This window comes from Perognathus longimembris, chromosome 19 (assembly GCF_023159225.1).
Source record: "Perognathus longimembris pacificus isolate PPM17 chromosome 19, ASM2315922v1, whole genome shotgun sequence".
NCBI classification, from domain to species: Eukaryota; Metazoa; Chordata; class Mammalia; order Rodentia; family Heteromyidae; genus Perognathus; species Perognathus longimembris.
This window is the reverse complement of record NC_063179.1, coordinates 42,930,567-43,074,745: the sequence shown is the minus strand read 5'-3', so window position 1 is coordinate 43,074,745 and position 144,179 is coordinate 42,930,567. Positions and strand designations below refer to the sequence as shown.

At 41.2% G+C, this 144,179-nt stretch overlaps 2 protein-coding genes across 3 annotated transcripts; both read left to right on the top strand.

Annotated features, from left to right (window-relative positions):
• Window positions 1-683: 683 nt before the first annotated feature.
• Window positions 684-1,055, top strand: LOC125367598 (histone H2B subacrosomal variant-like). The gene has a single exon (XM_048368266.1). The coding sequence runs from the start codon at window positions 684-686 to the stop codon at window positions 1,053-1,055; it is 372 nt and encodes a 123-aa protein (XP_048224223.1).
• Window positions 1,056-50,548: 49,493 nt separating this feature from the next.
• Tnpo1 (transportin 1) lies at window positions 50,549-135,829 on the top strand. 2 transcript variants are annotated; one of them, XM_048368497.1, is made up of 25 exons: window positions 50,549-50,675; window positions 80,854-80,967; window positions 82,672-82,747; window positions 84,962-85,111; window positions 88,757-88,863; window positions 92,465-92,598; window positions 98,744-98,825; window positions 100,118-100,240; window positions 102,250-102,368; window positions 107,546-107,606; window positions 108,375-108,543; window positions 110,955-111,107; window positions 112,236-112,461; window positions 114,446-114,617; window positions 116,265-116,351; window positions 117,499-117,606; window positions 117,718-117,876; window positions 117,956-118,043; window positions 124,072-124,170; window positions 124,361-124,456; window positions 127,203-127,278; window positions 128,150-128,249; window positions 131,442-131,516; window positions 132,274-132,417; window positions 134,224-135,829. In XM_048368497.1, exons 1-24 carry the CDS (start codon window positions 50,661-50,663, stop codon window positions 132,379-132,381), a joined length of 2,697 nt encoding a protein of 898 aa, XP_048224454.1. In that variant the 5' UTR covers window positions 50,549-50,660; the 3' UTR covers window positions 132,382-132,417; window positions 134,224-135,829. The 2 variants fall into 2 exon arrangements, with proteins under 2 accessions (XP_048224454.1, XP_048224455.1); XM_048368498.1 differs by lacking the exon at window positions 50,549-50,675 and adding an exon at window positions 80,678-80,755.
• The last annotated feature ends 8,350 nt before the right edge of the window (window positions 135,830-144,179 follow it).

Below are 144,179 nucleotides of genomic sequence, written 5' to 3'. Positions count from 1 at the left end.
ACAGTGACCTGGAATTTGGTAGCCTTTCTTTTATAGACCTTAAAAGCCCCCTCAAATTTCACCATGTTTTGCCTAATTCTGAGAATATTGGGCAGGATGCTTATAAATTGCTAAGAAATAAAGTTTATTAAAAAAAAAAAAAAAAGGAAGCCAGGCACTGGTGGCTCAAGCCTGAAATCCTAGTTACTCAGGAGGCTGAGATCTGAGGATCGCAGTTCAAAGAAAGCCAGGGCAGGAAACTCCATGAGACTCCTCTCCAATTAGCCAGCCAAAACAAAAACCAAAAAAAAAAAAAGGCTGAAGTGGAGCTGTAGGTCAAGTGCTGGCTTTGAGCAAAGATGCTCAGGGACAGTACCTGGACACTGAGTTCAAGCCCCAGGCAGGCACCTAAAAGATAAAAATAAATAAATACATAAGGAGAACTCGTTTCTACTTGAAGTTGGCCTCAATCTTCTACCACCTTCCCTTCTTTTTAGGAAAACCTTAGTTGGCAAAGAGAAGATTTGCCCTTAACAATAAATCAGTGCTGTTGCCAAGTGATTGTGACATAGGAAAAGTAATCACCAATCAGAGAGAAGACCTGGCAGCCTGATTGTGACTTGTCATTATAAATAGGAGTACATCTCTCCCTGCTTAGGCCCTTCCTCCCTCCATGCCTACCCGATAAAGGGAACAACATCACTATGGCCAGATCAAGCAACAGCGGAAAGTCTACAATCTTCGGAGAACAGCTAAGCCCAATCTCCAGAAAGAAGTCCCACTCCAGCACCAGTATCGGCCGTAGAAATTATTCCCTCTACATAAGCAAGATCCTGAAGGAAGTTGTTCCCTGCAGGGGCATAGCATCTAGCACCATGGACTTCCTGAACACCCTGATCAATGAGACCTTTGCAATGATTGCTGTGGAAGCCCACCAGCTGATGAATTACAGAAAGCGTCGTACTCTCACCCCGGAAGATATCCAGAAGGCAGTGTATATGCTGCTTCCCAAGAAACTCGCTAGATTCTCAGTGGCTTTTGGAAGTGAAGCGGTCCATAGATTTGTCCACTCCTGAGCACCATGTACCAGCTGCCTTGAATCCTGGAGTAAACTGAAGGAACTATCCAATCAGGAAGGCTGACTTTTCATATCTGCATAGTAGTTCTGGGTATTTTCTGATTTCTCTTCTCTCTAGAGACAACTTATTTTGTTGCTATTTCACCTTTTAACTATTTGACTAGATTTTTCCTACACCTGTCAGAAACATTGCCCTTTTTCCTGTGGATGCACAAGACTCCATGTGCACATTTAATGCTAATTGTGTCTATAAGGCATTGTTAATAGGTACAAGATTATTTGATCTAGTTATGGCTACTACGTTTTGAGTTTAAATTTAGAAAAACTAACTAAAAGTATGTGAGCACTGCTAAGTTCTCATCCAACAGCAAACCCCTATTTTAGTGGGGTGCCGTTGGCTGTGCCCATAATCCTAACTAGGCAAGAGGAGAGCTCAGGATTGTGATTTGAAATTCAAAGACTCTTAGCTCCTATTAACCAACAAAAAGCTAGACGAGAGGTGTGGCCAAGTGGTAGAATACCACCTATGAGTAAGAAAACCAAGCAAGATCATGAGGCCATAAGTTCAAGTCCCAGTAACACCCCCTGCCACACACAAAGTATTTTATAGAACAAATTCCACGTAAGCAATGTAGTTCCTTCATGAGCACTGTATAGATCATGTTAACTACTTCCTTGAATATGTTATTCAGTATTCCATGGCATGAATATGCCACCATTCTTTTTGTTGTTGTTGTTGTTGCCAGTCCTGGGGCTTGAACTCAGGGCCTGAGCACTGTCCTTGGCTTCTTTTTTTCTCAAGGCTCTCACTCCATATCTTGAGACACAGCACCACTTCCGGCTTTTTCTGTGTATGTGGTGCTGGGGAATCGAACCCAGGGCTTCCTGCGTGCTGACTGCTAAGCCACCTTCCCAGCCCCATGAATATGCCACCATTCTTATGAAGTCCTGGTTGAGGGAGGCTGGGGTAGCTTTCTGGTTTTATTTATTTTTGTCCTGGAGCTTGAACTCAGGGCCTGGACACTATCCCTTAGCTTTTGTTCAAGGTTAGCACTTCACTACTTGAGCCAAAGCGCCACTTCTAGCTTTTTCTAAGTAGTCTATTGGAGATGAGTCTCACAGACTTTCCTGCCTAGGCTGGCTTTGAACTGCAATCATCTCAGCCTCTTGAGTAGCTAGGACTCTAGGTATGAACCATTAGTGCCTGGATACCTTTCTGATTTTTACTATTGTGATGAATGCTGCTATAATACTGAGAGTTCTGAAAACAGCCAAAACATATAGATAGTATTTATGTGCCCAACATTCTACATAATACATTAATCCCGCAGCAGCCTTAGGAGGATTAAATTGTCACCACCACTACCACCACCCAAATGGTAAAATGGGTCTCTAAGCAACGTAAGTGAGGTCACAAAGCTACAAAACGGTGTAAGTGGTAGAGCTGGGATTTGACCATGTCACTGAGTCTCTCATGGGCAGTAGGGTATAGGTGGATATTCTTATACTAATCTTCTGTGACCCAGAATCCTTCAGGAAAAGCATTCTGAAGGGGGAATTTGGGGTTCTAATAGCTCATATTCAATTGGATGCTTCCAAAGTACACCAATTAACATTTGTAGTGGATGACAGGCATTTTCTTTTTTTCTGGGCATAAGTAACACATGAATTTCTCCGAGGGTGAAAAAGCCCAACTCATGTGCTTTATGTATATCCTGGGGTTGAAACCAATGGTATTTATGGGAAGACTGCTCCATTACACACTTGGGGTCCACTGTTTCACCTGCGTTCACTCACTCCTAAATCATCCCTGTCAGAGCTTCAGAAAATAAACTCACAGGTCCTACCCATCCTATTCTACTCAGTTCTAGACAGAGTTACCTAGAGTCTTACATCTTAATCAGATGTCCTATGTTTTGAGTTGTAGTTTGATGGCAGAAGGGCCTGAGGTTGTAACAGGCCAGAAAATTACAGCTGCACAGAAAATATTAAAATCCCCCTCCCTTTCTATGGTGCCCATCCTGAGGCTTGAACTCAGGGCCTGAGTGCTGTCCCTGAGCTGCTTTTGCTAAAAGCTAGCCCTCTACCACTTGAGCCACAGCCCCACTTCTGTCTTTTGGGGTAGTTCAGTGGAAAAAGTCTCACAGACATTCCTGCCTGGACTAGCTTCGAACCGGAGTCCTCAGATCTCAGCCTTCTGAGTAGCTAGGATTATAGCGGGGAGCCCCCGGCCCCCAACTACAGTCCCTTTTTTGAATAGCTCCACAAGCCAAAGTTTTGACATCGTTACAAAGACATTTATAAATTGAAGAATATGGGCCACAAAGCCTAAATGTAGCCCTGTGTTATATAAAATGACTGAGCAAATGACAGCTCATATTTGTGATTGTGGGCTCTGTAGATTATAATGAAGCAGAACAAAACTGGGTACATGAATATTTATCACTGTGTTACTACTGTGTTGGTGTCAGTATTCAGGAAAAATAGCCTACTGTACAGGTATATAGGCTGGGAGCAATAGGCTATAGCGACTAGGTTTGTGTCAAGACCCTCTATGAGGTTTGCACAATGACAAATTGCCTGATCATGAAGTCACCTACCAATGCATTTCTCAAAGACTGAATTTACTACCTAGATATTTACAGAAAAGTTTACAGACCACTCGTTTTCACAATGCTGTTTTATAATAGGCAGGTATTTGAAGCCTTTGCCAGTTCAGTTCACAGATATAAAATGTTCATAGTTGACTTTCCAAGCTCTGAGAATAAGGAGGGTAAATGCAAATGCTATTCAATAATTAAGGCAATGGAGTCGGGTACCAGTGTCACACAGCTGTAATCCTAGCTGCTCAGAGCCGAGATCCAGAGGATGAAAGCCAGTCCAGAAAGAAACAACCAAGAGAGATGGAGTTCAGCAAAAGGTAAACGTGGAGGAGTGTCACAAGTGGTGGAGTGCCAGCCAAGAAAGCAAGCTAAGGGGCTGGGGATATAGCCTAGTGGCAAGAGTGCCTGCCTCGGATACACGAGGCCCTAGGTTCGATTCCCCAGCACCACATATACAGAAAACAGCCAGAAGCGGCGCTGTGGCTCAAGTGGCAGAGTGCTAGCCTTGAGCGGGAAGAAGCCAGGGACAGTGCTCAGGCCCTGAGTCCAAGGCCCAGGACTGGCCAAAAAAAAAAGAAAGCAAGCTAAGTAAGCAACCTGAGCAAGTATTAAGGCCCTGAGTTCAAATCCCAGTACCAGCATAAATGAATAAATCAAGAAAGCAATGATCTAATCACTAACTGAAAATCTTTAAATTATGTATCAAGGACGTGAGTAAATGTGGTGGTGCACACCTGTAATCCCAGGAGGTAGAGATCAGGAGGACTGCATTTCGAAGCCAGCCCAGGTAAAATGTAAGCAAGACTCCATCTCAACAAACAAGCTAGACACGGTGGTTCATGTCTATAAACGGGCTGGTGCAGGGTGATTAAGGAGAATCATATTCCAAGGCTGGTCAGAGCAAAGGCAAAACTGTATCTGGAAAATAAGTTTACGAGGCAAGCACTCTACCACGAGGCCATATTCCCAGCCCTGAAAAGTAAGTTTTAAGAAAACGGAGCTGTGGGGTATGGCTCACGCAGTAGAGAGCCCACCTAGCAAGTTCAAGGCTCTGAGTTCAACCCCAGGACCATAAAAATAAAAATAAAAAAATAAACCCAGGTCTTAATCTTGGGTGAAGGGAGCTATGAGCTTCTCTAGTTAGTTACTCTCTGTTTCTATGTTTTTAAACACTGAGCTAGAATTTCAAAACCATATCAAGATTCTTGGGGGGACAGTCTCTTAAATAGAATGATTTTCGTCTGATTATATAAACTGATGTGTGTAAAAAATACCCACCCAGAATATTTTAGCCATTTTAATTGTAAAATGCAAATAACAAACTTCAGCATGGCGCCCATCCTCAAGCGTATGTGTTCCCATGGTTCTGCAAGTACCTCCCACCCACTCCCATCCCCAAGATTTCTCCTCATCCCACGCCCAACCCACTCCCTTTCAACAAGAGCCCACCCACCCTTTCTCTCCCAAGCCCTGACCACCACCCATCTGTGGATTTAACGTCTCTGGGGACCACCACCCAGTAAAAGAGTCTTATCTGACTTAGCATGATACCCTCAGGGCTTGTCGGTGCTGTAACAAGTACCGTTGTGTCAACTGCCCCATTTGTTTCTCGCCCTATTCACTCCCTAAGGAACCCACGGGGGGAACTCCATCTTTGAGCCCGCGTGGCTACTTCAATGTAGGACTCCAACCCTGGTTATTAAGGCAGAGAAACAAGATGGAACACAGGTCTCTGATAACGGCTTTCCCAATCCGTGACGGACAGAGATAAACTTTTGTTTAAACTACTGTTATTTTCGTGTTCTATCATCATTTATCCTCAAACCCAGTTCTAATACAGACATCCAGAAGATTATTGGCTGCTACACAAGGCAGTTAGTTTCAAAATGATGACATAGTCATTAAAAAAACAAATTAATCTAGAAATGGAGGGTGATGAATGCCCCGTGTCCTGGCCACACGATGTGGCTGTAAGCGGAAATCTCCTCCCATTGAGCTGCCTGCGGCAGGCCTGTGGTGCGGATGGCGAGACTCGCTCATGAGTGGTCTGCTGAACACAGGGTAGGGTTCTGCCAACCACATGAGCAACACGGGGATTTTTTGGTACTTTGAAATAGCACTGCCATGTAAATATCTTCCAGGCACGCGAGGGGCAGCTTTCAATGGTGACAGGCAGCATACCACCAGAAGGTTCAAGGTGAAAACATCTGGCCAAAGTGGAGTCGCCTACCGGCACTGGTGGCTCTTGGGAGGCTGAGATCTGAGGATTCAGGGTCAAAACCAGCCTGGGAAGGAACCTATATAGCATTTCTATCTCCAAGTAACCTTCACAAAGCCAGAAGTGGAGCTAGGGCTCAAGTGGTAGAGAGTTACCCTTGAAGACAGAAGCTCAGGGACAATACCCAATTCCCTAGTTCAAGTCCCAGCACTAGCACACACACACACACACACACACACACACACACACACACACGAGTCAAGTGACTTTGTGCAGAAGATTAGCACTTGTTTAAAGCTTGCAAGGAGATATAATAATCCTCAAGATCATTTCTTATCAAGTCTCTGTGCTATCACGGCTTTTCTTGCCTCTGACAGTTTATTGTTTCAGAATACCTGTGATATTAAGAAGTGATATAAAGATATAGGGAGAAAGTCGTAGGTCTATGTGTCCAATTGGAAGGGTAGTCAACTGCCTTCAAGATTGAGTCCAAAATAGGATTCCAGGGAAGTGGCGCTGTGGCTCTCAAAGTGGTAGAGTGGTAGCCTTGAGCGAAAAAGCTCAGGGACAGTGCCCAGGTCCTGACACACACAAAAAATCATTCCAGTCCAGTTGTCAGCACAAGGGGGTGACCAGTAATTGGTTCTAGGCAGAGTCTGGTAACAACAGAAATTTCTAGAAGGCACATGCTACTTTGAAAGAGAGCTTCAATGGGGATGGGAATTCTTCCTAAGAGTTTCTCTTCTTTCTTTCTTTCTTTCTCTCTCTCTCTCTCTCTTTCTTTCTTTCTTCCTCCTCCTCCTCCTCTTCCTCCTCCTCCTCCTCCTTTTTGGTGGTTATCACTTAGCAACTGATAAAACTACATAGGAGGCGCCAGCAAGTGGCTCACGCCTGTCATCTTAGCTACTCAGGAGGCTGAGGTCTGAGAATCAAGATTCAAAGCCAGTCTGGGCAAAAAAAGTCTCTGCGACTCCAGTTAACCACCAAAAAAGCCAGAAGTGGCGCTGTGGCTCAAGTGGTAGGGTGCTAGCCTTAAGCAAAATGCTCAGGGACAGCACCCAGACCCTGAGTTCAAGCAGCAACTTAGAAGACATGGACAAACACTTTGAATATCACAAATAAGGGGCTGGGAATATGACCCAGTGGTGGAGTGCTTGCCTCGTATACACGAAGCCCTGGGCTCGATTCCTCAACACCACATAAATAGAAAAAGCCAAAAGAGGCGCTGTGGCTCAAGGGGTAGAGTGCTAGCCTTGAACAAAAAGAAGCCAGGAGAGTGTTCAGGCCCCGGACTGGTAAAAAACAAAATAACAAAATCACAAATAACCAAATCCCAGCCTAGCTGAAATAGATAACCAGATTAGTCTTATAACTAGTCATAACTTAAGTCTGCTGAAAAACAAATCTTGCACTTTTTTATAGTCTAGCATGTGTAAGAAGCTTAGACGTGGCCATTCTGCCCTAACCTCCCCCCCCAAAAGTAAATAAACTGGAAGATCAATCACTGGAAAGACTAGCAAAAACAAGGATTGTAATGCAGCGGAGTGGATGAGCCGAAGAGTCAGGGGTCCAGGGTTGGGGTTGGAAAACCTGACCTGTAATTGTCAGATTTCCGAGGCCCCGTGTGGGGGCCGAGAAGGCACACCTCAGTGAAAACACCGCTGTGAGTTTTGCCCCCAGGAGCTCTGCTAGGTTTACACAGTCAATACAGGAGACAAGTCTTGGTGCCTCTCCAAAGAAGGAAAAATAAGCCATTTGTAAACACACCAGAGCATTCTGTTCATAGCAAGTCTGTCCTCAGAAAAAAACCAATAGAACCTAATTATCCTGGGTGAAAAAAAGTACAAAAATCCCCCAGCTCCTGCTTGCTCTAGCCATCCTGTCCTCCCTAACGGGGACAAAAGTGAGAAGCACTGGCTCAGTCCACAGGAGAGAGAGGGAGAGGCAGAGGCTCGCTAAGAGAGCGATTACAGGGCTATAGAAGGCTTTTCTTTCCACACCTTACCCTACAAGATCAAGTTCATTATGTCCTATATCGGGAAAAGATGCATTCTATTCTATGTCAGGCTGGGAGTGAAGCTGATAGAAATGTCAGCTGAGAGCCCAGCATGGCAGAGGCTCCTGGGTGGCTGAGACAGAAGGATCGTGAGTTGAGAGCCAGCCTGGGTGACATAGTGAGACACTGTCTTAAAAAAAAAAAAAAAAATCAGCCAAGCTACAGTGGCTAACTTATCTCCAGTTAACCACCAAAAAGCTAGAAGGGAAACGCTAGCTCAAGTGGTAGAGCACCAGCCCTGAGTAAAAATTCTATCAAGACTGTAGTCATTGGGGCTCCTCGGTCCACCTCAGTACATGGGTGTTACCATGTCTATCTGTCAGGCCCTCAGAATCCTCCTGATGTTTGTTCTTAAACATCTCCTTTAGGCAGAGTAATGGTGGGAGCTCCTCTAAGTCAAATCATCATGATAGCCCTAAGATAACTTACATAAAACATATGGAAATAATGTCATTCACTTCAAAGTGCCTGGCCATCGTGTCTCAGATATGTAATCTCAGCTTGTCAGGAGGCTGAGAACAGATTATTTTTTGAAGCCAGCCCAGGCAGGAAGTCTATGAGACTCTTACTGACTGCCCCAAAGTCAGCTGTGCCAACGATGGCTCAAGGGGTAGAGTGCTAGCCTTGAGCAAAGAAGCTCAGGCCCAACACACAGACCCTGAGCTCAAGCCCAAGGAATCAACCGAAGAAAAGAAACAAAATGAGAAGCTCCTTAAAAAAAAAAGATTGTAGTCAAGCCCTGAGTTCAGGCCCCACTATACACACACGCACACACACACACACACACACACATGCACACACACACGCACACACATGCACACGCACACAATTTAACAGAGTAATAATGTAAATCTGTAATTGCAGCACATGGGAGGCTAAGGCAGAAGGAAAATTACAAGTTGAAGGCCAACCTGGGCTATACAACAAGACCTAGTCTCAAAAAACCAAATGGCAAATGAGCTGCGTGCTGGTGGCTCACATCTGTAATCCTAGCTATTCAGAAGACTAGATCTGAGGATCACAGTTCAATGCCAACCCAGGCATCAGAAAAGCCTTGAGATTCTTATCTACAATTAACCACCAGAAAACTGAAGTGGCGCTGTGGCTCAAAGTGATAGAGTACTCGCTTTGAGCACAAAATCTCAGGGATAGCTCCCAGGCCTTGAGTTCAAGCCCCACAACCAACAACTGAAAGACTATGTCCCAGCCATCCCAGGGGACCATGCGGAGTCAGGCATGGACAAGACAAGAAGGTTTATGTTACGGGGTTAGAAATGTTACAGGGCTCAAGGGCGGGGAGTCCCTGTCCCTCCAAGACTCCACCACTGAGACAGTCTCAAGCAAAAAGATGGATTTATTGGGGAAGCAAAAGGCGAAGTGACCGGCCAGGGACACAGCGCAGACTCGGGAGCTGACACTACCACAACTAACAGTCCTCAAGTTGGGGTTTATAAGGGTAAAAGCGTAGCACAGATGTAGGGGCTTGATGCAGCGGGCAGAGCAAGCAACAAACAAGCAAGCCATTTACAGAAGCAGAATTTTGGGGTCCGGTTGACCTAATCTACTCCCCCCAACGTTTCCTACCATGTTTCCCTAATGAAGATGGCGTCAGCTCTGCTCCCTGCAACAGTTTATAAGGCGGTGTATTAATGGAGCCATGTCTCCCACAGCAGAGGGAGCTACCTGGCGGCTGGCTGGCCCGGCACCTTATCCAGGTGGCAGCTTACTTATTTATATAGCTCGAGGGCTAAAGAGGAAGTAGCTAGGAGCGGGAGTGGCCCATTATAGCTCTAGGGCAGGGAGTTTAGGTCTGGGTGGATCTGGGGGCAAATGGGAGGAGCTGAGGACCTGGGGGGGAGGGAATGCTAACAACAACAAAAAGAATAGAAATAAAAAGGAGTAGCAAAGGGTGGAAGACATTGAACACAGCAAACCTGAGATAAGTTGTTACGCTGAAATGCATAAATTGAATACCTAGTTTATGTCCACATGAACAAAAGAAATAGCTTATCTGGCCCACAAGAGATTTTATCTTTCACCACTAGTCAACAACAGCAAATTTCTGGCACTTGTCAAAAATCAGTACATTTCTGTACTGATGTTAAATTACCTACAATCACATTGAAAAATATTTCACTGTGGTCCCAAAGCTCCATTTGAAGTGCCAGACTTTGAAGTCAGGCCCCACTTTACCACGTGAACCCCACCTTACCACACAAACCCCACTTTACTACGCGAACCTGAGATAAGCAGGCCCTGTGAGCAGACCCAGGACAAGCCCATTAGGGCCCAGTCGGTCTAGAACTCTAACCGCTAGGAATGCTTAACTCTGACCACCCCTAGAATGCCTCGAACCCTGAGCCAATCAGATTTGTACCTGTGTCCTAATCTTGCTTGCTTGAACACCTGATTGCTGTAACTTTGTTTTTTGCCTTTATAAGCTGTGTATAATCACAGCTCGGGGCTCCCTCCTAACCTCCGCTGTGTCGGTGGGTAGGACAAGGCCTGAGTTGCAGCTCGCTTAAATAAAGCCTTGCCTTATGTTAGGTCCTCTCCCTGAGGGCTCCATGTAGCTGCCCCACCTCATTAAGTCTCCACCCAGTCACCTGGGTAACCTGCAGACCTGGAGGCAGTTACCTCCCCTTTCCCTGAGGTCACATCCTAATCCACCTGGCCACAGCCCTGGCCCCTGCCCTAGATATAAGGCAGGGCTGGGTGGGGGGCTCTCTCTCTCTCTCTCCCTTCTCTCTGGCCATAGATCATCTCTACCATAGGCCAGCAGTTCGGTAATAAACTTTCTCTCCTGCCTGAATACGGCGTGGTGTTCTCCTTTACCAGCTACCTACTTTAAAAACCTAACACCTTGCTTTTGCATTTCGGAACGTCTGAGTCTCGGTGGCCTTCTTGGTGGTGGTCTCGCGACTTAGCACGACACCGTAAAATATATATGAGATAGCTAATTAAGCTACAAGATCTGTTAAAATTGTTTTGCAAGCTGTTGTAGGGAGCACAGCTGACGCCATCTTGATTAGAGAAACATGGTAGGAAATGTTGGGGGGAGTAGATTAGGTCAACCGGACCCCAAAATTCTGCTTCTGTAAATGGCTTGCTTGTTTGTTGCTTGCTCTGCCCCCTGCGTCAAGCCGCTGTGCTACGCTTTTACTTTTATAAACTACAACTTGAGGACTGTTGGTTGTCGCAGTGTCAGCTCCCGAGTCTGCGCTGTGTCCCTGGCCGGTCAGCCCGCTTTTCACTGTCACAGTTCAGCTCCCGAGTCTGTGCTGTGTCCCTGGCCGGTCAGCCCGCTTTTCACTGTCACAGTTCAGCTCCCGAGTCTGCGCTGTGTCCCTGGCCGGTCAGCCCGCTTTTCACTGTCACAGTTCAGCTCCCGAGTCTGTGCTGTGTCTCTGGCCGGTCAGTTCGCTTTTTGCTTCTCCAATAAGCCCATCTTTTTGCTTGAGACTGTCTCAGTGGTGGAGTCTTAGAGGGACGGGGACTTCCCTCCCTCGAACCCCGTGACATTTCTAACCCCATAACAAAAACCAGGCCAAAAATTGGTCTAGATAGTATGGGTAAACAACAATGCATTCTGTTCTCTGATTCAAGAGAAAAGCAAAGAAAAAAATCTGACGGTAATTTGATTTTAGAGGAAGAAAAATATGATAAAATGCTATTATTAGGAACTGAGTAGTTGCATTATATTCCTAAATTGCATTGTTGAATGGCAACTCCTTTGTATAACTGAAGACTAAAAAAGATTCTTTAAAAGTGAGCACCATATTTTTAAAGCAAAATGCCTACAGAATCATGAACATATTGAAAACAAGTGATTGAAATCTCAGTGAAAATGGTAGGCTGTATACGAATGCAAGGCACTTTTTGTATGGGTGTATGTACATGTGTGCATGCCTGTGAATGTGTACTAGTGATTGAACTCAGCACCTAGGTGCTATCCCTGAGCTTTTTCACTCAAGACTAGAGCTCTACTGTTATGCCTAGATTTCCGGTCCCCAAAGACCACCAAGGAGCCAATTCTGATGCAAACGCACGAGAGTCTTTATTGCAAGCTCAAGCCTGGACTTTCAACCCTCACCAGATGCAGTGGATCTGGATTGAAAGCCTCGACCCTCAGATAGGCAGGGTTTTTATTGTGATTACAACAGGGGCAGGGTATTTCCAACTTGGCAGATACTTGATTGGATGGCATTTAGCAAGCAAGTCTTGTCCTATTTCTATTGGCTATCTACCCTTTCAGTTATCTATTTTGGCTTTGATATCGGGAACTGGCCTTGGTATCAGGAACTGACAACACGTGGTCATGTAGCACTGATGCAGGGGGTTAGTGCAGGGGGTAGAGCAAGTCACAAATGGGTTAAGCAAGCTGTTTATAGAAGCTGAATATTGCGGTCAGGCTGACCTAGTACCAACTTTATTTTAACAATTGCTACCATATTTCCCATTACCACTAAGCAAGCATGAGCGGGCCAGAACAATCCAGTGCCCAATCATAAGTAAACCAACCTGACAGTTACCATGGCATTTCTACTACTATTATGGTTATTTCTATAGTCTATAACTATGATCTTTTTTTTTTTTTTTTTTTTTTACTGTCCGTTACCATGGCTGCTACCCAGGTACAGAGGGGAACAAGGGCTCCCTATATTTTTAAATGTCAAACTACAAGAAACTAGTCTCCCCGGTGGGGGTGCAGCCCTCCAGCACGGAGTCATCACCAGGGTTTAGAAGCTGTTATAATTTTAGCACTAAAACTTATATTTAGTCACTTAGGTTCTCAGGTCAGCCCTAACACTACCACATGAGCCACACCTCTGCTTCTGGCTTTTAGGTGGTTAATTGGAGGTAACAGTCTACAGTAATGGACTTTCCTGACTGGACTGGCCTCAATCCCAAATCCTCACATTCATCTCTTGAATAGCCATGATTACAGGCGTGAGCCATTGGCACACTACTACAAGGCAGCTTCTTCCTTCTCCCCCTCCCCTTCCCCCTCCCCCTCCCCCACTCCTGCAGCTTGAACTCTGGGCCTGGGCCTGGGCCTGGAACTTTTTTTTGCTCAAGGCTAGAACTCTACCACTTGAGCCACAGTGCCACGTCTGGCTTATTCTGAGCAGGTTATTGGAAATAAGAGTCTCAGGGCTGGGAATATGGCCTAGTGGTAGAGTGCTTGCCTTGTATACATGAAACCCTGGGTTCGATTCCTCAGCACCACATATACAAAAAACGGCCACAAGTGGCGCTGTGGCTCAAGTGGCAGAGTGCTAGCCTTGAGCAAAAAAAGAAGCCAGGGACAGTGCTCAGGCCCTGAGTTCAAGGCCCAGGACTGGCCAAAAAAAAAAAAAAGATCTCAAGGACTTCACTGCTGGGCTGGCTTTGAACTGTGATCTTCAGATCTCAGCCTCCTGAGTAGCTAGGATTACTGGTGTGAGCCACCAGCGCCTGGCTACAAGGCATTTTTAAAGCTCGGGATTAACTGCGAAGATTCAAGCAAACCAAAACATTTCAGACAATTAGCACAAAAAGAAATCCTCATATCTAGAGACAACTTATCCCCATTTTGGAGAATCTAAAAAACAAACAAAACAATGATAACGAGCTGCCGTCTCACAGGGTTTTCTAGCTTTCTGGTGTGTGTTCCACGGAGCGTGAGTCCCAGGTGGCCGAGTCTCACACCCCACGTCACGGACTTCGCTGACAAGGACAATCCCAGGAACACGGTGAAGGACCGGCTAGCAGAGGCAGGAGGTGGGAAGCAAGGCATGCTAGTTCATGGATTCACAGCCTAGAGCGTGACCGTGCCCTTACTTGGCCATACAGAACGTGTGTGAACGTGCCAAGGCGTTTTCCAGTTCTCTGTAACACACACTTCTCACTGGCCAGAGTGTGGTCAGAGAGGGATGCCAGATCTGACCTCCGTATTACAGGGGAGGGTTTTGGGAAGGGCTAGGGTGAAGCCTCTTCAGCGGGCAATAGGCAAACTCCATCCCAGACCTTGGGACATATAGGAATGGACAGGGGCGGGGGGGGGGGCAGAGACTCTGAAGGCATTGCTGCAGTAGTGCTTGCGCGTCCTAGGTATGAAGAATGCATGCGCTCGCTTCAAACCCTTCACCGCAGCAGCATGGTAGAGCCACAAACCCTGCGGCACTCAAAGCAGGTGAGGTGGAAAAAAATGTTTTTTGTATAACCAATATTGATAGGTGTCTGCAGCTAGAACCTCCTTCTACTCTGTAGATAATAGGTACTACTGTATCTTCAAAGTCCAGTTTTATCCAATACATTAGTCCTCCAATTGTCACTGTAACAACATTCCTGACATCAACAACTTCAAAGGAGCCATATGTTACTTTGGCCCATGAATTCATGGTTCTCTAGCTCCATTGCTACGGGCTTCGGGAGAGGCAGAACATCATGGGGCCGGAGACTGTGGCAGAGGACGCTGCTCACTTTATGGCAGCCAGAAAGCGAAAAGCAAGAGAGGAAGAGTCGAAATAAGACACATCACATAAGCAGAAAAAGATGAAAGTAGCATTCTGGCTCAAGTGGCAGAGTGCTAGCCTTGAGCAAAAAGAAGCCAGGGACAGTGCTCAGGCCCTGAGTTTAAGCCAAAGGACTGGCAAACAAAAAAGATACACCCTTTAAAGACACATCTCTAGGGAGCCTGCTTCCATCTCCAAAAAGTCTATTCAGCTATGAGCGCATTAATGGAGTGATCATTGGTCCAAACACCTCTCAAAAGCATTACCTGCTGGGGACCAAGTCCTCAATTCATATCCAAAGTGTAACATCCAGCTTTCTGCATAAATCTAAGCTTTCTAGTCAGCTCCCACAGACTTGCTACCCCTCCACCACTTCCAGAGTCTGGACTGAGAGACAAAGGACATTTACTGTCAGTGCTCTTTCTTTCAAGACTGAACATTTTAGAAGAAAGCACCAGGTCTGGGTCAAATTGCTCTTCTCGAATCTTCCCAAAGAGGTAGCCTGGCCCCAGAATTGCCAACTTGTAGCGCTTTCCTGAGTAGCAGTTTAACTAAGCTCATTCATTTTCTTGAATTTTATGCAAATTTTAAGTGCATGATTTTGTAAAGGCATATTTTGAATATAAAACATTAAACAACTCAAATTTCCTATTTTTAAAAGAAATTTCCGGGCTGGGAGTATGGGCTAGTGGCAAGAGTACTTGCCTCATATACATGAAGCCCTAGGTTTGATTCCTCAGCACCACATATATAGAAAAGGCCAGAAGTGGCGCTGGGGCTCAAGTTGGCAGAGTGCTAGCCTTGAGCAAAAAGAAGCCAGGGACAGTGCTCAGGCCTCAGGATTGGCAAAAAAAAAAAAAAGAAATTTCCAATAATTGCATAGTTATAAGTTACTGAACAGTGATTATATTTCCACTTTCTGTTTTTAGATAGTACACAAGCAAACTCATTATCTTTTTGCTGTGTCATGACTTATGAGAGATCTTTAAAATACTATTCTCACATACATACAGTGCATCTGCCTAGTGTTTGGCTGATGATATATTCTTTTTGCAAAGAAAACTGAGTATCATATTACTGGATTGTGTGTGCGCGCATGCGCGCGTGCTCACACACCGGCATGTATGCACGCACATGCGCACCTGCTGGTACTAGTACTTGAAGTTGGAGCCTCATGCTCTCAGTTAGCTTTTTCACTATGATTGGTGTTCTACCAGTCATAAGCCATGCCTCCAGTCCTGGCTTTATGCTGGATAATCTGAGATAAGAGTCTTGCATCTCCAGCTGTCCAGGCTGGCTTTGAACCTCAATCTTCAGATCTCCATCTTTTGAGTAGCTAGGATTGTAGGCATGAGCTCATATTATTGAATGTTGAGCTTCAAAGCCAAGTCTTCAGTCAGTCATCAAACCCTGTATCTTTTCCCTTATATTACATTCCTGGTTCTAATCTCTTACCTTTATGTTTTCAGCGATTACAAAGGGCAAGCCTGATCTTCACAACCTGGCATTAGCACAAGGTTAGGCTGAGGCTCAGCTCTTCTATCCAATCTGTTCCTTAGACTGAAGGCCAACTGGTAACAGATATTCTTTTTATGACATGATTTAGCCACCCATCCACTTAGTCTACTTGAATGCCTGTAGGCCATACTTCTCCGTTAATCTCAGAGAAAGCAATCGTAACAGAACACAGCTAAGGGAAACTAGGTAGGGCCTTTGTCTACTTCCGTTCTCACTTTTCACAGAAGAAAATTTGGTACAAAAACATTAAATACTTGGACAAAATCACCCAGCTAGCAAGGGTAACTTAGCTCTGAACCCACACTTGTTACCTGGTCACAAGTCACCCAACATGTGCAAGGCACACTGGAGTTAGAAACATACCCATAGCCAGGAGCCATTGTTGCATGCCTATAATCCTAGGAACACAGGAGGCTGGGATCTGAGAACCACAGTTCAAAGCCAGCCTGGGCAGGCTCTGGGAGACTCTTCTCTCCACTTAATTAAAGAAAAAAAGCCAGAAGTGGAGCTGTGGCTCAAGTAGCACAGCACTAGCCCTGAGCAAGAGAAGCTCAAAGACAGTGTCCAAGTCCTGAGTTCAAGCCCCAGGACCAGCACAAAAAAAAAATAATAATAATAATAAGTAATCCTATCATAACCCATTTGACAAAGCAGGAAATTGAGGCCCAAAGACTTTGATTTTTCTCCTATATCTTACTGTTTAAGCTCCAGGCTCTGTAGTTGGAGTTCTTTGCATTTACTTCTTCCCATTAGCTAGTGCTTAGTGAAGTCAACACCTCACTACACTAAGACAGACTGTGTTTTCTTAGTTTTCTGTATTTGCTAATCTGTCGTCACAGAAACTCTAAAAATTAGCTTCCACAAATCCCACTGACTGTAGACAGTTGTGCCTGTAAGGTCCTCTCCCTGAGGGCTCCATGTAGCTGCCCCCACCTCATTAAGTCTCCACCCAGTCACCTGGGTAACCAGCAGACCTGGAGGCAGTTACCCTCCCTTTCCCTGAGGTCACATCCTAACCCACCTGGCCACACCCCTTGCCCCTGTCCTAGATATAAGGCAGGGCCCGGTGGGGGTCTCTCTCTCTCTCTCTCTCTCTCTCTCTCCCTTCTCTCCAGCCATGGATCATCTTGGCCACAGGCCAGCAGTTCGGTAATAAACTTTCTCTCCTGCCTGAATACCGCGTGGCGTTCTCCTTTACCGGCTACCTACTTTAAAAACCTAACAGTGTCCACATGATTTTGCCCTTGGAATCAGGAGAAAAGTCTCTGTTCATGGATGTAACTGTGATTTTATGCCGTGTAACTGTAATTTATAATATTTGGATTCAGAAAAGAGAGAGGTAACAGGAACCTGTAAGCTCCTGACTGAAAGGAGGGGTCGAGCAGCAAGCCGCCTCAGAACAGCTAATGTCTTCAGCTGAAAAGACTCTTGAGGAAAGAAGAAGGAACAGGAAGCTAGAGATGAAGGAAAACAAGAGACACACAGCGCCTTAGTACGCTGATAGAAATACAAACTTTACAGCCTTCCTTGGACTTGCGGTTGATTCAGAATTTGAAATACAGCCAGATGTTTTGAGATTCGAGGACCACAGTTCAAAGTGAGGATAGGGAAGTCAGTGAGATTCTTATCTCTAAATAATCATCAAAAAGCTAGAAATGAAGATGTGGCTCAAGTGGTAGACACACACACACACACAACAGAAATAAGTCATATGAAGATTCCACAGTATCTTTATACCTTGTTCTTTTCTCATTCTGGCTTCTATTTCCAGTTACCTTATGATCCAGAACAGCTGTGGAGCTCCAGCAACCATATGCACATCCAAGGCAACAGGAAGAAGGGAAACGATGGCTCTTTTCCTTCCCTTTCAAAGAGAATTTCCAGAAATGACTCAAAACTTTTTTTTTGTCGGTTATAGGGCTTGAACCCAGGGCCTAGGTGCTGTCCCTGAGCTTTTGTACTCAATGCTAGTGTTCTGCCACTTTGATCCACAGCTCCATTTCCAGTTTTCTGGTGGCATCTTATGAACTTTCCTGCCTGGGCTGGCTTTGAACTGTGATCCTCAGCTCTCAGCCTCCTGAATAGCTAGGATTATAGGTGTGAGCCAATAGCACCCGGCTCAAAACACTTTTACTTGCATCTTTTTGAGATTTTTCTCGCATAATCCTACCTAAACAATGGCGAGTGAGACTTGCTTCCCCATGTAAATGCGGAGTCTATCCTGAAGAGGTAGAGACTGATACTAGGATGCCAACGGGCTGTGCCACAGTAGAAACACAACAACAACAATTATCATGCAATAATAGTCTTCCTTTCCGCCAGGCACTCAGAGCATATAGTCCAACACCAACAAAGGGGAGGGGGGCTGGATCACATATTTCCTATTTGTAAAAAAATTTTAATGTGAAATCAATGTAGATACTTTTGTAATAAGAATAATGGGAATAGATGGGCTAGGAAGCAAAAAAAGAGAAAAGTGGAGTTCCGTATTATCCTAAAATCCCAATATTGCTCTAATCTGGCAGTTGGCTTTGTCCTCAGGCTGTGTGTCTGGATGCCTTTGATAAGAAAGCCTTTTACATCCCTAGTCGTGTGTGTTCTTACATCGTTCCCCAGCCGCTGGCTTACAGTGAGCCGGCAGAAGTCCACTTTCCTACCTCACCGTACTCACCGTGCTAGTAAGCACAGCTCAAATTGCAAGAGAAAAGGTGATCCAGAATGCCTTTGACTCTGAGCCATTCACAACACTACATGGAAAATGAAATGTCAATCCCCTTCTAAAATTATCTAAAAATGTGAAATTAAAACATCGTAAGGCAGATAATTAATCCCTATAGAAGAACATTTGTTCTTAGGATTAAGTATATTTCTTTTCAACAATGGTATGCATAGCAAGCTGTTACCTAGTGACCCTCGTGTACCAAGAACGGAGTTGAGCATTTTATGACCTTCAATGTTGTAATGGGGTTGGGCGGGGGGTGGGGGGACCCCTTCAAGACTCCACCACTCAGAGACTACAAGAGTCTACCACTCAGAGACAGTCCCAAGGAAAAAGATGGGTTTCTTGAGGAAGTAAAAAGTGAACTGACCGGCCAGGGCCGTAGCCCAGACTCGGGAGCTGGGACCGTGCACCCCGGGCCACACTCAGGGTGGGGTTGTGAAGGCAAACACCACATGGTCGAGCCTGCCACACGCAGGTGGCCAATGAGGATACAACACTTACAGAGCACGCCAGGTCACACGCAGGTGGCCAGTGGAGTTACAGTCTGCCTCATAGCAACTGTTTGAACCTACCTATCATTCTAGTTAGAATTGAGGCATGGATTTGCGGGGCTCACATGATGCAGGCGGATTCGCCTACTCATGGGAGGGCACAGGTTGAACCTGGACCCTTCCACACCTCAGGTGGTCAAGCAGTTTACACAATCTTATCACAGCGAAGGGGAACTTCCCTGGATAGGGCAGGGGAGATTAAACGAAGATGGAGTCGGCTTCTGCTCTCTTTAACTAATCTGAGATGGAGTCAATCTGACCCCCCTCAACAGCCAATGATGGTGCTGACCAGATCTGACCTCCATGTTACAAATGTGAGGCTGTCTGAAAACTCTTCTCCTTAGGCTATATCCTTCAGCCATCTTTTCCACAAATATGGACAAATACCATGTGCTGAGCACTAAACTAAGAGCTAGAGGCACAGGTGTGGTGATGCATGCCTGTCTTCCCAACTACTTGAGAGGTAGCGGCAACAGACATTGTTAGCTCAAGACTGTCTGAAAACCCAACTAAAATAAAGCATGAAGGACTGAGGATGTGGTTCATGACGTAAAGCATCTGCCTGCAAGTGTCAGGTCCTGAGTTCAACCCGGTACTGATAGATACTAATACAATTGTTTCGGACAAGACCAGAATGCAACTAGAGGTGAATTTCCTTAATTAACCTGATAATATTCCCCCTTTAAAAGTTCTAAACAGATACCTAAATACCTCGCTCTGAAGTCTGTATTTACTCTCCATCCTAAGTATTCCTACATTCCTGGCATTGCTGCACTCTAGCTCTCCCTGAGAAAGCCACAGAGGTGAACGGCCTGCAAATGCGTGCCACGCGGGTCCCCTCAGAGGTCCAGCTTAAAGCAGTGTGACTTGAGCCCACTTCCCAAAGCTCAGGGCCTCAGTCCCACCCAGTTCTGCTAGAAGCTAGTTTAAGGGTTTGGTATCCTTTGCTCTCCCAAAAGCGAATGCTTCCAACAATTTAGCATAGCAAAAGCAGGGAGCATTTCAAAAGCGGTTAAGAATTGTTATGTTAAGGGCACTTCTGCATTCCACTGCTACTGGACACAATAGCCTGTGGGTGAAAGTTCTTCCAGAGATGTTAAAGATGCAAGCTAAACCCCTACCCCTAGAAGCCAAAGGAAACCCTTTCCGGTTAATCAGCCATCAGTGGGTATTCAAATAGACACCTCCAAAGTGTGTGTGTGCTGGTCCTGAGGATTTAATTCAGACCTTCAGCTTTGGCTTGGCTTCTTTATTCAAGGCTGGTGCTCTACCACTTGAGCTGTGATATGGAGGTCAGATCTGGCCAGCGCCATCATTGGCTGTTGAGGGGAATCAGATTGACTCCATCTCAGATTAGTTAAAGAGAGCAGAAGCCGACTCCATCTTCGTTTAAGATCTCCCCTGCCCTATCCAGGGAAGTTCCCCTTCGCTGTGATAAGATTGTGTAAACTGCTTGACCACCTGAGGTGTGGAAGGGTCCAGGTTCAACCTGTGCCCTCCCATGAATAGGCGAATCCGCCTGCATCATGTGAGCCCCGCCAAATACATGTGCCACCTGCGTGTGACCTGGCATGCTCTATAAGTGTTGTAACCTCATTGGCCACCTGCGTGTGGCAGGCTTGACCATGTGGTGTTTGCCTTCCAGCTCCCGAGTCTGGGCCGTGACCCTGGCCGGTCAGTATACTTTTTACTTCCCCAATAAATCCATCTTTTTACTTGAGACTGTCTCTGAGTGGTGGACTCTTGGAGGGATGGGGGATTCCCCCCCCCCACTCGGACCCCATTACATTGTGGTCCCCCCCCCCCTTGGGAGGACCCCATTACAGAGCCACAGCTTTATTTCTGGTGTTTTGCTGATTAATTGAAGATAAATGGCTGTGTGACTTTTCTGTCTAAGCTGGTTTTGAACCATGATCTTCAGATCTCAGCCTCTTAAGTAAGTAGGAGTACAAGAGTAAGCCAGCAATGCTCAGCCCCAAAGGATTATTGTTAGCAATACTGAAATAATAATTTGGTGATTTGTTACGCTCCAATATTTTGGTACCCAAAATACTGCTGTACGGGACTTTGATCAGCCAGGAGCAGAGAAGCCACATTTTGCGAGGTCGACTTGGGAGTCTTTACCAGTTACTCCAAGTAGAATACACTTAACTCTGTTAGGAAGCTGAGCCATGAAAGCAGGAAAGGAAAGAAAGAGCAGAAAAACAATACCAACAAACCAGATCAACTCCAACGGGGAGCTGAAGAGGGACGCCATGGCGACAGGAGGAGAGCCTGGAGACTCGAGGCATGGTGTAACAAGGCCTGAATAGGGTCAAGGTCAGGAAGCAGGGTCTTGAGTTCAAGGACTGACAGGTCCAGTAACCTATCATCCAAGTCCCCACCCCTGTCTCTAGGAATTCAGGCACACCCATAGCTTGAGGGTGGAACTTCCCTGCCTCTACCACCAAGACAAGATAGTACCCGTTAAACCCAGTTCCCTAACATCCACCGCGTGGCCAAGATGGGGTTACTTAGACGCAGAGTCCTTTTTTCAATACAAATCATTCTGACTTCAGTCATTCCATGGCATCTTTTGTCGGCTTGAAATACACACATTTAGATCTCTCCTATCAACAGGCTCACTTTCTCTTTGCCTGTATGTATTTGGGAATTTTATTATGTTGAAATAAGGATACTGAGTCTAACCAGTATCTGGACCACTGTCCCTTAGTTTTTTCACTCAATGCCAGGACTCTGTCACAGCTACACTTCTGGCTTTTAGCTTTTTAATGAGAGATAAGAGTCTGATAGACGTTGCTGCTCTCAGATCTCAGCCTCCAGAGTAGCTAGGATTACAGGCATGAGCCACTGAAGGGAGACTTTCTGCTGGACTTTCTAGACTTCTTACCCCAGTCCTTAGGTGGCGATACAAGAAGATGGGTTATCTTTAACCTATAGACCTCCCTCTGTCTCTGTCATGTTTTCATTTTTTATTTTATGCATTTATTTATTTATTGTCATTCATGGGGTTTGGACTCAGGGCCTGGGCGCTGCTCTTTTGCATTCAAGGCTAGTGCTCTGCCACTTTGAGCCACAGTGCCACATCCATCTGTGCTAGAAACTCCTGTTAGCTGCCTGGCCATCAGGGGATCCCTTTGGCAAGAGTCTCTGACTATCCATTCTCTTTTGGTTATTGCATGTTGGCCAACTGCTAACTTCTTGGGTCCAAGCCAACCCAGCCCTTCCTGTACCCCTTCCCCAAGGCTAACAAAGTCTCTATGTCCTCATGGCCAAGTCTGAGTTAGGGAAAACAAGGCTTTATGTCCATGGAGAGCCTGTGAGCATTTGCCACAAGAGAAATGTCCCCATGATAGAAAAACCATCTCCTGCAAAGACTCAAATGGTGTCACAATTCATAAAGACCCAGCATGGTAAGTCAGAAGTAAGAACAGACGTTTGTACAGCTTCAAGGGTAGGCTGCAAATGGCCTCCATAGCCCCACCTTGGTTTCTAGATCCTGTTCTAGGGGAAGTGCAAACAACATGTCTGAGGATATCAGCTAGCCCTATGCAGAATCCAGGTGGCCACAAATTAAGACCTCCAGCCCACCCCAGCAACTCACTAGGCATGGGAGTGATGCACCTTCAAGCTGATTATTCCAGCCTCTGTCTGTACCCGGTGATGTAGCCCGAGATGACATCTGACTTTACCTTCATGAGATGCCCAGCAAATGATTCCAACATTCCTAGACAGCTCTAACTGCTAGGGGCCATGAATGTAAGTGTTGTGTCAAAAGGAAAGAAAAGGAGGATGAAAATATGAGAAGCTTGTTTCACTTAGAAGTAGACTTTGTATTCTTTTTTTGTGTGTGTGTATGTATGCTGGTACCAGAGCTTGAACTCAGGGCCTGGAGCTCTTATTTATTTATTGCTCTGGTCTGGCATTCCGCTACTTGAGCTGCACCTCTAGTCCAGTATTTTTGCTGGTTAATTGGAGATAGAGTTTTGCAGACTTTTTGCTCTGGTCTGGCTTCACATCATAATCCTCAGATCTCAGCCTCCCTAGTTTCCAGGTTTCCTGAGCCTGGCTAGATCTTTAGAATTTCATTTTGACTCATTACTCAGGTGTAACTGTACTGCTCATGTCAGTTGGTTTTAATAAGAATTCATTAAGCATCCCAAGCAGAGCGGGGTATGTAGTAGACAATCAGTATATACCAGACATCACTGATTCTACAATGCTCATTCACTGTCCTATTTCAGCATCCTGAATCTAGGATTAATTTTATATTTTGCCAGAGTTTAATTAACAGAGTTTTTTCCATACTTTATATTACATAAAATAATGGTACAACATACTGTCAGTGATAGCTTACGTTCAATGTGCAATGTAGTCATTTCTTTAGTTTTCTTTTACCATAGTATCCAAAAATAGATTTTACTCCCTTCCAGACCTGACAGGCACACAGCAAAAATAAAAGCAGCACTCTAATAGACTGCACCTTACAACCACTTAGAACAATTGAGAATAATTTCCCCACTGCAGCTGACTACTCTCTCCAATTTTAGAGCTGCAAAAGAGCAGTGGATATTCTGTGAAACAGCAGGATCTTTAAGAGGGTTGCTTTTACCTTTTTTTCACATGCAGTTCTTGTTTTAAAATAATAATAACTGCTAAATACATTAGTCACGGTTCTTCAGAGAAGCAAAACCAGGAGGCTAGAGAAGTAGTAGACGGATGGATAGATAGGTAGGTAGACAGACAGACAGACAGACAGACAGACAGACAGATAGATAGATAGATAGATAGATAGATAGATAGATAGATAGATCGACAGACACAGACAGACAGACTTATGAGAATTTGCTCACACTCTGGTGGAGGCTGAAAAGTCTCATGGGTTACACTCTGTAAACTGAATCTTCAGCAGTGTGAGTAGCATAGATCTAGTCCAAGTCTGAAGGTCTGAGGGCTAGGAGAGCCAAGTGAAAGTCTTAGCCTGAGGCCAGAGACAAGACCCAATGAAATGTCCTAGGTCAGGCAGGTATAAAGCAAAGGGGACCATCTTTTTGGGTAGTCAGGCCCTCTGGCTGGTCTGGCTCATGGTCCCTGGGGAAGACAATCTGCCAAGTCTATCGAGTCAGATATTAATCCTATCCAGAAATGCCTTTTTTGGCACACTCAGAACTTCTGATTAATCTAAGCACTGTGTGGTTGGTTAAGTCGACACATAAAATTAACTCTCTAAGAAAGGAAATATATTCTCCTTTATTTAAAAATGTTCTACTTAGACTCTAGAGTAAGTTCAACCAAACTATCAAGCATTTCTAGCTAGGTTGAGTTGTTGGCTCAAGCCTTGGTTGTAAAATTGCTTCTCATAAAAATCAAATGAAGGAGTCCAGCACAGCTACACAATCACCACCTAGGTCACCAGAAAGCTTCCTGGGCTCACCTTCTCTTTGCCTCTCCATCTGCTGAGCTCTTACGGAAGAACTACCTAATGAAACAAAACACCATGGAACTTTGCAACTAGGTTGAAATATTTTCTGTTATCTCCAGTTCCAAATCAACAGTTCCTTCACTGGGCTTCCATGGCCCTTGGGCCTCTTTTCTATCATCATTGTTATTTGCCATATTAGATTTTAAGGGTGTGTGTGTGTCTGTCTGTCTGTCTGTCTGTCTCTCTCATTCCTCATTGGCTACAGAAGTTAAAAAAATATCTTTCAACAAAGCAGAAGCGTATCTGTCAGACATGTGTCTTCATAGCATTTCCTAAAGTATCCTAAATAGTGTTGAATGATCTTCACTGAAATGCTTTGCATTGAAATGGATGTATATAGCAGCGCTTTCATACATTCCATCAGAGAACCAAAGTATCACAAATGAACTTTTGCCCTAACTACAAAACGGACCTTCTTGAAACCTGCTCAGTCTTGCCTCTATCCCTGTTTCAGAAAAACAGCCTCAATAAATGTTGATTGAAGGGTCTTCCCTTGGCTTTCTTTGCCACTCATCCTGGTTTGCTATCTTCCCAGGCAGAGAATTTTCCCCTTGTTTTTCTTCAATCAAGAAACAATACTTTCTTCACTTACCAGGTCATAACCATGGTTGCTATGACTACAAATACCTAACCCCTACCTCTATCCCACTTCCTTTATTACCTTCAGACTCTGCCACTTTAGGTTGTCACATCAACTTAGCTTGCTAATGACCTTGGCCAGTTTCCCCCCCCCCCCCCGCCCCCCCTTTCTCTCCCTCTGGTGCTTTTGATTCTGGGGCTTGAACTCAGGACCTGAGCTTTTTTTTTTTTTTTTTTTTTGCCAGTCCTGAGGCCCGAGCACTGTCCCTGGCTTCTTTTTGCTCACGGCTAGCACTCTGCCACTTGAGCCACAGCGCCACTTCTGACTTTTTCTATATATGTGGTGCTGAGGAATCGAACCCAGGGCTTCATGCATGTGAGGCGAGCACTCTTACCACTAGGCCATGTTCCCAGCCACTGGACCTGAGCTTTTGTAATCAATACCACCTAAACCACAGCTCTACTTCTAGCTTTTTGATAGTTAATTGGAGGTAAGAGTCTCAGCGACTTTTCCTGCCAGGGATAGCTTTGAACTATGATCCTCAGTCTCAGCCTCCTGAGTAGCTAGGATTACAGGCACGAGCCACTGGCACCCAACTATAATCTCTTTCTTTCTTTCTCTCTCTCTCTCTCTCTCTCTCTCTCTCTCTCTCTCTCTCTCTCTCTGTCTCTCTCTGTCTGTCTCTCTCTGTCTCTCTCTCTGTCTCTCTCTGTCTCTCTCTGTCTCTCTCTGTCTCTCTCTCTCTCCCGTTGGTTGTAGGGCTTGAACTCTGGGCCTGGGCACTGTCCCTGAGCTCTTCAGCTCAAGGCTAGGACTCTTAACACGTGAGCCACAGTGCCAGTTCCTATAACACTCTATTAACTGGAAGAAAACAAAAAATAATGGAATACTAAGCCAAAATAAATAAAGTTTTCAAGATAGAATCTCATTATGTGGTCCAAGCTAGCCTCAAACTTGTGATCCTCCTGTCTCAGACTCTAGCTAGTTGGAATTGCAGATAGGTGCCACCATACATAATTCAAAAAATAAATTAGAAAAACTATCTCTGGTAGGAGAAAAGAAAAATGGAAGAGCAGGCAATGATTAAACTGCTCCAAATATATGACTTTGAGTCCTATAAATATTTTAAGTAAGCACACAAATCTTAAAAACAAAAAAATTAAAACTAAGTCACACAAATTATTTCAAACGATGTTGCAAGACAATTATTCAATTGTACATGTCTCCTTGCGTACACCCTAAAAACAAACAAACAAAAAAGGAATATATAATCAGTCATAAATTGTTTCCCATAAGAATTCTGTTGGCATAGTGTTGATATCGTTATTCTGGGAGGTATATTTTGTGGAACAAAGCAAATGAGTAATTATGTTAGTCTCCTTGGAAACCAACCCATTTAGGCATGGAGAAAGTAGATACAGATGACATAAGATTGGAGCTGTTAAATAGAAATCCTGTCATCTTGAGTTTGAATTGGAAGTATCAGTTTATCAGTCTATATCCACCATTCATTTTCATTTTTGAATTCCTAACTCTGACCTCTGTAAAAGCCTAGAAACTTGATTACAGTCCCCAGATATCAATTCCACAAACAGACAAACAAAAGAAACAGCAGATTCAAGTTCTGGGATGGAAATTTAAAAAAACAAAACACTAGAATTTCATATTATATAAAAAAACCAAGGAAACTATAAGAGACTATGAGAAACTATAAGAGAACCAACTTGATGACACTCCTGCAGGTCAGAGTGGGAACAATGTAAAGGCTAATAAAGATCCAAACACTTCAAATAAAACTAAATTCATAACTATATAGACATATATATTGATATATACATATTTTATATAGTGTATATTTATATATGTGTACATACAGATGTAATATATGTGAAATATATATATTGGGGGGAAGCCCTGGGGCTTGAACTCCTGGCTTGAGCAGTATCCCTGAGTCTCTTTGTGCTCAAGGCTAGCACTCTACCACTTGAGCCACAGCCCCACTTCTGGCTTTTTCTGAGTAGTTTATTGGAGATATGAGTCTCATGAACTTTTCTTCTCTGACTGGCTTTGAACTATAATCCTCAGATCTCAGCCTCCTGAGTAGCTAGGATTACAGGTGTGAGCCACTGGCACCTGGCTCATGATTACATATATATATATATTCATTGATCACAGTTACAAGAACCAGAATCCAGACAATGAATACAATTCTGCAAGACAGATGATCCTGTTTTTTCAACAAACGAAAGAAGATGTGAGACAATTGTATAGTAAGACTTTTGAGAGATATACCAACTAAGACATTTAGGTCTTGTTTGGACTATGATTCAAATAAACTCTTTTAAAACTATGATAAGGAAATTTAACAAGCATTTTCTAATATTAGGAATTGTTGGTTAGCTAATCACCAGTGGCTCATAACTGTAATTCTAGCTACTCAGGAAACTGAGATCTGAGGATTGTGGTTCAAAGGCAGTCTAGGCAAGAATGTCCATAAGAATATTATCTGCAATTAACCACCAAAAAGCCAGAAGTGGCGCTGTGGCTCAAGCGGTAGAGTGCTAGCCTTGAGCAAAAATGTTCAAGGACAGCACCCAGGCCCTAAGTTCAAGCTTCAGGACCAGCGCGCACGCGCGCGCGCGCGCGCGCACACACACACACACACACACGCTAGTGAGGCACAGGTAGCTTACATACCAATAATTCTAGCTACTCAAGAGGCTAAGATAGGAAGATCAAGATTTAAAGTCAGACTGGGCAGAACAGTTTGTAAAACTCTTATCTCCAATGAACCAGCAAAAAGCCAGACTGGAGGTATTGTTCAAGTAGTAGAGTCCCAGCCATGAGCAAGCAAGCTACAAAGTACAAAGTGACAAGTACAAAGTTCTGAGTTCAAGCCATGGCACGTACCCACACATACTCAAGCAAATACCCCCACACAAACACACACACACAGCACAATACATCTCATACCTACAGTAAATGAGTCATTCAAGCAGTACAATTAAATCTTAATCATCTTCAAGAAGTCCTAAAGGGGGGTCGGGGGTGTGGCTCAGTTGGTAGTGTGCCAGCCAATGAGCAAAAAACATGAAATACCGAGTTCAAGTCCCCGTCCCACAAAAACAAGAGAAGTATTAAAAGTAGCAGTCACACTTTTAAATAAAGGCTTCAAATTCCCTCCAGGTGCTTAGATTTTGAGATAAAGCATATCATGGCCTGGAAGAAGCACATATTTAGAGTGGCACAAACGCAGTCATTTCTACGTTCTGTGGAAAAGGGTATCTTTGGAGTCGTGCATGGTAGCACGTGTCTATAACCCGAAACACTGGGCAGGAGGATTATGTGTTTGCGGTCACCCTGACCAACATAGTGAGCCCCTGTCTCAACAAACTAAAACAAAGCCAGAAGAAAATGCATTTGGGGATCATTTGCTAAGCGTACCAACGTTCCGCATCTGGAAGTGGCTCCCACCTAGTTAGGTTGTTGGGTATCATGAAAACCAACAGCCGCGCTCATGATCGTGGGTCCCCTGACAAGGTGGCAGGGTCGTGCTGGGCATTGGTAGCTGGCTGTGGACCTGCTGGGGCCAGGAAGCCTCAGCTGCCCAGGTTGCTCACAGGGGAACTGTAAAAGTTGCTTACTGAATTTTATAAGAACACTCAGCATCCCTCCCCGCCTCGGCTGTGCTCTGCTCATCCGCCAAGGCCTGGAGTACACACAGAAGACCCTGCTGACCGGAGCGAGCCGGGCAGTGGGGCTTGGGCCAGCGCCCAGGGAGACAGCAGGGATGGGCAGAGAGCACTGAAGCGCCAAGAGCCGCAGGGCTGCGCTCCCGGGAGGAAGAAGTGAAGGTTCCAGTGCAGACTCCGCCTTGTCCCGCGGTCCCTGGAACCGGCCCCGATGACACTGGCTCACACATTAACTGAGAGGCCTGAAGCCAGCCAGAACAAGGGCCCTCTGCACACAGGAAGTGGACTTTGTCAGTATGTACGATTAAACAGAAGTGCACACAGGCTCATTGGGAGGAAGGTTGTCAGAGGGTCATTAGAAAGCTTAGAATAAAGCTCAGACCCACGGGCTTAAAATAGAAAGTAAATTTAAAGATGATGGCATTTGATGGCAAAGCACTTTATTTTCATATGAAGTTTCACATTACCAAATTAATAAGAAGGCGTATTTATCATTATGTTATAAAGAAAGACAATTTTTAAATTAGTTGTTCCATATAATTAAAAGTACTACTACCCAGCATCAGTAGCTGGCGCCTAAATCCTAGCCACCCAGGAGGCTGAGATCTGAGGACTGAGGTTCGAAGCCAGCTCGGGCAGGAAAGTCCATACGAATCATTTCTCCAATGAATCACCAAAAATCCCAAGTGGAGTTAAGGCTCAACTTGTAGAGTGCTCGCCTTGAGGGGAAAAAAGAAAAAACAAAAGTGGGAGGGGCAGACCCAGGGGCCCCAGGACTTGGATTTTTAAAAAGTTGGGCAGTGTATGATGGTAAATGCCTGTTATACCAGCTGCTTGGGAACCAGAGGCCACAAAGATTATAACTTGAGGCCACCCTAGGCTATAAGCTCAGCGATGTAGGAATTGTACCTAGAAAGATCTCAGATTGAGGCCAACCCCCACCCCTCCCCAAAGAGGTGAGACCTTATCTGAAAAATAAATTAAAAAATGGTTAGAGTTTGCTTCAAGTGGTAGTGTACCTAGAATACTTAGGGCACTGAGTTCAAACCCCAGTTCTAAAACAACCAACTAAAGCAAAGACACATTGGTAGAATATATAGACCACGCTTTTGAAATTTATATCATGAAGCTACATTTAGTTTCTTGTACAACCTCCACAAGATTCAGGAAATGCCAAAGGAAACATTAAAGTTTCATTGTATAAATTTACATTTAAGATCAAATTTAGACTTATACAAAGCTGATTTGAATGGAAAATTAAATATATTTAGAAAAATTGCTCTCCATATACTAAAATTTTTATTTCAAAGTAAATTATCCCAAATGCTATCATAGTCCCTAAAACATTGTCAATGGCCTGAGTAACAATTATAGCAGCAGAAAGATCCTTGTCAAAATTTAAAATTCTCAAAAGTTGTTGGCCATGTGTAAATTTCCAAGAGCAACTAACATCACTTTCAGTCTTATCAACTGAAAATAAAATTGCCAAGAGTTTAAAATTATGATGACCTAGTAGGTGAATTTGTGGAGAAGCAAGCTTGAAAAGTCCTGTGATTAATCAAAATGTCGCATTCATAGTGTATGAATACCTGTTGTATTACATAAAATTATGACACTGAAGGTGTTTGCACTTTGAAGGTTGTGTTAGTTCATATCATTATTTCCTCTTCTGTATTTTATCATAAGGAGTTTTAAAGCAAAAGTTTCATTTGTAGTACCTTGCATGATACATTCTTCTGCCACATTTTGTTCCTCCTTCCCTTTTTCCCTCCCTTTTCCTCCTTCCCTCCCTCCCAGCCTGGAAAACTGCCCTTACAGGAGTGAGCCCTGTGACAAGAAGCAAGAGGGTAAAGGTGAGGTGGAGATGCGAAGCCAAGGCCAACAACACAGGCTCCCTCATGTTATTGGACACTTCCAGAAACCTTCAGTTATTGAAGCCATGTATTCAAAGCCTCCACCACAAGCTCCGTGTACAGTAAGCAGGGCTAGAAATCACCACCACCACCACCATCATCATCAGAAGCGATGCCCACCTTCTAGTACCTGAAATGAAACCAGGACACTGAGAGTCTCTCCAAGCCCAGCAAGCTGCTGCCGGGCATTGGCCTTGGCTGGGAAGTAGCTTGAGGAGCCAGGGACTGAGTGTCTTCCGGGAGCACACAGCTTTCTCCTTTCTCCTTTCTGCCTGCTGAACAAGGCAAAAATACCTCTTGCCCCTGGAAAATGTACGGCCCGTATTTATTTTGCGTGCTTTAAGATCTTTTGCATTAATATATGTGTGTGTGTGAACCTGTTCACGATTAAAACTGTCAGTAGGATGTGAAAAATGGGTGAGTTTCAGTGTAAACTCCAAAAAGATTATCGAGTTTGGAATTATAGTTTAAACAAACGATTGCTTTAATTTGCAGTTGAAAAATATTGGTAGCTTAGTGCATTAGGCTGATTGCACTGTAATCAAGTTATCTGGCTTAGCAAAGGCATCAGGAATTTGAAATGTATTTCCCTCCACTGTTTAAAACTTTGAGACTAAATGTCAGAAATTTGGATATTAATGTTTATCACTGATAAAGAACTGCTTTGGGTTCCTCAGTCAGAGATCAAGAGGAAAGGACAGGAAAATTTAGGATGGGCCTGCGTGCCTATCTTTGGGGTTGAGGGGTGAACTGGCACAGATGCAGCTTAGCTGTGTTGGGGTCTCTAGCCCCCCAGCCCCCCTGCACTCTCCTGACCTGCAGGAGAGATGGGGAAACATGTCCGGTCGAGCCAAGAAGAGGAAAGGGTCGACGGACCACCCACACCCAGCCCTCCCTCACCGGTGGACAAAAGACAGTCGGGGAGCTTAAGTCAATGCAAGGTCTCTTTCATGGAGGAAGATCCTGCTATTAAATAAGGCACAGGAGCCAATCAGGTCAAAGATTGGCAGGAAGGGGAGGGGTGTAGTGCACCTCTCTAGGGACTGTGAGGGGAGGCCTGAGCTGTCCATCAAGGGTGGAAGGGCCAAGGGACCAATCCTAAGAGGCGACCTTATTTTACGTCACAGCCCACAGGACCGCCTCCAGGTTCACCATCAGGCGCCATCTTGGCCACGCGTGGCCCCAGGGCTGGGAAACAGGCGGGGCCAGCTAATTTTGCCTCTTTCTGATGTAACATGCCCCGGCATGTCCCACATAGCTGGTCCATGCATGGTGAGACAGGCCGCAGGGGGAGTCCACACGTGGTGGAAAAAGAGGAAGCTGGCACAAAGGCAGTTCGTGGAGCCTTAAAGAGTCGGATGGGTATATGCCCATTCTGCAGGACCGGCCTATCTTTGTCTGTTCCTTGCGGATGGACATGGGAACCTGATCGTAAAATGGGCAATGTGATGATTTCTTTGGTATTTCTAAAACTGCACCTTGGGATGTATTAAAAATTGGAAAAGTCTTCAAAAGAAGGTTAAAAAGTTTATCTGTGTGATATAACTTGATTTCTATGCTATTTTGCAAGTTGGATGCATTAAAAAAAAATAAAAACAAAGATGCCAAGTCTGAATCCTTGTGTTTGTAATTCTGGTGCTTGTAATTCTTACATTAAGGAAAAACTGTCATTTGAGTTCAGTGGTGTTCCAGGCAGTAACTCAGACTGCAAAAAGAAATAAATAAAAAAATAATAGCCCTTTTAAAATGAGCCACCCCGAGGCAAGAGGCTTTACCTAGTGCCTCCAGGTTTCAGAGTTCTTCAAATGTAACTGAAAGCTAAAGTGTAAATGTTAAAACAGAAGTTCATTTTTAAAAAGAGGCTTTAAAAAACAAGAATGGATTTGGAGGTAAAGTTGTTCAAATTGGAAAAAGGAAAAATTACAGCTGCCAAAAAGATTGTAAACAATCATTGGTATTCCAGTTTGCCTATAGGTTTTGGTAACAGATTCCAGCAGGCCCACTGAAAAGGACAGATGATACTTACAAGTATGTAAGATGTAACTTCGGCCCTTAGTAAGTTCCAGTTAAGATCATGCTTAAAAACTCCTTCTCTGTTGACCACCTTGTTGCTTTTTGTTGGAGTAAAGTGGCATCATATACAAACTCATGATCTGAAATCAGTTTGAAGTCAGCCCAGGCAGAGAAAGGTCCCTGTGAGAGTCTCCATTTCTAATCAGCCAGCAGAGTGCTGGGAATCAGAGTTACTTTGAGGCTTAAAAGTGGCAGAGTGCCAGCCTTGAGCTGGAGAGCTGAGGGACAGCACTCAGGCCCTGAGTTCAAGTCCAGCAACCAACCAAGGGAAATGCAAAAGGTGCATTTATCCCAGCATGGAAAAGTTACTCCTGAAACAAAAGCGATGGAGCATCCAGGGGCAGAAAGCCACTGCTTGGGTGGCAGAGATGGTGGCAGGCCCTAGAATCATGTGTGTTTGGCCCTTCAAAAGTTAATTAGAGCCGGGAAGTCACTGGAGAATAGCCTTTAGGCATGCCTTTCTCATGGGCATGTCTGTCTACTAAGTAATTGGGCAGGCACTAGCCAGTCATCTGTAATAGTGGATAGTCAAGAAAACTAAGGTTGTCGAATGGGGGGATAGTTTAAAATCCCAACCCCCTTGCATCTGGCAAAAGAATTCAAGCAAAATCCTAAGTGTTATGCAAGTACAGTTGTTTTTAGGATAGAAAAGGCACTTTCAGAGGTGAAAGTGGGTCATTTCAGAAAGAGAAGAGGTTGACAATCACATCACACCTTCCCCAGGATTTTATTGAAGTTTAGGGGGCTTGAAGCACAGAATTCAGGCTCAAGGCTAGTCCATTAGGAGTGATTGACATGGACTTTATGAAAGAATTGTTTCAAGTTATTCTAGGGGCTGGGATATGGCCTAGTGGCAAGAGTGCCTGCCTCGTATACATGAGGCCCTGGGTTCGATTCCCCAGCACCACATATACAGAAAACGGCAAGAAGTGGCGCTGTGGCTCAAGTGGCAGAGTGCTAGCCTTGAGCAAAAGGAAGCCAGGGACAGTGCTCAGGCCCTGAGTCCAAGGCCCAGGACTGGCCAAAAAAAAAAAAAAAAGAATTATTCTAACTTAGAGTTGAACAAAATGAATACCAGGAAGCTGAAAAGTCTTGTTGGGAGTAGGCAGGGGAAATCAAGTGAAGGAGGTAGACCAATGGAGAAAGGGAGGGTAGGAGAATTAAGTCATAATAGTAGTGTAGATAAAAATGAAATGGGGATGAGTGGAGTTCAGAACAATGGGGGAGAATGGTGAATGGTGGAAGTAAGATGCATTGTACTCATAATCTGACTTGCTGAATTAAAACCCCTTTGTACAACCATGTAAGGATAATAAATTTTTTTAATAATGAAGGAATTCACTATGCATATACGATTAGACATGGCCACTTAAGAATTGTCCATGGGGGAATGAGGGAACATTGAAGAGAATAATGAAGCCAGGGGCCAGTGGCTCAAGTCTGTAATCCTAGCTATTCAGGAGGCTGAGATCTGAGGATGACAGTTCAAAGCCAGCCTGGCCAAGAAAGTCTGTAAGACTCTTATATCCAATTAACCATCAGAAATCTGGAAGTGGTGAATGTGGCTTCAAGTAGGTAGAGCACTAGACTTCAGTGAAAAAGTTCCGGGACAGTGCCCAGGCCCTTGGTATACATCCTTAAGACTAGCTCCAAAAATAAATAAATAGAAAGAAAGAAAAAAGATTTTGGCATGTGAGAGAATGGGTGATAGAAAGATAAAGAATTGGGAAGAGAGGCTGGGGATATGGCTTAGTGGTAGAGCGCTTGCCTCATACACATGAAGCCCTGGGTTCCATTCCCCAGGACCACATATATAGAAAACGGCCAGAAGTGGCGCTGTGGCTCAAGTGGCAGAGTGCTAGCCTTGAGCAAAAAGAAGCCAGGGACAGTGCCCAGGCCCTGAGTTCAAGGCCCAGGACTGGCAAAAAAAAAAAAAAAAAAAAAAAAAAGAATTGGGAAGAGAAAGCAGAGTGAGAATTTCTGGCAGCACTGTTACAGAACGGCAGCATGCAGTTGAGGTCGTATTCCACAACCTTTTGCTGAGACTCTGCTCTGTACCTGTCCATATGTTCAGTACTTGGCTACAAAGATCATATGGTTCTCACTCTGCTTTTTCTTCCTTCATTTCTTAGCTAGATAGAGGAATGCTAAACACTTTTCTCAATAGGCTAGCTAGTACTGTGTAGGTAGATTATAACGTAACATATAGTTGCGTCCCGGTCAAAGTTTCACTTTTTTCATCTTTGAGGTTTGTCAAGACTGTAAATTGTATGAAGGAAAAAAACAACCCACCATTTGCTGGGTGATGGTGGCTCATGTCTGTAATTTTAGCTATTCAGGAAGTGGAGATCTGAGGATCGTGGTTCAAAAAAAGCCAGGGCAGGAAAAAACCTGACTCTTTTTTTTGGCCAGTCCTAGGGCTTGGACTCAGGGCCTGAGCACTGTCCCTGGCTTCTTTTTGCTCAAGGCTAGCACTCTGCCACTTGAGTCACAGTGCCACTTCTGGCCATTTTCTGTATATGTGGTGCTGGGGAATCGAACCCAGAGCTTCAAGTATAGGAGGCAAGCGCTCTTGCCACTAGGCCATATCCCCAGCCCCAAAACCTGAGTCTTTTAATATCTCCAATTAATTACCAAAAGCCGCAAGTAGAACTGTGGCTCAAGCAATAGCATCCTAGCATTGAGCAAAAAGCTCAGGGACAGTGCTCAGGCCCTGAGTTAAAGCCACAGGACCAGCACCTAAGCAAATAGATAAATAAATATGGTTTCTGAAGCTTATTAAAATTATCAATGTATTTTTCAATGTTTTTAAAAGAGTAAATATATGTAAATACTTTAAAACAAAGGAAAATAACTTCTACTTATTTAACTAACTTTTTTGTTAATCATCTCTGCCACATGAAAATCTGAATAAATTTGCTTGAGATGATCTTAATTATTATTATTTTTTGCCAGTCCTGGGCCTGAGCACTGTCACTGCTTCTTTTTGCTCAAGGCTAGCACTCTGCCACTTGAGCCACAGCACCACTTCTGGCTGTTTTCTGTATACGTGGTGCTGGGGAATCGAACCCAGGACTTCATGCATAGGAGGCAAGCACTCTTGCCTCTAAGCCATATCCCCAGCCCCTCTTAATTAAAATATTAATGCGCTATGAAATTTACATTCTGGGAACCTGGTGAGGACATCAAAGATACTCAGTGGTCATCATTCCCACAGGCAAGGCTTTTTATTACACTTGAACTACACATTTAGATGTTTTGACTAAAATGTATCTTTTGTGGAATTGACACAATTGGCTCTTGGTAAACTGGGGAATAATGTTTCTGAAAGGCTGGATACCAGCCTTTTATTAACAAGCTGAAAGTTTATCACGATGTGCCATACTCAGGTAAAGACGTAGTAGGACAAAGTACATGGGGGTATAAATAAAAGCCGACACTGGTGAGATATAAAGGCAAGCTGCACATATTAACTTGGACCAGGCTTCCTCTTACATAGGAACTCTACCAGATGGACTCTCGATGGACTCTTGAAGAACAAAAACTGCATCTTCTCATCATGGACAGATGCTTACTGCTCAATGATTCTCCTTAGCAAGGTTAGGCCGATTGACTTCCTCCTTTCAGTCTTCTTGTTTGCCTTCTTTTCCTTCCTTCTTCTATGCTCTGTATCTTCTCTCCCTCTCTCTCTCTCTTTCTCTCTCTCTCTCACACACACACACCCCACATATTAAAAGCTATAAAAGGTAGAGACTTTAAATTGACATTTTATTTAATTTTCCCAGAAAAATAATGCAAATGAGGAAAAAGGTATTGCCCATGAAACTAGTTATACAATGTAAGAAATTTAAAATACATTAAGTAGCATAAGATATGTGACAATATGTTAATTTCACACAATAACATTATATATCATATTCATAAACTGCTTTGTTAAATGGCAACTCTTTTGTACAAGTACTTAAAATAATAAAAAAAATAAAGAAATGTGATTGAAATCCACTTTGTACTATTTTTTTTTTTTTTTTTTTTTGCCAGTCCTAGGTCTTGGACTCAGGGCCTGAGCACTGTCCCTGGCTTCTTTTTGCTCAAGGCTAGCACTCTGCCACTTGAGCCACAGCGCCACTTCTGGCCGTTTTCCATATATGTGGTGCTGGGGAATCGAACCCAGGGCCTCATGTGTAGGAGGCAAGCACTCTTGCCACTAGGCCATATTCCCAGCCCCCTATCATAAATATTCTTATAATAAAAATACACTTATATTGTCATGCACTATTCTGCAGAAGAGAAGATAATGAATATAGATTGAATAAAAGTATAGATCAGAAATCATGCACAATTCTATGTGTATATTTTTGATTGTGCCAGACTGGATTATTTCAATAATACATGAATATCTGTCTAGCTATTTATATTGAGGGATGATTATGGAAGCAGATGAAATGAGTCTGCTTAAAGATAGACCCTTTATTGCAATATCAAAAATATACTTTTGATCTATGTAAAGTGGTGAATAGCTTCATTTTAAAGTCATGATTACAGGATGCAACCACAATATTAAGGGTCTTATGCTTGAAAATGACCAATACTTTCCATAGTTGAAGACAATGTCATTATTTGTTGTTGTTGTTTTCACTTCTACATTCTCAGCAATATCCCAGAGCATCCTTCTTCATTGCTCACATACCAACCTCTTTCCAAGCATATGCTTGCTTGGGCATCCATCGAGAGACAGACACACAGAAAACACAACTGTCAATGCTTCCGTGAAGCCTGTGTAATTAAGGAGGAAGAAAAGCAATAAACATAATTCATAAAAATAAATGACAAGGAAACTCACATCCCAATGCTTTGGATAAAGAATTTAAAGAACAAATTGGTGGACAAAGAGACAATGACGGCCAACTGGAGAAAGTCTCTTTGGACATTTGACATTTGAACAAAGATCTCAAGAAAGAGTTGTGCGTAGACATAGGTGTATAGATATGTGCGTGTGATCATTTAGATTTGAAGAAATAGCACTGACAAATCCAATGTGTGATTCTGGAATCTGCACAATCAAGGAGAATGAGAAAATCAGTCACAAACAGATGTTTTCCCATTGGAACTGGGCAACTATGGAATGATTTAGTCGTGTGTGAAATGCCCTTGTTCAGGGTTGGTCATGTAAACTATCTCTGTAGTGCCCTGATTCTAAGGTAGCAATAGACCATAATAAACTGAACTAGTCGATTACTACTATAGTAAAGAGACTTCAGCACCTTAAACTGGAGTGAAAAATCCATCCTGTAGATTGTAGATGGATCTGAGTTTTCTTTGTTGAATGGTTGCACCTGTGGAGATGTTGGGTGACAAAAGATAAAGACTGGGATGTCTCATTGGTTGTGAGCTTACACCAGGTGCATCATACTGTATTAATGTACTGGAGACAATGATCAGAAGAACTGTTTCTTTGAATAAGGATCTAGAGTGTTTCAGATGTGTTAGATATGTCAGGTTAAGCACTCAAACCCATGCAGTCAAATATGTAGCTTGTGTTTCTATATATTTAAAGTTCAATAGATACATTGGGGCTGCTTTACAGATTTCACTGTCAATATCATATGTAAGTAGCACATCAAAGCAACAAGAGTAGATGAGATTACTTTAAGAGATAATACAATTAAAGAAGTTGAGAGGGGGGCTGGGGATATGGCCTAGTGGCAAGAGAGCTTGCCTTGTATACATGAGGCCCTGGGTTCGATTCCCCAGCACCACATATACAGAAAACGGCCAGAAGTGGCGCTGTGGCTCAAGTGGCAGAGTGCTAGCCTTGAGCAAAAGGAAGCCAGGGACAGTGCTCAGGCCCTGAGTCCAAGGCCCAGGACTGGCCGAAAAAAAAAAAAAAAAAAAGAAGTTGAGAGGGTCCAAAAACAATCTTTTGGAAACCCAGTATTAAGAGGTTGGAGCAGATATGGTCTCAGCAAGGAAAACAGCAACAATGGTGGCTTATGGGAATGGGGGCAAAACAGCCAAGGAAGCGTTTCTGGAAGGAGAGAGTTTTAAGAAAGTCAAATGGCTAAAATGTCAGGTAAGATGTAGACTGTAATAAGGACAGAATAACTACTAATGGTCTTGAAATGGTCTCTTAGTCACTGACAGAGAAGTTTCATTAAATGGTCTAGAGAAAACACTGCATAAAAGGTTAGAAAAATAAAATAATACCTGAGACATTTTCAGAAAAAAAGTCAGTTACTTTATTTTCTACAAATGATTAGGCACCAGCTGGATGTGTCCATGTAATATTTATTGCTGTACTTAAATTAATATGTATATTATAGACACACAATGTGCACACACATGTACATTGACAAAGATATATATATATATGAGAAGGAAGATAGTAAAGTGCATATGAGTGCTTATTAGAAAGGGATATAAATAGTATAAACTGATTTATAAAAGGTATTTTGGGTACCTAGGTAAATAGGCAGTATAGCCTCTAAGGCTACTTTTATTTTTCTGTCAGTGTTCGGCAACTAGTGTTAAAATTTTGTGTCAGGGGTTGGGGATATGGCCTAGTGGCAAGAGTGCTTGCCTCATATACATGAGGCCCTGGGTTCAATTCCTCAGCACCACATATGCAGAAAACGGCCAGAAGTGGCGCTGTGGCTCAAGTGGCAGAGTGCTAGCCTTGAGCAAAATGAAGCCAGGGACAGTGCTCAGGCCCTGAGTCCAAGCCCCAGGATTGGCAATAAATAAATAAATAAATAAATAAATAAATAAATAAATAAATAAATAAATAAATAAAATTTTGTGTCAATTGTATACATACTCTTCCCATGAATATACTTTGAGTAAAGTGGTATTTTCTGCTAAAGACATGCTAGAAGGTTCATCTAGGATAGTCTATCAGCAAGGACTGGATCCTTGTGCTCTATTTTAACTTTACTAATGAGATAGCATTACTTAAAATGAAGAACTAGGCTCAGAAAAATTAAGTAATTTATCCAACTGACAGAAAATAGCACTCTTCATTGAGTTAGTACTTAATTTCAGTGCTTAATAGGAAAAAGGAGAAAAAAAAACTACAGAAGGCACTGAAATAAGATTTCGTAGTAAGTACCCAATTTCTTGCTGTTTCTGACACTTTTTTATTTTTATTTTTTGGCCAGTCCTGGGCCTTGGACTCAGGGCCCGAGCACTGTCCCTGGATTCCTTTTGCTCAAGGCTAGCACTCTGCCACTTGAGCCACAGCGCCACTTCTGGCCGTTTTCTGTAAATGTGATGCTGGGGAATCGAACCCAGGGCCTCATGTATGTGAGACAAGCACTCTTGCCACTAGACCATATTCCCAGCCCCTTTTAATTCCCCCCCCCCACACACATACATATAAGAAAGAGAAAATAGGGGGAAGAGGGAGAGAGGGTGGGAAGGAGGAAGGAAAACAAGGGGCAAAGAGAAAGAAAAAGAAAAAATAAGAAGGGAAAGGGAAAAAGGAAGGAAGGGAAGGAAAGAAATCAAAGGAATCGAACTCATAGATTTTTGTATTCCAGTAAACCTTTCGGCCATAAACTTCCAAATACCCATCCACCTTTGCCTGTGACTGAGGTCACTTGTGCGCCACTGACACAGGCACACATGTAGCCAATGAAGAGCAGGGAGCTTCGTGCAGGCGTGTGATCAAGGCTTCTCACGTGCGATCTGAAGGGAGGTGGCCAAGGGTCCCCACAGCAGAAGCAGTAGTATTTCACAAGAAAACTCACAGAGTGTTTAAAAATGAAATCAGTTCAGTTTCAGAAATAGTTAGTAATAGGTTAAATGATACTTGCGCTTGATCACAAGACAAAAATCTCAGCCTAGACGTACAGAGAAGACACGACATAAATTGAATGGGAGTTGGATGTCGATATTGCTTTCTGAAAGTCCTGTAATAGAAACAAAATTAAACACAGAAATGATTATGAAGCCGGTTAATCAAAATGAAAATGCAGAATTACAGTCCAGTCTTGTAATACAGGTGTGGAAATAGTGAACAAAGGATAGCGCACAGATAATATTGCTGATATCTTACACAGTAATGTCTTTGAGACTCTATTTCCAAAATAATCAGCACAAACTGGGCTGGAGGTGTGGCTTAGGTGGTAGAGCATCAGTTATGAGCAAGCAAGCAAGCCCAGCAACCATAAGTCCTCTGTATTGGCAGACTATATATACATATATATATATATATATATATATATATAGAGAGAGAGAGAGAGAGAGAGAGAGAGAGAGAGCGCATGAAATTCTAATATACACTTTTTTGTACATGACAATTCAAAGAGGTTAGAATTATATTTTCATGATTTATTATGTGGTTAAAACAAAGATGAGGGGCTGGGGATATAGCCTAGTGGCAAGAGTGCCTGCCTCGGATACACGAGGCCCTGGGTTCGATTCCCCAGCACCACATATACAGAAAATGGCCAGAGGCGGCGCTGTGGCTCAAGTGGCAGAGTGCTAGCCTTGAGCGGGAAGAAGCCAGGGACAGTGCTCAGGCCCTGAGTCCAAGGCCCAGGACTGGTAAAAAAAAAAAAAAACAAAGATGACTAAAATATCAGAAGATTTAAGTTATGCAGAGTCTGTCTGAGGGTTTCATATAAAATGCTCAGTGCTATTCATTATATTTTATGAAGATTTTGCTTTCTAATGCAAGCATCCATCCACCACAGGACTTCAAACTGTCAAGCAAATGTACCACTAACTACCTCATTTCCTAGATTCCCACACACTGAAGGGTGGTGTTGTTTTGATTTGGTTTGTACCAGCACTGGGCTTGAATTGTAGGCCATTTCTAATTTTAATTTGTATCTTCACTTCCAAGAGAAATGATTATAATGTTATTTGTAAACAAAAAGTTAGACCTTAATAAGAGACTTAAGCATTAGAAAAAGTAACATGAGATTTATTTGGGTAAAAGAAGAGGAAGGCAAAGATAGTACCACAAGATTCACAGCTTGACTCTAGACTCAGACCAATCTGGGTTTCAGTCCTGGCTCTTCCCTGTACAAACTGTGTAACCAGAGGGGCATGGCTCAACTTCTCTGATCTTTTGCATTCTCATCTGTAAATGATTATACTAATAGGGGCCTGTTTTTTTAGGTTTATATAGAGGATTAGAAACAATCAATTATGTAAAGACCTCAGCATAGCTCCTGATACATGGTGAGAAATGTCATAAATGAGATGCATTTTCATAGGAAAAAGGTAGGCATAGATTTTACATAATTTATGTCTTTCTTCCCTTGTTTCAAATTTTGTTTCTGTATAAATAAAAATTGCTTTAATTTTTTTTTAATTAAAAAATTTTTTTTTGTCGGTCATGGGGCTTGAACTCTAGGCCTGGGCACTGTCCCTGAGCTCTTCAGCTCAAAGCTAGCGCTCTACCACTCTATCACAGTGCCACTCCTGGTTTTCTGGTGGTTAATTTGGGGTAAGAGTCTCACGGACTTTCATGCCCAGGCTGGCTTTGAACCATGATCCTCAGATCTCAGCCTCCTGAATAGCTATGATTACAGGAGGGAGCCACTGTTGCCCGGCTAAGAATTGCTTTAATTTTTTTTTTTTTTGTTTTGTTTCTTGCCAGTCCTGGTGGGTAGCCTCTTGCGGAGTGAAGATCCATGTATTGGGAAGTGAAGATCAGAGGTTGTTTTCCTCCATATGAATACCTGTTTTTCATAAATGATCATTTCTTTCCCTGTCATTCATGCTTGCTAGATAGGCTCACTACCACTGAGCCACTCCTCCAGCCCTAGTTTGGGCTGGATACTTTCTGAGATTAGGTCTTACTTCTTGCCAGGAAGGCAGCTAGCTGAGCCATAGCCACCCATTTTACCCTCGCCGTCATTGCTGGGAGGAGTATGCTTTAGCACGCCCGGCTGCTTTGGTTGAGACCAGTCTCTCCCAATCCTTCCCCTTCCCCAGCACCCCACCCGTGGCCCACGGTCAGGCCTAGAACCGTGATCCTTCCAAACCAGACATCAGCACCAGAGAAGAAAGAACACTTGGATTCCAGCCCAGATGGGGGTGGCCAGATTGTTTTCCCTTTTACAGTCTTCCTTTCTAAAATGATTAGATTGATGTCTTCTAGCTAAAATTCAAAACAATGTATTAGAAAAGTACATACAATTAATAAACTACTCTCTAATATCTAAATTGTAAAATAAACTCTGGTAAATCTTTAGGTACTTCTAGTTCATAAAACCGTCAAGGGATAGTGGGATTTTGTGCCCAGACATTAAGTCATTTGTTCTAATTAAATCTTATGAATCCAATAATTTAAAGAAATACTTCTGCAGTAGAAAACTCTCCTTATCTCCGCAGGTACTCTGCCCCTGCTTATTGAGGAACGTGTGTGTGTGTGTGTGTGTGTGTGTGTATGTGCGTGTGTGACTCTGTCCCTGGCTCTGTTTCTGTCTATATCTCTGTGTCTGTCTGCCTCTCTGTGTCTCTGTCTCTCTCTCCCTCCCCTTTCTCTTTTTCTCCTTCCTCTGAAATGCAGCTATCATGTGACCCTTCCTTCCAGACACTTTGAGGTCCATGAGTGAGTAGGTCCTCAGGGCCAATGACATCCACTCCCAGGAACCAGAGTCTCAGGGAAGAAAGATGGAAAGTGTGTTGGTCCCTAATGCCTGAAGTTAGAGGATTCAGACCTTGGGCACACAAGGCAGTGTGTTACTCATGGTAAGATGGTTTTTAGGAACAAGAGGCAAACGGAGAATCTGAGATTGCTGATACCTAAGTTAACTGCATCTCTATCTCTACAGTAGTCCATTCAGCACTGAGATATGCTTTCAGTAAAGTTTTCCTTCCTTCCTTTTCCTTCTTTGTTTCTTTCCTTCTTCCTTCCTTCCTTTTCCTTCTTCCTTCCTTCCTTCTTTCTTTCTTTCTTTCATTCTTTCTTCCTGTTATTACAGTCCTTTTCTGTCTAAGCTTTTTGCCTTCTCCTCTCCTCACCTCCAAAGATATCTAAAGTAATATAACTTGTATCTGAATAAAATGAACCTCTTCTTTTGGATGGTCTCCCCACTAGGAAAATTAGCTTTCAGATATCTGCTCACATTGCTCCTTTCTTTCAAATTGAAATTTTCCTATTAGCACAACTAGTGTAAGATGAACTTTCTCTGGCTTAAGTTGAGCCTTTCTTTTTCAAATTCTGCTGCATACGGTGCTCTAGTTCCCCACAAAAGAAAATTCAACCCATCTATAAGCTATGTATCGATTTTGGTTGTACCTATGATTCAGAATTTCATCTACTCAGGTCTTAGAGTGAGAGAAAAAAAGAACTGAGACAGCTTGTAAGAAAATGTCTTTTGTGGGGCTGAGGATATGGCCTAGTGGCAAGAGTGCTTGCCTCGTATACTTGAAGCCCTGGGTTCGATTCCCCTGCACCACATATACAGAAAATGGCCAGAAGTGGCGCTGTGACTCAAGTGGCAGTGTTAGCCTTGAGCAAAAAGAAGCCAGGGACAGTGCTCAGGCCCTGAGTCCAAGGCCCAGGACTGGCAAAAAAAAAAAAAAAAAATTAAAAAAAAAGAAAATGTCTTTTGCAACTAACATCTTAAGATCTATAAGAATCATGGCAAATTCTCAATAGTAACATGGTTCCTGCTTCCTCAACAGCAGAATTCTGGAATCACATCATTTGCAACAATGTATGTACTTCATATCCAAGAAATTATTTCTGAGAAACCACATTTGAGAAAAATGAGCATAAACATCACTAGTTTGGACAAATAGATCAATAAGGAAATTGGGAAAGTGTTAAAGGATATAGATCAGTAGCTTTTCTGTAACAGTGGGTAGTATTTTCCTTTGTTTTGATTTTGTTGAATGTTCTATGGGCCTAAATACTCTTCCTCATAAAACTGCCTGCTATTTTATCTCTCTAAATGTGTGTGAATATGTATTCATTCAGAAAATTCATTTCAAGACTAGAAAGCTTTCCTTCCCCTTAGCCCCAAGGGATCATGAAGTATGCTTTCCTTCATAGGCAACATAAGCCTGTGAAATGGAGGCAGTACCAATGCCTCAAATTTAATTTTTGACGGTACAACCATCACTAGTCTAAGCAAATCAAACCCAAATTGTTGCTTCTACTCCGGCCAACTAGATTAGAGGCAACCCTTATTTTAAGTATTCTTTAAATCTTCCTGGATAGATGCTGGGGAAAGCATCAATCTGAAATCAGAAATGGGTCTTGTGACAAACTGCCAATCTCCCGGAAGAGGGACAGCAATTCCTCTAAGAGCAGAATGCTAAGGGCAGACTAAAGATCTGAGCAACACAGCTGAAAATGTGGAATGAAAGATAAAGACGAAAAAAGAAATTAGAAAAAGGAGCCAGGGTAGCTTATGTGTAACTTCAGAGCCCCAAGGGAAAACTTCATAAGGGAATCTTTTGTTACTCTGAAAGTCTTAAGTAAATATATATTCATATTTATTTATTTATATATAGCAGAAAAGCCCCATGGTTTGGTGAAATGCATAGGATGCTAGGATATTAAGACCCCAGAATTTCTGGTACAGAGATTAAAATTAATAAGCACAACTTCTTGTATTTGAATAATAGTAATAATTGCAGGCATCTGGCAAGAACTTTACAACTATAGGCTTATCTAATCCACCCATCATGCTAATAAAGAAATTAAGGCTTTCTAAAGCTCCGTTGACATCTCCAAAATGCAAAGCCAGGATTTGAACCTACGTGAACCTGGCATTAAAGCTTTGACTTCAACTTCGATGCTCACTGCTTCTTAAAGAAAAGGGAAGGCCTGGGAATGTGGCTTAGTGGTAGAGTGCTTGCCTAGCATGCATGAAGCCTTGGGTTCGATTCCTCAGTAGCACATAAACAGAAAGAGATGGACGTGGTGCTGTGGCTCAAGTGGTAGAGTGCTAACCTTAAGCCAAAGAAGCCAGGGGCAGGGCCCAGACCCTGGGTTCAAGCCCCAGGACAGGCCCAAAAAGAAGGGAATCTAAGCTTTATTGTGTGGGTACAGAATAAAGCTTATCAAATGGTAAATTGTTAGCATGTGTCATTTGAAAGATGTGTTCCTCCAAAGTTGTATACATTAAGATTAAAATTAGGAATATTGCAGGACTAGAGGTATTCTCCTAAACAGAAACTCGTTCAAGGCATTGACTTTGATAGAATCATGGTTTTTTTGTATCCTTACTGGTTATTCATATGTCTTCTCTGGAGAATTCTTTGCCATATTTAATTAGATTATCTTGAATGTGTGTGTATGCTGTTCCTGAACCTAGGTCCTGAACTTTAACTCAGGGCCTAGGCACTGTTCTTGTGCTTCTTTTGCTCAAGGCTAATGCTCTACCACTTGAGCCTCAGTGCCATTTCTGGCTTTTTATGCATAGTTTATTGGAGATAAGAGTGTCCAGACTTTCCTTCCCTGGGCCGGCTTCAAATGCAACCCTCGGATCTCAGCCTCCTGGATAGTAGGATTATAGGTGAGAACCATTGGCACCAGGCTAAAATCCTTGTTGTTCTGTTTTTTTCTTTTTCCAGTCCTGGGACTTGAACTTAGGGCCTGAGCACTGTCCCTGACTTCTTTGTGCTCAAGGCTAGCACTCTACCACTTAAGCCACAGTGGGCCACTTCCAGCTTTTTCTGTTTATGTGGTGCTGAGGAATCGAACCAGGGGCTACATGACTGCTAGGTAAGCACTCTACCACTAGGCCCAACCCCCCTGAAATCCTTGTTTGATGGAGACTTTTGTCTGTGCCACTGGTATTTCCAGGCTGCTGGTTAAGTTTGGGATATTATGAGATAGGATAGAATATGAAACAACAACAACAAAAAGAAAACCCAGAAAATTAACTATCATGTTGTTCATTTGGTTCCCAGGCCCTAACTAGTCTGTTTGCGCTCTACCTTTTGGCATCTTCTTATGCCTGTTTTACATCTAACATTCAGGAGCTTTAACTGTACTTACTGGGAAGATAGGGACAACTATGTCTATTCCTGCTTTCCACAAGCAGAAGTTTGAGTAGACCCTTTCATAAATAAAATCATATGTTAATCACTAGGAAGTATTAATAGTAAAAGGAACTTTGAAATTAATCTCCTGGTTAATAATAACACCTTGATTTATCACTTTATAAATAGATTTGCTTCAAAAGAAAAACACATATAGATTATTTACACATTTTGGAATGTTGACTATGCCTACCATGTTTCAATATTTGAATTAAAATTCTTTTAAATAATTACTTCAAGAATATTTTTTCTTAATGGCAACCTGGAGATGTTTCCAAGGTAAAGCAATTCCTTAAACTGTTCAGTGTTAAAACTAATGAAAATGTCTATGTCATTCCAGAAGTACACATGGAAACAATATTTTTTAAAATTTATTTATTAATTAAACAGAAATGGAAACAATATTTTTGAGAACTATTCTATCTTAGATGCTTACCAATATCTGAAGGCATTTCACTTACAGAGTTTCTATATCTCATTAATAATTGCCTGTTAAAAATATTTATTTGGGGGCTGGGAATGTGGCTTAGCGGTAAAGTGCTTGCCTAGCATGCATGAAGCCCTAGGTTCAATTCCTCAGTACCACATACACAGAAAAAGCTGGAAATGGTGCTGTGGCTCAAGTGGTAGAGTGCTAGCCTTGAGCAAAAGAAGCTCAGGGACAGTGCCCAGGTCTGAGTTCAAGCCCCAAGACTGGCAAAAAAAAAGAAAAAAAATGTTTTTACTTGATTTCTTCTGGTCTTGATCAACCAGTCAAAATCCTGAATTTCTCATGTCACTTCCTAAATTAGATATGGAAATTATATTTTGGTTCTCTTCTTTTTTTTTTTTCCCCAGAAACGGCTACTCTGAGCACAAAGCGGATGTATAAGATGGACCACTGACCCTTTCAAGATTAAAAGGAACCAAAGTCATTTGGGGGGGAGGGGGCAAGGAAGCAAGATAGATAGATAGGAAAGTTATGTAATTTCTAACAGCTATCAAAAGGAACTAGACTCCAAAGCTAAAATCAGGAAGTCAACAGAAAAAGCAGATCAGCTCCTAGTGTAATTGGATTGGTATTGGGGATTGAACTCAGGCCTGGACCCTGTCCTTGACCCTTTAGCTCAAACATGCAACCTTTTGAGGCACAGCTCTACTTCCAGCTTCGTGGTGGTTAATTGGTGATAAGAATCTTGATGGGCTAGCCTCAAGCTATGATCCTAAGATCTCAGCCCAAGTAGCTGGGATTATAAGCAGTGAGCAACACTCTTGTAGTGTAATTTCTTTTTAATGTTAAATCATAATACAAGAAGATATAGACAGAGCTATATCTAAAACTGTCTTATTTTTTTTTTAATTTTTTATTTTTTGGCCAGTCCTGGGCCTTGGACTCAGGGCCTGAGCACTGTCCCTGACTTCTTCCCGCTCAAGGCTAGCACTCTGCCATTTGAGCCACAGCGCCACTTCTGGCCGTTTTTCTGTATATGTGGTGCTGGGGAATCGAACCTAGGGCCTCGTGTATCCGAGGCAGGCACTCTTGCCACTAGGCTATATCCCCAGCCCCTGTCTTATTTTTTTGAAATGGTAAAAATCTGGGAACTCTTTGTGAATGGTAGACAAAAAGAAAAACAAGGTATATCTGGCAAAAGGAAGTCCTAAAGGTTACCTGGGCTCTGGGTGAAACTCACCCTTCTTACCCAACCCGAAAAAATGTCTAATTATTAAGAGTTGCTAAATGGCATATTTGAATGGCTCAGAAGGTATAAAAGCTCCTTAGATTAAAAAAAAAAAACATCATTCCAGTCTTTAATGTTTCTCTCTTTTTCTATTTCTCCCTGTGTAACCCTGTTACACTAAAATAAAGCCTTGCTAAAATTTTTCAAAAAAGAATATTTATTCAACAAAATTGTAAGGTCCAGATTTGGGGGAGGGAGAGTCAGAACTAGGATTTGAACTTGTGCCTTGAGCTAGTAAAGCAAGTTGCTTTACCACTCAAGTCACACCTTATCCTTTCGTGTCAGCTATTTCTCTTTTTCTTTCTTTCTTTTTTTGATACTGTCCCTGAGCTCTTTTGCTCAAGGCCAGCACGCCACTAATTTGAGCCACAGCTGCACTTCTGGTTTTCTGATGGCTAATTGGAAATGAGAGTCTCAGAGACTTTTCTGCCCCCGCTAGCTTTGAACCTTGATCCTCATTTGATCCTTGATCCTCCCTGAATAGCCTCCCTGAATAGCTAGAATTACAGGCCTGAGCCACCAGCGCCTGGCTATGTCATCTATTTTTTTTTTAATTTAGTTTTGTTTTTGTTTATGTGGTACTGAGGACTCAAACCCAGGTCTTCATGCATGCTTAAAGCTAGCACTCTGCCACTTGAGCCACAGCCCACTTCGGGCTTTTTCTGTGTATGATGTGGTGCTGAGGACTCGAACCCTGGGCTTCATGCATGCTAGACAAAGCGCTCTACCGCTAAGCCACATTCCCAGCCCACGAATACTGTATATTAACATTCCTAATCACTTTCACTGAGGTTTTATAAAAGAATAAGTTTATCAGCCAAATTTCAGATTTATATCATCTGGCAAGCAACATTTCTTTCAAAATTGACTTGCGCTAAATCATGTTAATTTTTTGACCAATCTATTTGTGCTCCTTCCAAATTATTATTCATTCAAGTTACTTTACTAGGTGAGTTTCTCGCTAATTGCTTGGTCGGCAGCCCTTTCGGTATGTCAATCATTTGCTCTTTTCTGGGGATTTTACAAGGTATTTCTTTTATAAAATGTCCATCCGTGTGTTCTACCACTTGAACCAAAACCACTTTCTGCTGGTCAGATGGAGGTCAAAGTGACCTGCGCTTTTCTTTCTGCCCAGGCCAGCCTGTCACCTCATCCTGGGGAGGGGTGAGCCACCATCTTTTTGCCCTGATTCATCTCCAGGTTACCCCTACCTACAACCCAGCCTTTCAAATACCAACACGATGCTGGGCATGGGCGGCCACTGCGGGCGGATCTCCCCGTGGGCACCTGGAGCTTCCAGGCTGGAAGGCACGGTCGCCCTCGGCGGCCCGGGGAGCGCGGGCGCCGCCCCCGGCGGGGTGCGGGGGGGGGGGGGGAGGTTCACCGGCGCGCGCTCACGCCAGGGCCCGCCGCCCGGGGAGCCGCCACCGGGGCGGGCGCTCTCCCTCACGTCGGGGGGCGGCGGGGGTGGTCGCCGCCGGACCCGGGCCCGCCGCGCCCACCGTGCGGCGGCGTCGTGGCTGGGGTCGGAGCACGCGCTTCCCGCGGCGGCCGGGGCCGGGGCCGGGGCCCGGGGCGAGCCCGCTGACGCGCCGCACGGACCCGGTGTTAGCTGGCCGGGTCGAGGCCGGCTGCCCGCCCGCCCGCCCGCCCGGGGAGGCGGCACTCGCGTGCTCCAGGGCCGAGGCCCGCGGCCCGCGGCCGGGGGGAAACCGCTGCCCCGCGCCCGACGCCGAGCCGCGGGCCCCGGCCCCGCTCGCCCCGGCCCCGCCGCCGCCGCCGCCGCCGCCGCCGCCGCCGTCGCCAAGGCGACCGCCGCCGAACGTTCCCGCGGCGGGCTCCGCCCCCTGGCCAATCGGACCGACGCTCGCCCGAGCCCGGATTCTCTTTGTTCCGCAGCCATTTCAGGCCCCGGACTGGAGGCGGCGACGCTTCGGCGGAAGGCCCGAGCGCCGGAGGCCTCTGGGATGGTGTGGGACCGGGTAGGTGGCGTGACGGGGGCGCCGCCGGGGCCTGCGGGGGCGGGAGCGGGGGGCCGGGGAGTTCCAAAGCCGCCCGAGCAGCCGCGCCGGCCCGGCCCGGCCTCCCGGGGCCCGCCCGGCCGTTTGGAGCCCGGCGGCGGCGCGGTTCCAAGCCCAACAGCTGCCGCCCCGGGCGCCCCGCGGGGCCCCGGGGGCCGCGCCTCGGCCCGGGGGGTGCGCCGGGTCCCGGGGCGGAGCCCGTGAGGGGCGGCGGGGAGGACCGGCCGCTGCCGGGGGCCTGCCCCCCACGCCCGCCGGGGAAGCCACCGGGGCCGGGGCCGGGCTTTGTCCCGCCGCGGCGGCGCCTCTCCCCGCCCCGCCCCGCGCGCGGGGCCTGCGGGCCTCACGCCGGGTGTGTGCGGGTGTGTGCGGGTGTGCGCGTCGTGCCCGCCCCGGCCTGGGCTCCCCGCGCCGGCTGCGCGATCGCCGCCCACGGTCCGGCATGGCTGGCGGTTTGAATCTGTTAGCGAATTCGCGTCCTCAGGTCGGGCGGGCGGGCGGCCGGGTGTGGAGGCTGAGCGGGGCCCGGCCCGCCCTCCCCCGGCCCCGGCCCCGGCCCCGGCCCTCCCCGCGGGGAACCCGACGGCCCCGCCGCCGGGCCGCGCCGCCCTCGCGGGGGTTGCGTCTTTGTTTTATGAGGATAACGCGGGTCCCCGGTAGACGTGAATCGTTCCCGGCGCACGGGAGGCCCTCGGCCCGGAGCTGCGGGGGAACGGGAGGTGGACGGGGCGGGGGGGGGGGGAGGAGGAGGAGGAGGAGGGCGGGTTCTGCGTGCCCTCCCCTCCCCTCCCCGCCCCCCCTTGCCAGACCCACCTTCAAAACAAACAAACACCCCCCCCCCCTTCTCCTTTGCAGAAGAGCAGCGGTGCGGGGTGGTTTGGAGTGTGCGTGTTCCTCCCCGCGTTCCTCTTCCAGGCGGCCCGGGCCGCCCCTGCCGCGCGTCACGTTGAGTACCCGAGTGCCAACGGCCGGCCGGGCGGGGCGGGCCGGGCCGGGGCGGGCGGGCCGGGGCGGGCCGGGGCGGGCGGGCCGGCAGGCAGGCAGGCTTCAGTCGGAGTGAAGCGTTAGCACTCCATTTTCTTTTCCCCCAAAGAGGCCTCTCCACCTCGGATCCGACTCCACAGAGTTGCATCATCCCAGTCAGGATTGTTTTTCTCCACCCCCCCCCCCCCCGCCCTTGCAGTTCCCTGTCGCCAAAAGGCCATTTTCCGTTTACAAGATGTGAGGAGCCTAAGAAGTAGGTGAAACGAGGGTGTCCCGACTGTAATATTTTGTCACTATTTATTCATTGTTTTCATGGCTGTGGTTGGTTTTTGTTGTTGTTTTTTTTAACATGTACACAGCGTTAAAGCCATTGTGTGAACAGGTTATATAAAAGCTGCAAATAAATTGTGTTGAAGTGCAAAATCTTACATTTAGGATTTCTTGCATTTGTGAACGATGTTGGATTCTGCACACTTTTTTTCTTTTTTGCCTTTTTAAGAAATCTGGTTATAAAAGAAGCCAAAAAGCAAGCTTCCATATGTAAGAGACAAAGGTATTAAATATAAACTGAAGAGAGAAGCACAGCAGTAGGCAGGAGTTATTTTTACTAATTGTGGTGTAAGAATGATGAAAATTTCTTCCTGTGATTGACATTTGAATATGGATCAGTTCCAGAAGATACTGTTACCCCAAAACAGTTTGGGGAAAAAAACTGAATCAAAGTGGTTAGCTGATGAGGTTTTTTTAAAGCAATGAAGAACCACGTCAAAAGACTGGAGAGAGTGGAATTCTCCATGCTGAGAATGTCTCTTGGTCCAGCCACTGAATTGGTAGATAGCTGGCGAATCCCTGCCTTTATAGACAGAGTTGGTGAATGTTATGCAGACCTGCCTTGGTAAGAGTGGCGATTGTTACCGTGTTAAGTATAGGTGGGGATTAATAAGGAAAAGTTCTAAAAGCCAGGTTTGGTTGGGTTGTTCACAAACTTGCATGCTAAGTGGGGTTCTCTGAGTCTCCCTCAAGAAGTTTGTGTTATAAATAAGGATGTTGGCGTTTAATAGTCAATAGCCAGCCAGGTGCCCGTGGCTCACACCTGTAATCCTAACTACTCAGGAAGCTGATCAAGGCTCAAAGCCAGCCTAGATAAGAAAGCCTGTGAAACGCGTATCTCCAATTTACCACCAAAAAGCTGGAAGTGGACCTGTGGCTCAAGTAGTAGAGTGCCTATCCTTGAACAAAAAAGCTCAGGGACAGTGCCTAGGACCTGAGAGCTAGCCCTAGGACAGATGGACACACACATACACACATTAATGGTCAAATGAAATATTGATATAGGAAATAGAGATGGAAGTTTGCACTGCAATGTTCTCTTATTTCCAAAAGGCAGTCAGTGATAGAGCACATGTTTAAACTGGTAACTTAGAAGACCACAAGGTTTGGATTGATAGACTTTTAATGGTTAACTTCAGAAAACAAAGCCAAACTTTTCAATATAGAGATGAGTTCTCAACAAAGACTAGACTGAGACTCAGATTTTAGCACCATCTGTAATTAGCTGTATGACCTTGGCTAGTTGCTTAATCTGACAGTACCTCAATTTTTTTTTAAATCGCATAATGTTTAAGGATTAAATGAGATAATTCAGTAATCTCTGGCCTGTGTAGTGAATGCTCCATAAGTAATAACTTAGATGATCTTCAAGGGTATTATCAGGGTTCACTATATAGGTAAAAATCTATGAGAGAACTATGCAGTTAACTACTAAAACCTTTTGGTGCATTTCACCCAATATATTTTTCTGAGTGTATTTTGATTTTTACCCTGTTGAAACTTATGTGAATAACCCTGTATTCTGCTTTTTAAAAACCTACTACCATAATCTTATTCTGCTCCTGGATTATTTTGTCAGCTTCTTTTAATGACTGAATGATGATTGTGTGAATTTCTCATGAACAGTTTCTAAATTTTTTATAGACAGACACTGCGCTTTCAACATCCTTGTACATAAAACAATTTCTGTCTTAGATTATTCCCTTAAGATAGAGTTTCCTTGGGTGAAAATATTGGGTAAAGTGTATGATCGTACAAAGATAGGTCCAAGTTGTCAAGTTGCCTAAGGGAAGGTTTTCCTTTGTGTATGGTTTTGTTTGGTTTTTATGAGATAAGAGTCCCAGGATGGTTTCAGACCTGCATTCTCCTCAGTCTTTCCAGTTCTGTGATAACAGGTCTGTTGCACCACACTGGGCTTGCTCCTGGGAATTAAACAATAGTATTAAAATAAATTGGAGCAACACAGTAATTATTATTTCTGTTGATTGAGATAAAAAGGAAGAAAAATATTTTTTCTTGCAATGTGACAGGCATTATTTGTAGGCATTAAGATATATTATTTTGTAATATATGTTTAATATACATAAAATACACTTACTATACATAGGTAATACATAAACAACACAGAATGTTGGATAAATAGTACACATTTAGTATATATGATTTTTTTTTTCCCCAGTCCTGGGCCTTGGACTCAGGGCCTGAGCACTGTCCCTGGCTTCTTTTTGCTCAAGGCTAGCACTCTGCCACTTGAGCCACAGCGCCACTTCTGGCCATTTTCTGTATATGTGGTTCTGGGGAATCGAACCCAGGGCTTCATGTATGTGAGTCAAGCACTCTTGCCACTAGGCCATATTCCCAGCCCCAATATATATGATTTTATAAACATTCTCATTAACTTAGCCCTGTGTTAATACAAGGAAGTTAAGTCAGAAACCACATCACTAAGGTGATTGAGCTGGAAAGAATGAATTGGTAAATTACAAAATTTGGCCATGTAGAGCTTACCTTTTCACATTTTAGAAAAGGAAAAAGAAATCTTTACCTAGATGAGATGTGATTGCCAATGAATATATAAAGCTGGATTCTAAAGTGAATGCAGCAAGTTCATGTGGATGCCAACATTTTTAGTAATTATCTCAACACAAATGGGAAGGGGGAAAAAAAACCCCACAAATTAAATTTGGTAAAACCCCTCGTAAAGTAAGTGAAAGTCTCCTCATACACCCAAGGGCCTTGTGTGTTTCGCCTGGGGCAGGCCTAGGAACCCAAGTGGTAGGGATGACAGATATATGCTGGGCATCTGCAAGCTTAGTTGAGGTGAAGTATCAACTAACTTCTTGTCTGTGCTGGCCTTGACCCGCAATCCTAGCTCTTTCTCAGAAGTATCTAGAATTATATACATGCACCACCGCACCCAGTTCTTGTAAATGAAAATCATTTAAGAAAAGAAATCATAGAGGTATTCTAGATGAGATTACAATCATCTGTAAATGTAGGTGGTAAATTTTATATTGAAGGTGAAACAAAAACGTGCACACATTTGAATTGCATCTTTGAGTTGACTCTGAAGATGCTGCAATGGCAGCCCCTTTATTCTAGCTGCACGAATTACTATCATTGATGGAAGATGCAGAAAGGTTGCATTTCCACTGCTTGTGTTTTTATTAAGCAAGGAATTAGGAAAGAGAAAATATTTAGCAAATTGTAAATATATTAAATAAATGATTAGGAATAGGTATCTATCAAATTTTAAGGAAATGAGCTTAAAGCTTATTTTTAGAACCAGCATTTATGTTTCCATTAAGATGTATATATTTGAAAAATAGTAAACCAAAAATATAGTGGTTTATTTAGGCCAGAGCATAAGAGAATAGGGAAATAATGAGAAAATGACGGACAGACTATTAGAGACTTAGTGTACCTTTTATTAGTGCTAGGATTATCTTTTGTATATGGTAGTGCAATGAGTATAATTACAGGTGTTATGATGTACACATAAGGTTGGGTGATACACTACTTGTAGAGAGTGGAGAAGTGGATGAGGTATCTGGGAAAATAGAAGCCCCATTTCAGTTTATCAATCAAAGTCAGAACTTGCTATATTCTTGGAATTCTAAGCAAGTCCAGGGACCTGAAATGTATAAAGTAGAGATCTATACTTTTTCTGTAGAGGAACAGAAAATCCTCTTTACTTGTAGCCGTACCAATTCTGACATTGTAGTGCAAAGCGGATAAAAGGTGAGACCAGATTTGCCTGAGAGGTCTTTACTAGATGATCTTTAAAATACAGCACGGAAGGATTTGGGGGAAATAGTCTCCTGAGCCTTGGGTTACCTTGTATGAACCATTGAGAATTTGAATCCAGCACCAGTGGTTCATGCCTGTAATCCTAGCTACCCAAGAGGCTAGATCTGACGATGGAGATTCAAAGCTAACCTGGGCAAGAAAGACAGTGAGACTCTTATCTCCATTAACTACTCAGGAAAAGCCAGACGTGGCCCTGTGGCTCAAGTGGTAGAGTACTAGCCTTGAGCAAAAGAAGCTCAGGGACAGTGTCCAGGCCCAGAGTTCAAACCCCAGAAAAGGGGGGGTGGGGTGGGCTGGGCTAGGGAGAAAGAAGGAAAGATAGAAAAAAAATTGAATAAGGAATGATCATTGTGTGAGCAGTTAAGAACGGAACAAATAGACTTTAAAGGTATTGTAAATAAGAAAGGAAAACAATCATTTTTTTAAATGGGCAAGTTAACAGAAGAAATAACAGTCAATAAACATGAAGGAATGTTCTACCTTACCAGTAGGAAAATGTAAAGTAAGCCATTTTACTTTGTGTCTGTGCCATCATAGTAGCAAAAACAAAAATAGTTTCAAGTAAAACGACTTTTTGTTTACTTGTTTTTCGACTGGGGTTTGAAATCGGGGCCCTGCACTTGCTGAACGGGGTACCCTGTGAGCCACGGCCCCAGGCCGCCTAGAAGCATTCTTGACGCAGTAGTGGAGACACAGTAACGGGTATAGGAGGACGTGTGGATAGGAAGTACGTGTCCTTGGATATCGTTGTCAGTAACCACAGAATCGCCCGGTTTTTGGGTCATCCATTTGTCTCCTGTAGTCCATTCACAAAAGAGCCCTCGGGGCTGGGAATGTGACCTAGTGGTAAAAGTGCTCGTCTGGCATACATGAAGCCCTAGTGATTCCTCAGCACCACATGTATAGAAAAAGCCGGAAGTGGCGCTGTGGCTCAAGTGGCAGAGTGCTGGCCTTGTGCAAAAAGAAGCCAGGGACAGTGCTCAGGCCCTGAGTTCAAGGCCCAGGACTGGGGGAAAAAAATATTGGTCTATGCTCTCAACTCTTCATTTGCTTCTATTTTGCCCTCTGAAATTTACTGTCCATCATTTGCAAAATCCATGCTCAACTTTTAAACATTCCCTTCACTTTATTTTTTCTTATTAGAAAGATGGTGTACAGAGAGGTTACAGTTACATAAGTCAGGTAAAGAGCACTTTTTTTCCTGGACGATGTCATCCCTTCTCTCACTTTCACTTTTGAGACAAGATCTTACCATGTAGCCCAACTGACTTTGAACTCAAGGATGTCCTTGTCCTCGCCTCCTAAGTGCTGGGATTACAGATATGTGCCACCATGCCCAAGTGCTTCTTTACTTCTTGTTTCCATGGAAGTATGGCTCTTAACATTGTTTATCTGAGCCTGGGTTTTTTGGTTGGTTTCTTACCTGTAGGAAAGTGGTAAGGGAAGATTATCTGCAAGTTTCCTCACTGATTTTACATAATATTCCTCCCCTCTCCTTAAAAATCATTAACTTGGTGTTATGTGACAAACACTCATTATACCTGCTTTTCTATATATTTCTCTTTTTTATATTGAAACTGACAAAAATGTGTATAACGTCGTAACTCCCTGTGAAGAATTTTAACCACTCCTTCCATTCCCTTCCTTGCTCTGCTTGTTTGGCAAAACTCTAGTCAAATCCAACTCTCCAGCCTGTGAACTTTGCTGACATTGGGAGGATAGCAGTTCAAGGCCAGCCTGGGCAGAAATTTTGAAAGGCTCCTTGATAATCAATAGCTGGTGTGATGGTGTCTGTCACGCCTGCTACACAGAAGGCTGTGATTGGGAGGATGTCATCTCTAGATCACTTACAGAATCTAATGTAAGTAATGTAAGTTGTTACACTGTATTACTTACGAAGAGGCTGTATTTCCTGTAATCACAGGCTTTATTTTCCTAATTTTTGTTCCCTCCGTCCTGGGCTTTGATCACAGAGCCTGTCCTTGAGCTTTTTTTGCTCAAGGCTAGTACTCTTAGCACTTGAGCCATAGCTCTACTTCCAGCTGTCCAGTGGTTGATTGGACAGATAAGTGTCCCCGTGGAGTTTACTGCTGGGGTTGGCGTCCAACCTTGATCACATCTCAGTCTTCCGAATAGCACGAGCCATTGGTGCCGGGCTTTTCTAATGTTTTTAATTTGCACCTGGTTGAATCCACAGATACAGAATCTATACTTATAGTCAACTGTATTTCTCTTGAGAAGAATAAAAATGCATAGTACTTATACAACCGTTTCTCCATTTTCTTGTTTCCATTTGCAGCAGTACCTCCTTTGCCTTTCCTCTCACTGAGTGCTTCAAGTCACAGCCTGACCCCACCACCAGCCAGTAGCTTCTTCATTGGAACTCTCATTTAATCCCACAGCTCCAAATATGTCAGCGAAGCCCAGATTTAGATCATTAACTTCTCCTGAATTGCAGTATTATATATGTAATACCTGTTAAGTAACTCTACCTAAAAGACGGATTGATGGTAGACATCAAATTCAACATGTGCAAAGCTCATCTACACTTCTTCCCAATGCCTTTCTACAAACTTCCTTTTCCCATTTCTGCAAATAAGAACACCATCTTCTGTAGTCAGGCCAAAGATCTTGGAGTTACTCTTGCCTTTATTTTCTCTTCCCTCTTCAAATCCATTCTTTTAGGACTTTTAGGACTTGTTTTCTGTATCATCAAAATAGATCCAAGAACTTAACCATACTTCCCTCCAGCTACCACCACTTTGATCCAAGCTCCTACAATTGTAACCTGCTGGATTACCTCAATATGTTACTACCTGGTCTGCCTGTTCTACCCAAGCTGTTCCAAGTAGTGTTTTCTCAATACAGCAGAGACAGACCCCGTTACTTTTCCATTGAAGATCCAATAGTGGCCCCTACACAATGCCTAAACTATGTGTTCTCCCCAAACTGAAATTCTAACACCCGAGTGATAATATTAGGATATGGGAACTTTGGGAGTGATTAGGTCATAGAGGTGAAGTTACCTTTATAAAAGAGACCCCCTTGTAAACGATTCTTTGTCCCTTTAAGACACAGTAAGCAGGCTCTGTCCAAGTTACTCAGATGCCTTGATGTTCCCAGCCTCTAGTACGATGAGAAATTTCTGTTATGTATAACCTGTCCAGTTTATGATACTTAGATCCTAAGCCTGAATAGACTAAAACATTTCCTCCTCCACTCAGAGGAAAGCTAGTCCTTAGAATGGCCTGTGAAAGCTCTCTCTGATCTGCTCAGCCTACTTGCTTTCCTCTGGCTCCCAGGCCTCGTTTCCTGCCAGCACTTTTTCTCCTTGCACAGGAGCACTTGCTCTGTCTGCACTGTCTGTAGTGTATTTCTTCCAAATAACCTGCTTGACTCTGGCCACCCTTCCAAGTCTGCTCAGATCTTTCTTTCTTTTTTTTGGCCAGTCCTGGGCCTTGAACTCAGGGCCTGAGCACTGTCCCTGGTTTCTTTTTGCTCAAGGCTAGCACTCTGCCACTTGAGCCACAGCGCCACTTCTGACCGTTTTCTGTATATGTGGTGCTGGGGAATTGAACCCAGGGCCTCATGTATACGAGGCAAGCACTCTTGCCACTAGGCCATATCCCTAGCCCCCTGCTCGGATCTTTCTGTAGAGCCGTTTAGTATGTCCTACTCTGGCCACCTCACTCCTCTTGCCTGAGTTCTTGCTTTGCACAGACAGAATCTATCACCTTCTCACATACTTCCGGCTCAGGACGCGGAAGTTCCAGAAGCCTCTGGTCTGTTTTATGCACCCTATGAACAAAGAACAGCTTTACATTTTTAAGTAGTTGTAGTACAATCTGTAAGATATACATAGACTGCAAATCCTAAGGGTTTTTTCTTTTTTTCTGGTAGTGTGTAGGATCTAATCGTGGACCTTGCACAAACTAGGCCACCATTCTATTCTACCACTTAGCTGCATACCAACCAGCCCAGCCATGTCTTTCCTAAAGTTTTGAGGTTTTTTTCCCCCTCCTCTCCCTCCCTCCGTCCTCCCTTCTCTTTTGTACAGTACTGGCAACTGAACTCAGTCCTTGCACTTGCTATACAGCCACTCTGCCACTTGAGTCACACCCCCTAGCTCTTTTATTCTTTTAGTTATTTTTCTGATAGAGACTTGCATTGTTGTTCCTCACCGCTCATCCCCCTGCCTGGGACTCCCCCATAGCTGGCTTCACAGGTGTGGACCACATGACCAGTTCATTAAGTGCAGTGGATTGTCATTAACCTTTTCCCCCAAGCCTGCCTGAGTTACTGTCATCCCAGTCTGCGACTGCTGAGTAGCTAGCAGACTTGAGCCACTTCACTAAACCTCTTCCTATTTTCTGTCTGCCTCCTTTCAGAAGAGGTTTTGTGTTATATTCTGTTTGTTCAAGGTTCAAGAGGACAAACATTTGTATCTGCAATATTCTAGGGCTGCAATAACGGCAGTCATAAAATATAGTGGGCAACTGGTAAATCTTTGTTAAAGGAACCATGTGTAACAGTGAAAAACAATAAGTAAATAGTTAAGTATGAATCAGTAAAATGTGTTGTACTTAGGAATGAAGATAGGCCTCCATATAATTACTAAGAAAAGCATATATGTATATACAGGGCCTGGGTGCTGTCCCTGAGCTTTTTTGCCTAAGGCTAGCATTTTGCCACTTGAGCCATAGCTGTACTTCTGGTTTTTGGTGGTTAATGGGAAATAGAGTCTCAGTGGACTCTCAGTGCCCAGGCTGACTTCAAACCATGATCCTCAGATCTTACCCTCTTGAGTAACTATGATTACAGGTATAAGCTACCAGTTTGTAGCTTCAGGCATATTTCTAACGGATTTATTAGAAAACAAATAAAATGCCTTGTATATTTCTGCGTATTTAAATGCACAGAAAAGAGCTCTTAGATGAGTACATATCAAATAAATCTCTCTGAGAAAGAGACTAGGATTAGGAGAGATAATTGAAGGGAGCCTGAATTTTATCTGTATTTTTTACTTTTCTTAGCAGTACTGGGCCTTGAACTCAGGCTGGCACTCTACCCCTTGAGCCACAACTCCAGCCATGTTTTTGGTGATTCTTTTCAAGGTAGGGTCTCACGAACTTTCTTCCTGGACTAGCTTCAAACCACAGGTTCTGCTCTCAGCCTCCTGAGCAGCTAAATTACTATTTAGGAACCACCACAGGCCTGCTTAATTTTCTTTTTTGACAAGGAAAAGTCTAGTATAATTTTTTATTTAAAGGTTTCCTTTAATGGAGCAAAAGGGAAAAACAAGCAGATATTTAAAAATAAATAAATCAAGGAGAGAAACAGGAATGGGATAGAGAGGAAAGGAAGAAGATACTGTCTTTCCAAAATGTCAGTTTTCCAGGAACCTGGACAGAAAGCAGTGGTGATTGTGGATATGTGGAGAAAGAACATGGAAAGGAAAGAAGTCAGTGAACTGCAAGAACATTGGTGTGACTGGATGAAGAGCACAAGCGACTGAGACTCCGGAGAGGAGAGGAGTTTGGAGAGGGGCACAGGCTTAGATTTGGTACAGATCTTCCTTTTCTCAAGACAGAACTTTGCCATTTCACCCTCATAGCAACTCCATGTGATGAGAAATGGGCACTAGTCATCATCCCATTTTATCCATAATGAATTATTCTTTCCGTAGCTGCTAGAGTGATAAAGAACTCGAAGTCAGGCAGACTCACCTTCTTCAGCACTGTACTATAGTCCTTCCACATAGTGCATGAAAAAATAGGGAATTCCTTGTTTGATGTGGACAAAGAAGTCCAATAAATAGATCAGAGGTAATATCCTTACATTAAGGATAATTTTTATTATTATTTTTATTTCTTTATTTTGCCAGTCCTGGGCCTTGGACTAGGGCCTGAGCACTGTCCCTGGCTTCTTTTTGCTCAAGGCTAGCACTCTGCCACTTGAGCCACAGCGCCACTTCTGGCCGTTTTCTGTACATGTGGTGTTGGGGAATAGAACCCAGGGCTTCATGTGTAGGAGGCAAGTACTCTTGCCACTAGGCCATATTCCCAGTCCACATTAAGGATAATTTTTAAATTGTAGGGCTGTAGTATAAATGATTTACAGTAGATTTGTTTAATGTGTTATCCTGATAAGCTTTAAGATAGAAGGAAGAGCAAACTTTATATGTAAAGTGAAGAAAACTTTAAGAGAATTTAGGAAAAGCGCATTAAAACTGCAGGTGCTCCAGAACAAGAATTAGATTGCTCAATTGGAGGAGGCTGAATAATGCTTGCAGTTTTTGATCACACAGATTTGAAGGGATAATGAGAAAAGACTTGGGTAGAAACCCAAATATAGAGAAAAGATATTGTAACATTTTCAACCCAAGATAATTCTTGGCACTGACAATGACTTCTGAACGAAATGACCTGAGGTAGGTGTAGCCCTGAGCTCTCTTCCACAGAAGCTCCCGTATTTGACCAAAGAACCAAGTGACATGTAGCTCTCAACCAGTAACCTAGAAGACCCAGAACTACACTTGAACATTGGCTTGAACACAAGTTTTCCTGAAGGATAGGAGGGGTTTGAAAATTTTACATAAGTATGAAGGAAGAGAAATAAGGCTGGGTTTGTAGACAGAGTATTATCTTATAAATGTCAACTGAATGTTGTTTTTTTTTGGGGGGGGGGCAGTCCTGGGGCTTGGACTCAGGGCCTGAGCACTGTCCCTGGCTTCTTTTTGCTTAAGGCTAGCACTCTGCCACTTGAGCCACAGCGCCACTTCTGGCCATTTTCTGTATATGTGGTGCTGGGGAATAGAACCCAGGGCTTCATGTATATGAGGCAGGCATTCTTGCCACTAGGCCATATCCCCAGCCCTCAACTTAATGTTTTAATTTGAAAAGCTGAAAGGAATATGATTTTTAACTGCTTTACAGGTGAGGAAATAAACCAAATGAGATTTAATGATTTGCCCAGCTGGCTCTTCTTCATGCAGAGAACTGAGAGTAGAATCCCAGAACTTAATGCCCGTTCCTTTTTTTTTTTTTTTCCTAGTGTTATTTTGACCATTCTTGACACAGAAGAGATAAAGACCCCATGAGAGGCATTTTGTCTTACAGTCTCATGAAGTCACACTAGGCTTTTAGTGCCAAGCAGGCTCTGCTTGTAAGTTCACGTGTCTGCCTTGTGTAAATCCAGCTTTCTGTTGGCCTCACTCCTTGTTCAAAGAAAGTAGAGAATAAAACAGTACAGCAGGGCTGGGAATATGGCCTAGTGGTAAAGTACTTGCCTCGTATACATGAAGCCCTTGGTTCGATTCCTCAGCAACACATGTATAGAAAACGGCCAGAAGTGGCGCTGTGGCTCAAGTGGCAGAGTGCTAGCCTTGAGCAAAAAGAAGCCAGGGACAGTGCTCAGGCCCTGAGTCCAAGCCCCAGGACTGGCCAAGAAAAAAAAAAGTACAGCAAGCAGTATTAAGGTACGGTGGTACACATCTGCCTATAATCCAGGCTACTCAGATCTAGACAAAAGTTGGGGTGACTTTTTCTCTCATACAAGCTAGGTATGCTGGGTGCTAGTAGCTCACACCTCTCTAATCCTGACTACTCAGGCTGTGATCTGAGGATCACAATTCAAACCCAATCTGGCCAGGAAAGGCCATGAGACACTTTGTTGTTGTTGTTTGTCTTTTTTTTCTGTCTGTTATGGGGCTTGATTTCTGGGCCTGGGCACTGTTCCTGAGTTTCTTTGCTCAAGGCTAGTTAGTGCTCTACCCTTGAGCCACGGCGCCACTTCCAGTTTTCTGGTGGTTAATTGGAGATAAGAGTCTCACAGACTTTCCTGCCTGGGCTGGCTTTGAACCATGGTCCTCAGATCTCAGCCTCCTGGAGTAGCTAGAGTTACAGGCGTGAGCCACTGGTGCCCAGGTCCTTGAGACTCATCCCTAATTTACCACCAAAGAGCCAGAAGCCTCGAGCAAAAGCTCAGAGACAGGTCTCAGGCCTTGAGTTCAAACCCAGGGACCAGCACCAAAACAAACAAGCCAGGTGATGTGGTAACTCACCCATAATCCCAGCTACTTTGAAGGTGGAGATTGGAGGGTTGCTTCTGAAGCCAGCCTGGAAAAACTTGGCCACAGACTCTAAACAAACTAAAAGCAAAAAAGCTAGGGCAAGTGGCAAGGCCTTGACATAGAATGTTCAACTTAATTTTTTATTCAGTAGTGTTTATAGTTTTCAGTCATCCCTCAAAATAAAACAGTGGAGGCAACATAAGTTGAGGCTGATTCTGGAAACTTGTGTTAGCATACCTAGGAAGCTCTGAATCAAGAGACTGATTGAGCTTAGGGATTTGATGGAGAAACAATCAATAGAGTCAATAAAAGGATGAGACATTAAAAAGGTAAAGGCTCTAATTTTTAAAAAATCAGCTTTATTTAAACCTTACCTCTTATGACAAGAGACTTTTGGTTAAGAATTGGTCCTTACTGATCAAGTATGCAGAGGGCAATTTTTATTTGCAAAACAGAATCAGACTCCACTCTAGTGGAGGTTAAATTGCCCCGCAGCGAGAACAAAACGGTGATTTCTAGTAAAATTATCATGTTCTGATTGTGGGAAATATCGCCAATGTTTTTGAGCTCACTTCGCCAAATGTCTAGCCACATATTGAATCATTTAATAATTTAATTTAATAGTTTAGGATACTTGAAGAGTTCCTAGCTTATTCAGATGTTTAAAATTATTTAATTTATGATTGTTTTCTTAAACTATGGGACATAATTGGCTGTTTAGTAAGATGAAACATACCACTAGCTTTTTCATGGTAGACTGCTAGCCTTGAACACAAAGAAGCTCAGGGACAGTTCCCAGACCCGGAGTTCAAGCCCCACAAAAAACAAGGGGGAAAAAAAAGAACATTTAAACCCATTAACTTTTTCAATTCAGTATATGTTATGTGCCAAATTTAAATTATATGTACTTAGATATTTATGTGTAGAATTTAGATATTCCCACTTATTCAACTTAGAATGTATTTCTGCAGTGGAGATTTTCTTGTAATACATCAATAACCTCTTGTAAAAGTCGAATCATTTATTTCCTATTACTTTAAAATTTTTAATTTTCTTTTGGTTTTGTGCCAGTCCTGAGGCTTGAATTCAAAGCGTGGATGCTATCACTGAATTTTTTTTTCTTTTCAGTGATGGGGCTTGAACTCTAGGCTTGGACACTGTCTCTGAGCTCTTTAGCTCAAGGCTAGCACTCTGCCACTTCAGCCACTATGACACTTCCTGTTTTCCAGTGGCTAATTGGAGATAAGAGGCTCGTGGACTTTTCATGCTCGAGCTGGCTTCAAACTGTGACCCTCCCTATCTTAGCCTCCTGAGTAACTAGGATTATAGGTGTGGGGCCGGGGCTTTCAGTTTAATCTTAATCACTTCAGTGGCATAATCTGGGGAAAAGTTACTCCTAATAAATGAATTTTCTAGATAGCTAAAGCTTGAACCTGTAAGTACCATAAGGTGTATATGTATGTCTTTGTATGTGTGTGCCAGTACTAAGGCTTGAACCATGGGCCTTCAGCTCTAGCTCAGCCTTTTTAGTGATAGCTAGGACTCTAGCACTATGCCATACTTCCCACTTTGGCCTTTTGCTGGTTAATTGGAGATAAGAGTCTCAAATTCGTCCACCTAGGTTGGCTCTGAACCAGCTCAGCCTCCTGAGCCTCCTGGATTACAGGCCACCGTAACACTTAAACTTTTACATACATGCACTTCTAAAACAATTTTACACTTTGCTGCCTCCTTAAAGCCTTTTTGGTGTTGTTGTTGTGGTGTATGTGTGTGTACTGGTGCTTGAACTCAGGTGTACAGAGAGCTACATCACCACTTCCAGCTTTTTGGTGGTTAATTAGAAGAAAGAGTCTCATGGACTTTTCTGCCCGGGCTGGCTTTAGACCTCAGTCAGACTCCTGAGCTAGGATTACAGGCCCCACCTACCTTTTTTGGGTGGGGGGGATAATTTAAATTTCTCATGACCCAGTCATAGTTTTGAATCACAACATTGTCTTATGAAATAGTAACATTTTTTCTTTTTACTTCCCAAGTGTAAATATAGTGTCATTACAGGGCTGGGAATATGGCCTAGTGGCAAGAGTGCTTGCCACTAGGCCATATATACAGGAGGCCCTGGGTTCAATTCCTCAGCACCACATATACAGAAAATGGCCAGAAGTGGCGCTGTGGCTCAAGTGGCAGAGTGCTAGCCTTCAGCAAAAAAGAAGCCAGGGACAGTGCTCAGGCCCTGAGTTCACGGCCTAGGACTGGCCAAAACAAACAAACAAACAAACAAACAAATATAGTATCATTACAGAAATTAACCATCTTTTTTTGATGGTTGTGAAGTAGCCCAGTAGTTAAATGTTGTGCTGTTTACCCAACTACTTATTGATACTAGAAATCATCCTGATAAAAAATCTTTGAACTTAGTTCTTTTCTGTATTTCAAAGTTCTTAGGATATAGTATCAGAAGTGTGAGGATATATGGCTGTATGGATTGCTGAGTTAGTTTCCAACAGTTGTATTAGTTTCATCTACCATTTTCAAATGCTGTCTTTGGGTTTTAAATTTGTTTTTTCAGATAAAGTTACTTGTGTTTTATTACTGTCTTACTGGAACATCTAACTGTATACTACTGTATTATGCTAGTGAGCTTTCTCTTATACTTGTCCTAATAAAGTGCATGTTTGCCACATTGTAAGCAGTGCCGGCTCCTAGAAATGCATGCATGGGAAATGTCCTTTCTTTGGGAAGTAGAGTGTCTTGGGATACAAGTATTGCCTGAAAGATAGCACCTTGGTGAGAATAAAAGTGCTACTGTACTCTGACTTTTTTTTTTCGGGGGGGGGGGGTCAGTCCTGGGGTTTCAACTCAGGGCCTGAGCACTGTCCCTGAGCTTCTTTTCCTCAAGGCTAGCACTCTGCCACTTGTGAGCCACCGTGCCACTTCCAGCTTTTTTTGTTTATGTGGTACTAAGGAATTGAACCTAGGGCTTCATGCATGCTAGACAAGCACTCTACCACTAAGCCACATTCCCAGTCCTGGCACAATTTTAATCAAACAAATATTGTGAGATGATTCCCCCTCAAGGTATCAACTGCTGTTCCTCAAAACCAAAATAGTGTAAGAATTTGGAAAGGGCAAGGCAGTGATGGAAAATAGATGAGAAAATAATTCTGTTGTTTGTAAAGGTGTGCACTAGTCCTAGCTGCAGACTTCATTTTTTTTTTTTTTTTTTTTTTTTTTGCCAGTCCTGGGCCTTGGACTCAGGGCCTTGAGCACTGTCCCTGGCTTCTTTTTGCTCAAGGCTAGCACTCTGCCACTTGAGTCACAGCGCCACTTCTGGCTGTTTTCTATATATGTGGTGCTGGGGAATCGAACCCAGGGCTCCATGTATTTGAGGCAAGCACTCTCGCCACTAGGCCATATCCCCAGCCCCCAGACTTCATTTTTTATTTTTCCTCTTTTTCCCATTCTGTTTACTGTCTGCCTTTCTGGGGGTGGTTATTATATGCAGTACTGTCAGAGGTTGATGTAAGCTTGCAAATGTACATTGGCACTCGTGCTAATGAAATAAACTCCCATGATGCTCGTCAGCCCCCATTGTTCCACCCCAACCATTGGTACAGGACTGAGAAGATTTCCCCTTAAAGCAAAAAAGCATTTGGGAAAGTTTGCTACAAAATTACGTAATTGTGTAGTATTTAATTATGTTGTATGTATTTGAGTAATTATTTAATATTCCTACTCAAGCTCTTGTTTACAAAGAAGAGAGACTCATTGGGGTTATCTTAAAAGTAAGAGGGTAACGGAAGTAGTTAAGGCAAGAAGGCGGCCCAGCAGCAGTACTTCACTCTGTTGTGACCTGTGATGTAGCTCAGCACTTCCTTTCCTCCCTCTATGCCTGATCTTTCTCCCTGCTGGCTGAGAATTTCTGCATAATTTTGTCTTGCCTGTGGGATCTAATGATGGCCACTTATCTGTACACATCATGACCTTTTAGCTTTTGCTTTTAGAATTGGCAAATAGTGAACTATCATAGTACTTCCAGCTCATGTTTCCTGGAAAGGAAATTCAACTGGTTTAGCTTATCTGTTTTTGCACCAGGATTTTCATAAGAGTTAGGTAACCGTGATTGAGTCAGTTCTGTTTAGGAAACTTTGGGCTTAGGCCCTTCCCTGAGACATGGGCTATAGATGTCTAATCTAGTTTGTCTAATTGTCCTGCGCTTTTTTTCATTCTAATGGTTAAATACTGTAGTTAGCATTCTCCACCATTAAAAATTAACAGTTTTAATGCTGAGGAGTGTAATAAATAGTGATAACATGAAACTCAACTGGCTAGTAACTTGGTATCTCTACTTGTGAACCCACAATTAGGTTTTTAACATAATAGTTTCTTTCAGGGATATAGTCTTATAAACCAAGCACTTTGTTAGTATCTACAGTAGATGAGTGTTATCCTTTATGTCCAGTATAATTTTAGAACTTTTCTTATATTTTCTTCTTTTTTTTTTTTTTTCCCAGTCCTGGGGCTTGGACTCAGGCCCTGAGCACTGTCCCTGGCTTCTTTTTGCTCAAGGCTAGCACTCTACCACTTGAACTACAGCGCCACTTCCAGCTTTTTCTATATGTGTGGTGCTGAGGAATCGAACCCAGGGCTTCATGTATACGAGGCAATCACTCTTGCACTAGGCCATATTCCCAGCCCCTCCTTTTTTATGTTAGCTGGCTTTTTGTTTTTTTAACTGTGGCAATGTTGTTTGTGAAGCTCATCATCATATATATATATATATATACAGTTTTTGTAGGGTTGCTTTTTCTCTTGGTAGTACTAGGGTTTGAGATCTGGGCTGCTTGCTTGCTTCCTAGTCAAGTACTCTACCTCTTGGCCACACCCTAGTTTTTGTTTTGTTTTGTTTTGCCAGTCCTGGGCCTTGAACTCAGGGCCTGAGCCTTGTTGAGCTTCTTTTTGCTCAAGGCTAGCACTCTGCCACTTGAGCCACAGTGCCACTTCTGGCCGTTTTCTATGTATGTGGTGCTGAGGAATCAAACCCAGGGCTTCATGTATACGAGGCAAGCACTCTTGCACTAGGCCATATTGCCAGCCCCCCCTGGTTCTTTTCTGTATGAGTTATTGTTAAGGTCTTGCAGGGAGGACCTCAGACCAGCTCCTCCTACCTACAGCTTCCCTCTGTAGCAGAAATCACAAGTATGAGCCACCACACCTGGGTTATTGACGTGTTGCACTAACATTTTACTGGGCTGGCCTGAAACTGAAATCCCCCGATCTCTACTTCTTGAGTAGCTGACATTACAAGCCTAAGCCACAGAGCCCAGCCTTACTCAGTTTCTTTTGTATCATTAATTTTAGTTGATTTTCATTGTGGCTTTTTGGTCACCAGAGAAGAAAAACACCCTTGAGCACTAATAAAACATTTTGCGTTGTTTTTTGTGCTGAAGTTTTAGTTATGTGCTTCTATTTAATCATTATTTCCTGGAATTTATTTCCCATTTTTTGTCTGTGTCTATATAAAGTTTCTTTTGATTTCTTTTTGTCTCTATGAAACTATCAATCACCTACGAATTTTTCCAGGCTTATTAAATTCATACCTTAGTTAATATTCACCACTTGATTTCCATTATTTTTCTTTATTCCTCTTATTCTTCCAATACTTCTCTTCTGATTTGTTTAGAGTATTACCTGTCAGAGTCTATTCCTGACATGAAAACTGAATACCTTATACCTCAGATTGGGTGAAATATTCCTTGCTTCATAAATGGTGCCTTCTTGCTATATCCTCATACGGAAGAAGAGATAAACACTGTTTCTAATTTGTCAGAAGGGAAGTAGAAGGACCAAACAGCTTCCCTCACACACTTTTCTAAGGGGTAGCCTTCACCTCCTAAAATCCCTACCTCTATATTCTATTGCACTAGATACTAAACATTCAGACCATAGTGTCACCATATTTAAATGGCAAGTGAATCAGCCCATTTTGCTGCATATTTGATTGTACAAAAGTATTCTTTATGTTACTATTATCTGATATGAATGTACTACCATCAGTAATGGAGTATTAATGACAATTTTAATATAGGAAGTGTGGTATAATGGGAATAAACAGCAAATGCCTACTTTTGTTGCACTTCATATTCTTCTTTAATATTCACATTTACCCCATTTGTGGCTCAGAAAGTTTACCACAGAAAGACAAATTGAAAGAGCGGGGTTTGAACCCCTGTATGCATGATTCTGGAATCCAAGACTTCTGTTTTTACAACGTGTAATATGGAACAGTATGCAACACAAAAACTGAAATTTGTCTTTCCTATGGTTTTTTTTTTTTTTTGTCTGTTTTCTTATAACTGAAATCTGGCTAATCTGTGCCTCTGTCATGTATGAGATTTCAATGAAGAGATGAAAGATTAGGTAAAAGCAAATCAAAGTGAATTAACCAACTCACCACTTGCCTTTTTTGTTTTTTAAATCTCTTTTGTTTCATTGCTTAAATTGCTTGGACCGTTTTCTTTTCTTTTTTTTTTTTTTTGCCAGTCCTGGGGCTTGAACTCAGGGCCTGAGCACTGTCCCTGGCTTATTTTTGCTTAAGGCTAGCACTCTGCCACTTGAGCCACAGCGCCACTTCTGGCTTTTTCTATGTATGTGGTGCTGAGGACTCGAACTCAGGGCTTCATGTATACAAGGCAAGCAAGCACTTTATCACTAGGCTATATTCCTTTTCTCATTCATCTCCTCAACAAACAAAGTGCTATTTTCTCTTGAAATCGTGAATATTAAATCAACGCATTATAGTTTTAGATATGAATGAGAAATTCCAGGGTGCTCTCATTCAGAACTTTAGGAGCAGTCTAACTCAATGAAACAGTATACTTGTTGGCACCAAACAATCCAGTTCCTTGAGCTAACCAGTTATTTTGTTTGTTTGTTTTTGTTTTAACATCAGCTTAGCGGGACATCTGTGGCTCACATAAGTAATCTTAGCTACTCCTGAGGCTGAGATGGAAGGATTTTGGTTTGAAGCTAGAAAAGTCAGAAAAGACTTACTTATCTCCAGTTAATTTCCAAAAAAAAAAAAAAAGCCAGAAGTGGGGTTGTGGCCCAAGTGGTAGAACGCTAGCCTTGAATAAAAAAGGTCAGAGTCAGTGCCCAGGTTCTAAGTTCCATGATACTGCCAGTAATTTCTGAGCTCTGTCATAGTATTTTAAGAGTATTACAAATTTGTGCCTTTTTATGCATTCCTACATAGAAATCAGCAAGGAAATAATGTTACTTGTTGTAAGTGCTACTTTTAACACAAGCAACTCTTTTAATTGACTTACATATTTAATGAAATATGAATTAAAGCAGTTTAGATTACTGAAAACATTGAACCCAAAGTAGGAAGTCTTTTAGCACTGAGATTAATTCTTCACTTTACAGAGTATTTTGAAAATTAAATAAGATAAAATATGAAAGTACACCAGGCTCTGCTGGCTCATGCCTATAATCTAAGTTGAGGCTCAGGAGGCTGATATCTGAGGGTCGCAGTTCAAAGCGAGTGAGCAGGAAAGTCCATAGACTTTTTTTTTTTTTTTGGCCAGTCCTGGGCCTTGAACTCAGGGCCTGAGCACTGTCCCTGGCTTCTTTTTGCTCAAGGCTAGCACTCTGTCACTTGAGCCACAGCGCCACTTCTGGCCATTTTCTGTATATGTGGTGCTAGGGAATCGAACCCAGGGCCTCATGTATACAAGGCAAGCACTTTTGCCACTAGGCCATATCCCCAGCCCCAATCCATAGACTTTTATCTCTACTTACCCACTAAAATCCAGAAGTGGAGCTGTGTCTCCTAATGGTAGAGTACTAGCATTAAGCCGAAAACCTCAAGGACAGCGCCCAGCCCCTAAGTTCAAGCTCCAGTACCAGCACCAAAAGAAAAAGCTACTTTGCAAGTTATTAAGCATTATATTTACTTAAAATCTTGGTAGCAGTCAGATCATACCTTTAGTGTTTGAAGAATCTGACTTTTTTTTTTTTGTCCTGGGGCTTGGACTCAGGGCCTGAGCACTGTCCCTGGCTTCTTTTTGCTCAAGGCTAGCACTCTACCACTTGAGACACAACGCTGCTTCTGGCCGTTTGTATTTTGCCAATCAAAGACCATAATTTTGTACTTGGTTTTACTTATACTTTATTGGAAGTAAACATGTAGCTTCCCACAAATCTCAACTTTACCTGTTTCCTTTTCTTTCATCCAACTTAAGGGCAGGTCCTTATCTAATCTGTCTCTGTTAAATTACTGAGTAGATGAACAGCATTTGGTAGCTTCTGACAGGTCCTTACTAAGTAATATAAATTATTAACTTTCAACTATGTGTTCTTAGGTTTTGGTTTTTGTCAGAGACTTTTTTACTCATCAGTTATGTATGTATCCATTCAGTGTAGCCTGCATTCTGTTCCTCTTTGTCCTGTTTTCTGTCATTTCTCCTACAGCTAGGACAAACACTGTGGCCCATTAGAGTAAGAAATAATGAAAATTTGGGGGAGCAGCTAGATGGAGTTACTGGAGTGCTTCTCATCTGGCTTAGGTTCCCAGTGATGACAATGTGCTTTGAAGGTTGAGAACCACTGTCTTAAGTTGCTTAAACATATGTGGGGAGTGAGATCAACTGTGAAAGCTGTAAATTCAGTGTAGGACTCAACAGGAAGCTGGTTCTTTTAAGAGAGACAAGAGTGTCATCAAAAGTTACATATGGAACTGAAGAAAATGTAAACCTCTCGAGAGCTATTGAGTTCTTGATGCTGTATGGAATAGAGGGAGGAGAAAAAAGAAGTGTAGCTAGCAAAGAGCATTCCTTGCATTTACCCATTGTGAAGTTGTGTGGAGGGGGCTGGGTGGGGGGGCAATGAAACCAGAGTGATTCAGTGCGCTTGGCTCTAAAGTCCAATGCATTTGGGCTTCAGCTCTGTCCATTCCTGTCTGTGTGACCTTGGGCATTGCTTAAGTTCTCTTAAGCCTATCTTCTTCTGAAAAATAGAGATAGTAATAGTAGATACTCATAGAATTAAATGAAATCGCTCATTTAAAGAACTTAGTATAGTAACTGACACATAGAAAGCGCTTCATTAGGGTTGCTGCAGTTTCAGACTTCGGTTTCACACAGATTTGGAATTGAATGCCCTCAAAGGCTACAGGCAAGCTGAGAAGGCTACTTAACCTCTTCAGACCTCTGTTAATATAAAATGGAGTTAATATCTATCTCATAGTACTGTTGTGAATATTAAACGAGTTGAAGTACAAGCTTGGTTGTAGACTGGATTGGATTTTGAGATCAAGTTTTTCCTTATCACCTAGTAACTTTAATACCAGATCAGATCTTATTTTTAAAAATATTTGTTAATATACCTCAGTATTTAAGAAGCATGTCCAATAATCTTCCAGAGTTTCCCGGAACTCTTAAAATTTTATTAAAATTTCCTTTTGAATCTACTTTTTATTTTTTGTTCTGTTAATTTTTCACCTGTTAGATACCAGTAAGTTTGTGCGCCAGAAAATTCCAATTTTTAACTTCTTAGTATAATTCCTCCAAGAGGTAAATTGGACCATTTGCCCTAAATAGTCGGTCAAGGGTGAGTTAAAACACATATGTCTAATACCATGTAACATATGCTGTCTTTCCTGTTCTTCTAATCTAATTGAGCTCATTTCCTTCACTGGTGTGGCTTCTCAACAGTTTTATTTTTCCCTCTTTTATGTTTATCAAACCCCGGATTACTCTATAAAATCTCTTCAAGAACTTTCTGGTTCCATTGACAGACATAGTTTAGTGGGCTTCTCCACATTTTGTACCTTGAACATTTAAATAATTTCCTTTCTAAAAAAGCTATCTATAGATTTTTTTCCTTTATACCATAACTTTTGGTCAATTTTTCAACTGTGTTTTATTAAATAATTATTTTCCTTAAATAGCATATTCTTTAAACTGTATTTCTTATTTTCTTATTTTCCTTGCTTATTGGAGCATCTTTTTATAAAAGCATTGTATAAGAGACATTTACTATGAAACGTCTACATATCTGACTGCCATTCAACAAATTTTATGCTCCATTTTTATCTGTCAAAAGAAAATAATACTTGGGTGCCAATAAGGGAATATTGTGAATATTAGATCTTTATATTTTGAGATTACATCTGTACTAATGTTTTAGATTTACTATTATTTTTACAGTAGGGAAGTAAGGTTGTTTTTTTTTTCTCATTACTAAATCACAAAAAATCAAACATGTGACTTCTGTTTTGTTATAGTGGGGGCTGAGTTAAGGACTTCATGTTCACTTGACTTGCTCTACCATTGAAGCCACATCTCTATTCCTGCTTGTTGCTCTTGTTTTTGTTACTGCTTTACAGTACATTTTTATTTAATTTATTATATTATTATGCCTTGGGAGAATTGTGATCTTTGGAATTGAAGCCTCCTGGGTAGCTAGTATTACAGATTTGAGTCATCCGTACCTAGCATGTGATATCTTTAGTATGTTAAAAAAAATTATTAGTTACCAGTTTACAGAAATTGATGTTTCTCTTGAAAAGCTTAAAGAGTGAAGTCTGATTTCTTTATTGTTATTTGTTTTGGTGTTTTGAAGCACAGGCTGGCATTAACTCAAGATTCTCTCTGTCTCAACCTCTTCTTAATTGCTGGGATTACAAGTGGGTACTACCGTACCCAGTGAGAATGGACTCTGGAGTTACATTAGTTGGATCTGAATCATAGTCTGTTATCTGCTAGCTGAAGATACTGTCAGTGTACCTTTATTCATAATGTTAACAGTAATAGGTCTTTGAGTTGCAAGGTTATTGAGTGCTTACAACCTGTCAAAATTATTGACAAAATAATAGAACGTTTAAGTTTATAATGCAGTTTTTTAGTTTTTATTCTTGGTGCCAGTACTGGGGCTTGAACTCAGGACCTGGGTGCTGTCTCTTAGCTATGTCACTCAAAGATGGTGCTGTACCATTTGAACCACAGTTCTACTTCTGGCTCTTTGGTGGTTAATTTTAGATAAAAGTTTCATAGACTTTCCGGTCCTGCACAGTCAAGTCTTTTCGGAATTGCAGTCCTCAGACCTCAGACCTGAGTAACTAGGATTACAGGCCACTGTGCCCAGCTAATCTAAATGTAAGGGCCAGAGTTTTTGGTAGTATTTTCTCTTTCTATGGACTATGATTACTCCTTCCCTAACAAACCACTCCATCTTAGAGGCAGGTTGGCCACTTAGGTTTTCCTATGGTTTCTCCTGCCCTCATTGCAGCTTGATGGACTTTCAAAATCATTTTTATTATTAATAAATGTAAGAGTTAATGTAACACTGAAATTACAGAGGTGAAGATGAACTCTTCTCAAATCCTACTTTCTAGCACGATTAATCCTATCCCAAGTTTTTAATCTGATCATGTCTTTTCGGTAGGTTTAAAACCCACTTCATAAGCTTTCATCATGGAGTGTCCTTAAAATCCAGACTTCCTAACATACTACAAACTCCTCCTTGCCTCTGCCTTTCTGTTGAATTTGCTTTTGCTTTTTGGTAATTTGTAGTAGGTCTGAGTTGAAAAGTCACTTCCTCAATGAAGTCCTTTCCAGACCTCCTAACCACATTAGCATGATGCCCTCCTGGTAACCTCCATTTCCCCTGCCGTTGCCATCTCCACTGAGGCGCTGCTGCTCTCCAGCACAGACTTGGTAACTGAGAAATGCTCTTTTTATTTACAGGGTGAGATACTCACCATGGAGAATTGTCTTCAGTCTCTGTGACTCATGAATGGCCTGCTAGGTCATATATATATAGATAGTTTTCAGAGTCAAGAGCCTCAGTATGAGTATTTACACACACACACACACACACACACACACACACACACACACAACTTTTGCCAAAGTTTTAGAATTTTCCAGGAATAAAAACTATTGTGTTACTGAAGAACTGTTGTACCTTGTTTTGTTTGGAATTCTACCATGAATTGTTTTCCATTTGGGGAAATCATGTTACTGGTGGAAACATTTATTCATAGTGATTCAATATATAGGTAGAAACACCTGATTGACAAATATTTGTTTGCATTTAATTGAAATTAGAAGAAAAAAATTAAAACTCTGACCCAGATAAAGAAAATTCTCCTTTTCCTAATAATGTATTTGCTTTTCTCTCTTATTACTCTTCCTATGTACTTCATTATAGACAATCTGTCTGGCTCTTACAGTAAACAAGAACTTAGTGGGAACAAAAAGCTGTTTTACTTAACCTTGAATCTCCAGTTACCAGGCACATTAATTACTTAATATTTATTCAGTTGAATTAGTAGCAAAATAGTAGTATTTATTTAACAAATGCTTATTGAATCAGACACTGCTAGTCAAAGAGGACAAAACGACACTGTCCTTGCTTTCCAGGAACACATGATCTATTGCTAATACCTTTCAGTAATTGTAATACAATATGACATTTTTGAGAATGGAATTTTCTATAAGCTATAGGTTTGCAATGAAAAACACTTAAGTCCTGTGGAGAGATCCTGGAAAAATCACAGAAGAGAAATTGTATCTAGTACCAATCATAATACCAAGGCAGACTGAATAAATATTTGGAAGCCAAACACGGTGGTACATGCTGATAATCTAGTTTCTTGGGAAGTGAAGTTAGGAGGCTCCTACTTCAACGCCTACTGGGGCAAAAGTTAGTAAGATCTTGTCTCAGAAACAAGTCTGGTGGTAGGGCATTTTATGTAATCCCAGCTACTCAGGAGAGACAGAGGGAGATGGATCACAGTCCAATGCTGATCCTTTTAAAAGCATGAGACACTGTGTAACATAAGCTAAAATAAAGGATGATGGTTCCGTTGGTAGAGCCTTTGCTTAAGCAAGTACTACCAAAGTGAATATTTGGAAATTCAGTGAATGAGGATAGCTCTGTAGAGTGAGAAAAAGGTTGCAAATGGTCAAGTTTACAGAAGACATCCTAAATGGGAAATTCCTATCCAGCAACTTGTACGTGCAAGCTGGATGTTGAATTCTAGAAGCTAAACTTTTCCCCTGTAAGTAAAGAGCCATTTCATGAAGAGACTCCTTTCATAAAAGTTTAGCTTTTTATCTCGCACATGGTAGAAAACAGAGGTACCTAATACAGTCATTACAGTACCATTGTGTAGTTGGGAAACTGAGGCTTTAGGGATTAATTTAGTTGCCCAGATTTTCATAGCTACTGAGTGGAAACTTTGAGATTCAAACTGAAGTCAGTTGTGTCTTCTTCTCCCGTCTGCTTTTTGAATTACTTTTTTTTTTTGTTTGTTTGTTTTTGGCCAGTTCTGGGGCTTGGACTCAGGGCCTGAGCACTGTCCCTGGCTTCTTTTTGCTCAAGGCTAGCACTCTACCACTTGAGCCACAGCGCCACTTCTGGCTGTTTTCTATATATGTGGTGCTGAGGAATCAAACCCAGGGTTTCCTGTATACGAGGCGAGCACTCTTGCCACTAGGCCATATTCCCAGCCCTTGAATTACATTTTACAGTCCCACCAACAGATAGGGTAGATACTGTCACAAATTCCAAGAGTCTGGCTTCAACAATAGCAAGTTCAAAATTTCTTTGTAAATTTAACAATTTGGGACCTGGTATGGTTTGCTCTTACATGGTATTTTTTAAATCTGGGTATCAAATTCTGTTGTTTAAGAACTTGTCTTTGGGTTTAATAAAATACCTTTTCTGCTAACATGAAGGTCATGGACTGGTCAGCATGGTTTTAGGTTAAAGGAGAAAATTTTGAAGTACTACCTTTTTTGAAGACATTTAGGTCTGAGTCTTCAACACCCCAAAAGAATAACACACAAAAGAATAACAAGTAGTAATTACTTAAATGTGGCAAGAAAATCAGTTGTTTTTTTTGGCCAGTCCTGGGCCTTGGACTCAGGGCCTGAGCACTGTCCCTGGCTTCTTCCCGCTCAAGGCTAGCACTCTGCCACTTGAGCCACCGCGCCGCTTCTGGCCGTTTTCTGTATATGTGGTACTGGGGAATCGAACCTAGGGCCTCGTGTATCCGAGGCAGGCACTCTTGCCACTAGGCTATATCCCCAGCCCAGAAAATCAGTTTTAATCTTAATATTCTATTTAACATAAATGTTATTTAAGTAAATGATTTCTACCGCATATAATACTGGCAAGTGTGGTTGCCTTGAAATGCTTCAGATATATCTAATTAACCCAGCAATGAAGGACTGACTACTCGGGGGTGAGATTCTTCCTAACTTTAATGGCTATTAAATGTGGTAAGTTCTGGAGGTGGGTGGTGGTAATGGTTGCACAACAATGAGAGTATACTTGATGCCACTGAACTGTACACTAAAAATGATTAAGCTAGTAAATTTTACATAAGTATATTTTGCCCCAATTTACAAGAAAAGAGTGCACACAAATTTAAAGTGCCCAGATATCTCTTACCAATTAATTATCAGTCAAATATTTTTAAGAGCCTTTTGTTACAGATGACTTAGGAAAGGTGTTGGGGAACATCTACCCCAATCAACATTCTCTAGTCAGATATTCTGAATGCTGAGCACTTTGAAAAGTAAAACAACCCTATTTCTTTGAGTGCAGGCTAACGCAGGAAGGTTGGTAGTGATCTGATTCTATGGGAGGCCGTCCTTTGGGGGAATGTGGTGGTGATGAAGATGCTTTTTACACCGGGCCACTGTCAGCCTTACGTGGGTACATCTGAGGAGATAACTTATATAATGGCAAGTCAACTCAGAACTGAGCCTTAGACTCACATTTCCCTACACTTAGTAGTAACAGGGGAAAATGAATTGTCACTTGTTACTTTCACAAAAATTGAAAGAACACGCAGTATTTATATTGTGGCAAGTATGATGCATAACCTTTTGGAAAGTGCTATGGTATTAACTGTTAGGTTAGCCTAATAATTCCTCTGGCATCCTACTAATGTTATGGGACAGTAGCATGAGGGTCTTCGTGGGGCTTTTTCTTTGGTGATGTTTGTAATGGCAAAGAATTAGTGGAAGTCAAACAGGAAATGGTTGGACAAATTATGTGCTCTCCATTTGAAAGACAAATGTGTATCTATCAAAAGGTAAGATAAATCTCCATATATTGGTCTGGAATAGTAGTCATGCCATGTTATATGTAAAAAAGTTGTACAGTGGACCGCGGTGGTGGTACACACTTGTAATAACCAGCTATTGGAAAGGCAGTGGTTGGGAGGAATGAAGGCAGTACAAGGCTGGCCCAGAGCAGAAGTGGATGGTCTTAGCTTGAAAGAAAGCTAAGTCAAAAAGGACTGGAGATATGGCTCAAGTGGTAGTGTCCTTGCCTACCAAGCACAAGGCCCTGACTTCAGACTTTAGTATTGCACCCCCAAAGAAGAAAAAAGCTATATTGTAAAACTGTATTCTATGTATAAGTTTATACTGAGTACGACTGGGAATAGAGAAAGGTGTCGACAGATTCACAGAGCAAAGCTTGGTGAAAAAATTAACTTCCTTGTGTAACCGTATCTAATTATTGTAATATACTTCATGCAGTTTCTTAAGTTCTTGAAGTTAGAAGAGAGAAATCTCTAATAGGAATTATACTAGGTGGACCAGAGGGGTTAATAGGCTGAGAGTGGGCAGTAGTTACGGTGATCTCCATCTTAAGTTGAATTGGTTACACAACTGTGTTCACTTTGTGCTTACAATTTGTGCAAATTTGTGTCTAGTGTATCAAGTGGACGTTTGTAATGGAACACTATTCTTAAACTTTAATTGTGTAATATAGATGGCAAGAAATAACAATTATAAAAATTGTACATAAACAGAATGAAGTCTGGCATCAAAACATAAATAGTTCATAGATGTTATGTCCAGAGAACACTTGTGGGGTTTGGTGGTTTAGGGCGTTAATTGAAGGTGGTGGAGGACAAAGTCTGATTAGAGGATATAAGCAGGGAACAAAGGTGGAGGAGAGAAAGCGTTGTGAAAGGAAAGGAAAGCCAGCCTCACTAAGGTGGTATAATGGGGGGGGTGTAACCCCTACTGGGAAAGGGGCTTTACTTGAGCTGTCAGAACCACCGTGTAACAAGGATCGTACTCACCCTCCTCCTCCAGCAAAATGCCTTCCCTGTATTTGCAGGATGGTTACGTGGGTGGTTAGGCTGCTTTGGTTTTAACGGGACCGCCCGCCCGCCCGCGGCCTCCTCGTCTCCATGGGCTGTGCCCGGCGCCGCCGGGGAGCCTGTCCGCTCTGCCTTCGGCCCTTTTCCTCCCCGGTGGTCAAGAAGGGGCAAATAATACACAAACCCCCCCCCGCCCCCCGGGTACTGCCTGGCCCTGGACGCCGCCCGAGTGCGCCCCGCGCCCCGCGGTGGGGGCTGCGGAGTCCCGGAGCCGGAGCTCGGTGGGGACGCGGCTTTCCCGGGCCTCGCGGGGCGTCGTGGGGAGGGAGTGCGTGGGGACCCTCCTCCCCCCCCCCCCCCGTGGCCATGGCTTTCGGGGGGCCGTTCGCCGGCGCCGTGGAGGGGCCGGCGCGTTCCGCGGCTGGGAGGTCGGGGACCCCCCGCCCTCCCCCGGCGGCGCGGCTGGGCCCGGGCTGGGCGGGGAGCCGGGCCGGGCGGCGGCGCTAGGACCCAGGGGGCTCCGGGCGCGGATCTGGGCCCGATTGCGAGCCCGCGGTGACTCAGTCGGGTCGGCTCCTCGCGCGCGGCGGCGGCGGCGGCGGCGGACGTTGGCGGCCGGGCCGGGCGGAGCGGAGCGGAGCTGCTGCGCGCAGGGCGCCGGGCCGCGCCGGGCCGCACCGGGCCAGCGTCCTCCGGCCTCGGCGGGGGCAGGTCGGGCCGGGCCGGGCGGGCGGGCGGGCGGCGGGGCGCGGGCCCGGGCGCGGGAGTAACGCCGGCTCCTCTCTTCCTGTGTCTGGCTCTCTTTGCAGCAAACCAAGATGGAGTACGAGTGGAAACCCGACGAGCAAGGGCTTCAGCAAATCCTGCAGCTGCTGAAGGAGTCCCAGTCCCCCGACACCACCATTCAGAGGACCGTGCAACAAGTATCCTTCCCGCGGCGCGGCCCGGCCCGCCGCGCGCCCCGGCGCCCGCACCCCCCCCCCGCCCGCGCCGCCGCCCCCGGGCCCGGCCGGCCCCGCGCACGCGGCTCGCGGCCTCCGCGGCGGGCGGGCTTCCGGGGCGGCCGCCGCCCGAGCGCCCGACATGTGCGCGGCGGGGCGGCCGCCACGTCCCTCCCGGCCTGCCCGCCTGCCCGCCGCGGGGGTGGGGAGCGGATGGCCGCGCGGGCGCGGGCTGGGCCGCACCAGGCGCCCCGGGGCGGCGGGGCCCGGCGAGGCGGGAGCGGGAGGCCCGCGGCGGGCGGCGGGGCCGGGGCCGCGCGGGGGAGCACCTGTTGCGCCCCTGGCACGCCGGGCCACCTTCTGGTGAAGGCCTCGGCCCCCGTGGCCGCGGAGCGCGTCGTGTAGCGGTTTTTCTGCCTGTCGGAGCCGGAGCCCCTGCCCCCGCGCCCGGCCCCGGAAGGGAAGCGCCCCCCGCGCGGCTGCTCCGCCCGCCCGAGCGTGCGGAGCGGGGTGCGCGGAGCGGAGCGGAGCGGAGCGGAGCGGCGGGAAGGACATTTTGTTGGCGTGCGCTGTGGGCGCCGAGGAGGACACCGGCCGGCCGGGGTGGCGGCGCCGGGGCGCCGGGGCGGAGGCCTTCCTCCCGCGCCCCCGAGAGAGCCAGGGACTTCCACGTCCCCGAAAATCCAGAAACGTGCCCGCCGTCTATTTTTAGGGTGCGAATGCCGACCTTGTTCTTTGTGTCTCCTCGGGGCAGGACGCGTGGAGCGGCGGCTCGGTCCACCCCGGGACCTCGGGAATATAAGTAGAGGCGATCCAAGTGGTGAGAAAGCAGGAAACAGGGATGAACCGCAGACGGCCAGGAACGAAAGCAAGTCAGACCTGGCCGGCTAGCTCTTGGTTGGAGAAAAGGAAGTTACACCTTGGGATTTTGATAGAAAATATACTAGATTGCAATTTTGTGAGTGTGCTAGTCCTAATAGAAAGTACACAAAATACAGTATACTTGGCTAGAATTTACATTGGAACCCTAAACACACAAGCCTGTAGTAAATCTGTTCTGTGTCTAGCATTTTGTATCATGGATTTAATCATAAATTTAGGTCTATTTAGCTGAAAGAAATGATTTTGTGTTAGTAGAACACAGTTGCACGCATATTAAGGGTTGCGAGTCAGGACGTGAAAAAGACTGAGAAGCATGATTACATCGGCGTGGCCTGCCATCCCCAGCGAGGTCCCTGGGTCAGTGCACGTGGGAGGTCTTGGGTGGGAAGGAGAGTGGAATTACCGAGGTGCATATCACCACCGCCTTGGTAGGCATGAATAGCATTTTATCTTATTTTTAGTATTTTTAAGTTTATTTCCCTAGATGACCTTTTCTGTAAAACATGTTTTTATTTCTTTGGGATGCTTTAAGTTTTTATCATTTTATACTTAAGTGCTTCTTTTGAAGGTTGTCAGATCTCTGTTTAAAGTGTTTTTGAACTTGTGAAGGCTGAAACTGGACTTCCTTTTGTTGTAGTGAATGTAATTTATAGAATATTTCGGCATAAAGTACTGAAGAGACTCAACAAGCACTGGAGTGTTTTTGAATAGTGTGCCAATTAATAAGTCTGGGCTTAAAAATGCTTGTGTTGTTTTTTGTTTGTTTTTCATGAGAGAACTTTCCTTAACTACTGTTTGTTCTAGAAACTGGAACAACTTAATCAATATCCAGATTTTAACAACTACCTGATTTTTGTTCTTACAAAATTAAAATCTGAAGGTAAGTAGGGTTTGTGTTGATAATTGTCTTTAAAACTTTGACCGTATGCTGGAAATTACTTGAGAATATTTCATTTTCTAGTAGCCCCCTGCTTAGTGTGTGGGATGTGCCTTGTCACGACCACCCTGAGTGTCCAGCTGCGTCATCAAGGTTTGTCAATTGGGTGTTAGTATACAACATTCTCATCTTCACAAATAAGACTGTGTTGCAAAATTTGCATTGGAGTTTTGCTTCATGACTTGTACATGAATACAATGCTGTTTTCTTTTTACACACAGATCAAACCAAGAGAAAAGTTGTTAGTCTTTTGACTAATGTAGTTCTATACTTAATGACCATATTATTTAAAATTATTTACCAAAGGTGATATTTCGTTCATAATTTTTTTGGAGGGTACTGGGGATCGAACCCAGGATGTTGGACTTGCTAGGCAAGTGCTTTGCCACTGAGCTACATCCCAGCCCCTTGTTCATAAACTTCTGTAACTTTTTAAAAGTTTTAACAGTATACTTGAAGCTTTCTCATAGCTTAACATTTAAAATTTTAATTTTATGGCACTTGGAGGCCTAATCTGATTTTTAAGTTACTTGTTTCTAATAAGCGTAATATGTCCTACTAGACATTTCACAAATACTTATTGAGTACCACCTCTTTGACAGGGTACTTTATAGGCTCTTGGGAACTAAATAAAACAAAGATCTCCCCTTGAAGGAGCTTATATCATAGTAAGAAGCGTATTTTAAGTATTATTTTAGCATTGAATATTCCCTTCCTGAAACATCACAAACATAGAAGATATTCAATACATATTGACAGCTAGCCTCTAAATGAAACTCCCTATTCAGTGATTTTGAGAAGCCATATTAAACACACTGCACTTGGAGAAGTAAACTAACAAGGTTTATTTAGACTGATACTTAAGTCATTTAACCTTTCTTGCTTCTTTCAGCTTATAAAATGTCCATGTTAGACAACCAGACCATCCGTAAGATTTCTGCTCCAACCTCTAGCAGGTTAATGATAGTAAAGTCGTACAAATCTTATAAACATTTAGATTTTGGTAATTCATACACACTGTGGTGATTTTTACTGAATTGTTTTCAAATGATTTTCTAGTTAACTTTGTGGGCTTTTAATTTGTGATTGAGGGACATGGTAGAAAAATTTAGGTTTTAAAAACTTGGAATTCTTTCAGCATATCTTTAAATCAGTAGTAAATATTCTAGCTTGGTAAATATTTATGATACATTGTTTCTTAATATAGGCTTTTTCTTGCACAGCAATTTGTAATCAGTAATCCTTGCTAGGCACTGTGAGTATAGCTCATTGGCTAGAGGGCTTACCAGGCATGAGTAATGAAATCCCTAATCCCATCCCTATCATGACATAAGCCAAAATAACAGCAAAAACCTTAAAGAACTAAAAGATTTAGTAAAGGGAATGTTCTAATCTGTAATTAAAACATTTTCTTGAAAAGTCCAATTATATTTAATAATCTGACTACTCATGTTTTTGCCCTAGATTCCAAGTATTAAATTGTTACAGTATTGTACTCCTCACTTACTAAAACATTCTGGCATATAAGCATACTTCAGAAGTACTTTGTAAAATATATATATAATTAAAATAACAGCAAGAGTTGAGGAGCAGCTTCCATATAGACCTGTTAATTACAGAACCATGTAATTGTAATTATTCAGATCATCTTCTGCTCGTTGGTACACTTTCTCAAAGGACATAGTAGGAGTTTTATATTTGTGGAGTTTTATATACATGTTACTCTTGTGCTGACTCCCTACTTTTCCCCCACTAGGAAGATTGGGATACTGTTGACATGTCTAGTTTCTCATTTAAGAATCGCCAGTGGCTCACACCTGTTATCCTAGCTACTCAGGAGGCTGAGATCTAAGCATCAAGGTTCAAAGCTCGACCCCATAGGAAAGTCTGTGAGCCTCTTGCCTCCAATTAACTACCCCTAGAAAAGAGTAGAGCTGTGGTTACCCCACAACAAAGCATTATTAACATGTCAGCCATGCCCAGGGTGAAAAACCCTGAAATTATAATAATTTCTTAATAATCATTGACTTTTTTTAACTTCACAAAATAAATTGTAATGTTGCAATCAGCTATTGAATAGGAGTATTTCTAAAGTTACTATTGTTGGCACATTTTAAAACTACTTTGAAACTCAATAATGGTGTTACTTTATTGCAGATGAACCCACAAGATCATTGAGTGGTCTCATTTTGAAGAATAATGTGAAAGCACATTTTCAGAACTTCCCAAACGGAGTAACAGACTTTATTAAAAGTGAATGTTTAAATAATATTGGTGATTCTTCTCCTCTGATCAGAGCCACTGTTGGTAAGTTACATTACTTACATTGCTTATTGTGTTTATAATGGATTATTTATAGAGATGGCAGATTTTGTACCAAGTTTTATTGCTTTAGTACTAGTGGGGACATTTTCATTGACATTTAGGCATTTATGAAACAGTGTTAACAGTTAAGTAAAAGCTTTATTTTTTTAACCCAATACAACTGAGTCACTGGTAGTTGGTTAATAAAATTGGTTGGAGGAAGTGGATCTATCGCTCAAAGTGTTAGAGCTCTAGACTTGAGCAAAAAGACTCAGGGACAGTGCCCAAGCCCTGAGTTCAAGCTGCATGACAGAAAAAAATTGGTTGAAATTGAGACATCAATTGGGACCACTGTTTTCTTTGATTATGCAGCTGAAGTTCCTTTTTGTCTGTCTGCCAGTGTAATTTCTGATGTCACTTTTACATGTAAAGCAAACTTTTTGTTTTATAGAAATGATGTTCTTTAATAAGGGATTCTCCCCTTGATTGATATTTGCCTTGCTTACTCTTAACTGAATTATCAGGTTATTTAGTCTTTTTCAGGGTGTTTAACTTGCTTCCGGGACAAGAATAATCAATTAAAATCCTTAATTACAATGCTAGGTACATATATCAGTGAGTGGCAGCAAAGATAGGCAGCTCTGCTCCAGGGAATCCTACTTCTAGGAGCTATCCTTTACAAAGGACCTGGAACCTTGTGTTCATCTACCTGCTTGTGTAAATGCAAGTCACTGAAAGGATTCCTTAGTTTTGTACTTGTTTTTTAGGTTTCTAAAGTAATACTCATCCATTGTGAATTAGAAGCTCTGTGATCCACTGACTTCAACTTTGATGGATGGAGAGGGACTCCCGGGGTTATTCTGATGAGCTGTGTTGGTCCCAGGGCAAGAACTCCCAGCCTGGGCTCTTTTGCTCAAGGCTAGGACTCTACCACTTTCAGCCACAACTCTACTTCCTGTTTTCTAGTGATAAATTGGAGATAAGAGTCTGGGGGAACTCTTCTGCCTGATCTGGCTTTAAATCAAGATCCTCAGATCTCGGCCTCCTGAGTAGCTACGTTTACAGATGTGAGCCACCAGCTCTTGGCTTATATCTGTCTTTTCAGAGTACCATTTGGTCTAAGCTATAGTTCTTTGTGTCCTAAATTTAAAAGATGAGAAGTAATACTGTTTGTTGGAGAGCGGAGTGTAGTGGTGCTTACCTATAATCTCAGTGCTTACAGGAGGAGCAAGAAGTTTTGGTTTTTTTGTTTGTTTTTTGCCAGTCCGGGCCTTGAACTCAGGGCCTGAGCACTGTTCCTGGAGTTGTTTGGATTTGAATAACTGTTTTGGGTTGTTTGGGGATATTTATGTAGAACTTAACAATTGAGCCTCTGCTACCAAAAATTTAAACTGCCATAAAATCTGAGTCTTTTTGAGCATTATAAGATTATTTTTATTTTTGATTTTGGACTTTCAGATTCATGATCTTCTTCCTTCCTCTTCTCCCTCACCCCTTCCTTGTTCTTCTGTACAATTGAACTCAGGGCTTCATGCTTTCTACGCCGGTTCTCCACTGTGTGAACCATGACTCCATCCAGTCCCACTTTTTGCTAGTGCTGTCCTTGAATCACCATCCCCCAAATCTCAACCTTCTGAGTAGCTGAGCTTGTAGGTATGAGCTACTAGCACCCAGCAAGGTGTTTAAATTTTAAAGTTTCCATAAAGACATAGTATTTTAATATTAATTAGTTAATTAATATTAATTCAGTTTGAAATAAGCTCACAGATTGAACAGTTAACATTTTTATATGTTGCTAATTAAAAGTAAGAGTATTGTCCAGGCTCTGGTGGCTCTTGCCTATAATCCTACTCAGGAGGCTAAGATCTGAGGATTGCAGTTCAAAAACCAGCTTGGGCAGGAAAGTCTGTGAGACTCTTATTTCCAATTCACCACCAGAAAACTGGAAATGGATCTGTGGTTCAAAGTGGTAGTACACTAGCCTTGAGCAGAAAAACAGCTCAGGGACACCCCCCTACCCCACCCCTTGGTTTCAAGTCCCCCACTACTAGCTAAGAAAAATAAAAAGTATTGGATCCTCAGACCCCAAAATAAAAACAAAAAATTTCACTTTTGTCTTTATCTCCTTCTACCATAAAGTAGATGAGATCGTGGGGCCGGTTAAGTTTAGAATTTGTCAGCCCATCAGCATTGCTTTGTCTTGGGATAGTAGGGTTTGAACTCGGCCTTCAAGTCTATTAGACAGGCCCTCTACCACTACCTCTGCCTCCAGCCTTCATTGAAGTCATATCCAGGGCTTTCTCTTCATTTTTAACTTTAGGAAAGAATAACTGGTAAGAAACAGATTGTGCTGCTTTCAAATCTTGAAAACCATTTTATTGTAAGAGTTACAGCTTAAAAACACCATGAGTAAGCCTGGTGCATGGTGGCTCATGCCGATAATCCTAGCTACTTAAGAGACAGGATGTTCTTAGATGGAGGCTTTCTTGGGCAGAAAAGTCTTAAGACACTTCCTTTTCAAAATGACCGACAGAAAGCTGGACTGTAGGCCTGAGCAAGGGTGAGAACCTGACTTCAAGCCCTGTTATTGAGCAGGGGAAGGAGAGCTTTCAAAACATTAGTAATTTTTTTTTCTTAAAAAGTAAATACTTGTCAACAGCCTTAATGGCTAAATTTTTTTTCTTTTTTTCTTTTTGTCAGTCATAGGGTTGAACTCTGGGCCCCCAGTGTTGTCCCTGAGCTTTTCACCTGAGCCACTGCTCCACTTCAAGTTTTCTGGTGTTTAATTGGGTATAAGAGTCTAACAGACTTTGCTTCCTGGGCTGGCTTTTGAACCACGATCCTCAGCTCTCAGCTTTCTGAGCAGTTAGGATTACAGGTGTGAGCCACAGATGCCCAGTGCTAATGTTTCCTTGGTTTTTTGTTTTTTTTTTTAGCTCTTACTGTTGAGAGCAGTGTTCTCAAAACTTAACAGTGGAAATTCAAATAAAGTTTTAATTTGCTATAGTGCAATGATTTTATACATCTCACTGAATTTTCAAGATGCAGCATAGTAATGTACAGTTTAGCAAACATAATTTGTGTAATGTCAGAATTTATGTACTAACAATACTAGAAGATCCAGAATTACCAACATATTATGCTATATTACTATTATACTTAGTAGAGAAAATGTTAACTCAAAATTTTGTGTTGACAATCTGCTATCACAGCACAACTGCATAACCCAGTTGATAGGATCCAGTCAGTCAAAAACACATGATCATGGGGCTGGGAATGTGGCCTAGTGGTACAGTGCTCGGCTAGCGTGCATGAAACCCTGGGTTTGATTCCTCAGCACCACAGAAACAGAAAAGGCCGGAAGTGGTGCTGTGGCTCAAGTGGTAGAATGGTAGCCTTGAGCAAAAAGAAGCCAGGGACGGTGCTCAGGCCCTGAGTTCAAGGCCCAGGACTGGCAAAACAAAACAAAAAAGATTAGAAGCGTATCTGATTTGCTGTGGAGCTTTTCCATAGATAGGTTGTGTCAGTGATATTGGGGGGGGGGCCAATGAATGCTACTGCTCAACATGGTTTTGGAAAGTTTAAGCTCATGTACATTCTTAATGTGGCTGTGGATGGCTTTTCTAAAAACGTATGTTGTTTTCCAAGGTATTCTGATTACAACCATAGCCTCCAAGGGAGAATTGCAGAATTGGCCTGACCTCTTACCAAAACTCTGTAGCCTGTTGGATTCTGAAGATTATAACACCTGTGAGGTAAGTAACCATGCTTGCCTCTTACACTTTTTTGTTTTTCTTGCCATACTGGATAGTCACAACTTTTTGAAAAACATTTCATCTGAAACATACAGCTTCAAAATTTAGAAACCTCAAGTTACTCTTTTATGCTGTGATCATTTATCTTTACTGTTTTCTGTAAAGAATACAATATATGCTGCAAAAAAAAAAAATCTAGCTAATAAAGAGGCTAAGACTTGAAGATTTTGAAGCCACCTTAGGCAGAAAAGTCTCTGAGATTCTATTGTTAACTATTGGTTAACTAGAGGCATGGCTGAAGAATTAAGGTGTGCCACCTGGAGCACACAAGCCCTATATTTAGGCCTCAGAATGGGGGAACTATATAACATAAAACAATCTTATATGTCCTGCAAAGAATTACCTTCCGTTTTCTGTTTTAAAATTGTTCTTGGACTCTGTTAATATTAATTTTTATGCTTAAATTTTACTGTCTTGGTCTTCAAAAGTGACTTTATTTCACTTGATTTTTGAGAATGTTAGTAAAAATAAAAATTAACACATTTCTAGCATAGAGGAAATAGCTATGGGATATTAATTATGTGTTCCTATTTTAATTAATCCTTTTTATCCCATCTACAGAAGTTGGATGCATATACTTACATTTAATGTGTGAATAAAATTATCCTTTGTCCTTTTTTTATTTGTTGAGGTAAATGTTTAATGTTTGTCAATGACCTTATAGGCTTTGCTCAAAATAATTTTCTTATATATTGCTTGTATATAATAAGCAGCCATTGTCAAGCTTAGTAGTTGATCTGATTATTTTTTATAAATACACAAAGTTACCAAATTTCTGGCACTATTTTTAAGTTTCCCTAAATGATTTTCATGGTGTTATTGAATAACGTTTTCTTTAAATAGCATTTAAGGTGTGTCTACCTTGTCAAGTATTTTTTTTCCTTTTACCACTGATAAAATCAATAGAAACTGTTCTCTTTGGAGGAGTGAAGAGAGCCTATGGATTTTACTTCTTCTACAGTCTGTTAGTGTTAATGACTAAGTATCTCTTTGAATTGCCAAAGTCTTCTAAAAAAAAACAAAAAACCCGAAACTCACATATAAGGAGACTACTTCCTTGGAACCCTTGTAATGTTTTTTTGGAATTACATTGGTAAAATTAGAGAAAGACTAATACTTAGTCATCAGTTAACAGCTGAATACTTTAAAAAATAATTTGATGTATGGAAAACATAAAAGATGGAAATTTAAACTAGCACTGTTCAAGAATAAAAAGTTTAAACTGCTTTAATATAGAAATTACATGAACACTGTTCTCAACTACATATGTAGGCTTTACAGGTATTAATATGGAATGGTTGCTGAATATTTGTTGAGGTTTTCATTGATTATACTTTCTCTAGCCAGGGTTTATTTGACTATAATTGATTAAAGGAAGGAGCAAAAGAATGGAAGAGAAAAACATTTAGTGTTCCCTATGCAGAAAATGAGTATTGAGACACAAATTGCCTAGCAGCTTTTATACTTGTTTGTTTGTTTATTTACTTAGTGCCAGTCCTGGGGCTTGAATTCAAGGCCCCCATGGGCACTGTCCCTGAACTTCTTTTTGTGCTCAAGGCTAGCACTCTACCACGAGCCACAGCACCACTTCTGGCTTTTCTGCTTATGTGGTGCTGAGGAATCGAACCCAGGGCTTCATGCATGCTAGCCAAGCACTCTACCACTAGGCCATAGTCCTAGCTCCGCTTTTATACTTTTTAAACTGAGCAAATACTTACAGTTTAAGAGTTCCAGAGTTGTGCTGGTAAGGGAACTTACCTGCCTTTTCAGTTTAGCTTTTATGTTTAGCCTTTTTTAAAAAAATATTTCTTTAAAACAATATTATATCTCCATCTCCTATATTCATCCTACCTGATAATCTCCCTGAAATGACTCTTTGGTCCCTTTAGTTTTAAAAGGAGTGGCAGAGGCTCAGTAATCCATCTTGTATAAGCCACTTCATATTGTCTGAATGGCCTTGGCCCTAGTGGGAAAGAGGCACCAAAAAGTCATTTCTCTATCTAATTTAGGAGATGACATACTAAATTCATACGTCAGGCTTCATTGCATCGTAAGAAGCAAATTTACATCTAATTTGATTTTGATGCTTTTTAGACCTGGGGGTGTGGGGGCTGTATTGGGACTCGAACTTCAAGGTCTCGATGCTGCCCCTGAGCTTTGTTAGCTCAAGGCTAGTGCTCTTCCACTTGAGCCATGGCTCTGATTTCCACTTTTGGGTGGTTAATGGGAGATAAGAGTTTCATGGATTTTCCTGCCAAGACTGGCTTTGAATCATGATACTCAGATCTCAGCCTCTTAGGTAGGATTACAGGCATGAGTGGCTGGTACCTGGCTAGAGCTAAAACTTTAAGCCTTCATATTCAGATATAGCAATTTCAGCATGACCATTAAAATCCCTAATAGTTAATATATGTCAAATTTGTTTTGAGTTTTAAACTTGGACTTTTATATTTAATAGATTTTGAGGCATTATAAGCTAAAAGAAATACTGAATAATTGCCTTAAAACTGTACCTTTGGTTAGACACTTAAAATTAACTTTACAGAGAATAAACACCAAGGTGGTGATGGTACTTTCAGTTTCTATATAATATGCAACAACTCTGGCTTATGCCTTTTGGGAAAAAATATGACTATAAGCAAGTAGTTGTCCATTTTGGTTACCTGCCCTTTTGACACTAGCTACTCAATAAATGGTGTGTGTGTGTGTGTGTGTGTGTGTGTGTGTGTGTGTGTGTGCGAGAGAGAGAGAGAGAGAGAGAGAGTGTTGTTGTTTTTGGTGCAGGTCCTGGGACATGAACTCAGAGCCTGAGCTTTTTTTTTTTTTTTTTTTTTTTTTTTTTTTTTGCTCAAGGCTAATGCTTTACCACTTGAGCTATATTAGCTGCACTTTGGTCTTTTTTTGGTAGTTAATTTGGAGGTCAGAGTGTCAAGGACTTTCCTACCTGGGCTGACTTTGAATGCTCATCCTCAGATCTCCGCCCCTTGAGTAGCTGGGATTTCAGATGTGAGCACCAGCACCATAATTGTCTCTTAATGCTATTAATACTATGTACTTCAAGAGGTGTGTTACAGTGGTTAAATACATTTCTGTGAAAATGTGCTTGTACATTCAGTTTGGCAAGTTAGGAGTACGATCATTGCTGACTTAAAATTAACAAAAATACTACAGAAGTAAAGCTTTTAGGTTAGATACTATTTATTTGTACCAACTTAATGCTAAAATTAAAGTATATCAACTGAGAGTTTAGAAACTCAGTGGTACAATTTCTGTTTTCATTTGAATTATTTGGCTTAATGGAGTTTAGAAGGCATTTTATATAAGCTGATAATATTAATTCATATAAATAGTATTTCTCTGTTTCTTCATACATGACTTTGGTTTGTTTTTTGAGACTCTCTTGCTACATAGACCAGACTGGCCACTTACTGTTTTTCCTGATTAGTCTCCTTAGTGCTGGGATTTCAGGCATGCACCACCATCAAAACAGGATATGCCTTTGTTTTTAGTGATCCTAATAATTTAAATGTGTTCTTTACAGGGAGCATTTGGTGCACTTCAGAAGATATGTGAAGATTCTGCTGAAATTTTAGATAGTGATGTGCTAGATCGTCCTCTCAACATTATGATTCCCAAATTTTTACAGTTCTTCAAGCACAGTAGCCCCAAAATAAGGTATTTGTATAGCAATTTTAAGTTTTAAGCTCTGGTATAAGCTTGACTACTGCCTTTTCCTGCAGTGATTACTCAGTGTTTGTGATTAGCAAAGTTCCATAAAGCTGAACTTAATTGAGATTTACTGTTTTTAATAACAATCCCATGAAATATCGAATTTTCCTGATGAAACTTTTATTATGTAGAATGTAGTTTTGTACATTCTACATGTTTAACTACTTTCAAACTAGATAGTATTTATGTTCATACTGAAGTTCTTTGAAGGTCAAGATTAAAGGGGGAATATTTGTAAATTAGCCATTCTGTCAAGTTCAAAGAGTTTCATTTGTGTCTATAAGTTTATCTCTATAATATCTACATGTATTTGTCTGTAGGAAGCACAGTGTTGTCTGATGTAATACTGGGAATTTGAACTTCTATTTTATTTTTTTGGCCAGTCCTGGAGCTTATGCTCAGGGCCTGAGCACTGTCCCTGGCTTGTTTTTGCTCAAGGCTAGCACTCTACCACTTGAGCCGCAGTGCCACTTCTGGCTTTTTCTATATGTGTGGTGCTGAGGAATCTAACCTAGGGCTTCATGCATGCAAGGCAAGCATTCTACCATTAGGTCATATTCCCAGTAAATTTGAACTTTTAAACATATCTTCTTTTTTGTTTGTTTGTTTGTTTTGTCAGTCTGAGAGTTTGAACTCAGGGTCTGGGTACTGTCCCTGAGCTTTTTTAGCACAAGGCTGGCACTCTACCACTTGAGCCACAGCACCACTTCTGGCCTTTTCTATTTATGTGGTGCTGAGGAATCGAACCCAGGGCTTCAAGCATGCTAGGCGAGCACTCTGCCACTAAGCCACATTCCCAGCCGTGGTCTGCTTTCTTAACCTGTATTCCTAATTCCTAGAAAAATACCTAGCATATAGTTAATGAAATTAAATATTTACAGTATTAACTTTGCAGTGAACCAAGTAACTTTACTAAATTTTGCCTAGGTACTGTACTTGGGGCATCCATCCATCCATTCATCTATCTATTTATTTATTGCTAGTCCTGGGGACTGGGACTCAGGGCCTGAACACTATCCCTGGCTTCTTTTTGCTCAGGGCTAGCACTCTGCCACTTGGGCCACAGGGCCACCTCCAGCTTTTTCTGTTGTATGTGGTGCTGAGGAATCGAACCCAGGGCTTCATGCATGCTAGGCAAGCACTCTACCACTAAGCCACATTCCCAGCCCTTGGGATTTTATTTTTGTGTTTGATTGTTATTACTATATAAGTACAAATTGCTGCCTAGAGAGAGTCCAGGGGCATGAATTTCGGTGCAGACTATATATTTTAGTTGGGCTTCAAAATGCAAGGCCAGGTAGAATTTGGTAAGTGACCATAATCCCAGCTACTATGGAAGTGGGGATGAGATTGGCAGAGTTTCAAGACCCTGGGAGGGCAGTTTGAATGTGCTGCTCATTTCAGTAATCCCAGTACTTGGGAGGCATCCTAGCTAGCTTGACTCAAGCAAAAGCGTGGGCCCTATATGGAAAGCAAAACTAAAAGCAAAGGGATTGAGGATGTACCCCAAGTGGTAGAACCTTTGCATACCAACCATGAGGCCTAGTGCCACCAAAAAAAAGCCCTTCCAGTGACTGCAATTTTAGCAGTGTTTCAGAGAATAAGAATCTCTTGCTTAAATTGTCTTATCTACTTTTTAAACTAATTTAACTACTTTTCATCTCACAGTAGTAATAGATTTTGTAGTGTTCAGTGGAAACTGATAGATGTGTATTTCAGGTAGTACAATATGCATAAATTTTAAAAAGTGTTATTCTTTGTAGCATAGTTAATTTATATCTCCGTGGAATAATCTCCAGTTATTATTTTTAACTAAGGTGATCACCATTACATATTTTGCTTCAGTTCTGTGAATCTTACCTTTTTTTTTTTTAAGCAATTCTTAGCAGCCTAAAGAACACTGGAAAAATCGATAGTTTATATTTGAGATAGAATCTAGTGTTTGTTTGTCTGGGCTGGCCAGTGGACCATGGTCTTTGCATTTACACTTCCTTTGTAGCTAAGAGGACAGATGTGTACAACCACATGAAGCTCAAGATAGGGTCGTGGGCTTTTGTTTGTTTTTTGTTTTTTTTTGCCCAGGCCTCCTTCCAGTCTCTGCCTCCTGAGGAGCTAGAAGTACCAGTGTGAATATTTGGACTTGGCACTGTTCTTAGTGCTAAGCTTCTACTACTTGAGCCATAGCTCTACTTCTGGGTTTTCGTTGGTTAGTTGGAAATGAGGGTCTAGTAGGTTTTCCTGCCCTCGGGCTGGCTTTGAAATTTTTTCCTCAGATTTCAGTCTCTGTTGTAGCTAAGATTACAGGTGTGAACCACTAACAACTGGCAGAGATTTTTTTATATAGGAATATAGCATACTTCAATCACTTCATCATTTTCCCCTTCACCACCACCTCATCCATCCATCCTTTTTCCCCTTTTTGTTAGACCCACCACCAAAAAAATGTACTATTTAATTTACTTTGATGTTATTGATGTGGCTTGAACTCAGGGCCCTGGCGCTGTCTCTGAGCTTTTTCACTCAAGACTAGTGGTGTATGTACCACTTTGAGCCACAGCTCTATTTCCAGTTTCCTGGTGATTAAATGGAGATAAGAGTTCCATGGCCTTGCCTTCCTAGGGCTGGCTTCCAACTTGGATCCTCAGCTTTCAACCTCCTGAGTAGCTAGGATTATAGGTGTGAACCACCCGCCTGGCTAATTTGACTTTTTAAAATCCATGTTCCACATAGGAGGGAAAACAGGCAGTTGGGTTGTTCTGAGTCTAGCTTTCACTTAGCACAATGATCTAGTTCCATCCATTCTCCATTAGTATCACAGTTTCATTCTTCTTTATGTGTGAATAGTAAAGACTTTGTTATCTGCATCCTATTTTCTTTAGCCATTCCTCAGGTATTCTTTTATGCCCGAGTCTTCTGTTCAGTTTGTCTATGTGTCCTGTTTTCATGCCAGTGCCATGACGCTTTTTTAAACTATGGTTTTGTAGTATAATTGGTGCTCACAATTGCCCTAGCTGCCTTTCTGTGTTTTCATGTGAAGTTTATGGTTGATTTTTCTGTTTCTGTGAAGAATCACATTGTAGTTTGATAGAGATTGCAGTATATGTACAGATCTCTTTAGCTGTTTAGCCATCTTCTAGTGTCTGCTTCAATTTCTCTTTTCAATGTTTTACAGTTTTCCTAGTAAAAGTCTTTCACCTCCAAGTTATTCCTACTTTTTTTGGATGGTATTGTGAATGGAATTGCTTTTCTGATTCTGATTTCCTTTCTGAACATTTATTATTAGTATGTACAAAGATGCTGGGTTTTGGGGTTTTTTTTTTTCTGTATTCTGTTACCTTGCTAAAATGTTTTCAAATTTTAGGAGGCTTCTTTAGGCTTTTTAAAGCATAGGCTTATATCTGCTAATAGGGATAATTTGACTTCTCTTTAGATCTCCCTTCTATTTCTTTCTCTGGCTTTATTGCTTTAAGAAATCAATCTGCTATATAATTTATCTTTGCACTAAGCATCTTTAAACAGATCTGTAAAGAACAAAGCTGGAAGGCAGTAGAACGAGAGAAAAAGCCAAGAGTGAGGCACTGAATTCAGGCTTTAAATATGACAAGAAAAGAAAATATGTTGTTGCTGAATGCATCGCCTTTTTGTAGTCTTTTGTCCTTGATATTTTTATTGGGTTATTTGTATTCTACTGACTATACAGGATTTCTTGAATTTGGGTTTTGATATTTGGTAGTTGAATATATCTTTCTTTTGTGTGTGTTGGCCGGGGGGGGGGGGGGGGGCAGGGGCTTGAACTAAGGGCCTAGGTGCTGTCCCTGAGCTTTTTCACTCAAGTCTAGCACTCTACCACTTGAACCACAGCTCTACTATTTGCTAGTTAATTGGAGAGAAGAATCTCATAGATTGTCTTACCCGGATGGCTTTGAACTGCAGTTCTCAGATCTCAGCCTCCTGAGTAGCTAGGATTATAAGTATGAGTCACTGGCACCTGTTTTATTTCTCTTTTTTAAGCAGGATCACCCTGTATATCCCAGACTGATCTGAAAGTTTGACCTTGAGGCTTTAGGCAAATTGCTATTCTGTAAAACTGATACTGAAATTAACCATTGTACAATTAGGAAAATATCTGTGCAGATTAAACAATGAGAACTCGAATCTGTATGAGGATGATCTACTTACATTTTGCAGTACTGGAGTTTGAATTCATAGGCTGTCGTGCTAGGTAGGCGCTTTACCACACCTCTGGTCCTTTTTTGTGTTGGTTATGTTTAAATTAGGGTCTCACTTCTTGCCCAGGAACATGTGTAGGTCATAGCACCGTGTTTCAGGTTTGCTGTCATAGCTAGTGGCACGGGCTTAGAACAGCTCATCCAGTGCTTGTTGAGAAGTCTAGAAAACACCTTGGTCCACTTTGCCTCACTTATCCTTCTAGTTGCAGCCTTCCAAGTAGCTATGATTACAGGCTTGAGCCTGCTTGAACAAGTACCCAGCTTCAAATTTTTAATTGTATCCTAATATGTCACAGTTTGGGAGAAAGTTTTTGATATACGGGAAGGCCAATCCATACTTTGTTCCAAAATGGAATGAAGATAACAAAATAAGCCTACAACTAGCCTACTGCTACTCATAAGTGACCAGAGAAGTTTCTTGTTGTTAGTTGGTTTTTTTGTTTGTTTTTGTTCTTAAGTTCTTTCCTTTTCTTACAGTACTAGGGATTGAATTCTGGATATCTGTTGTGCTAAGAAAGTACTATATGATACCAGCCCCCACCCTTTTTATTTTACAGACAAGGTCTTATTACTTTTTTGTTCAGGCTGGCTGCAAATTCATGGTGTGCCTGCCACCTTTTCCAAAGTAGCTAGGACTACAGGCATGCACCAGCAAGCTTTGCTTCAAAGAAGTATTCGTTTAATCTTACGCAGTATCTGTAGGGTTCAAGGTTCGTTTTCTACATTTCTGGCCTAAACTAAATGATATTTAGAGGTTGCAACCTTTCTCTTCTATATGAACTTTAGAATTATCAGTTTTCATGAAAATTTCATTGAAATTTATTAGCTTTGAACCTTTTGTTAAATGTATTCCTGTGTGTTTAGTGTTCTTTAGTAGTAAGTAAATAGTACCACGTGAAGTCAAATGATCTAGTGTTTTTTTATAGATGTGTGGAGAAAACTGTTTGAAGCACATTTTCAACAATAAAAATACAAGGCAGGGCTGGGATGTAGCTCAGTGGCAAAGTGCTTGCCTCATAAGTGCAACGTCCTGGGTTCGATGCCCAGTACCAAAAAAGAAAAGACAAAAAAAATCCAGTTTTTAAAAAAACTTGATTTTTTCAAGCTGATTGATTATCTATTCCTAAGTTTCTAAACATTATTTGGGAAATACTGGTAGTTAGGCATTTGAAGGATGACCATGTGGCCCGTGTACATACAAATAACTTAAAATATTTTTGTTCTAGATTTAAAAACCTCTAATAATATCTTATATCTTTCTTCCCTGTTGGCTTACTGTGACAAGTATGTAAAATGCATTACCTTGCTTAATTTAATCCTTACAAGTGGATGAATTTTGTCCATTGTTATAGATTAGGCAGACTGAATTATAAACAGCTTACCTTGTGCTTCACGATTATTGGGGGGGGGGGGTCGGCGCCCTGTAATGTGCTTTTTTTTCCACTTAGTTTTATCATAGGTATTTGGTCACTGACAAATTGAATTTTAGGTATGCCAAAACACAAACTTCTCCATTTTCCGTTTTAAAAGAATGCATATCTATTAAAATCTGTAGTTATGTAAAATCAGTTGTGCCCTTTAACTTTCTACTCTTTTAGAGCTCTCCACATGGAAAATTCACATTCTTTCAGATATTTTAACTTTCTTAAAAGCACTAACACTATTCAACAATTTGTATTTTTCATTCGATGTATCATTCGCTTTCTTTCCCTGTTGATTGGCAGAGATTTGGCACATTAGTGGATGTATGTGCGTGAGCATGTACCGTGATGTTTTTATGAAGTCATATAGAAGTTCATACTGGTTTTCTGTGGACAAGTAGTTACAATGAGCATGTATTAAAATTCAAACTTTGTTTCTAGGTCTCATGCTGTTGCATGTGTCAATCAATTTATCATCAGTAGGACTCAAGCTCTGATGTTGCACATTGATTCTTTTATTGAGGTAAGATCACCACCTTCCGTATTTTTGAGCTTCAATAACACTAACTGTATATGCTTTCATTGTACAATAACTTCTGTCAGTGTTCAGTTACTTTAGTAGTATTAACATTGAATATGGTACAGATTTTAGTTTTTGTTAGCTAAAAGTAAAGAATTAGAGGATATTCATGTTTGTCTGCTTAATACCTGATTAAGATTTTCCCCCCTCACTATTCAAATTCTGAATTAAGACTTGAATTTCCCAGCTCGTGTGTTTTGTTTTGTTTTTTTTTGGCCAGTCCTGGGCCTTGGACTCAGGGCCTGAGCACGGTCCCTGGCTTCTTCCTGCTCAAGGCTAGCACTCTGCCACTTGAGCCACAGCGCCACTTCTGGCCGTTTTCTGTATATGTGGTGCTGGGGAATCGAACCTAGGGCCTCGTGTATCCGAGGCAGGCACTCTTGCCACTAGGCTATATCCCCAGCCCCAGCTCGTGTGGTTTTTGAGACATGAAAAGTTGGTGGTGTTGAATAAAATCAGCTCAGCAAAAAATCTGAAGCACACATTTGGGCACTGTGGCTTGAGCTTAGGTGGCTGATTGCTAGAGGCTCTCTCTTTGAAACGAGGCTGGGCAGAAAAGTCTACAAGACTTGTGCAGACAATCAGCAGGTAGCTTTGTTGGAGGGATGGCTTAAATGGTAGAGTACCAGCCTAGCAAGCCAAGCAAGTGTGAACTCAGAGTTCAAACTTCAGTACTGGGGAAAAAAGACTAGCTGAAAAGAAGCTTCAACCAAATTTCACTTGATAAAATAGAAGTGTAAAAGTGTCTCCACAACGCTTTAATTGCTAATAGGCTGCCTGGTTTTGTTGTGCTGGGGCATGCAGCCTTTCAAAAACTGGAATTTGAACAGGCTTTTGGGGTCATCTTTTCCTAAGGGAGTTCAGAACCCCCTGACCCCCAATCTAGCTCTCTGTCACCCTTCCAAAGAAAAGTGTACACTTTTTTTTAAAAACTCTAAAATGTTGTTTTAAAATTATCTTCAAATAGTTGCACAAAAGGGTTTTAATTTGACATGTTAGTTTGTGATTACCCAAGAAAGGCTTTTCATTTTGTATCAAAATCATAGTCTTCAGACAATCAACATTGAGTTATTTTATTATCTATTATTTTAGGCCAATTTAGTCTTCTTTTTTTATACATCCTTAGATTTAAAAAAAAATTACCTCCCTTGAAGAATACTTCTGTAAATAGTATAAAATTATCTAATATATTTGAAGTTTTGAACTAGAAAAAAAATGTATTTCTTGTGCAATAGAATCTCTTTGCATTGGCTGGTGATGAAGAACCAGAGGTGCGGAAAAATGTGTGCAGGGCACTCGTGATGTTGCTCGAAGTTCGAATGGATCGTCTCCTTCCTCACATGCACAATATTGTTGAGGTAACACAGTCAGCTTTTCCTCTTTTTCCTTATCTCCTTAGAAAAATATGGAACACAAAATGTATAATGTGAAACTGCAGTATTTATAGAATGCATTTGGAGGAATATAAAATCATTGTGGTTACCTTAAAATCATAAATTACTTGATCGTGATTGTTGTTTTGTGAGGTTTAAGATATTGGGAGCCAGGTACTGCTGGCTCACGCCTATAATCCTAGCTACTCAGGAGGCTGAGATTTAGAGGATCACTGTTTGATGCCAGCTCAAGCAGAAAAAAGTCTGTGAGACACTGTCTCCAAAACAAGCAAAATGCAGGGCTGGAGGCATGGTTTAAGTGGTAGAGTCAGCTGAACAAGCAAGGGCAAGGCTTTGAGTTCAAACCCAGTATGAAGTTACTAGAAAGAAGTTAATAAAAGGGGTGCAGATTATTTTTAATCAGAAAAACTAGGAAATGCTTAGATTTTGTGGGTTTTTTTTTTTTTATTTCTTTGGGTTTTTGTTTTTGTTTTTTTTGCCAGTCCTGGGGCTTGAACTCAGGGCCTGAGCACTGTTCCTGGCTTCTTTTTGCTCAAGGCTAGCACTCTGCCACTTGAGCCACAGCACCACTTCTGGCCTTTTCTATCTATGTGGTGCTGGGGAATCGAACCCAGGGCTTCATGTATATGAGGCGAGCGCTCTACCACTGGGCCATATTCCAGCCCTTTAGATTTTGTGTTTTTAAACAGTAGAGAAAATCACCATTTGAGATTTGGGCTTTATTGGAATTTAGAATTAAAACTGTGCCTTCTCATTACTCAAAACAATTTAGCTGACCAACTTTTGACTTAGAAAAATGAGATTTCTGAATAGAAGCCGCACAGCATTGACCATTTCAATCTTAAAAAGGACTGTCTTGTTACTTGTTATTGGCTGATCAATTTAGCCATATTTAGAAGAAAGCATACATAAGATTATTCTTTTTATTTTTTTTTTCTTTTTGGCCAGTCCTGGGGCTTGGACTCAGGGCCTGAGCACTGTCCCTGGCTTCTTTTTGCTCAAGGCTAGCACTCTGCCACTTGAGCCACAGCGCCACTTCTGGCCGTTTTCTGTATATGTGGTGCTGGGGAATTGAACCCAGGGCCTCATGTATGGGAGGCAAACACTCTTGCCACTAGGCCATATCCCCAGCCCCTACATAAGATTATTAGAACAGAATTATTGCTTAAGCTGACAGTATCCAACTTTACCATGTGGTTCTTTGTTGTTGTGTTGTTGTTGTTTCATTTTACGGAGTGTAGTCACACACGAGTATGAAGTGGCTGAAGTGGCTTTGCTGGTGTTTTGGATGGTGTACACGTGTCTGAAGTTACCTATTGTGTGGGCAGGGAGGAGCTTTAAAGAATGGTGGCTACGATGTATTAGAGGATGTTGCACCATACGGTGGAGATGAATGTGGTTTCTCTGGCAGTACTCTTTTTGAAGAGTCAGATGTGATAGGTGGAAATTTTACTGACACAGTTTAGAACTGAGCAAAGTTTTAAGAACTTTGCCGCTCTTCCAGGTCACAGCTGGAGAGCTTATTTGTTACTGTTCTTCATTCAGCAATACCCAGTAGTACTAGGAATAGGACATGATATTGTATGGTGTGTAGTAGAGTAATTATCACCAAAAATGTTACTACTTATTACAAATTTAAAGGATTAAGTTGTGTGTGTGTGTATCCGTAATATTTGAAAGTCTACATGTATTAGAAGAGACAACATGCGTTTTTTACAGAAAAGGATGGTTTTAAGAAATAGTGGAGTTCCTAATTTCTGAAGTCTATTGTTCAATTATTAGCATTTACCCAGAAACAAATAATTTAAGCACTGAGTACCGTATTAGCTACATTTTATAGTTAACCTAGGAAGCTTTAAACAAGCCAAAAAAATATATATTTTTTTCCAAAAGCCTAGGTAGAAAGCCATGACAAAATACATGTATGACTGAGTTAATGGTGATCTGATTAATATTAAATTTTCTGTTTATAGTACATGCTACAAAGGACCCAAGACCAAGACGAAAATGTAGCTTTAGAAGCCTGTGAATTTTGGCTCACTTTGGCTGAGCAGCCAATCTGTAAAGATGTACTCATAAGACATCTTCCCAAGTAAGTGTTCCCACTTATAAATGCTGCCTTGTTCTTAAATGTGTCTTAACAGTGCTTTCTCTTTTTTTATGTAAAATTAGTTTTTCTTCCATTAGGGAATGAGATTTTAAAGAAGTCAGACCTTAATTTTTAAATGGTTTAAGTAGAGCAATTTTTCAAGAAGCATTTACGTGTTTTTAAGTTACTAGGAATAATTTATCCTGGTTCATAATTAATTTTGGATAACCTGTGGCCCGGTTTTCTTTTAGAAAGCATAATTTGACCACAAACTCCATGATTGGATTTGACTATTTCCCTCTTGTAAGCCTATGTGTAACCCAATTTTGACTGCTGTTAAAACCAATTACTTGGGTTTGGATTTTGTTTGTTTGGTTTTGGTTTTTTTTAGAAGTTGCTTTGATATTTTTTTGTTTTGGTTTTTGCCAGTCCCAGGGCTTGAACTCAGGAAGGCTAGCACTCTGCCACTTGATCCACAGTACTACTTGGATTCTTTTTTTCCAAGAATTTCTTTCAGGGGCTGGGAATATGGCTTAGTGGTAGAGTGCTCACCTCGTGTACATGAAGCCCTGAGTTCAATTCCTCAGCACCACATATATAGAAAAGGCCAGAAGTGGCCCTGTGTCTCAAGTGGCAGAATCCTAGCTACTCAGAAGGCTGAGATCTGAAGATAGTTTGTGAGACTCTTTTTTGGGATGGTGGGGGCCGTTCTGGGCCTTGAACTCAGGGCCCGAGCACTGTCCCTGGCTTCTTTTTACTCAGGGCTAGCACTCTGCCACTTGATCCATAATCCAAACTCTGATTTTCTTTCTGGTGGTATAGAGGTTTGAATTCAGAACCTCGCCCTTACTAGGCAGGTACTACCACTTGAGCTCTTTTTTTATTTATTAGTTTTTGTTCACATAGGGCCTTGTATTTTTCATACCCAAGCCAGCCTCCACTGTAATCCTGTATAGCATGCACCTCACACCCCCGCATAGCATATATGTCTTCCTTCCCCGCCAGGGCTTCAATTCAGGACATTACTCATTCAGCTTTTTCACTCAAGGCTGCCACCCTACCACTTGAGGTACTCCTTCATTTTTACCTTTTTGCTAGTTAATTGAAGATAAAAGGATTTGTCTCTCTCTAAAATGACTTCAGTCCATAATCCTTAGATGTCTGCCCCCTGAATAGCTACAGTTAAAGGCACACAGCCACACTCAGCTTTTTTTTTTTTTTTTTTTTTTTTTTTTTTTGGCCAGTCCTGGGGCTTGGACTCCCGGCCTGAGCTCTGCCTGTCCCTGGCTTCTTTTTGCTCAAGGCTAGCACTCTGCCACTTGAGTCACAGCGCCACTTCTGGCCTTTTCTCTTTTCTCTATATGTGGTGCTGGGGAATTGAACCCAGGGCCTCATGTATACGAGGCACGCACTCTTGCCACTAGGCCATATCCCCAGCCCCCAACACACTCAGCTTTTTATTGGTGGAAGTGGAATCTTAGAACTTGTGGCCAGGTCTGGCCTGGAACTTTGAGCCTCCTCCATAGATAGCTAGGATTACAGGTGTGAACCAATGAGCCTGGCTTCCAAGCATTCTTAAAGTAAGCAGGAGTTAGATAACAGGCTTAGCAGATTAGTACTGTGTGCTCACAGTAAATAACAGAAGCCAGTCCTGACTGAATTTGATTTATGCCTCCCTATCACTATATGGGACCCTTTTGTGGTTTTTGTTGGTCTTGTTTTTGACAACAGCAAGGTTTGAATGCAAGACTTCATACTGAAAGCCTTTTTTTTGTGGGTGTTGTCCTGGGGCTTGAACTGGGAATTGTCCCTGAGCTTTTGTGCTCAAGGCCAGTAATCTACCTCTTGAGCTACATTCTGGCCTTTTTTGGTGGTTAATTGGAGATGAGAGTTCTCACAGACTTTCCTGTTCAGCCTGAGCCATTTTTATATATAAAATAATATTGATTTCATAATTTTATGTGACATATTTACAGATTGGGAGGATGTCAATATCAGTTACTGTTTTGATTATTGACCATTGAATGTATTTTATTATATAGTGGACATGTTCTGGTTTTTTGTTTTTGTGTTTTTTGTTTTTTTTTTTTTTTTGCCAGTCCTGGGCCTTGGACTCAGGGCCTGAGCACTGTCCCTGGCTTCTTCCCGCTCAAGGCTAGCACTCTGCCACTTGAGCCACAGCGCCACTTCTGGCCGTTTTCTGTATATGTGGTGCTGGGGAATCGAACCTAGGGCCTCATGTATCCGAGGCAGGCACTCTTGCCACTAGGCTATATCCCCAGCCCTGTTTTTGTTTTTGTTTTTGAGGGGGGGGTGCGGCAGTACTGTGACTTGAACATAGGGCTTCTCACCTTTTCTTAGAATCACAACTAGCCTCTATCACTTGAGCCATGTCTACAGTTCCAGTTTTTTCAACTAGTTAATTGTAGATAAGAGTCTCCAGTTTGTCTGGGCTGGCTTTGAACTTCATCTTCTTTTTTTTTTTTTTGCCAGTCCTTGGGCTTGGACTCAGGGCCTGAGCACTGTCCCTGGCTTCTTTTTGCTCAAGGCTAGCACTCTGCCACTTGAGCCACAGCGCCACTTCTGGCCGTTTTCCATATATGTGGTGCTGGGGAATTGAACCCAGGGCTTCGTGTATACGAGGCAGGCTCTCTTGCCACTAGGCCATATTCCCAGCCCGAACTTCATCTTCTTTGAACTCATCTTCTTGAGTAGCTAGTGGTATAGCCACAAGCCATGATTGCTCAGCTTTGGCTTTCTCTATTTTTTTACATTAACAACTCAGGGCATTTATATGGATTATCCATGTACCTAGCAAATATTTAAGCACTCACTTCACATTAGTTGTATTTAAAACTTGTTCCTAATAACTACATGAGGTTCCAGGAGAAAATTGCTTAACAATTGAACCTGCTGGCCTGGGAATGTGGCTTCGTGGTAGAGTGCTCACCAAGCATGCACGAAGCCCTGGGTTCGATTCCTCAGTACCACATACATAGCAAAAGCCAGAAGTGGGCACTGTGGCTCAGGTAGTAAATAGAGTGCTAGCCTTGAGCAAAAAAGAAGCCAGGGACAGTGCTCAGGCTCTGAGTCCAAGCCCTAAGGACTGGCAAAATTAATAATACCCATTCAAAAATAATCTGCCTAGTAAGTTGGTCCAGTACGTGGTAGATTCCTATCACGTATTTATAGAAAACACCCACGTCTATCTCACTTTCAAATCTCATTCCTTTTTTTTTCTAGGTAGTCTAAAATATACCTCCATCTGTGTGCACACACGGGCTTATGCGTGTGCATGTATGTGCGTGCATGCATGCGTGTGTGCTATTTCCTTTGAAATAGGATCTTGCTTTGTTGCCAGGCCCACACCTAGACTGCGATCCACTTGAGAGTTCTCATAGCTGGGATGACAGTTGTACATCACTACTGCCAGCTTCCTCTTTTGAGTTAGGAACCTCGGGGAGCTTTTCTGGCCTGGAAGATCCTCCCCAACTCAATTCCTCACATAGTTGAATGACAGTTGCTTGCCACTATGCCAACTGCTGGTTTTGAAGGGATCGCTATCAAGATGTAGGCTGTCTCAAACCATGATTCTCCCAATCTCAGCTCCCGAAACAGCTAGCCCAACAACTGTGAGCCAGTGGTTGTCAGCTTAATTTTGCTTGCTTATCCCTCATTTCTCACAAACTTTAGTAAGCTCATCTTCCACCCTGAGTGAGGACCTTTGATCTTTTCTTTCCTTTTCCTTTTCCCTTCCCTTCCTTTTCCTTTCCTTTCCTTTCCTTTCCTTTCCTTTCCTTTCCTTTCCTTTCCTTTCCTTTCCTTTCCTTTCCTTTCCTTTCCTTTTTCTTTATTTAACAAAACAGCTATAACCTCAATAGTCCTTATTGGCTATAAACTGCCAGCTGCCCTGCATCTGTCATTACTACTCTGGATTATTGAATTACTTTACTCTTTTGCTTCTTAGAACAGGTGGTTGAATACTATTAGGAAAAGTTACACTACTTGGGGGATTAATGGCTATAGAAATGGATGTTGTTTACTGTGGCTGCCAGTCTTTGTTCCAGATCTGCTTTTACAGTCTATTTACCAGACCAGCTTTGTCAAACACTTATCATACTTGGACATTGTTTGCATTCATTTTGAGCACTTCTGCTTTCTAAAGAAACTGGTGACTGGGTCTTGTCCCTAAAAGTTAGTAGATTTTCTTGTGAGGTTCTCCCTACCTAAGCAGTCTTGGTACTTTATACCTGATAACATAATGATTTTGTCTTGTTTTTATCTTATCTCCAAGGAAGGGTCTTTGGGCCATCAGATAGACTTTCAGGTTTTTCCTGTTGTTTTTCCTCTCATTTAAAAAAACAAAACAAAACAGCTGGGCACTGGTTCACGCCTATAATCCTAGCTACTCAGGAGGCTGAGATCTGAGGACTGCAGTTCGAAGCCAACCTGGGCAGGAAAGGCCATAAGACTCTTGGCTCCAATTAAACACCAGAAAATCAGAAGTGGCGCTGTAGCTCAAAATGGTAGAGTGCTAGCCTTGAGTGCAAAATCTTAAGAGACAATGCCTAGGCCCTGAGTTCAAGCCCCACAACCAACAAAAAAGAGGACAAAACAAAACAAAGTATAGGTGAGGCTTACTATTTCAAATCTTAAACCTACATCTTTATTGACTATACAACATCTCATAGTCTGACTTCTCACCATTTCCCTGAAATTATACCATTGAACCTCATCAGTGTTTAGCTGTTAGCGAACAAAGTAGACTTAGTCTCCTATACAATGTATGTAACTTAAAAATATGGTTCTCTGCACTGTAAAACTCACATACTTGTATTACTATTAGTCTTTCTAGAATAACTTGGAGCATGAAAATTTGGCCAGACTATATTTGTCCTGTTAATATTTCTTTAGTTAATGAAGGCAAGTGTTACTAAATATGGTTTAAAGACAGTATTTCCAGTGCTTATCTTAATTGTTTTATAGTATATAAAGTTTTAAGACCTCTTGATTATTCTATAGAGATCTTAAATCTTTTTTGGGGGGTGGGGAGGTCAGTCGTGGGGCTTGGACTTTGAGTCTAGGCGCTTTTGCTAAGCTCTTCAGCTCAAGGCTAGCACTCTTATCATTAGAGCTACTTCCGAGATCTATAAATCTTTATTTTGTTCATTTCTTTATAGATTGATTCCTGTGTTAGTGAATGGCATGAAGTACTCAGATATAGATATTATCTTGCTTAAGGTAAGAAAACTTTTCTAATGGATAAAGAAATATTACTTACTTTGAATTGATCTTTTATTGTTTATTTATTTTTGTTGGTGTTTTGATGCCAGTCCTGGGTCTTGAACTCAGGGCCTGAGCTTTATAGCTCAAGGCTAGAGTTCCTCCAGTTTAGTCACATCTTCACTTCCAGACTTTCTGCCAAGGTTGATCTCAAACTGCAATCTTAAGATGTCTGGCCTTCTGAATAGCTAGAATTATAGGCATAACTTAGACCAATATTTGTTTTTAATAGCTCCTGCATAAAAGAGCTTTCTATTTTATATAATAAGCTATAAAAGTTTTGATAATGCAAGTCCAGTGAACTTGGTTGGTAATAAATTGTAGCTTAATCGATACGAGACAGGGATAATAGTGCTGTCCTTACTTTCCTTTGACTGATCTGGGTATGGTTCATGTACACTGAGATCACCCCAGCTAATGGAACAGTTGAAAGATGTATAGTAGATTCTCTTTTCACTGGAACCGTTTCCAGCACAGGGACATCCTTAGGAAGAAAGTCCTATACATCACCCCATGCAATGTTCTGATTCTTTTACTCATGTACATAATAATAGTAGTTTATATGAATACTATTAGGATTTTTTTCTGATAAAACAGGCTTTTTTATTTAAGTACTTGTGCGAAGATGTTTCAATTCAACATGGCAATTTATGAGTACAATTCATCTTGATCAATATCACCTTCCATTGTTTTCCCCATCTGATTACTAATTTTTTTTTATCATAGGGTGATGTTGAAGAAGATGAAACAATTCCTGATAGTGAACAAGATATAAGGCCACGTTTTCATCGATCAAGAACTGTGGCTCAACAGCATGATGAAGATGGAATTGAAGAGGAAGATGATGAGGATGATGAAATTGATGATGATGATACAATTTCTGACTGGAACCTAAGTACGTCTAGGAAAACACAGTTGTCTACTTTGACCATTTTATTGGCCAGATGTAGTAGCATATACCTATAATCCAGCATTAGGAAGATAGTGAATTTTTGGGTCAACCTTAGATACATACTGAGATCCTTTCGTGGAGAATAAATTGTTTTCTTGGTTTTTTTATTAAGACATAATTCTTGGCCAGGCAGGTTAGCACATACCTGTAATCTCAGCATTTGGTAGGGTCGCATGGCTCAAATAGTAGAGCACTTACTAGCAAGCAGGAGGCCTTGAGTACAATTACTGGTATCACAAAAAGCAGAGGAGTGAGAGACTAGGGACATTTCTCAAGTGGAATAAGACTGGCCTACCATATGCAAGGACCCTCAGTTCCCTCTCCAGTACTGAAAAACAAAAATGGTAACAATCCACATACTATACTATTAACTCATTGAATGTGTAGTACAGTCGGGCTTTGATATATTCACGGATCTAGCCAACCTTCACCATCCTCAATGGTAGGATATTTTTTAATGAATCCCAAAAGGGAAGTTATCTCTGATGAAACTCCCTGATCAACATGCCAGGGGCTAGACTGAGGAATTTGCCTATGCGTCACAACTGTAGCCTTAAGCAAATAAGGAAACTTGCAAAAAGAAAAACCTGCTGAACATTAACATAGATACTGCTCATTACACTTCCATTATTGAAACTCAACAAGATAATCTAAGAGTTTCATTACTACTACATACTCCTTTGTATCCTGCTTTCAGTTTTTTTTTTTTTTTTGTTTTTTGTTTTTTTTTTGGCCAGTCCTGGGCCTTGAACTCAGGGCCTGAGCACTGTCCCTGGCTTCTTCCCGCTCAAGGCTAGCACTCTGCCACTTGAGCCACAGCGCCACTTCTGGCCGTTTTCTGTATATGTGGTGCTGGGGAATTGAACCCAGGGCCTCATGTATATGAGGCAGGCACTCTTGCCACTAGGCCATATCCCCAGCCCTGCTTTCAGTTTTTAAGAGGCTAGAATCATGGTTAATAATATGACAACAGTATAAAAGCAATAGTATATATTAAAGGAGGGGTCATTAAAAGATGACATGTTATGTCCATATCTCATTCATCTGTGTGTATCTTTCAAGAATTATTTTCTTTGTACATATGGAAAAATACATATATGTGTTTATTTAGAGGTGAAGCCTAGTTTCCAAAAGTGAAATCAGACTATATATAATTTACTGTTGATTTTTTTTTTGTGTGTGTGTGTGTATCATATCCTTCTGTTTTTGCACATACAGATTTTTTTTTGTTGCAAATCAATGTACATGATATAAATACACTAAGTGGAAGAACTTGTGGCCAATTTTTATTCTTTTTTCAGGATTTTTCTGTTGACTAAATTGTAGTTAGCCATTTTGCATGCTTAGTTTATACTAGAAAATTTTTGGCAGTTTAAATTCCTTGTTTTCATTTTTGTTATTGTCTGAATTGTTATGCTAATGAAGTCGGGGTTGCTTCTTGTCCCTTGGTTAATGTTTTGTCTGTGAAGAATATTTTTTTGGGCTGGGAATACGGCCTAGTGGTAGAGTACTTGCCTAGCATATATGAAGCACCAGAAGTGGCGCTGTGGCTCAAGTGGTAGAGTGCTAGCCTTGAGCAAAAAGAAGCCAGGGACAGTGCTCAGGCCCTGAGTCCAAGCCCCAGGCCTGGCTCAAAAAAAAATATTTTCTTTCGGATGGTACTAAGGTTTGAGCTCAAGACCTTGTGTCTGCTAGTTTGGTGTACTACTACACTATTATATCAGCATTTTTTACGTTAGATGCTTTCCAGCTAGGGTCTCACTTTTTGCCTGGTTGGCCTGCGACTCCCATTCACCTACCACTTGTGCAGCTGGGATTTACCATGCCTGCTCTATTGGTTGAAGGAGGGTCTCACTATAACCTCGGCTGCCCTTGGACCATAATTTTTCCCATCTCCATGTCCTAAGTAGCACGGGCCATGTGTCTAGTCATGTAAAGAGTGTTTCCTCACATGTTTTGTGCTTCATAATGTTGACTTTTGTTCTACTTTATATACCAACCTTCCTGACCTGTAACTGTGTATTTGGTTCTACCTACCACTCAAAATACTAAATAGAAATGTGTATATTTGGCTGCAAGAGTATGACTGGAGGAATCCTGGAATCATTGAACTGAGTGGAATAGTATTTGTTTGAATATTTCTATGTAGGCAAAAAGAAATCTAATCTGAAACTAATGTATAGAGTATAAAAATGTCTTTATACTTGGTTTGCTAATTTTTTATTTTTAAATAGAATTTTTCATACAACTACTTCCTATTGGATTCTTTCTGTAAAACTATTAAAATGTGGCAAGAATGTTGTACCTATGATAATCTTAAATAGTTACTATTGTTGAATTAAATATTTTCTCAGGAAAATGTTCTGCCGCTGCCCTAGATGTTCTTGCGAATGTGTATCGTGATGAGCTACTGCCACATATTTTGCCACTTTTGAAAGAATTACTTTTCCACCATGAGTGGGTTGTGAAAGAATCAGGCATCCTGGTTTTAGGAGCAATTGCTGAAGGTAAGTTCAGTTTGAATTGTATAGTTAAATTGATAGAAGTTAATAAGACTAGGTTACTCCAAAGAATTATTACTTAATAAGCAAAGTCTTCACTCTGAATTCAAATACCATATTGATTTCCCTCTTATAATGCAAGTATGGGGTAAAATAAAAAGACTGTCATCCTAATTAACTTTAAAAAGGATGACCAAATCTAAAAGCTACCTTAGGATAAATTTCTACCATCAACCGATTTTATATATTTTTTTCTACATCATGGGGCTTGAACTAAGGGCCTTGAGTGCTTTCCCTGAGTTTTTTTTACTTAAGGCTAGTGCTCTGCCACTTTGTGCCATAGCGCCACTTCTAGCTTTCTGGTGGTTAATTGGAGGTAAGTGTCGCGCAGGCTGGCTTCAACTGCATCCTCAGATCTCAGCTTCCTGAGTAGCTAGGTTACAAGTGTGAGCCACCAGCGCCCAGCTACCATGAACAGTTTTAACTTCTATTAAGCTTCTAGTCCCAGCCAGATACTTTTGTTAGACTGAAGAGAGCAGAATGAGATAACTCATACATGAAGCATCCCTGACAGAAAATGGCTTTATTTCCTTGGTTAGCGCAGGAAATACAACACAAGAGTATCACTATATGGGGGCTGGGAATATGACCTAGTGGTAGAGTGTTCGCCTCGTATACATGAAGCCCTGGGTTCGATTCCTCAGCACCACATATATAGAAAAAGCTGGAAGTGGTGCTGTGGCTCAAGTGGCAGAGTGCTAGCCTTGAGCAAAAAGAAGCCAGGTTCAGTGCTTAAGCCCTGAGTCAAGCCCCAGGAACTGGCAAAAACAAAGAAAGAGTATCACTGTGCTCTATAGAGGATTATTATCTTGCATTTTATTGGCATTTATGAACATATTGTAATGAAAGTAAAAATGTTCTAACCTTATGATAAGATACTAAGGAGTAGTACAGTTAAGTCTAATTTCTATCACTCTTCAATTTTGTTACTGGCTATTATAGTGTATTTATACATATGGGAATATACTGAATATTGCTCATAGATGTATCTATCACTTTTGTATTCAACTTAACAGTTGTGTTTTAACCATATTTAGCACCTTTGGAAGATGTCTGTCATTTCATTTTTTCTAGGTTGCATGCAAGGCATGATTCCATATCTACCTGAGCTCATTCCTCACCTTATCCAGTGCCTCTCTGATAAAAAGGCTCTTGTGCGTTCTATAACATGCTGGACTCTTAGCCGCTATGCACACTGGGTAGTCAGCCAGCCACCGGATACTTACCTGAAGCCATTAATGACAGAATTGCTAAAACGTATCCTGGATAGCAACAAGAGAGTACAAGAAGCTGCCTGCAGGTGGGACAAATTCATAACACTGTTGAATATGAGAACTGGTATTTAGTGAGAGACTCATCTCCATTCTGGTATAATGATATTAAGCCAATACTGAAATGTTCTTTAACAAAGTTTGTCAGCTGTGAAAGGAAGTTTAATTTTCTGTGGTGAAGTTTTTTCAGGACTAATCTCTAATTGGCACATTAGCATATTGTGCACATTTTGACTGATTAGGAAAGTTGTTTATAGCTTTTATCTGGTGATTTGTAATTTATAATTAATCCTAACTCCACATCAGCCTTACATTTCTTCCTCAGCTTATTCTTTTTCTGCTCAGCGAACGTAGCAATAGAAATAGCTTTTATCTCAGACAATAGAGCATGACATAGTTGGAGCAAATTCAGGTCCTTAGTCCACTGTTCAACAACATACTCCACAGAAAGTACTACAGATTTAGGTTTGTCATTTTCTACCAAGCACTGTTGGTGTTTGGACAGTTTGTACCAGAAGCCATTCTTCAGAGTAGATTTGAGGCTGTTTCTATTTGTATCAGACCTATAGTTGCTTTCATTACTTATTTCTTTTTTTTTTTTTGGCCAGTCGTGGGCCTTGGACTCAGGGCCTGAGCACTGTCCCTGGCTTCTTCCCGCTCAAGGCTAGCACTCTGCCACTTGAGCCACAGCGCCGCTTCTGGCCATTTTCTGTATATGTGGTGCTGGGGAATTGAACCTAGGGCCTCGTGTATCCGAAGCAGGCACTCTTGCCACTAGGCCATATCCCCAGCCCTCATTACTTATTTCTTGGAGCAAGTTTTTATATTCTGAAAAAGCCTGCTACTCTATAACTCCTTTTTAAGTAGAATTGCTTTTGCATTGGCTTGAAGTCGAGGCTTTTCGCGCTTGCTCAGCAACTATTGATTAATTGACTTTTTAATGGGAATAAATAACAGTTGAAAAGAGGGGAAAAGTAAGTTTCAATTGGACCTTACAGGATCTAAAGGTGTAATATCAAGAAGAGGTATAATTTTTAATAAGGGGAAAAGTTGGGCAAGAAAGTTACAATGACTGATAACACTTAATCAACAAAATTTCTATTGCCTGCTAATTGTTAAGCATATACTAAATTTCAGGGTACTGTCTTTTTTTGGGCCAGTCCTGGGCCTTGGCACTGTCCCTGGCTTCTTTTGCACAAGGCTAGCACTCTGCCACTTGAGCCACAGCACCACTCTGGCCATTTTCTATATATGTGGCGCTGGGGAATCGAACCCAGGGCTTCATGTATATGAGGCAAGCACTCTTGCCACTAGGCCATATTCCCAGCCTCAAGGGTGCTGTCTTGAAATATAATAACTGGTAAGAAATACTAAAGAACTGTGTACCACTGTAATTTATGGTAAGGGTATGAAGAAAATGAACAAAAGGTTCAGAAGTTTAATGAATAGGAATCTTTTGTTTTTTGTTTTTTGCCAGTCCTGGGGCTTGGGCTCAGGGCCTGAGCACTGTCCCTGGCTTCTTTTTGCTCAAAGCTAGCACTCTGCCACTTGAGCCACAGCGCCACTTCTGTATATGTGGTGCTGAGGAATCTGAACCCAGGGCTTCATGTGTACCATGCAAGCACTCTTGCCACTAGGCCACATTCCCAGCCCAACCATTCTCGTTCTATTTCATAATCTCAAACAGTCTGTAAACTCCCTGAGAATGGACATATGCTATTCTCAGCACCCTGACCATATAGGTAATAAACTACCAAATAAACTTTCTCCGTGAGTAAAGACAATGGTCTGTAGCATCAGTAGTTTTAGGTTTTACCATGTGTAACAGCTTGTTAGAAGGGAAAAAGTGATATGAAAAATGAAATGATATGAAAAATGAGCATCTGGGATAATGAGGCAAGAAGATGGGCGTGATATAAAACATAAATGATACTCTGTGAACAATAGACTTACTTTGGGTCTCTGTTGTCTTATACAACAATAAAATATTGTTCTTTTTAAAAAAAATTTCAGTGCCTTTGCTACACTAGAAGAGGAAGCTTGTACAGAACTTGTTCCTTACCTTGCTTATATACTTGATACCCTGGTCTTCGCATTTAGTAAATACCAGCATAAAAACCTGCTCATCCTCTACGATGCCATAGGAACATTAGCAGATTCAGTGGGACATCATTTAAATAAACCAGTAAGTATCTAAACCACCAGTATGAAAAAGATAGATGTATGGGGTGTAAGCTAGAAATAATAGATTAAGCATGTAGGTTGAAATATGAACAAATTTTGCTACTTTAAAAATACAGATTTTAGCTGGGAGTCAGTGGCTCACACTTACAATCCTAGCTACTCGAGGAGGCTGAGATCTGAGGATCATTGTTCAAAACCAGCCCAGGTAGAGAAGTCCGTGAGACTTGTATCTTCAGTAAATCACTCCGGGGCTAGGAATATGGTCTAGTGGCAAGAGTTCTTGACTTGTATACATGAAACCCTGGGTTCGATTCCCCAGCTCCACATATATAGAAAACGGTCAGAAATGGCACTGTGGCTCAAGTGGTAGAGTGCTAGCCTTGAACAAAAGAGAAGCCAGGGACAGTGCTCAGGCCCTGAGTCCAAGGCCCAGGACTGGCAAAAATAAAATAAAATAAATCACTCAGAACAAAAGCTGAAAGTGGCACTGTGACTCAAGTGGCAGAGCACTAGCTTTGAACACAGAAAAGCTCAGGGACAGCACCCAGGCCTCTGAGTTCAAACCCCAAGACTGGCCAAGAAAAAAAGAATTTTAGTGTATTTCATAATTGTTTGCTGAACAATGCAAAAATGGTTTAACGAATACAACTGTGAAAAGTCCTGAATTTAAAAAAAAATTTTTGTGTCAGTTTGTAGGTTTGTTTTCTTGATTGGGCTTTGTTTGAAGGATGGGGGTTATGTTTTTAAAGTTTATACAGCTTGTTTACATGACTGCTGACTACGTTTTGTGGATTCTGTTAAGTTATCATGTACTATAAAGCAACAGTCATTTTACATGGAACAATTAAAAAAGACAATCTGTCACTGGAAAATAAAACTTACCCAGTCCTGGGGCTTAAACTCAGGGCCTGCTCACTGTCCCTGAGCTTTTCTGTGCTCAAGGCTAGCACTCTGCCACTTGAGCCACAGCGCCACTTCCAGCTTTTTCTGTATATGTGGTGCTGAGAAATCAAACCCAGGGCTTCATGCATGCCAGGCAAGCACTCTACCACTAAGCCACATTCCCAACCTAGATATTCTTTTATTGTGATTTAACAAGTAATACATTTTTATGTATTGACACAGTTTGTTTCCAAAAAAAAAAAAAATCAAATGACTTTAAAACGAGAAAGTCCTGTAGCTTGTTGTATTTATTTCATTCTGTATTAGGGCTTGAATTCAGGAATTACCTCTTTTTCTGAGCTTTTTCACTCAAGGCTGGCACTCTACTACTTGAGCCACATCTCGACTTCCAACTTTGTGCTAGTTAGAAATATGAATCTCAAATGTGTGTATGTGGACTGCTTTCAAACCTCAGTCCTCAGATCTCAGCCTCCTGACTAGCTAAGATTACCTGGCTAGGCCATGTAAATTAAAGGTAGAAGAGTTTCTTTATATTTTGTGGTATTAAGGGCTTTGTATTTGCTAGATGGGCAGTTTACCACTTGAGCCGTGCTTCTAGCTCAGGAAAGGACTGAAGAGCAAAGAATGGATCTTACCATGCCTTGTATAAAGACTTTTCTACAACTGTTATAAATGGATTTTAATTTTCTTAAATTCAAAATGAATTTCTTTACACATGATGTTTGTTTCTCATCAATGTAAATAGGAATATATTCAGATGCTAATGCCTCCACTCATCCAGAAATGGAACATGTTAAAGGATGAAGATAAAGATCTTTTCCCTTTACTTGAGGTATTCTAATCTAATATTTACTTAATCTGATAGCATTTTTTGTCAAAAACATGCCTTCTGTTCCAAAATATATGTGTGTGTGTGTATTTTAATTGTTAAGTCTATATTCAGAAACCTTTTTAAATATGGAATAAATATGGCTTTTATTAGGATACACCTATTCTAAGAAAAACAGTTAAATAGAAAAGATATGCTGCATACATATCTAGTTTCTCTAAAAGTTCATAAAGGGTTGTATTATAGATGTGATTCTCCGTCCTCTGCATATAATAATTGTCTAGTTACTATTTTCAGCAAAAATATTTTATATGAAATGTGACAAAGTGATAGGCTGATCATTTCATCCTTATTTTCATATTTATTTCAAGGATTACTGAGTTATGCCATGGATTGTCTCTAGCCAGAGAAGTGAAATTGAGTTCAAGGAAATTAGGATCATGGCTCATTTTATTTACTTTATATATACTATTCCTGGTATCTGTCAGTTTGATTTCTTTTTTTTTTTTTTTTTTGGCCAGTCGTGGGCCTTGGACTCAGGGCCTGAGCACTGTCCCTGGCTTCTTCCAGCTCAAGGCTAGCACTCTGCCACTTGAGCCACAGCGCCGCTTCTGGCCGTTTTCTGTATATGTGGTGCTGGGGAATCGAACCTAGGGCCTCGTGTATCCGAGGCAGGCACTCTTGCCACTAGGCTATATCCCTAGCCCCTGTCAGTTTGATTTCTGCCTCTCCCCTCTGGATGCTTAAGTTCTCTCTATATAATAGCATAGTATTTACATGCGTATACATCCTCTAACACACTTTCAATTATCTCTAGGTTACTGCATAGTACAATGTAAGTGCTGTGTAAATACCTAAATCAATCTGAATATGGTTAGTTTAATTTAAATTTGAGGGGATAAAAACCATGAAAAATACCCTTGTGGATAAAATTCACTCTAAAAACTTGGACATTTTTTCTCTAACTTTTACAAACTTTGACAAAATAGTGATATCCAAAGGAGGGATTTGAAAAGATGAAACTTGCTACTTTGAGTCGTAGAGATCAAGCTCATCAGTGAATGCCCGGGATCTTTTAGCATAGTTTGACTGTTTCTCATAATCCTGAATATACCCAGTAAGTGTGGCGTGTGCACTTTGTCCTTTCCAGTGCCTGTCCTCCGTTGCCACGGCCCTGCAGTCTGGCTTTCTTCCCTACTGTGAACCTGTGTATCAGCGTTGTGTAAACCTAGTACAGAAGACTCTTGCTCAAGCCATGGTATTTTTCTAAATATCTTTCTTTACCTTCCTAAGGTAGACATAATCTGTATTTTTTTTCAGTGATTAAAAGCAAAACATGTAATTGTTTTGTTTTGTTTTGTTTTTCTAGCTGAATAATGCTCAACCAGATCAATATGAGGCTCCAGATAAAGATTTCATGATTGTGGCTCTTGATTTACTCAGTGGCCTGGCTGAAGGCCTGGGAGGCAACATTGAGCAGCTAGTCGCTCGAAGTAACATTCTAACACTAATGTATCAGTGCATGCAGGTAAGACATAGAAAATTAAAACGAACTGGACTTCATTCTTCCTGTCGTATTGGAATTAATTTCTTCTTATTTCTTGTAGGATAAAATGCCAGAAGTTCGACAGAGTTCATTTGCCCTATTAGGTGACCTGACTAAAGCTTGCTTTCAGCATGTTAAGCCTTGTATAGGTATGAGTATTTTCGATGTGGTTATTAAAAGTTATTTTTGTAACACATCTGTTACATTTCTATTTTATTTAAAAATAAATTTTATAGAATTCTAACATTGATAGAGGTACACTTAACAGTATACATTTTACTGCTGGTTAAAGTAAAGTTGCTGTGATTGAAGCAAGTGGGACGTTTGGGGTCCTGTGCGCCTGAGCTCACTGTCCCTTTAGTAGCCCTTCAGACCCTGCTGTGTGACTGGAGAGAAGTTTCCAATATAGGGCATGCTCACTGTGGAGGACCTTGGTACTAGGTGCTAGCTCCTTTTTAGTAGACATACTCAGAGATAGTAAAGGCAAGTGTTCTTCTCTACTACAGCAGCATTCACTTTCAGATATGTTGGGAAGCCTCAAGTACCACTTTTTAAGAAAATTATTTGAGGGCTGGGAATCATGGCCTAGTGGCAAGAGCGTTTGCCTCATATACATGAAGCCTTGGGTTCAATTCCCCAGCACCACATATACAGAAAACGGCCAGAAGTGGCGCTGTGGCTCAAGTGGCAGAGTGCTAGCCTTGAGCAAAAAAGAATCAGGGACAGTGCTCAGACCCTGAGTTCAAGGCCCAGGACTGGCCAAAAAAAAAGAAAAGAAAAGAAAATTATTTGATTCTGTTTCAGAGTTTATCCTGGATTTTTATGAAGACAATAAAGAGATTCCTTAGATATTGTAACCCAAATTGCCAGGAGTTAAATATTCTGAGGGGTATTAGATTAGGAGAATAATGTAATGTCAACATGTTGAGTTATAATTATTTAAACATTAAACGCCCTGACCTAAATGATTTTTTTCATTTGATAGGATTGTTCTTTTGCATTGCAACTGAATTTCTAGATATTTATTTATTTTGTGTCTGTCCTGGGGCTTGAACTCAGTGCCTGGGGCACTGTCCTTCTACCACTTTGAGCCACAACTCCATCTCTGGCTTTTTTGGTAGTTAATTGGAGATAAGAGTCTTGATGACATTCTTGCCCAAGCTGGCCTCAAACCACGATTCTCAGGTCTCAGCCACCTGAGTAGCTAGAATGTAGCTACAAGCATGAACCACCACTGCCCGTCTGAATTTCCAGATTTTAAGTAGTAACATTAACAATGATATGTAAGAACCATTAAGTTTTAAGCCTGTTCTGAAAGTGTAATGGATTCTTAAGTTATGACAACCTGGTTATACAAACATAGACTACCTAATATTTACTGCCTATCATTTTTGAGTTTAAATAAATGTACATGAAAATATTTTTTAATTTTTTCTGCAGAATTACTATATTAAACATACAGAAATAGAAAAAATATAACAAACCCTCTATAATCCAGTTCATCTTATTAGTATATATTAAATCATGTCTTCCAGGGCTGGGAATATGGCCAAGTGGTAAAGTGCGCGCCTCATATACATGAAGCCCTAGGCTCAATTCCTCAGTACCACATATATAGAAAAAAGCCAGAAGTGGCACTGTGGCTCAAGAGGTAGAGTGCTAGCCTTGAGCAAAAAGAAGCCAGGGACAGTGCTCAGGCCCTGAGTCCACGCCCCAGGACTGGCAACAAAAACAAAACAAATAAATCCAGGCAAAAAGAGCATCTTAGTATTTCTGTACATGTCTTACTAATACTTGGTTTTTACTAGTCAGTATTCTTTTTCCTAAAGGTTTCCCATAATCTGGAAGTTTACTGATTGCATCTGGGGTGTTAAAGAATTATAGCTTATTTTTGTATACTTTTTTAATTTTTCTGGCACTGGCGTTTGAACTCCTGGCCTTTATAATTAATAGGAAGCCACTCTACCACCTGAGCCATCTCTGTCTCCATCTCTTTTTGCTCGGAATAGGTTGTTGTGCTTTTGCCTAGCTGCACCAGCAACCTTACCTTTGCCATCCATAGAGCTGGAATTAGGCATTTGAACACCACACCAGGCTTGTGTTTTTTTTTAATGGGGTCTCACTAACATTTTTGCCCAGGCTAGGCCTGAATCTCCATTTTTCTCATCTCTGCCTACTTTTAGAGTTGGAATTACAGCTGTTGTGTCATCACTGGTAGTTTAGTGTACTTTGTTAAAGTGGTACATAGTGATTATTTAGTCCTCTTTCTTTATTCACTCATTTATTTATTTTAATATTACTAGTCATGATTATTGTCTGGATTAGTAGTTCATAACTGGAGGCAGTTTTGCACTCAGAAATATTTGCCAATGTCTGGAGACATTCTATTTGACATAGAGGAAGTGCTGCTAATATCCAACAAGTAGTGGGGAAAGTATGTTGCCGATCCTGTAGTATATGAGCTGGAAACCCTAGAATGTATCCTTTTACTCATAACAAACAAATGTCACCCAAACTACTATTACAAAGATGGAGAGAAACGCAGCCTAAATCCATGTTTGTGGTCTGCTTCTTACACTTTAACAGAATACCACAGACCAGGTAAATTAGAAACAACAGAAAGTTACTTGGTTTATGGTTTGGAGGCGGGCAAGTCAGGGGCCACTCTGGTGAAGTTGTTCTTCCTGCTTCCTAACATGGTAGAAGGCATCACATGGCAAGTGGGGCACACACGGGGCCCTGGTGATCTTCATCCTTTCATCAAAAACTTACTGTGGAGACAACAGTGTTAATGATGCCATAAAACTTAAGAGTTTAGGAGTCAGACCATAGCAACCCCCTAATTACTGAAGCTTAAGTGTTATAGGACTCTCAGTTCATTTAAGAGAATACTTGGGGCTGGGGATATAGCCTAGTGGCAAGAGTGCCTGCCTCGGATACACGAGGCCCTAGGTTCGATTCCCCAGCACCACATATACAGAAAACGGCCAGAAGCGGCGCTGTGGCTCAAGTAGCAGAGTGCTAGCCTTGAGCGGGAAGAAGCCAGGGACAGTGCTCAGGCCCTGAGTCCAAGGCCCAGGACTGGCCAAAAAAAAAAAAAAGAGAGAGAGAATACTTAAGGCAAGTAATTTTGCATATTGATGTTGTTACCCTGAGGTATAAATCATATAAGATACAGAATGACCAAGTGCTTCTTTCTGGTTATTTACCAGACTTTAAAAAAAAAGACAAGTTGGGGCTGGGAACATGGCCTAGTGGCAAGAGTGCGCGCCTCACATACATGAAGCCCTGGGTTCGATTCCTCAGCACCACATATATAGAAAAGGCCAGAAGTGGTACTGTGGCTCAAGAGCAGAGTGCTAGCCTTGAGCAAAAAGAAGCCAAGGACAGTGCTCAGGCCCTGAGTCCAAGGCCCGGGGAAGAAAAAAAAAAAAAGACAAGGTGATTTTCTAGCCTCATGCAGAGGTATCTTTTGTGTTTCAGAGGTTAATGTTTGCAGTGAGCATCACTAAAGACGCTCAACTTACCATACTGGTAGTAATAGCTGTTGTAAATCAGGTTGGCTTCTGAGTTCTTTCGGCTGTGACAAGATAGCCCAGGTTTGTGCACATTTTTCTAGCCTTACCTGGTTAGGAAACATTTTCTTGTAAGACCTCATTTCTTTTTTCTTGTTGACCCTGGGGCTTGAACTCTGAGCCAGTATGCTATCCATGAGCTCCTTTTTGCTCAAAGCTAGCACTCTTCCATTTGGGCCACAGTGCAACTTTGACCTTGTTCTGTGATTAATTGGACTTTCCTGCTCGTGCTGGCTTTGAACTATGATCCTCACACCTCGACCTCCTGAGTAGCTAAGATCACAGGTGAGCACCTCCAACACCTGGTTAATAGAAAGTTAAATTTAGAGACTGCAGAATGAGTGCTGGAGCGAACATTACTTTAAAACTAAGGACCAAGACTTTTTTAAATGTTTTACTGTGTTTTAAAAAAATGTAGTTTTGACGGAAATTCAATTTCTTTAATTTGTAAAGATACCTAAAGTATACCAAAATTTGTATTTACTGATCTGCTCTATGTAAAAATTTGGTGAGATACTCCTCATTCAGTTTATAATTGATGTTACCAAGCCCTTTTAAAATACTTTTTTCAAGCAAGGAATGTAGGCTGGAGACTATAATCCCAACTTCTTGGGAACTAGGGATCAAGCAAATTGAAGTTCAAAGCCAACCGGGCAAAAGTTAGCAACACCCTATCTGAACCAGTAAGCTATATGTGTTTTGATATACATTGTTATTTCCAGCAACACGGGAAGTGTGTAAATAGGATGAGCATAGTATAAGACAGTTCGAGCAAAAACACTGACCCTGTTCAAACACTAAGGAAAGCAAAAAGGGATAGGTGCCTAGCTCAAGCGGTAGAGGTCGTGGGATCAAACCACTGTACTGTCAAAAGGCATACACATTTGCCTCTAATTATTATAAAGATGGTATACAGGGAGGTTACAGTTATACAACAGTTTTACTTAAGTCGTAATGAGTACATTTCTTTTTGAACAATGTCACCTTTTACCTGCTCTCTCCCAGTTTTTCCCTACCATCCCTGCCCACAAGTTGTAGTTCATTTTAACATAGTGTCTAATGAATACTACTGCTGCATTTGTTCACTCTTTGTCTCCCTCTATTTCTGTGCTTCTCCTCACCCTCCCAAAGACAGCTAGACAAATAAACAAGACAGAAAGAAAACAAGAAGAGCAACAAAGAAAAAGAAATCCTGGTTACATTTCCTGGGGTTGATTTCCATAAATAATATTTTATGTGATCAGATGCATATAGGCATTGTGCCTTTGTGTTCCTCTACTAAAAATATCCTCCTTCGGTCTCACTGTGTAAATGCCTAGAATCCTGTATAATTTATCATATCCCAGTGTATTTTAGATCTAGCTTCAGCGTGTGAGAAACAATAAGCAATTTGTGCCTCTGAGCTTGGCTCACTTCACATTTGTTCTAGGTCCACCCATGTCCCTGCAGATGACTTATTCTTGCTAATGCTGTCTAAGATTCCATTGTGTGTAGGTACCACATGTTTTTGGATCCACTCATCTATTGTAAGGCACTTGGTCTATTCCATAACTTGGTTATTGTGAACAGTATAGCAGTGAACATGTATATACAAGTGTCTTTATGGTATCCGGCTTGTGATGTTCTGGGTAGATACCTAGCAGTGGTGCAGCTATGTTTAGTTTTTGAAGGAACCTCCAGACTGCTTTCCGGTGGTTGTACCAACAGTGCAGTAGTGTTCCTTTTTTCTCACATCCCCTGGAACATTTGTTGGAATTCTTGATGTTGGCCAGTCTAATCGGCGTTGTAATCTCAGAGTTGTTTTGATTTGCATTTCCTTTATAGACAGGGGTGGTGAGCATTTTGTCACATGTTTCTGTGCCATTCTTTTTGTTTGTTTGTTTTGTAGATTGTAGGGCTTGTCCTCAGGGCCTGGGTGCTAGCCCTGAGCCTCTTTGTGCTCAAGGCTAGGGCTCTACCACTTAAGCTACTGTACCACTTCAGGTTTTGAGAGGTTACTTGGGATAAAAGTCTCTTACTTTTCTGCACAGGCAAGCTTTGAACTGAACCTCAGATCTCAACTTCCTAACTAGGATTATAGGCATAAGCCACCGGCACCCTGCTTCTTAACTCTTTTTCTGACTAGTGTCTTCTTACCTCCTTTGCCCATTTAGTGATTAGTTTATTCGTTTTGGGAGGGTTAGTTTGTTGAGCTCCTTATATATTTTGGATATTAGACCTTTGTTGAATGTACTGCTGATAAAGATCTTTTCCCAGTCTGTTGGCTTTTCTTTGTTTTTTTATTATATTGATGAGGTGGGGTTTTTTGCGGGGGAGGGATCGTTTTGTTTTTTAGTTGGTTGTGGGGCTTGAACTTCGAGCCTTCAGCTCAAGGCTAGCACTCTGCCACTTGAGCCAGGCCCAGCTTGATATGGAAATTTACATTCAGGGCCTCACACTCTTCCTTCCACTTGAACCATACCCAAGCCCTCATAGGTTTATAATGGTACTGCAGTGCTTAATTTTTGAATAAAATTTATTATTTATTCCTAGTAGATTTCTTTGAAGTTCAGTAGAATAATAGTTACAATGTCATACATTGTTTTAATTCTTTTTTTCTTAGCTGATTTCATGCCAATATTGGGAACCAACCTAAATCCAGAGTTCATTTCAGTTTGCAACAATGCCACATGGGCAATTGGAGAAATCTCCATTCAAATGGGTAAGATTCCCCCCCCCCCTCCAAGAGTACAAATACTTAAGTGATAAAGTTGATAACATTCTTTTTTTTTTTGTATTTAAAAAATTATGTGTATATATGACTATGTCACTGTTAATAGAAGCAAAATACGTTAGTAATGTTTTAACATTGAATTTTTCTCTTTTATTTCTCTTTTTGTGGGATGATCTAGGTATAGAGATGCAGCCTTATATTCCTATGGTGTTGCACCAGCTTGTAGAAATCATTAACAGACCCAACACACCAAAGACGTTGTTAGAGAACACAGGTACCATATGACTGAACTGTTATGGTGAAAGAAAATCAGTTGCCGTACAATTTTTAAATTAAGATGCGTAGAGAAACCAAAGCAAAGCTAGCTTTAACAAACCCAACTGCTTATTTATTTACTTTGGATTTTCACTAATGAATTATTTTAGCTATATATCATGACTAGTTTATAGAAATATCAGAAAAACACTTTTCTCCCCATTCTGATGTTTTTAAATCCTTCCTAAAATGGATTCCAGCTATGACAACTATTGAAGCATATGAGAGAATAACTGGGAAGTGAGAAATATTAAGTGTTTTAGTCTATATAAATTTGGCCAAAAATACATTGTAATTCAATGACTGATTGGCTAACAGTGGCCTATGTCTCATCAAATTTCCTGCAATTGGGAACTTATCTAGGAGGCTTGTTTCTCTTTTGCATTTATGGAGAGCATGTTGATATTAAAGAGTACCTTCCATACTATAGAAAACATTTAGGTGTAATTGAGTCCTCTTCTTTCCACCTTCCCTTGATTGTTGCTAATGATGAAAGATTTATGTTTTCTGTTCATTCAGCTACATCTTTTTATTTTCTAAGATAATTTTGAGTCATTTATTCATAGTCAGTCAGGGTCTTGCCAACTACTGGACAAAGATTATTAAGGCTTTCCAAATAAGAAACTTAGTTTCCTTAGAGACATTTTAATTTGGTATTTTTAAATTATAGAGTTTATCCTAACGTGATTTAAAATTGATCATGTTTACTGGTATGGAAGGAAGTCTTTTAATTATGAAACAGTTCTCTGACTGATTGTCTGTATGGGTACACAAAGTGAATTGGGTTTTCCTGCTGAAAAATATGAAAGTCTATATGAAATGGTTTTGAAATCTTACCAGATTTTTATCTCTGTATAATACAGTACCTATACATGACATTCAGATTAGAGACACTTGCTGTTATAAAATTACTGAACCTAAAGAAACCTTCCTATTTATCTTTAAATGTGAATGCATAACTGCAAATAAATGTTGAGTGTATTGTATATAAAAGTTTTTTGTGGGATATCTGCTAGTGAAATTGTTAATGCTGCTTTTAAAAATTGGCTTTATTTATAAGATTATACTCCTAGTATGAGTATATACTAAGTTGACAATGCCCTACCACTTGGTATATTGAATCAGATTGAGAAACACTTGGGATTTATTAGATCACTTTTATAACATGGGTACATAAAATACTGTTTTCTTTATTGCTTACCCAAAAGAATGGGCTTTTGTTTTTTTATTAAAACCATTATGGGTGCTAGCACTTTAATTGCCATTATTACAGTACTTCATAAAGCCAATTCTGTAGTATGCTGTTCTTCTTTTTCTAATTAGTATATCCTGCACTGAACTTTTTCAATGGACCATCACCTGCTTTCTCGCATGTTTCATTGGATTGTTCATACTTGCTTGTTTAATGAGATTGTTGCATAGTTTGTGTCTTTTGAACCTAGGTTTTCTTTCTCTTGCTTCATATGAATCTGCTGAATTTTAGTATTATCTGTGTAGTTTGCTTCCAGTAATCCTTAAAACATTTTTCTTTACTCCCACCCCCACCTTTTTTTATGAAAGGTTAACTTGTAAGTTTTTGAGAGAACACCATTAAAGCACCTCATGGTTTGTTTTCTGTTTGTTCCCTCCCTCCTCCTCCTCCCCGTTGTGTATAAATGTATTTATATGTATGTACCTTTGAATTGCAGAATGCAGTTCTGAGTGGAATTGTTTTAGCTCTTCATAAATTTAAGGATTTCCAGAATTTTGATGGTGAATATATGCTTGTCCACTTCAAAAATTTCAAAAACCAAGTTAATGTGCAGTTGATACAATGTGTTTTTGTCTATTTTGTGCTATGCCTTTAATAGTATTAAAAAAAAAAACTTTTTCCTATGGTCCACATATCACATGTCATGAGAGTGGACTGTCTCAATTTCCTTTATTATTTTATTTCACATAGTTTGAAGTGGTTTGAAATTAGTGGACAATTAGATAAGTTATCAGATTTGTCAGGATGGGATCTGATGTAATTAGCATAGCAATTTTCAATCTATTCAGTGGGTACTCTAAATAATTAAAAATCTTTACAGTTGATATTGATATCAAGAGACAAGTGTCCACTGGTTTGTTTGTGAAAAATTAACTTAACATTAAGTTTAACTTCCTTAGAAAATTTTCAAGGAAGAAAATCATTACAAAAAAAAAAAAACATGTAGGGAAATAATTCTGAACTGTTATAGCTACAGAGATATATGAGTGTTTAAACAAGTAATTCACAAATCACATTTATTGATAATTCTGGGAAATGTAAATTTGTAATAAATTCATATTAAATTCTGAGATTTTGGCTGCTTTAAATGAAGACTCTCTAAATCCATTCCTTATATCATTGTTTTGAACATTTAATGTTTTTTGAACATTTAACGTTTGAATGAGCAAGAAAAGCAATTCATGGTTTTTGGTGTTCTCTCAATCTTTAGAGTTTTTTTATTCCTTTTGTTTTTCTTTTTCCAAGAGTATGCCATATATGTTGCTGCCCCTTATATTAGGGGGTGGTAATAAACAGCACTGGTGAAATCTTATGTTTATTATCATACACAAATTCTGTTGGTTTCTGTTTCTGAGTTATTTGTTGTTTTTTCTTTATTTTTTCTCCTTCCCCCTCATTTGCTCATGTCTTGGTTGGCGTTTGGTGGTGTATAACCGTGATTGCGTTACCTTAGCAATAACAATTGGTCGTCTTGGTTACGTTTGTCCTCAAGAGGTGGCCCCCATGCTACAGCAGTTTATAAGACCCTGGTGTGTATTATTCAATCTTTTTTTTTAATTCATTTTTCTTCACTCTTTCTTTCTCTATCTCACTTTTAGATATATTTTCAGTTGGTTACAAAAATCACAATCCTTAATCATTGCCAACCATGTGACTAATCTTGTCCTATCAGGTTTGTGAGGTTTTTCAGTAGCATCGTCATGTATATTTATTTTATGTTGTGGCTAACGACTAATTGATGCATGGGATAAGATTGTCACATGCTTGCTGTGTTAAAAAGCTTGAGTATACATAAAGCATTTAAATATCCACCAGAAAAATTAAGATGCATGCAAATATTATAAATTTAGGTTTTTGCATTACGTTTTTGTTTTAGAATTAATTTGGAAACATGGATTGCATTAAATATATGTTTAAATTTATGTATAAAATCTTATTTGCTTGTTAATGTCAGAGTTAAACATCTACACCATAAGTTGTATAGTAATAGTTTATATTGTGGCAGTATATCCTATGTTCTCCTTCTTTCAATTGATGATCTTAATTCAAACCATTTTTAGTGTTTAATGGAATACAAGTTGTATGCAATTTTTAAAACTAATTTGGCAATTTACTTTTCTTGGCTCAGGCTCATTAATAGTTTAAATGAGGGAGTCAAATCAGTTGTCTATTTTATAGATGTAGTCTCTAAAGAAAATGTGGCTTTTTACTGTTTCAACTATATTGAGATAAGATGGGCCCAACATACAGGAAGTATGAAAAGTGGAAAGTTAAGCTTCCTAAAACCTCTTTAATATAATCATTATACTGTGGTGCCTATTCCATTAAATACTGTCTGTTAATATTGTAATTCAGTCTGCTTTTTACTTAAATACTAAACTCGGTTTTATAATTTAATAGGTGTACCTCTTTAAGAAACATAAGAGACAATGAAGAAAAGGATTCAGCATTCCGAGGGATTTGTACCATGATCAGTGTGAATCCCAGTGGCGTAATCCAAGTAAGTTCTTCACTAAATTTTGTTCTTAGTTTAGAATGTGTAGAATAATAAAATTCTAGAAGAAGAAATATTTTATGGCCAGAAATACTGAAGAATTTTAATTTTATTTAATTTACTTACATTTATTTTATCTATTTGTTCATTTGTTGCGCTAGTCCTTGGTCGTGAACTTATTAGGGCCTGAGCACTGTCCCTGAGCTTTTTTTTTTTTTCCTCACAGCTAGCATTCTATTATTTGAGCCACAGTGTCACGTCCGGTATTTGAGTGGTTAATTGGAGATAAATTATCTCACAGGGACTATTCTGCCTGGGCTGGCTTTGAACCATGATTCTCAAATCTCAGCCTCCTAGATAGCTAGGCTTACAGATGTGAGCCACCAATGCTTGGCTTAAAATGTTTTGTTTTTTTTTTCAATTTAATGGAACTTTTATTTCAACGGTATGTAAAATGATGCCTCTTACAACCATGTCTTAGATTTGATGTAGTACAAGAACTATTTTAAAAATGCTTAAGAAACAGAAAACCACATGACATGTAAGTTCTTAGGAAGCTGGGATATCCTGCATTATATGGCAATACTAGAATACCTTAATGAACTATTCAGCAGCAATCATCCCGTCAACACAACTATTTCTTAATATCTAGAAATGGCAATGCCTGTTAATTACATCCTAAATCTTTTTCCCATTAAATGTAATCATAGTAGCACATTGGAAGAGTAAGGTTAGATTCTTGTTTGAATTAAGCCAAGGCCTTTTTTTCATCTGCATTCGGACCTTAAATACTTTCTACATGCATGCCTGCTATCTATGCCTACTGGTTTCTGAATTGGAGATAGAAATTAAACTAGAGCAAAATGTAATGCTGAGTTAGCCATTGAAATTCCTTTACTTTTAAAAGAGGAGTTTTTATTCATTTTTGTTTTGTTTCCTAAGTTCACATCATCTTTCAACATTTTAGTTATTTGCCCACAGAAATTTATAAGTCCCGTCAAATCTGGATCCGTTGACAAAACACGACCTGTTGAACTATAATATGTGTACAAAACACAGACTGGGATCATGGATTCTTTTTTGGTTGGTTGGTGGCATGCCTTTTTTTTTTTCCTGCTATGCTTGAGCTCATACTTGTTAGGCTAGTGTGATTCTGCTGACCCATGCCTCCATCCCTGTTTTTCACTGGTGCACAGTTCAGCAACTGTAACCTGCCTGTTTGTAGGCTTCCCATGTAACGGTTCACAGGTGCATACCACCACACCCATCTGCCCATCATCCAGCTTCCCTTACATGGAGGCTGAATCTCAGAGTTTCTGCCTGGCTAGCCTGGAACTGTGATCCTTGAAATCTCAGCCTCCCACATAGCTTGGGGGATAACAGGCTAGAAACATTGTGCCGTGCTTTGGGTTGAAAAAGGGGGTCTTAAGACCTTTTCTGCCTAGGCTGCCCTCTAACTACCATCCTTTCAGCCTCCTAAGTAGTCCTGTCAGTCTCCCAAGTAGCCAAGACTACAGACATGAGGCATTGGCACTTGGGCAGCATTTTAACTTAGAACCAGCAATTTTAGGCAATGTCAGATTTGGATATTTGAAAGATATAAAGAGTCTTATTAATATGGCCAGGTATAGTGGGCTAGGCCTATAATCTTAGCTACTTGAAGTTGGAGAAGTGAGGGAGAGGTCAGGCTTCCCAAATGTTGAAGATAAGCCCAAGACTCCATCTCGACCAGTAGCTAGGTTCAGTGGGACATGCCTGTCATCCCACTGACAGGAAAGCACAGCTAGGAAGGCCAAAGCTCAAACCAGCCCACGCATAAAGTTGTTGTTGTTCTTGTTGGTTGTGTGGCATGAACTCTGAGCCTGGGCGCTGTCTCTGAGCTCTTCAGCTCAAGGCTGGCATGCTCTACCACTTTGAGCCACAGCACTACTTCTGATTTTCTGGTAGTTAATTGGAGATAAGAGTCTCATGTGCTTTCTTGCCCCGGCTGGTTTCAAACTACAATCCTCAGATCTCAGCCTCCTGAGTAGCTAGGATTACTGGCGTGAACCACCAGCGCCAGGCTATGAACTTTATCTTGAGGGTAACCAACACAAATGGTATTGTCTTTCTCCTTAAGCAGGATTCCCTTAGTTCAAACTCTGGTACCATCAAAATAAAAAAAGACCCTAATCCTTTGTGGTCTGAATAAACACAGTTTAAGCAAATGGCATTTTGTTTGCTTAAATAATTATTTATATAATAATTGATCAATATGTTGAATGCTTAATGTTGGGTTGTTAATATTTAACAGATAAACAGAGTAAATGTTTTCATTCATGTTGGTGGTTTAGGTTAGGTGTTGGTAATGGTATATCTAGTTTTTCTTACAGCTGTGGCCTTAGCTAGTTTTTTGATGGTACTGGACTTGATGGTACTGGGCCCAGTGCTTATTACTTAGTCAAGTGCCCGAACATTTGAGTCATGCCTCCATCCCTTTTTGCTTTTTCTTAATCTTTAAAACAGGTCTTGCTCTGACTTACCAAAGCTGGCTTCAGACTGTGATCCCTGTTGTGCCCACATACCTGGGATTACAGGCATACCCCACCACACTGGCCTACACTAATGATTTTTTTTAATTAGGCAAAATGGTTGCTTTAGTTGTTTAATGATGTAGTTGACTCGTGCTGTGATTTTGGCTATTCACCAGAAGTTCAGTAGTTCTTGTGTGATAAAAGTCTTGTTGGGGCGGGCACAGCTGACACACACCTCTAATCCAAGCTACTCAGGAGGCAGAGATCTGAGGGTCACAGTATGAAGCCAGCCCAGGCAAGAAAGTCCGTGAGACTCTTATGTCTAGTTAAGCACCAAAAAGCCGGAAGTGGAGCTGTACCTTGAGTAGTAGAGCGTTAATTAGCCTTGGACAAAAGAAGCTCAGGGACAGCACCCAGGCCCTGAGTTCAAGCCCCAGGATGGGCACATGAGTGTACACGTACACACACACACACACACACACACACACACACACACACACACACACACACACACACACACACACACACACACACACACACACACACACACGTACGTCTTCTGTTATAAAACTCAGCATGTCCTAATGATTTTTAATGTTTTCTCATTTTTGGCTAAGAGATGTACCTAGATCTTTCACTGAGTTTGTTAGATGTGATACTAATCTGTGTTTCTTGTTTGTTACAGGATTTTATATTTTTTTGTGATGCTGTTGCATCCTGGATTAACCCAAAAGATGACCTGAGAGACATGTTCTGTAAGGTAATTAATAAGTCTTTACAATGTATCAGTATAAAAGTCCGTTAAAATCCTAGTTGAAGACTCTGAAGGAACTTCAAATCAGCATTGCTAAACTGTGTGACCTTCGTTCTTAGTAAAGAACATGATCGGTCTTAAGCCCTAGGATCCAGCAATTATGCTATCAGTACTTTTCAGTAAGTACTGCTGGTTCACATGGTCTCACTCCACCTAAGGGAAGTTGCATATGTTCTCAGGATGGTGGATTAAAAGTGGGAATGTAAGAAACTGCTGAACAGTCAATCCAATTGTGTCCTCCACAGGGATAGACCCTAGATCTTGATTTTTCAGTGTCCCCTTCTCGTTCTAGTCCACGTTTAGCTAGTAGGAAAACAATACAGTAACAAGTTAAGTCACTTAGTACTGAAATTAGTGAGCCTTTGTATGTTACCAGAAAGTGCAAGAGTGGGCTGGAAATGGGGCTTAGTGGTAGAATGCTTGCCTAGCATGCACGAAGCCCTGGGGTAGATTCATGAGTACCTCACACACAGCAAAGGCCTGAGCGGTGCTGTGGCTCAAGTGGTAGAGTTGCTAGCCTTCAGCAAAAGAAGCCAGGGACAGTGCTCAGGCTTTGAGTTCAAACCCCAGGACTGGGAGAAAGAAAAGTGCATCCGTTACAGGACATTTCAGAGTTTTAAATTTCTCAAAAGTGCTTGGTTTCAGAAGCTATTCAGATCTGAGTTTCTTTTTGTTATTGATAATGACATTTCATTATTTACAGATCCTTCATGGATTTAAAAATCAAGTTGGAGATGAAAATTGGAGGCGTTTCTCTGACCAGTTTCCTCTTCCTTTAAAAGAGCGTCTTGCAGCTTTTTATGGTGTTTAATCTAATACACTTAAGCTGCAGTCCCAAATATTAGGGGTAAGTTGTAAGAAGTTTAGAAATATTCAGGATGAAGAAGTTTAGGGCTGGAATCTCACAACATACTGTCATGTCATGTTATGTTGGGTTGAAGTTGCAGGCTAGAGCAGTTTAAGAACCGTCAAGCAGGAGGAGTTGTACCCATGTATCTCCCACCCCCAATCGCAAAAGAAATTCATGTTGGTACAGTGGCTAGACTTGTACATGGTTTCATCTGTTCTGCCCCCAAGGTAACACCAGAATTTACAGTGGTTGGGTAAGAATTGTTTAGTTCAGTTTTGAAGCGTGAATTTCTATTTCTGAGATCTTTGGATATTCTGAGTTTCAGAGAGATCCATTTGGAATTGAAACCAAGTTTCATTAACTTAGATGACAAGCTGCAGTTACTTAGATGAGCACCTGCAGTGTGCCCAGGACTGTTTTTAAAATAGTCTCTGGAAGATTGATTTTAAATTCGGGATGGTAGAGGCGCAAATTCACTTTGGCTCTTGTTTCTTGAGGTTCTCGAGAGATCAGCAAGTTCTGATCTCTTCCCTTTAGCTCTCATTGAGTTGTGTTGGAGGTTATATATTACATGATGTGCAATACCAGAACTTAGTATATTTCCTAGCACACTAAATTGGCTCAGGAAATGTGAGGATCACAGATAGACAGTGTAGTGAACCGGTGTTTTAAAACATTTGTTAGTTTTTGAACTTGAATTGAGACAAATTTGGCTGAAAGCCCAATATAGTTGTATACCTAATTAAATTGCATTTTTACATTGCAGTTTTCTTTCTTGCTGCTTGTTTAACCTGAAGAGATTTGAGTTGTCTTGTGTTTATCTAACCAGGAAACTAGTGAAAATGACTACTTCAGCCTCTGGAATGTTTCCAGTCTTTGAGATGTTTTGTTCTACTTTAGTATCAGTATCTTGATTCTTGCCTTTTTCTACTCCTTCCATTCTTCAGACGTAACAGAAAAGGAGGTTGCTTGTATTTCTTTACAAATGGACTAAACACTGAATTCATAAGAATATTTACAAATGTCTAAATTTTAGCCTGAATGAGCAATAGAGTTTTTAGTAGATGGACCACTATTAGGTACTACATATTGTAATCATCTTTATCTAATTTCTTACTGTCCTTTTTTTAACCATTAAATTGTGTTAAGATTGAAAAGAGTCCTTATCAAGAAAATCAAATGCCTGAGAGTAAAGAAGATACCCAAATGAAAGGGTTCAAAGGATAACCAAGTAGGAACATCAAGAAAACAGTAGTTTAATTTTACTTTTGGACATTTACTGAGTGTTCTGAGCCTCATGTTCTGTAGCCCACATTTTTATTGCCTACACTAAAAAGCAGACAACCAAAGGAAGCTGATGCCTTTTGGTGTTTAATTCATTAAAATTGTATCCTTATCTGCAAAGAAAGTGCTTGTCCTAAAGATAGTACTGTTTAATTTTGAAGAAAGTGACTTGTTATGTAAGACATACCAGTTGCCATGGAGGTCTCTCCGGCAATAACAGATGAAGAATTAGACTGATAGCATTACCAAAGGCTTACTTCATCTGTACAAAGGCTACCTATCAAGGTATAAGTCCCCAACTTGGCCTGTTTCAGATCTGATTCAGAGAACAATTGAGAGGATAGGAGAAGAAAGAAAGAGTGCAGCATGATTGAGACTCAAGTGATCTTGAGCAATTTGCTCAATTTCTAATTTCCTTTATAGGTAAAGGTAGCACTGCTGTTTGACTAATTTTATGTTCCAATGGCAAAGAAACAAATGTTAGAGATAAAGTTTGTGTTTTTGTTTTGTTTTTTCCAGGTCCTTCAGTGTTGGAGACCTTGAGGGAACCTCTGCACCCAGGGAAAATGTTCCCCTTTACAGGGGGGAAGGGTAAACCAGTAGGGGATGCAGTACAATCCCAACCCTACTGGGAGGGGCGGGAGGGAGGTGTTGCCGTCACTGTATTAAGTCGATGTTGGGAAATGTTTTAACATCTGGAGCCTTTGTGGGTGGAAATCTGTCTCCAATTACAACTCTGCACTGGATGTGAAGAAGCAAAAAACAAAACAAAATTCAGTCTACTCACAAAACAGTACATTCTGGAATCTTATGGGGAATTGTACCAAAACAAGAACCATATAAATGATGCATAGGGACAAGAAAGAGGGAAAATTCCATAGCGCACAATAAAGAAATCTTAAGAATGGGGGTTACAAACAGTGAAGAAGGTTTTTTTTTTTTTCTTAAAAAGTTTTTTATATAAACTTTCCCACATATGGGGCCTTGTTTTGCATGCTGATGAAGAACTACACAAAAAAGCTAGTTGAGTTAAAATCAGCTTGCCTTCCCATAGTAGAAGCAGGTTCTTGAAAGTTAACAATTTAAGGTACCCCCCAAAAGAACGTTGGAAATAAAACAAAACAAATTTAAACAATGAAGCACCCTGTGAAATGCCAAATGAGTCACTCCTTTTACCTTTGTGGGCTGGGCAGGGAGGGAGGAATAAATGAATGGGATTGGGCATATCATAACTAAAGATGATATCTTAATTTTACATTAAAACATTAGTGGATATAATTTGATGGTTGTACTTCATTAGATTTAATTTCTAGGCCAACGCGTTACTTTAAAGTGCAGTTTAAGATTCAGGCATGCATTCTGGCTCATAGTGATTGAAAGTAATTTAAATTAGTGGGGAAGTAGCATGCCTGCATCACATAGAGTGAGACTGGTATTCATTTACCTATGCTGCGCCAGTTTGTGTTGCAGTTTACCAATTCAATATAGCCCTGCATTTAAAATTCCTTTTTAAGATTTGTGGATTTTATTTTTATTAAGAATATAGATATATAAAGTACTGTAGTTTACAACTAGGCCTTGAAGTATCTCTTTAGGATCTGTTAGGAATAAGATTGATATTGTATTGTGTGTAACCTGCACAATGTGGAAAGCTGATATACCTGTGCAAAATCTTTGCCTCTGTGCTGTCAGTGTGATGTGCTTTCTGCATGGTTATATACTACTAGTGATTTTATCAAAACTTCTAAAGTTTCAATTACATGGTAAAAGATCTGTAAAAGGCTGCATAAATGTTAGTTGGCACATAAAGACAATTGTAGAAGTTGAAAAATGATTGCTATATTTCAATGTTTATTCCCACTCAACATAATGCCTTCTAAGCTTTCCCCCTTTTTTTGTTCAAAGCATGATCTTACAGGTATGTTTAAGTTCACGGATGTAATGCAGGGTTCCTACGCTGTATTGGCGCATGTTGGTGGCCCTCCGTGCCCTAGGCAGACGCACACAGGGTACAAGTCAAAAGCTACAGAGTGAAAGTGGGTTTGGATCCTTTTCATTTCATTTGTTTAGCTTTCTGTTATTTTTCTCTACTTGTACTCCTGTGAATAAATCCTTGTTAAGTTAACCCTTTACTTTTCCTTCCATGTGTATTTTCTTATACTGTGAATGTGAAAACCTAACTGGTACACTTGATCTTATGTCCATATGAAAGTGCAAGTCTTTATTAATTTGGATTGCCTGAGCAGTGTATCCCATGATGATGAAGGAAAATGGAGAGATTTTTCTTTTTAACTCTGCCGGTCAGAGATGAAGCCACACCTTTCCATTTTTCGATGCTGCATATTTAATCTGCAACAAAAATGTTAAGCCATAACAGCCTTTTTATATTTTAGTCTGTCACCTTTGCATTGCAGAATAAATACTGAATAACCATTTTTATAAGCAGTTGCTCCTCTTTGCATGGTTCTGTTCTCAAAGTGTTGGATGATACGGCCATTGCACTGAAGTTTGAGCTGTGTGTGACTTTATAAATGCCATTTTAAATTTTTTCAAATGCATGGTAGCATGCGAAAAAGGTTTTTGTTGTGTGTGTGTGTGTTTTAACATGTTCTTTTACTTTCTTTCCTCTACTTTGGCTTTGCAAATTTCAGTCTGTAGAACCTAAAATTAAATAATTTTATAATGCTCAATTGTTTTAATTATAAGTTAGATTCAAAGGTATGTGGCATTTTGCTTTCTAGCATGTTGCTTCTCTGGGAGCTCAAAATTTGCTTACTATTTAAGTCTTTAAAAGCTGAGCAGATGCTATTTTATTTTTAAATTATAGTGATACCCTCTAGTGCTTTACATACTTCCTAGAATTTAAAATGGGGATATTTTAATATTCAGGAATAAGTATTAAATATTTTAAATTAGAAGGCCAGGTACTTCTTTAAAGATAGTAAAAACAAGTACATAAACCTTTTCAATAAATTTATCTGAATCTGACAATTGTGTACTAAATGAAAGCAATATTGTCACTTGTCTGATTAAAACTTAATTTGTGGTTAGGTAGATAGAAGAATGTACTCATTTTTGTAATCACTTAGCCTATTTCTAAATTGAATGAAATTTTAAAATAGAGAGTTAAGTAGATGGGACTGGCCACCTGAAATTAGGTTGAATTGGAGGGAGGGGTGTTTCTCCATTTTCCTAATTTATATACAACATACAATAACGTAGTATAGCACAGGAATTTGCAGAAGCCATTTAAGTTATCTTTTGAGGTAAGCTCTGATTTAGCATTTATTCTGAAAAAACCTAATCCATCATGGGATATATATAAAGCAACTTCTTGCGGTGCAGTCTTAACAGTTTTGGGTGTTGACTGAATGTCTGTGAGGTTGTGTTTGTCTTTGTTACATTCCAGTGTTTCCACCTTGTTGGCATGCTTAGAGCTCGGCTTCTTTCATCGGCTCCTTCCACACTACAGCGCTGTTAGTGTGCTCAGCTAGATAGCCAGCTGCTGCTAAGCAATGTAGATTTTCTACTTGAATATTTTTATGTTGTAGGAACCTCAGGAGGTCAGTGTTTACTGTTTTATATATGCCTTCTTTTCCCTGTTTGAGCTTCTCTCTTTGAAGGATTCTAACAGAATAAAAGCTGCTGATCAACCTAAGTTGGAAACAGAAAGTCTTTAATCACTTAAATGCATACTTGGCAGACCCATGTTATAGTCCATTAGTGAATGAATTTAGTGCCACAGATATATTCATTTATTCAGGAAATTTGCTTTTTGTATTGTCTAATCTCTTTAATGACTTCATACTGTGTTTTAAAAAAATCACTTTTATATATTTTGGTTGGTTATTTCTAAAATAATCAACATGTAAATATCTTTGAAAGCCAGCCAGTTGTGATGCTTTACATTTTTGCTACTTGATTTTGTTATGCAGATTAGATTTCAGAAGGATAAATTTAAAACACTTAACCAAGCCATTACATCTTACAGACAGAACAAGTAGCATACATTTTATAACTAACATTGATAAACACTGTGATTTTTTTTGGTTAAGACTTTTTCATTGATCTGAATTGCTTAAATTGCATATATTGTAAAATAGAATCAGATGTATATTTTAAAATAGTTTCAACTGACTTTCTTCTCTAAATGCTTTTGTCTACTCAGTTATGAAATATTCAGATACAAGTTTTATCTCAGGTGAATATCCTTGTATCGTTTTGCTTTGATGACATACGCTTGTTAAAGGTCATCATACAGTCTTAGTTTTTTGTTGTTGCAGTTGGGTTTTTTTTTAGTGTACTTCATTGAGAATCTTCCCATTTTTTTTCAATTGTTGTAGAGCAGTATAAAATCTTCCCAAACCCTTTTTCCATGAGGGTTCGCCTGAAAGCGAGTTCCTCCTCCAAACCTACAAAAATAGGAAAGTCGACATTTTTCTCTCATATAAAATTTCTCTGCGTAGCTGAATTGCCAGACTTAATTTAATTAAACTAAAGTCTAAATTTAAGAACTTTGCCATGAGAAAGAAGTGAGTTTTTTTGCTTTATAATCTATATTATTCATATTGAATGTATTAACAGCAAAGCAAAACATTCTTTCCAAGAGAAGAGTGTATTGTGCAGTCCTAGTCCTTTTCTTTGGAAGTACTTCAAAACACAGCTGTGTTTAGGATACCAGTTTGCAAATATTACAGGAGGTGGGGGAACGTGGTACCACTAACATTGTTAAGTACAGGCATTGAAGTCTAAGAAAATTGTTGGCAACCAGTTAAGGGCTTGGGATAATCCCAATGAAAAGTGAGATCAGCTGTGATAACAATATCACCTAGTGTTGATACCATGCAGTAGCGTTGCATTCCTACCAGCCTGGTGCATTTTGCACTGTACTAATGAGGATGGCAGTGCTTCTGATGTCTTTGATTCACATGAATGTTAGCTTCATTTACCTCTGTATACTTTTGGGGTGACTTGTGACTCAGTTTTTCAGTCAATATATATCTTTTCCCCCATTGGCATTTACATGTAAGTAGGTACAGTTCTCTATGCCTAACTAGTATACATACTCTTTTAAGGTATACATTTAAACTACAGCAACTTTGTGATCTGTATCCCTGGGTGTTTGCATGATTTTGAGGGGAAGTTATTTTTTTTCATCTCTTGTACATTTTAAAAACAAAGCCAGATCTATTTGCCAAGCAGAATGTCACTACATTTAAAAAAAAAAAACTGGTTTTCTTTTTAAAAAAAATAATAACTTTGTTTCTTTATAATGGAGTCCCCTTATTCTGTGGCTTGGCATTATGCAGGATTGCTTAATTTACTGATCTTAATTATCTTGCTAAAAAAGCCTGCTATAACACGGTAGCCTATAAGGCAGTTTTGGTCCCTCCCAATGTCAGTCTTACAAGGATTCCACTGTCCTCTTGTTCCTTCATTGCTTTGTTTTATGGATATATATATATATATATATATATATATATATATATATATATAAAACCAACTTGAGCTTCATCGATTTTTATGGAGATAATAATTAGACAATGCTATATAATTAATTTTACTCAATACATTGTCATCTTGAGAAGAGATGTTTTTTATGTGGTAAATCACTTCATATTTAAAAGTTTTACACTTAATATTCATGTTAACATTGGGTGCAATAATTCAGTAGTATTAGCTTTAGTTATAAATAACTGGATATTTCTGCTGACGACTTAGGTTGTATGAGTTACGCTTAAAAGCTTTAAATCTGATGTTTCCTGTACCTGCCACACTATGTTAGAACGTGTCCTTCAAACATAGCCTCCTGCAATCTCTCAAACTGTACTACATTGATATTTCTTGAAGTCTAACTCTGTGCTAACAGATCTTCATTTTAAATAGAATACGGTTTTAATTTTTGATAAGCTGCTGAATTTTAAAGAGAGTTTTTTGGGGCCACCAAATATTTTGGATCATGCAGAGAATATATATTGTACTGTAGTAATTTTGTATTTACATTTGTATGATGTGACATAATAGATGTGAATGTTAATCACTGCTTGACTATGTTAATAAAGTTGTTTAACTATAGATGTTGCACTCTGATTTTTGATGGAAGGATGAACTTTCTTTGTCACCCTCCCTCATTTGGGGTCTTGATAGTCTTGTGGGTTCTTTTGCTTTGGGGTAAAAGTTTTGTCCTCAACACACACATTAGTGTGCATTTGTCTTTAAGTTGGATATTTTACTTAGCAAAATAAAAATCAAAAACACTTTTTCCATGCATTTTAGATAAGGTAAAAGCTGTGACTAAGACATGTATGAGGATAGATTTATATGAGTGGATGAATGTATATTTCATTAAGGCCTTCTGCTTATTCAAAAAAAATTAAGGCTTGTAATTTTGGAAGTTAATTTAAAAATAATCTTTAGGTTGTAATCTTAATAGCTTTTGTGTTTCTAATTAAAATTAAATGTATTAGGACATTTTAGAGAATAATTGTGCATAACTGTCAAGTGGTCTTCTATTTGAGTTTTAGAACAGAAAAGGGCCTAACATTAGTTAAGTACAGCCAAAAATGTAAAAAGTGAGACGGGTTTATTTTCTTTTGTTACCTATGTGTAAAACTTGGAGATACCATGAATCCCTTAACAAGAAAATAATGTACTTAAACACCAGTTTCAGGAAAGAATTTGGTCTTCAAAATATAAGACTTAGCTCTGAGGAGGAAGTTAACTAAAAAATGGGCTTAACCACTTGCTCAACATTCTGATTTGTTGCAATCTTTCAAACAGAGCCAGACATGGCTTACGCCTGTAATCCTAGCTACTCAAGAGGCTGAGATTAGAGGATTATACTTTGAAGTCAGCCCTGGGAAAAAATATAGGAGAAATAGTTGCAATTAGCCAGCAGAAAGCTGGAAGTAAAGGCGTGTCTGACATTCTAGAGTGCCAGACTTGGAAAAACCAGGTGAGCATTGAACTGGTGTGGTTTGGTTTGGTAGTGAATAGTCTTGACTCTTAACAGTTCATGTTTGATGGGATTAGGAATGTTTTGGAGAACTGGCAACTGGAAATGCACAGCTCCAAGTTTGAATTTTCTGGGTGCTATGCCATTGATTTTGATATATTCATAACAAGTGAATGACTAAATGAGTTTTAGTACAACTACCCAGTAATAACACATGATGGTGTATGACTACATTGTTTCTGCACTGTTTTGAGTTAGGTTGTGTCTAGATCTGTCATTGACAGATGGATACAGCTACACAGTAGTAGTGTGTGGTATGAGCGCTTTACAAAAAACTCCTGGTTAGACACCAGCTTGTAATCCTAGCTACTCAGGAGGCTGAGGTCTGAAGACCGTGGTTCAAGGCCAGCCCCAGGAGAAAAGTTCCTATGAGACATCTACAATTAACCACTCAAAAACTGGAGTGGCACTGTGGCTCAAAGTAATAGAGCTCTAGCCTTGAGCAAAAGAGCTCAGGGATGGCGCTCAGACCCTGAGTTCAAGCCCCCCACACAAACCAAAAAGAAAAATAAAAAAATCTTGTACATTCAAAAGTTAGGTGCTGGCGACGCATGCCTGTAGTCTAGCTACCAGGAGGCTGAGTATATGAGGATTATGAAGCCAGCCTGGGCAGGAAAGTAATGTTCTTATCCCTAATTAACCAGCAAAAGAGCCAGAAGTGGAACTATGGCTTAAGTAGTAGAGCACTTGCCTCAAGTATAAAAACCTCAGGGGCAGCACTCGGGTTTGAGTTCAAGCCCTTGGACTGGCACACACAAACAAGTTACCTTTTTTGTTTTTGTCCACTCAGGAATAATGAAGTGAGTCTCTGACTTTGATGCAGGCTGGGAATGTGGCTTAGTGGTAGAGCGCTTGCCTCATGTACATGAAGCCCTGGGTTCGATTCCTTACCAACACATACAGAAAAAGCCAGAAGTGGCGCTGTGGCTCAAGTGGGGGAGTGCTAGCCTTGAGCAAAAAGAAGCCATGGACAGCGCTCAGGCCCTGAGTTCAAGCCCCAGGACTGGCAAATAAAACAGTCAAAAATTGAAAGTGATGTAGATTAAAAAATTTTTAAAGTGATGTTAAAAAAAATTTATCATTGCAATGATAGGCATACTTAACAGCTCCAGAGATTGCCATCATGTGTTGTCCCTTTTAGTTGGATCGTGTATTTTTCTGACTTTAGGAGTTGTTAAAGGCTGGTACGTTTTCATAGTACGTATTAACAAGGGTCTTACATTGCAGGTATTGTTCCTTGTTCTCTTGTGAAATAGCTGCATTGTCTGGCAAGTGCCCATAGGTATCGCATGGCAGAGAGGAGAGAGGGGTAGATGAGATCTGAGAAGCAGCTCGGGGCTGCTTAGTGTTGAGCAGCCTGATTGTTGGATGGGATACGGGGTATGGTGCAGATTCTGCTTACATACTGGTGGTTAGTATCTGAGGGCAGCTTCTATCAGGGTGGTGGTGGAGGTGATAGAAAGTGTTTGGGAGGTTTGAAGACGGTAACCTAGGGATGCAAAAGTAGTGGATGTGGTTTGTGGGGGAAGAATTAACGGTGGCTTTTAAGAGTCGTCTAGTGAGCCTGTCATCCTAAATACTCAGGAAACAGATCTGAGGATCGTGGTTCGAAACCAGCCCAGGCAGAATAGTCCCCATGAGACTGTTTCTCCAATTAACCCCTCAAACACCAGAAGTGACACTGTGGCTCAAAGTGGTAGAGCATTATCTTTGAGCAAAAGAGCTTAAGGACTGCACCCAGACCCTGAGTTTGAACTCCATGACCAACCAGAAAAGGAAAGGTCTAAAAAGAATGGTCTAATGTGAAGCCAAAAAGGTGAAATTGCTTTAACTAGAATAGGAAAGCTCTAATACTTGGTTTTTGAATCGTCCATGAGAAACGGATTTGGCCATTGTGGGTGAGGAGATAATCTGGCTGCAGATGGCGAGTTTGTGTAAATAGTAGAAACCATGAAGCTGGGGAACTGAAGACTGGAGAAGTGAGCAGCGGCTGCACAAATGAAGCATTCCCCGAGGTGGAACTCAGGTACCAGAGCTGAGCATTTGCTTGATTTGCCTCCGGAGGCCATTGGTTCTAAATAGCTATGGAATCTAAATGGTGCTTCACCCACTTCCCTCCAAGAGGGCCTAGAGACCTTGGGCTTGCTGTTCCTGAACTTTCTTGCTCAAGGCTAGCACTCTAGCACTTTGAGCCACAGCTCCACTTCCAGTTTTTAAGTGGTTAATTGGAGATGAATCTCAGGGACTTCTCTGCCTGAGCTGGTTTCGAACCATGATCCTCAGATCTCAGCCTCTTGAGTCGTTAGGATTACAGGCATGAGCCACCAGTGCCCATCTAAGAATTATTTCTTAACAAAGATAAAATCCCAATCCGATGTTTTAGGAAATAAACTACTGATGTTTAAATAGGCAACTTTTTTTATTTATTTTTTTTTTTTTGCCAGTCCTGGGCCTTGGACTCAGCGCCTGAGCACTGTCCCTGGCTTCTTTTTGCTCAAGGCTAGCACTCTGACACTTGAGCCACAGCGCCACTTCTGGCAGTTTTCTGTATATGTGGTGCTGGGGAATCGAACCCAGGGCTTCATGTATTTGAGGCAAGCACTCTTGCCACTAGGCCATATCCCCAGCCCTAAATAGGCAACTTTAAAAGAACTAAGTCCAGAAACATCTTAATGCTCATGAAGTTAGCATGCCTAGAGTCAATTAAAAAGATGGATTACTTGACAAGTTTTGTGAAAACAATAGCTATTTGCAAAGCAAATTGGATCCATAGCTCATGCTGTATATACCAGAAAGAATTCAAAGTACAATATTAAACTTAAATTTTAGTGTGTGGGCTAGGCATTTCTAAGTATGAGACAAACCCCAAAAATCTTAAGCTGGTGGAGTGGTTCATAAGGTCAGATTTCCTGCCTGGAAAGCTTGAGGTCCTGAGTTCAAACTCCATTCCTGGGGGGAAAGATGATTTTTTTTTAACTCTTTGTATGGAAGTCTAAATCCAGGAAATTTGGGTTTGGCAGCTCCTTTTACAGAAGATGGTCCATTTCCTCAGTCTCACTGACTGCTGGTCAATTCATCTTAGAAAGACAAAAGTCAAGAGTCTTGGTAACCCACCCCGCCAGGGACTTCAACACAGGTACTTGTCCATTGCTCCTGAGTGAATTAATACAACATGAAGGTTGACCTAGAAATTGTCAAAACTATATACACAGGCATTTGTGCTTAACAGGTAGGTTCAAAATGGTTATTGGAATATGATGGTGTACTTAAACCTGTACAATGTGTCATTACTGAATGTGGGCAATTGTAGCACAATGGTATTTGAGCAGAAAAAAGGTAAATGAAGGTGATGAGAAGTTTTCAGCAGTTGATCTGGAAAGTTGATTGACATGTAGCACATACTTATATTCTTTGCAGCAATAAGACATCGAGTAAGTAAGTGGGAAGGTGCTCTCTTGAC

Excerpts from the sequence above, each read along its gene's own strand:
- Tnpo1 (XM_048368497.1), top strand. Across the intron at positions 92,599-98,743 it reads CACAGTAGCCCCAAAATAAG|GTCTCATGCTGTTGCATGTG; the intron begins GTATTTGTATAG and ends CTTTGTTTCTAG. Across the intron at positions 111,108-112,235 it reads TTTAGGAGCAATTGCTGAAG|GTTGCATGCAAGGCATGATT; the intron begins GTAAGTTCAGTT and ends CATTTTTTCTAG.
- LOC125367598 (XM_048368266.1), top strand. The coding sequence starts at position 684 with ATGGCCAGATCAAGCAACAGCGGAAAGTCTACAATCTTCGGAGAACAG.